This window comes from Rhinolophus ferrumequinum, chromosome 12, assembly GCF_004115265.2.
Source record: "Rhinolophus ferrumequinum isolate MPI-CBG mRhiFer1 chromosome 12, mRhiFer1_v1.p, whole genome shotgun sequence".
In the NCBI taxonomy this organism is placed as follows: Eukaryota; Metazoa; Chordata; class Mammalia; order Chiroptera; family Rhinolophidae; genus Rhinolophus; species Rhinolophus ferrumequinum.
The window spans coordinates 40,439,520-40,583,698 of NC_046295.1; the positions used below are offsets into that span (position 1 = coordinate 40,439,520).

At 38.3% G+C, this 144,179-nt stretch overlaps 2 protein-coding genes and 1 pseudogene across 5 annotated transcripts; 1 reads left to right on the forward strand and 2 right to left on the reverse strand.

Moving 5' to 3' along the window:
- Window positions 1–3,781: 3,781 nt before the first annotated feature.
- LOC117032287 (deoxyuridine 5'-triphosphate nucleotidohydrolase, mitochondrial-like) lies at window positions 3,782–4,699 on the reverse strand (annotated as a pseudogene).
- A 3,020-nt stretch (window positions 4,700–7,719) lies between these two features.
- On the reverse strand, window positions 7,720–27,903 carry NMRK1 (nicotinamide riboside kinase 1). 4 transcript variants are annotated; one of them, XM_033123683.1, is made up of 9 exons: window positions 27,686–27,901; window positions 24,612–24,710; window positions 23,207–23,260; window positions 22,008–22,098; window positions 21,674–21,722; window positions 16,617–16,764; window positions 15,770–15,876; window positions 13,507–13,590; window positions 7,720–9,970 (listed from the first exon to the last, which is right to left on the reverse strand). In XM_033123683.1, the coding sequence occupies exons 3-9, from the start codon at window positions 23,233–23,235 to the stop codon at window positions 9,951–9,953; spliced, it is 528 nt and encodes a 175-aa protein (XP_032979574.1). In that variant the 5' UTR covers window positions 23,236–23,260; window positions 24,612–24,710; window positions 27,686–27,901; the 3' UTR covers window positions 7,720–9,950. The 4 variants fall into 4 exon arrangements, with proteins under 4 accessions (XP_032979574.1, XP_032979570.1, XP_032979573.1 ...); XM_033123679.1 differs by lacking the exons at window positions 7,720–9,970; window positions 13,507–13,590 and adding an exon at window positions 16,469–16,540 and having other exon boundaries at window positions 15,627–15,876; window positions 27,686–27,899; XM_033123682.1 differs by lacking the exons at window positions 7,720–9,970; window positions 13,507–13,590 and having other exon boundaries at window positions 15,627–15,876; window positions 27,686–27,903.
- A 244-nt stretch (window positions 27,904–28,147) lies between these two features.
- OSTF1 (osteoclast stimulating factor 1) lies at window positions 28,148–74,477 on the forward strand. Its single transcript, XM_033124128.1, has 10 exons — window positions 28,148–28,381; window positions 49,239–49,285; window positions 56,443–56,493; window positions 59,122–59,185; window positions 60,744–60,797; window positions 62,232–62,339; window positions 63,308–63,357; window positions 66,200–66,278; window positions 69,202–69,300; window positions 73,948–74,477. The coding sequence occupies exons 1-10, from the start codon at window positions 28,348–28,350 to the stop codon at window positions 74,004–74,006; spliced, it is 645 nt and encodes a 214-aa protein (XP_032980019.1). The 5' UTR covers window positions 28,148–28,347; the 3' UTR covers window positions 74,007–74,477.
- The last annotated feature ends 69,702 nt before the right edge of the window (window positions 74,478–144,179 follow it).

Consider the following 144,179-nt stretch of genomic DNA (forward strand, 5'->3'; position numbering starts at 1 on the left):
CTCTTACATTTTTAGCTGGGTGACAATGTTTCAACCTGAAAAACCAGGATTTTTATTGCTAAAGAAGAAGGAACAGATGGAAATTGGGAGGCATTCTCTGCCACATTCAATAAATCAATACAGTCAGTTTTTCCTCTAGTGTTGGAACAGATCACTGTTTCTTCAGCTGAGCACCAGATGAAATAACTAGCTTACATTTAGGGTTTGTGGTTTGTGAAGAGTCAAACCACATTTACTATTGTGGGATGCTCATACTCTTGTGGATTTGGGGGGCTGGTGGGAGATCTTGTAAATTTATATCGTCTTCCATGTTACCTGCCAGGCATAAATACATTCTCATTCTTTCTCTCTCTCTCCCCAAACTAAGAAGTGGGTAGAGTAGCCTTCACTAAGCTGCAGAGGCAAGAGAGAGTGAGCACAGAAAGTGACGGGAGCCACTGCAAATTGTTCCATGGCCAGGAGTATTTCATACAAACTGGCTCTGATCTTAACTCAGAACAGTGAAGCCAAGATGGAAATTCAAGAGGAAAGGAGTGAAAATTAGTCTTTCTCGTTCATTTCTATGTTAGAGATAGAGGGAAGAAAAAAAAAAGCCTCAGATTTTTCTGGCGTTGGAGAAGTTTAGACTTCTGAGCTTCCATTGACCTGAAAGTTGGTCCTAACTATCACAATGCATCATGGCGGGAAGACGGGAGTTTAGCTGATTTGAAGCCTTAGGGTTATAATTATATGTTTAATATCAATATTCCACAATAAAACAAAGGTTTTTGTGTCCTGTACATCAGAATATCTGTAGAGCTTTCAAAAAATAAGAGATGCCGAGGACCCATCCCAAGTGATTCTGAAACAGTAGTTGTATTATTCAGAATTTCTTTGGTTGGAAGTGGCAGAAATGCAACTCAAATCAGGCTTAGCCAACAATTTGGAGTAGGTTTGGAGTAGGTTGTATATTAGTTATCTACTACTGCATAACAAATTACCCCAAATTTAGCATCTTAAAACAAAATTACCTTGTACAGTTCCTGTGAATCAGCATATTGGGAGTGATTTATCTGGTGATTCTGCCTGAGTCTCTCAAGAAGTTGAAATCAAGGTGTCAACTAGGCTTCAGTCATCTAAAGGCTTGTCTGGCATTGAAGGACTTATTTCTGAGGTGGCTTAGTTACATGGCTGGCAAGCTGGTGCTGGCTATTGGTATGTGGTCTTATTATTTTGCCACAAGGGTTTGTGCACAGGGCTGCTGGAGTGTCCTCACAATATGTTGGCTGGCTTGGGATGTATCAAGCTGGTTTTTAAACCAACAGATCAAGCAATCCAAGACAGCAAGGCAGAAGCAGCTTGATACAATTTATGGCTGGGATGAAGGTGTCTTTGAGTAGGAAGAGGGGGCGGTCAGATGATTTATTGTTGCAAAGGCTAAGGATCATCCTTAACAGAATTTTAGGTCCTAGAGCCAGTATACCGTATGTTCCACCATACCCATTCATCTTTTTCATAGGGTTAAAATGATTAAAATGAGTATCAAGGGAAAGCTGGAAGGGGAAAGAATACTAATTAAAAAAAAACCCCGAGGGTTCTGTGACTCACTTCTAGCTGTGGTAATAGGCTTAGATCAGTCTTAATAACCCTTTAATATCCTTAGCATTTGCAGAGCCCTTTAGAGTCTTATAGATGATTTCATAACATTTTATTTGATCTTAAGAACAATCTTAGGTTTGTAAGATGGAGTCAAGAAGGTTGGGCCAGAAAGACAGAGCTAGTAACAGTGAACACTTAGCAGGTGCCAGGCATTTATCTGACTGAGTGCTGTATGTTAATTAACCCTTTTAACGAAATACCATTAGGTTGATTTTAATTATTTCAGTTTTGAAGAGGGCTTAGATTCCTTGGGCTCAAAAAAGTTCCATGATAGGCTCATGGTCAAACATCAGAGCTGGAATGAGAGCCCAGGTTTTCCTACTCACAGTCCATGTGCTTTCCACTTGGCTGTTTCACGTCTCAGCATGACCAACCATGGCTGCCCAGCCCCCGCAACGTGCTACAGCCTTGATTTAATCCTCCTCTTCTGGCAGCATGGGACTCCCCAAAAACAGAGGACCCTATAATTGTGGGCTCAGGCTTATTGTATCCTAAAAATGTATGTTTTTTTGTTTTTGTTTTTCTTTTGTGATCACTTCATTGCAAGCCTCATTACAAGCCTATTGGAGAGAAAAAAGAGAACAAAGGAAAGTATATTAGATTGGAAAAGAGACCTAGTTTACCATTTTTATTGAAATAAATTCAGTTCTCTAGAAATATCTACCTTTCTATTTTTATTAAAAATCTGGCTCCAATGCGGACTACTTGAGTGGCCCCAAATAATATCTTGGCAGCTCATTTTCCTTTGTTGTCAAGTGGGGTTAATACTTCTTAAGGATGGCCTAACTTTCATGGATGTGGAAGGATAGGTAGCATGAACGATGGGAAGCTCTTTGTGTTGCTGTATGTGTTTCGGTAAAATGAATGATATTCAGGTAACATCATCTCTATTACTAATGGCCTCAAACTTTTTACTCGCTCTTACAATTTACAAATTTGCCTAAATGTGAATTAAGTCAAGGTTTCTAATTGTAAGAACATTACTTCTCCATGTTATTTGTGGTTTACTAAATACAAATACTTGTGATTATCCAATATATTTGTCAACTCTCCCACCAAATAAAACTGTTATAGAAATGACAGCAGCTGTGGACCAGTTAGACAACTGATCCTCAATCCAGTATTGTCAGGGTGATCATAGGAGGGAACTCCTTTCCCCAGCCCTATACCACCTCTGCTTCAGTAAGGAAGTAAATATAGGTGTGGAGGGCCTCGAAATAAAGGTCTAGATGGTTTCTCATCTTACATGCTCCACATATCATGGCCTCCAGAACAGCCAGTCAGAACCTCAGTGAAGTCTTATCCCTTAACCGTCATTCCACTCCCATCAATTGGATGGTCAGTCACACCTGTTATTAGAGTGTAGTTGTTAAGAGCATAAACACAGAAATCAAACATGAATTTGGCTCTGCCACTACTTCTGTGGCCTTGGGCAATTTACTTAACCTATTTGTGCTCCAGTGTCTTCATCTGAAAAATTATTGTATCTTCTAACAGAGTTTAATGAATATTAAATAAGATACATGTAGGAGCTTAGAATGCTGGCTGGTCTGTGGTAAGCATTCTACAAAGAGCTGTTTTTATCATTGCATTGCATGTATTTAACTTTTTTTTTTTAAGTCAAACTCTTTTTAAGAAAAAAGTACATTTCACCATTTTCTGTTCTTTTTTTTTTTTTTTAAGGAGCTCACCACCTCCAAGAGGCTCCCAAGTTTCTCTTTTATTTTTTTATTTTTATTTTTTATTTATTTTATTTATTATTTTTTTTAGATTTTATTGGGGAAGGGGAACAGGACTTTATTGGGGAACAGTGTGTACTTCCAGGCCTGTTTTCCAAGTCAAGTTGTTGTCCTTTCAATCTTAGTTGTGGAGGGTGCCGTTCAGCTTCAAGTTGTTGTCCTTTCAGTCTTAGTTGTGGAGGGCGCAGCTCAGCTCCAGGTCCAGTCGCCGTTGCTAGTTGCAGGGGGCACAGCCCACCATCCCTTGTGGGAGTTGAACTGGAGTTGAACCGGCAACCTTGTGGTTGAGAGCCCACTGGCCCATCTGGGAATCGAACCGGCAGCCTTCGGAGTTAGGAGCATGGAGCTCTAACCGCCTGAGCCACCGGGCCGGCCCCGCATTTTCTGTTCTTGACATACACTTTTTAATTCTTTCCAGTGGACCCAATCTCCTGAATCCCTTTCAGTGTCATCCAAAACTTGAACTTCCTCTATTTCTGCATTTAAAAACAATCCCTTCACAAATGAGCTGTGCGATTCGATCACCCTTTTTGACTTTAAACTTTCTTTGCTCAAGTTGAACACCACAAAACCAGCATTTCCTTTTCATTTATGACACCAGCTCCTGCACCTATGAAGTGTTTTGCAGTCAAGCCAGAATGTGGAGCTATTCTTTTGTAACACCCAGAAGGAAGCTACCTGAATGTTGGTTTTCACCATGGCTTTCTCCACGGGTGGTGCTGTATCATCATAGGCCCTATACAGATTGTAGCCCTACCTTCCATGCGGCACTCTTACTCAGAGCCCAGGCATTATGCAAGAGCGAGCCAGGCGAGGCCTCACGTAGCCCTCCTCCGCAGGCCACTGGCTTGCTGGGGGAAATGGCTGGTGTTTCTTCAGAGCAGGGCATTGTAGAGCAGAATGTGAGGGCAGGCGGGAGCAGAGAGAACATCAGGGTGCAGGAGGAGCCCAGCCACCATGAACACACCAGGTTGTTGCATGTATTTTTCACAAAGCTAGGTTACCGTCTAAGAATGTCAAGACTCTGGAAGATGATTGTTGAATCACAGAATGCAATGATGTATATGCTGCCTACTGTGATTAGTATTAGATGAGACAGAGACAACATGAAGATCAGAACAGACCACTCCTTAATGCCTTTGTGCCTTCATCTACTACATCCCCCGTTTGTAAAACAGGAAGAGGGACAAAAAGTGAATAGCAGGATAAACAAGTTCTAACACAGTCTGCTGGGTCAATCTTTTGCCTGGCGAAATAGAAAGAGCAGCAACTCACTTACAAAGTTCAAGGAATGTGTTGAATGAACACGGCATCTTGAATTGAGTCGCTACAGATTCCAGGTACTCCTTCCTCTGTTCGCCTCCTATTGTGTTGACTTCTGTGATATAATAAAGTCAGCACAGAATGTTCCAAAGTTAGAAGGCTACTCTGATTGGTTCATAGTCATCCCCTATGACTGAGATGAAACACTGAAGGAAGAGATGAGCCAGGAATGAGAGCCACACCTTGCTAGAGAAGGCACTGCCATTTCTCACTGCATGGCAGGGAAGTAGGCGTTGTGCCACGCCACCAAAACTTGCTGGAAATCCATCGTCTGGAATTTTTGGAAAATCTCCCATGTAGGGCGCTATGGGAAAGCCAGTCATGGGGAGGTGTCTCACCAGAGGAACTTGGCTACAGTTGTGGGTCTACAGGAGCTAAAAAGCAAAATCCTTTTCTCCTTCAATGTCTCTCCAGCGCCCTCTGTTGATAAAGCTTAATATCGTTCCACCTGGCGAAGGAAAAATACAGAGGGTGCCAAAAAAAATGTATACACATTTTAAGAAAGGAAAAAAACTATTAAAATTATGCTGATGGTAACCACTTTGAGCACCTCTTGTCATTGCAGAAGTCAAGTGTGACTTGTATTCATCTTTTGTTATTGGTATATATTATTACAATTTTAATAGTTTTTTTCCTTTCTTAAAATTTGTATACATTTTTTTGGCACCCTCTGTATTTTAAGGGCCCAGATTCATTTATAAAGGTGAGGCAAAAATGAAGAATTTGGAGCTAAGAGTGAATAAAATCAGTAACTAGCATAAGAGTGATTCTGTAATATCTTTAGGAGCTGAAAACACATAATTTCATACTGGTAGTGTCCAAATCTGCAGGCTGCTATTTGTCCACTATAGAGCAATAATTCTCTAAGTGTAATCCCTGGGTCAGCGATACCAATATTACCTGGGAACTTGTTAGAAATGCAAATTGCAGGGTAACAAACCTATTGAATCAGAAACTCTGGGGTTGGAGCCCAGCAATCTGTGTCTTAACAAGCCCTCTAAGTAATTTCGACACATGCTATTTGAGAACCACTGCTGTTCTAGGAACTTGTTGTGCAGGCTTGAAGGGAAGAGTTTTAGTTCTAGTTTCAATTTTTAAACTTGAAAAAGACAACCTAACTTCTCTGGGATCTGGAAGCTAGCAGGGATATTATTGTATCTCTACTTTTGCTATATCGATGACATGCTATTTGCTATTTCTGGCCTTGTGGGCATATCTTCACTGGATATGCTCACTTTGGTAAGAAATCAAGGTAGCGTGACCTGATTTCTCAAACACTCAAACACAGAAACACACACACACACACACACACACACACACACACACACACACACTTAATTTTAAAGCAAAGAACAGCAGATAAGAGAACATCAAATTTTTGATGTTCTCTTATCTGCAGGTCCGCTGCCTTGATTAGGGCCCCAAAGCTTCTCTTGCAATTTTCATCTACTTCTGTGTGTGTATACAAGTGGAGAGTAATGCTTATTCTACCTTTTCCACATCCTTGCTTCTTCCTAACTCTCCACCATGAATGGAGTATTGAAGGAACAGCTGGAGCCACAAGTCTAAGGTCAGCACATTAGCTCCCATTTCTCCCTGCCCCAGGGATAACCGCATGAGTTGTCTCCTTGACTAGACTCCAATAGCCCAGAACAAAAAGCTTCATTTTCCCCAAAATACAAGTAGCCCTTATCCTTCCAGGTTTCTCAATGTGCTCTATTCAAAGGAGAGAGGGAGAGATGATGTATTCGAGCAGGTGATTTTTCTGCTATTCTTTGCTTTAAAATTAAGTGTGTGTGTGTGTGTGTGTGTGTGTGTGTGTGTGTGTGTCTGTGTTTGAGTGATGAAGGATTGTGTTTGGCCCTGGTCCCACTAGCTGCATGGGGTTGAGAAGTTCACCACTCTCGTTTGAATTTCCATACTGAAATATACAACATTGGACCAGTTGATACTGGTCCAACATTTTATGATTCGATGTTCTACCACAAGCATATTCTTAAAAGGTAACCTTTAAACTCCCTACTCTGTTGGATATTAAGCACATGAAGCTTTCCTACCGCAAATCTAATCTACCTTTAGATCCTCAATCCCTTATTGAGGTTATTTATGCATAGAAAGTAAAAATTTCAGATTTACTTTGTGTTTTGAAAAAGATACAATATCTCATTAATTGCTTTGATAAGGGTAATTGTAACGTGAAACCGCACATCCAGAAATGAAGCATTGATAGTCTTTATTTCAAATTCCTGATTTGTTTTTCACTGATGATAGTAAACAAAATATATGTATTTCTTTCAGAAATGATTTGAATATTTCCGTTTTTAATGTCTCTTAAGGTTTTGTTTCTCTTCAAGATACTCTTTCTCTTATCTAGTTTCTGAAGCTGAAAAGGGAAGAAAGTCAAATGTAATGATTCTCCATCAGTAGGGACATACCGTATTTCTCTGAAAATAAGACCTAGCTGGACAATCAGCTCTAATGCATTTTTTGGAGCAAAAATTAATATAAGACCTGGTCTTATTTTAATATAAGACCGGGTCTATAATATAATATAATATAATATAATATAATATAATATAATACAATACAATAAATATAATAAATGTAATATAATATCGGGTCTTACATTAATTTTTGCTCCAAAAGACGCATTAGAGCTGATTGTCCGGCTAGGTCTTACTTTTGGGGAAACACAGTAAGTCTATGTGGGGGATGTCAGAAATTCTTAGAAATCAAGTTTGAAAAATCATATCTAGACTTTTATTTAAAAAAAAAGAAATCCTACTGTTTTGATAACAGTAATTTGGAATTACAGCAATCCAAGCTTGATAAAATCATGGCCAACACTTCTAGCTGCTTACCTGTTTCCTCCTCCTTCCTTCCTAAAAGAGGCTTGATTTTGTTCCTGTGGCAACAGCCCTAGGCAGTGAATCATAATTGGTCCAAACCTGTCATGACATCCTCTTCCCAGCCTCCCTTGCAGTCAGAAGTGGCCATGTGAGTCAGTTCTGGGCTGAAAGACACACAGGGAACTCTGCTGGAGACACTGTTGGGTGGCTGTCTGTACCTCCCTACACCTGTCTTCCTTCCTTGAAAGCTGTCACTATTCAGGGAGGTTCTTCTGCCTTCTTTTGACCTCCCCGTGATGATAAGTCCACAAGCCAACAATGAAAGACCCTGGCTTTTTCATGATATTTTTGAGTTGTGTCTAAAGTAGGGGTGGTACATAAAATACAAGACACCAGATTAAATTCTAATTTTGGAAAAAGAGTAACAGTCTTAAATATGTAATATTTGGGACTTACTTATACTACAAAGTTATTCATAGTTTACCTGAAATGCAAATTGAACTGTGTGTCCTCTATATGTTTCCCCTAGATCTGACAACTCTATGCACAAATCCAGGACTGCCTGCCTTGGATTTTCCTGTTATTTAAAAAAACAACAACATAAAAACACCCCAGTGAGTTTAAGCTATTAGTCAAGTAATGTACTGGTTGCCTATGAACTCATTCCTGACACCATAATTTATAAAAAAGTATGCAGCATTTTTTTGTGTGTTCATCATGTACCACACACTGTGCTTGTTAGGGGTGTGTTTATAACTAAGGGACAGAAGTAGGTCCTGCCTTCATTGAGCTTGTAGGTTAGATGGAGAGACAGCCACTAAACGGGTGCTTCTGTGAGTGGCAGTATAATTATTATCATTCATGCTTTGAAGAAAAAGTAGGAGAGCTTTGAAAGCACCCATGTGGGGGAGTGGGGATCAGGAAGGTCTCCCTGAAGTGGGATTTAAAGGGTGAGATGAAGGAGTAGGAGTTAGCAAGCTGCTGGGAGGTGAGGGCTACAGAAGTTTGCTCTAAGCACTGGGGGCAGCATGTGTGCGAGCTGTGAGGCAGGAAGGGTTCTGGTAAGTCTGGGGTGAGGAGGTCCGTCTGGCTGAACAGTACTGGGTTGAGTGATGGGAAATGAGGGTAGAGAGCTACAGAGGCTAGATCAGGGAACACCATGGAGGCCATATTAAGGATTTTGAACTTTATCCTTATTCTACACTATACCCTAATAAGTAATGTTGATATCCCCATCTTAAAAAGAGGAAATCAAGACTTTAAATAGCTTGATCAAAGTCATATAGCTATTAAGTAGATGAACTGTAATTTGAGCCCACGTTGTTTTGCTTTTTGTAGAGTGTGTGACCAAAAAAAAAAAAACAACCCCTAATTATCACTGAGTACAAGCTAATTAAAATATAGAAACAATGATCAAATGAGTCTGTAGAGAAAGTTTAAAGTTAATGTAACAATGTATTTTATATTTGTAAGCACTGAGAGGGTTGTGAGAAATCTGTTCGTTATTTATAAACAAAAAGTTGATTAATATAGTAATTTAAATTCCAACATTGAAAGAGGTCTCAAAAAAAAAAAATCACACAATTCAGATCTCCTGTCTGTATTTCTCAATGAAAGGTCTCCTGTATTAGGTCATTGAAGAAACTATAACTTATTTCTGTGATTTTAGAACATTGGTTTGAAAAAAAACAAAACTGTTAAACACAAGGAAAAATCCCCTATTTGTAACATCTTCCCAATAAAAATGACACAATGATTCAGTGGTTTTAGACACCTGCCAAGAACAGTGACAGAATGAACAATGACAAAACACTTGCACAAAAGATACTGCAGGGAATTGTTGATGTATTTAGTGCAACTGCTACTCCTAGTAATGCGATTATTTGCAGTAAGTGGGCATTGGTATGGGATGGTAACTAAAATTAAAAAAAAATTAAAAATAGAAAAATTAATGATACTTGATATGTGTATGTATACACATATCTATACATACACGTACACACATAGACACACACAAGACACATAGACACTGACACATATACAAACACACACACACCAGATTACATATATTGTAACTGTGATGTAAATCTAACTTGGATTGTGATGTAAATCTTATTTCTTACTCTGGGTCCCATTCAGAAAAGTCTGACAATCATTGGTCTAGAGGAACTAACTTTCTGTGTTATATCCATACACTTCTTTGAGTGAGAACAACTCACTAAGGTAAATTCCTATCCATTGTCATAGATAACTATTTACTTGGGAAAATCATGTGTGATAGAACAAACAAAACAACAGCTGCCAGTGTACCAAAGTACATATTGTGTCTTGGTTAAGATTCTTGAATATATTCCTTCGAGTTTCCTAATTTACCCCAGGAAGGATTCAGTGCATTCCGTCTTTACGTTGTTACTTGCAGACCTTGGGAATAAGTATAATAGAAAAAAAATTAATGGAGAATTCCAATTCTCATTTTATTAAATCTTCACACTCACAACAGTATTCTAAGGATGTTAAGGTTACAGGGTTTCTGGAGACAGAAATGCTGCTTTGTTATAAAGAACTAAATAGAGCCCAAGTCTCATTCTTTTAATCCTTGCATTACATTTAGTAAGCCTATCTTAAGATATCAGATATCCAATATCATTTGCAATTGGTATAATAATCCTTGACTTCAAGGAATGAAATAGTTTGAGAACTAGAAGAATATCACAAAGAGGGGCTGGCTGCAGTAGAATTGGAGCGTTATCCTTATTTGGGGAAAGAGGTATTGTTACCTTTAACCTTTTTGTCTTTATCCAAGGAAGCCTAGCTGAATATTTAGTGACTTTGGCTTAGAAACCCAATGATAAATCTACTGCATTCTTATTACACAGTTTATGTTGGAAAAACACACATTTTCTTTTTTAGTATAGTATTTAATCTTTCAAGTATATAAAACTTAAAATGTTTATACTCTTTGACCAAGCAAGTGCTACTTTGGAAAATTCTTAATATAATTGAAAAAGAAAGAAACGAGCAATGTGTGCAGAGATTTTTATAGCATGTTATTTGCCAATGTGAAAAACTTGTATTATAGAATACTAAATATCCAACAACTGGAAAATAACTCAATAATTTTATGTCAATTTGGACTATTATACTAGATAATTATACAATTACTTCATAATTGGAAATTATATCTTAAATTCAATACAGAAAAATACCAAAAGGAAAAATATAAACATTTGATTAAAATTTTATTTTGTAATTTTTTATTCCTATGATTTGAAACTAGACATCTTTTGCACTAAGATATCTGTGTCAAGTCTTACAATTCATATAACCATATAAAAGAGAGACTGATGTGAACAGTGAAAACATTGGATGTATGCTCATTAAAATGTTAACATTGCCTTGCTAGAAATATAGATGATTATTTTTTTCTCTTTTGCTTTTGCATTAAAACTTCTTTATTAAGGTACTTTTATAACGAGATGAAAATAAACATTTTTAAAGAAGTTTGAGCATCCCTGGTGGCTAGACTGCCTTGTTTTAGTGAGAATAGGTAATGATTCAATTTTATCTCAAAATCTGGATTTAAATTAGGATTGAGTTAAATATATCACTTCATATCCTTACACTCCTAGGTCATTTACTGTTTCGTTAATAATTAAATTCAATCTTTATATCCCTTTCATTATTACTTAGTCACAATTATGATTTTATATGCTTGGAATGGAAAATTAGTTAAGCAGGGTTATGAGATGTTCTGAGAAGCCGAGAGAGTAGTCATTCGAAACTCCTGAAAGGACTCCCCACTACCTCCTTCCCAAACTGCCGGTTCAAGGAGGCTATGCTGAGGATACATCCAGGCTGGCTTTGCCAGGATACCATGGTTGGAAGAAATGGGAAAGGCGGTGGGTTAATACAACACAGGAACTTATTTATGCAACTGGAAAAACAACGACAAAAACATAGATCTCGGAGATAGGAAAATCTCATCTGCTTTGAATTTTATGTCTCTTCTAATATACCTGTTAAACATTTTTTTCTTTTTAAATTTTATCGAATATCTAGAACATAAGCAAGACAGCCTTAAAAGGTATAGTTGAATGTTTCCTTACAAGCCTCTAGGATGTAGGCAAGGGAAGAGGGGGTATCACACACATGGACATACACTTTCTTGTGGGCTTTCAGGGTCCGTCAAAACATGCCAACATTCTTGGGCTTTGGGCCAGATGGTAAAAGATGGCATTTGGTATAGAACTAGGTGCAATTTGCCTGAGCTACACGATCAAGGCTCCTTTCATTTTTATCAGCAGGTAGATCATAAGGCCAAACTCCAGTATATGACTTAATCACTAAAGGAGAATTGGACCTGAGCACTGGCCATTATCAAGAAGATGGAAAAGTCTAGGTATCCAACAGCTGAAACACCCCAAGAAGTATCTTTTTAGGATTAGACAGTGAGTCAATAACCCATAACATGGGTCTGGCTCAGGTGCTATCAATTATGAAGGCAGAGCCCCTCCCTTCCCCCTACACTCTCTATATCCACTCATGCTGGTGCTCTGAGCTTCACTGTGGGAGGACTGCCTTTCATCAAAGTAATAGATGGCAGGAGTGGGCAGGCATATCTGGCAAGGATATTAAGTACCATTAAGAAGACATTTTCAAATGGTCTTGAAATTTCTTCAAATGGGTTCATGCCTACATGAAGAGCTGATGCTGAAATTAGGAATATGTAGGATCAGTGTGTTGCCTGGCTGGGATCAGTCTCCTAGGCAGATAGGAATTTACTGAGGACATAGGAAATCTAATTCTTATTGAGAGATGATGATATTTGAACTAGGGCAGTTGGGTCTCACCAAAAAACATGTAATATTCTTCACTGCTGAAGTGACTAATACTGTCTTCTCTTGAATCAGTTGATGATAGCATTTTGCATGTGTTAGCCATGAAAACCCTTTTAGTTAAAATACAACAGCAGCTAGATCTACAGTTTTGTTCTCCCAGCATGCTTTGTCATCCTTCTTCTTTTGCGTTTTACCTCCTACCCTGCTTTCCCTTTGGAGAATTTCTCCCCTGAAGTCTGGAGGCCTTAGGAGATGTAATCAATCCTAGCTAGTCAGAGTGTGCTACCTCCCTGGTCATAGTGATTGGTTTAGCAAAAGTCATGTGGCCCAAGAAGGACCAATCAGAGTCTTCCCTGGGACTTTTCAGCTGGGCTAAAATGGAAAACGCTTTCTAAAAACTATTTAAAATACAGAATTTTAAACATATGCAAAAGCAGTGAGAATAATATGTAAACGCTTTGCATACAACACCCAACTTCAACATTTATCAACTCATGGGCAATCTTGAAAAAGGATGAACTGTCTTTTTCCACTGGGGCTATCTGACATAGCAGGATGGTGCTTCCAACAGACATGATGTCTGTCAGTGATTGCTGCCCCTATACATTCTTTCTGCTTAAGCCAGATTTAGGATGATTTCTGTCACTTGCAAAATGTGTCATCTAATATGAAAGTCTTAAAAACACACTTACATAATTTTTTAAATCTTGTGTTTACTTTTGAGGTATTTGGGAAATAGAATTTCTGAAACATCTTTAAAAGGAATAAAGGAGAAGGGGAGCTCTAGACATATTAAAACAAGATCACCAGCATTTTAACTTCACTTGCCCCAAAGGTAATTTCAGTCTCATTGAAATAACAGCCATCTACTAAAATATTTAAACTAAACAACATAAGTATCATTAAGAGATATAACAAAGGGTGAATATTTTCACCCTTAAAAAAATAATCAAGTCCCCAAACTCATTCAGAGTTTCTGATTCTGAATTATCTTCAAAGCAATGAGTGAATGGATATAATCATTCCTACATTAGCATTCTGGTATGCCATTCTTGGGTATGTAATGAACTATATTTTCAGTTATTCTTTCACCATCCACTTCGATAGGACAACACTTACATTTTTGCTTTGCTAGTTCTTGTCTTAGATCTTCATATACTTGTGAAAAGAGGTCCTCTTCAGATTTTGTTCCATCTAGGTGGACTTAAAAGGGGAAAAGCAAGCAATTTGAATGCTAGCAGTTTTACTAATATAGGATGCTTAGAGGATGCACCTGCTATCTCTTGAAAATACCAATAGGTTTAATCATAGAACCCAGGACCAAAATGTAAAAAGAAATTAATAGCCACTAGAGAGAGAAATAGATTATAACCAGAAACAACAGGTAAAAAATTTTGATTTATTACAGAGAAATGCACACTAGCTGATGTGAAAATTATTATTATTTTTTAAAAGAAATAAAGTGGCATTGTGAATATGGCACTTTAGGAGGACTGAAGAGGTGTCTCCCCAAAAGAATCATTTAAAGGAGCAGTTCTCCAACTTACTTGTGCATCGAGATTACCTGTATAGCTTCTTAAACCATGCATGGGCTGGGCTCTGACACATACGTATATAATGAATCAGAATTCTCAAGGCTCAGAAGATATGTATTTTTAATAAAATTGGCATAGTCAGTTTTAGAGAGAAAGTAGAAGTTATGTATGTTAAAGGAAGGAAGGGATCTTCTGGTCAGAAAACTGTAGAGGCAGGGAGGTAGGAGAGAATTAATTTTGCTTGTTGAGAAAGAGATGCAGAGTTTGGAAAAGCTAGAATGTGGGGAGGCAGGAACAGTGGAGACGAGGTTATAGAGCAAGGATATGCCTTTGTCTTTAGAAGCTTTGATGTCTGGCTGTGTGGGTTTTATCCTGAGAGCTGTGTGGGTTTTATCCTGACGCTATTTAGCAAGGCAGGGGAATGGTTAAGATTTGCTTTTAGCTGGTGAGGGAGAGATGGGCAGTAAGAGAATGTCCCTGCAACCATGGTCCAACCTGGAAGTGGTGAGGTCAGAACCTCAGCAGTGGCTCCGGGGATGGGGAAGTGGGGTTGAACTTGACTGAAAAAGAGATCATAGTGGCCTCCAGACTGTGGGCAAGCCCCATGTGCTTTCTGCATGGCTCTGACATAGCCATCCTGGAAGCCACGAGACTTCTCACCATAAGGGCAACTCCCTTTATTCTGAAAAGTATAATTCAGTTCTGATTCCTCCACCCCATCCAACAGCCTTCTTTCTCCAGCCTCCTGTATCTTCTCCATCTTGAGCTCTGCATCACTATGGTCTTTTCTTAGCCTGGGCCCATACATCCAGATGGTTAATTCGCTGCTTTATGGCTCTCAGGCATCTCAAACTCATTATGTGCAAAACAGACTTGCATTTCTCCCTTACAAACCTGCAACTTCTTCACTTTTTTCTGTTTTCTGAACTAGCACCAGCCAGTTCCTGAGGTGTTGTTCTTGACACCTCAGTTTTCCACACCGTTCATATCTACAGGATCGCCCAGTTCTACTGAGTACATACATCCAACTTCACACCCTCTACATTCATCCTCCACATAGCCAGAGGGATCTTACTAAAACAAGAATTTGATATCTATCATTCAAAATCTCTGTGGACGACTTCCCACTTCTCTTGGGATAATGACCTAAGTCCTTAATTGGATTATAACCTTGTAGGATTTGGACCTTTCCTGTATCACCAACATCACCTCTCACCCTTGGTTTTTCTTTACCATAAATATACCAACCTTCTTTCAGTGCTAATCATTCCTTCCTGCCCCCTGCCTGGCCTTTTCATGTACCAGACCCACTGTCTGGGGTGATCTTCCATCCCTTCGACCTTTTTCTCTTTGTCCAGTTAAATCTGTCAGAGTGTGATTTAAATGTGGCGTCCTCAAGGAAGACTTTGCTGATCACGGGGATTTAGGCAGTTCCCCAGGTACTCAGTGTCCTAGTGCTCTGCACAGCTGCAAAGGACATGCTCATGCAGCTAGTGTGTTTAACATCTGTTTCCCTACTAGAATGTTGGCTCGTAAGAGTTGGGGCTGGGTCTGCCTTATTTCCGTTGATATCACCAGGGCAGTACCTTGTACATGGAAACCATTCCATCAATATTTAGTGAATAAACGATCATCTGGAAGTTGACAAGCTTTTGACAAGAGACATACAGAAAGAAACAGAAACCAGGAGAGCAGTTGTAGAAAATGGGGAGCCCAGAGTGTTCTGATTTAAAGTGTCCCTTCATAACATAATACACGAGAAAAATGCTTCCTAAAGTCCTTCCTTTTGTGTACTTTGAGGCAATGACAAGTAGAAGGCCTTCTGTGGAGGGAGAAAAGGCACTTACCAATTTCCCATGTGATGTCCTCCATTTCTCTTCTGTGCTTTAGGTACATGGGCCACACGTGGCCATCAAAGTACCCTGGAGGGTCTGGAGGCTTGTAGACCCTTGTACTATCAAAACATGTAGGAAACTTTATTTTGATAGAAACATGTTGATAAAGTAAAATAATAATGATCAGAATAATGGGAACATTAGAGGTTGAATCTAAACAGGATTAAGACTCAATGCCAGTTACAAAGACCACAAAATGGGTTTAGTTCCTTGATCCAAAAATTAACTTTGTAATTCACTATTATTCATAATTATCTCTCCCCCCTCTAGTGCTTTATAAAAGATTTAAGAGACAAATATCAATGTAAATAATGACAGAAATACTGATATGTTAGATTAAACTTTAAACTAATTGGTGTTCGTTGTGGCTTGTAGCAGAATATAGGCCACTTAATTTAAAATCATAATCAATTTTCATTTGGAAAGTTAGGAGAAATGAGCCAAAAAGCTTATAAAGGCCTTTTCTTAGAACAGTAATATGCATTACTCCACCTGGATAACTATGGGGCAAAAAAAGGTTTTACTCATTACATAAAGAGTTGAAGCTTCGCTTCTTTGAAAATGACATATACACATTGCTCAATAATGTTGCTTTCCTCATTTTTCGTAAATTTTATCTTTTGAATCCACAAAGGCAATTTCACAACCCACCTCCTCCTCCTCTTACATTCTTCATACGGAATGGTCAGAAAGTAGCTTCTATTCCATATAGTGTCAAGGGGCCTAAAATAACAGCGTATTTAGTTTTCAGGTTTAGTCTTCATTCATTCAGAGTCAGTATTAGAGTGAGGATGCTTACTTATAGTTAAAGAGAAGAAAACCTTCGATGATTAGTATGGGAATTTCCTCAGTGTTTTCCCCATCTGTTGATACCAGAGAGTGCCTTGGGCTTTCCATCCAGCCAGAAATAGCGGACATCATTTTTTCCATGTTAAGCGCTTCAAGCACTTAAAACAAACATAAAAAAAATATGAAATCAATACGACAAAAGTTTTATGATGTAGCTTTTTGTGATGAGTATATCCAGGGCTCTATAAAGATATAAAACAAGACTATTTTACTTATCCTTCAGAATACCTAACAACAAATATTTTAGATAAATTTAAACTCTAATATTGATAAATTGGTATGTTTGAAACATTTTTTATTATAGAAAATTTCAAACATATACAAAAGTAGAGAGTAGAGTACAATGAAGTCCCAAAGTCCCCATTATCAGCTTTGACAATATAAATTCATGGCTAATCTTGCTTTATTTATAACTTCTACACTCCCGACTACATAAAAGTTTAACATTTTGGATGACAAAGTATTTATAAATTAGTTTGAAAGACATATGACACACTGAGGAAAATATCTGCAATGTATTTGGCAAAGAGCCAAATATCTTTAACTACCAAGAGCTCTTACAAATAAGAGAAAAATCATTATAATTTTTTTTTACAAAGGACACAAATATGTCATTTTCAAACTCTAAAATGAGCACACTTTTTGTACTTATAATTGTAACTCTAAAAAAGTAACCTAGAACAGTAATTCTCAAAGTGTGGTTCCTAGATCAGCAACATAAGCATCACCTGGAAACTTACTAGAAATGCAAATTCTGAGCTCCACTCCAGAACTACTGAATTGAGTCATCTGGGTTTGGCGGGTTTTTAGTGAAAGGTTTTAAAATTATGAATTAATTTATTTAATAAATATAGGACTGTTAGGATTTTCTCTTTTTCTGGTATTAGTCTTGGTAAGTTACATTTTTCTGGCAAATTGTCAATTTTATTTAAGTTTTCTAATTTATTTGCATAAATTGTTTATAAAATCCTCTTATCTTTTTCACATCTGTAGGATCTGTAATGCTATTATCTTTTTAGCTTTTGATATTTGTAATGTGTGCCTTCCCTTTTTTTTTTTTTTTTTTTTTTGACCAGTCTTGTTTAACCTTTTTGGAGATCACTCAGATTCTTGCATTGGTAGGTTTATGTCTCATGCCAAATTTGAGATGTTTTACAGCATTACTTCTTTAAATGCTTTTTCAGCACCATACTTTATCCTCTCCTTCTGAGATTCCGATGATATGTTAGATATTTTGTCCTGCATTTCTCTTAAATTTCTTTTCAGTCTATTTTCTCTCTGTTGTTGAGATTAATTTCTATTGTTCTGTCTCATAGTTCACTGATTTTTTTCCTTTGTAATATTTATTCGGTTGAACTCATCCAGTGAATTTTAAAATTTCAGCTATTGTGTGTTTTCAGTTCTACAATTTCTATTTTGTTCTTTTTTATATCTTCTATTTTTTTTTTACTAAAGCTTTCTAATTTTTAACTTAACTCAAGAATATTCACAATTGCTCATTTAAGCGTTTTAATGAACACTCGTTTAAACTTCATGTCAGATGATTCCAACCTCTGTGTCATCATGGAGTTGGTATCTGTTGATTGTCTTTTCTCGCTTAAGTTGAGAGTTGCCTGGTTCTCGATATGACAAGTAATATTCAGTCTTTTCTGGCAATTTGGAGCATTATTACGTGAGGTTCTAGATCCTACTTAATCTTTTTTGCAAGCAGTGACCCTGTTTAGGTATCATGGGCAGGTCCAGGGGTAGGGGGTATGTTCAGCTCCCTGAGGGGCCTCACTGATACTGGGGGGGGGCGGTTAGAATCAGGGGAAATGGGGAAAGCAGAATGCTGGTGTGGCTTCACTGCTGTTCAGTGAAGACAGCTCAGCTCTCCACTGAGTCCTGCTGATAGTAGCTGACACTACCTGTGTGAGAAGAGCATGGAGTGCCAACCAGCACCATCTCACACTGCCTCATTCTGCCTGTTTGCTGGTAGGTGGGGGTGGAAGTTCAGTTCACTGTTTGACATGACCTCTGTGGATGGCATGCAGGGCCAACTCACCCTGCCCTGCTAGTGCTGATGGGTCCAGAAGTGTTGCTCCCCACTTGGCCCTGATAATACCATGAGTGGAGGATGGTTTTTCCTTTTGTGTTTGGCTTGAGTAGGGTAATATTATCAAAATAATTTTCTATTCTTCTAGGTTACCCTTTTTCTGGTCCTTTGACTAGAGAACAGGTTTCTTGTTTTTTGTTGTTGTTGTTTGTTTCTTCGTACCTATTGATGGTTCTATGTTGCACACTTTTCCAGCACCCCTTCCAGGATATATGAGAGGAAAAAGAAAACTCAGGGAACTCGCAGCCATGTTACTCCTCAAGTCCTGAAGTCCCTAGTTAATTTGCTCTCCTCCTTTCATCTTTCAGAGCCTTCCTCTGTTTGTTGTACTCCACCTAGGTTTTTTAGTTGTAAGAGGGAAGAATAGCAAGGAATACTGTCAATCCATTTGGCTGGAACCAGAAATGCCATTAGTTTTAATATATTTTCATTATTATTTAGTTAAAAATATTTTCTAATTTTCATTGTGATTTATTCTTTGACCCATGGGGTATACAGAAGTGTTTTGCTTCAAATAAAATGCAATGATGTCTGGGATTTGCTTCAAAATAATATAGAAGGAGAAACTGAGTGAGGGTACAGATGAAATATAATTGGTCAAGAGTTCATCATTTTTAAAGCTGGATGGTGATTCACGAGAATTCATTATACTTTTCTGTCAACTTTTGTATATTTAAAATTTTCCATAAGAAAAATTTTTTAAAACTCAGAATAAAAGGTACCGATTATTTTTCAAATACTTGGGACTTTTCTATTTCCTCTTTAGTTAGTGATTTCTAATTCAGTTCTCTGTGATGGGAAGATGTCTCTGTATTACTTGAATCCATTGAAATGTATTAGTACTTGCTGCATGCCTTTTATGTACCTTGTTTTTTGGTCAATGTTCCACGTGTTCCTGAGGGGGGAAAATGTATATTCTGCTCTTGTTGGGAGTTTGGTCAACTTTGTTGATTGTGTTGTTCAAATCTGATAGATCCTTATAATTTTTTCCCGTTTATTCCATTAATTATTTAGGAAGTACTATTAAAATCACCCAAAATAATTATAGATTTTCTCCTATTTGTCCTCTTAGTGTTGTTGATCTTTGCTTATTGTATTTTGAAGTTATGTTATCAGGTGTATACAAATTTTAGATTGTTTATCTTCCTGTTGAATTGATCCATTTATCTCTCTTTATCTCTAGTAATACTCTTTGCCTTAAAGTTTACTTTGTCTGATATTAGGATAGTTACATCAGTGTTCTTTCATTAGGTGTTTGCATGGTATACTATCTTTTTCTAGTCTTTTACTATCTACTTTTCTATGTCCTAATACTTAAATATATCTCTTGTAAGGAGCTTGTAGTTGGCTTTTTTTTTAAAAAAAAATCCAGTCTGACAATATTTGGAGTATTTTAGTTCATTTAACTTAATGTAGCTACTGATATATTTGGTTTAAATCTATCAGCTTACTATTGTTTTCTATTTTCCCAGAATTTTTTGATTTGTTCTGTTTTTTACTTCTTTTGACTTATCAACTATATTTTAATGAGGCCATCTACTTACAAACTTCATAGCTGTATATTTTAAAACTATTGTTTTGGTGGTTATCATAAAGATTTCAACATTAACTTGACTTACCTTAAATTTGCACAGTTACATAAAAAGTTCAAATTTTTCTTTAAGACAGATTCCTGGAAGAGGACACTTGAACACATGGCATGAATGTTTAAGGTCTTTGGGACATATGCTCAATCTCCTTTCTAGAAAGATTGTACCAACTTATTATACTCCCATCTGTGACAGTTTTTGTTCTGTTGAGCCGGTGCCATTATTAGATAATTATTATTGCTTTAAAAATCTGTTTATTCGGTAAGTGGGGACAAAAGTAAGTTAAGATTCTTTGACTACCTTTGAGGTTGACTTTGTATTGCACATTATCAAATAACCGTTTGCTTCTGTGAATAGCTTGTTCGTATCCTTGGGCATTTTTCAGTTGGAATATTGGTGTTTTTCTTATCAGTCTGTAAGAACTCATTTAAATTAGGAATCATTCTGTTAATTGTTGAAAACAATTTTTCCTTGCTTAACTCTTACTTTGTAATAATCTCCCCGGCTGGGGGATGTAGTTCAGTGGTACAGTGCATGCTTCACATGTAATAGTCTTCTTTACTAACCTTTAGAGGAAGGGAAGAGAAGAAAAAAATATCCTGGCTGCAGCTCAAGACACAAGAACAGACAGTGAGTCAAGGACTTTGCCTCTCTTAAGTCTATGAAGTGTCTGTAAGAACTGACAGCACAACATTTTTCTTCCAAGGTTATCAAAGTTAAAAATAAAGAACATATTTTCTGGCTCCTCAAGAGAATTGTCTTGGTTGCTGGTTTGTACAAGACCTCAATGATCATCTTGTTAATTATAAAAGTTGGTAAGATCATTAAACATAGTACTGGGTAAGGAAGTGAGGTGAATCCAGCTGAAAAATATTCACTATCCTTTTTGAGCAATGAAAAGAAAAGGAAAAAAAAACAAAAACCCAGGTGCCCAGTATCACTTTGGTTACTGGGAGGGAAAGCTCAGAAGGTGAGTGCTTTGAGTTTGCTCCAGGTGAAGCTGGGGGGTCAGGAAGAGGAGTATAGTTAGTCATGTATTCCCGGCAGGGATTACTAGAGTACCAGTGAACCCACCTTGCCCTAGCTTCAGAAGAAAAATCTGTATTATTCCAGTGTTTTCAGTTTCAAACATAAAACTGGGAAAATGATTTCATTTTTTTAGATATCTGAACAAAAATCAGAAACCTTTACAAAAGCAGCCTTAAAGTATAGTAATATATTTAAACACACTTTGACACTGTCTTCATAGATAGCAAAGTTATTTGGGTTTGGGGAAAAAAAAAGAACATCAGCGCACAATGTTTTACAAGCTCATCTACTTACCATCATACTGCAAAAATCCATTTTTATCTGTCTCTATCTCAGACTCTGGCTGAAAAAATGATAAAGTACCCATCAAAACTGTGCAGTGCAAATATAATACAATTATAGAACGAAGAGGCAATAAACCTTCAATAAATGCTTTGAATGAGAATAATTAACTCAAAGAACAAGACCAATAAGTGGTGCCATCTACTGGACACGTAACACTACTGCATTGGGTCGACCTTCACTGCAAAAAGCTTTATCAGCAAAGGCTTTTTGTATGTAATTCAATTAACTTTACTATTAAAACATTTTTGTGTTAAATAAGTGATCTAAGAAGTTTTATAGATACCTTAAAGAAATCATCCTGAGATATGACACTGCAGTTTGGGAGGTGTTTCTGCAAATTCTTAGCCAGTGTTGTCTTCCCACCATTTGTCACACTGAACCAAAAAAGAGAAAAGAAAAATTGAAAATACAGAAAGATGCATTAAAAAACATATAAAAATGATCTTAGAAAGGGTATTTAAAACAATATGGAATATCTAGGAATAAATTATTTCTTTTATAGATACTGGTTTTTTCCTGTTGGTAAAACCATAGGCATAAGTAGATCTAATGCAATAAATGATAAGAAATAAGCTGGGAAGGATCGAGGAGAAAGGCAACTACTGGGCAAGTCAACGGGATAATATCAAGATTTAATACCACTATTGAGTTGGAAACAAAGAAATGTTTTGTCTATGGCGCAATATTCACAGGGTTTATATGCAACACAGAATATAGGCAGCACATTTTAATGCAAGTATATAAAACTGCACATGGTCATTGTGGTTTTGTTTCAATGCACAGTGTTGAAAAATGGAGGAGTGGCTTATTACAAGCCTACCTATCATGAATTTATATCTCCTCTGTGATGTTTCTTTTCCCCTAATCTCTCTCCACTTTGGGGCTGGATGGGAAGTCCATTTTAGCTTATCACACCAGTCAGGTGAGGTGGTTCCATTTTCTGTATGTCCAAAGCTGGGCAAAACAGGAAAGAACTGATAGATTTTCTCCTATGTCACAATGGGGGAGCAGCCATATGGAGAATAAAACCATTCTGAACCAAAGTACTATATTTCCCCGAAAATAAGACTGGGTCTTGTATTAAGGTTTGCTCCATAAGACACATTAGGGCTTATGTTCAGGGGATGTCATCCTGAAAAATCATGCTAGGGCTTATTTTTTGGTTAGGTCTTATTTTCGGGGAAACATGGTAGCATCTGATCAGGCCTTGGTTCTGGTATCAGTTCCAGAAAATAAATGATAAAGTAGGCAAACTTAGCTTACTGACGCTCCTATTTTTCTGTTTATAAGGAAACTCGCCCATCTACTGTTGGTATTTATGTAGCCAGAGCTCCACTGTTTTACATTTGACAGTGGCCTGATCACTTCTTCAGGACTCAGGAGATCCTCATTGCATCTCCTCCTCCACCACCATGTCCACTTGAAAACACAGTCTGGACATCCTGAGTGTCTTGATCAGCTATTTGTAGCAAAATTACTCACCCACCAATTCCAATGACAAATGTGTTCATAATTCGCCTCAAAAATCACGTCTTCCTAAAATAAAAAAGAAAAATCAAATGCTTGTCATTCAGATGTTGAAAGAGGTAAGAGTCCTAAATTAGAAGGGCCAGCTGAGGAGGAGGATGGCTGTGATTTCTGGGTTACCCCACCCCTGGATTATCCGTATTCCATGGAAGAGCTTCATATTGTGCAGGCATACGTTGGAAATATTGTGGGTTCGGTTCCAGGCCATCCCGCAATAAAGGGAGTCATAATCTTTTTGCTGGTGGAGGGCCCTGCATACAGTTTGTAAAAAACGCAGTCTCTGTGAAGCACAATAAAATGAGGTATGCCTGTACTGGCTTCTCTCTGCCACACTCTCCTGCTAAGTACCAACAGATGGTGCGTGCTCAGGGCCTATAAGCCCAAATCGAGTGAACTGAAAGTGTACCTTGGCAAAGCATATACCCTTGAAGGTCTGTTTTCAAGGTCGTGGAAGAGTTGCTAGGTCGCGCAGCACACTACAGAGTTTCATACTGCACTCAGGCAGGTCATATGTCACCTGCATAATTCAATCACTTGGAGATGACCCATTACCCCTATGGAGGGAAACTGCAGAGCTCCTCTCTCCCTTCTGAAATGGGGAGGAAGTAACTGCTGGTCATAGGCAAAAGGAAGTTAGCACCCCATTAAGGGTGCCATTTCCTCATCCCGAAGCCTAGGTCTAGGGCCAGGGTAAATAAACTTTTTCAGAAATGAAACAGGTAGTAAATATCGGAGGCTTTGTGGGCCAAGAGGCAAAATCAAGGTTATTAAGCAGATATTTATATAACAAGAGAGAAACAAATTTTCACAATTTTTTTGATCAAAGTCAAAACATAATAATAATTTAGTCTTTTTTTTGGCAATTCATATCTACTAATGAGAAGAATGGAATTCCTTTTTTATTGGGATAACATTTCTCTAAGTGGATTTCAAAGTTAGTGTTCCCTATCAGGAAAGTGATTGCCTGGAGTTCAGTCAGAGGGCCAGGTTTCAGCCACAGGCTATTGTCTGTTGACCCCTGGTATAAGGGGTAGCCCGCAGTTTCACACATGGCCCTCTAAGGTTCAACAAAGCAGTTCCTGTGGATATTCCAGTAGACCATTTTCACCTCTTTAAATGAAAAGGAGAAGCTCAGCTGGAGGGAAACTTAGAACAGTGGTTCCTGAGAGTTGCCTCTGATTAAGCTGCTCTAGTTGGGTGACCAGGGACCTAAGTTGTGTGCCCGCGTGGGGTGAGTGGCTCCTTGAGCTGGAGCCTCCCAGCAGCCCTCCCTGACCTCTGTCCAGGCTCCTCCTGGGGAAAGTGGGGTGGTGGGGGGTGGGGGGGGTGGGGAGAGTGGGGGGGGCGGGGAGGGAAGCACCTGTGGAGAGAGAGCTGTTGTTCCTGGGCTTCTTTTTATCCAGAATATTCCAAATTAAGTGCAACTGCTTAAGGTTCAGTTCCACTTTCATTAACAAGCCTATATGAGACAAGAATTCAATAATCACTATGATAAAAATAAAGTAACAGAACAAGTTAGGCATCTGAGTTTTACCTGGAGTTGCATTTTTGAAAATCTGTACCTCCACCCAAATTGCCAAAGTTTATCACAGGAACAATGGCATACAATGAATATTGTAAAATAAATTTTTAAGTTGTAATTTTTCTATTTTTGAATTTAATTTACCCTATTCTTATTTTTAGTAACTCAGTGCAAAGCTGCCAACTATCCTCTTTTGGGATGAGAAGACTGCCATTTATCCTGAGATGGTACCTTTCTTATTTTTAGATAAAAATGATAAATGTGATAAATGTCCTTTCTCTTGTGAAGTCATGCTGGCAGTACATAGTGGTAGGTTGATGTCCTCACTTGGCAAAACAAACAAACAAACACAAAACACAAAACATAAAACTGTGTCGTTCCTTGCCCCCACCTTGATTATTTTTGGATAGTCGGTCAACGTATTAAACTCTCAAACCCAGGGAAGTATAGCCTTAGAGGTCACTTAGTCCACCCCTTCATTTTGCAGAAGTTGAAACTGGCCCAGAAAATGGAGTGACTTACCCAAGGTCACATAGCTAGTAAGTTTTGGAAAAGCCAGGAATGAAACTAGACCAAGCAAATTAACCTCCTCTTCCCAAGCCATTCAAAAGCACTTCATTACCAAAAGCAAAGAAAGGATGTTGCACATGCGCTGGCTTGTGAGGTTCTCAAGTGTAATTGATATCCTCTTAGTGATGTATTATTGATGGGTGTATATTTGCTGTGCACACTGAATGGCAAGGACTACTGTTCCCCTGTGTTTCTCATCACATCTGTGCAAACACGTGAGGATATTGTATCAATTACATAGCATGTAAATAACGAGTGTGGCTGTGGCACTGGAAATACGCTTGAGGGGATTATTTGGGTGGAAAACCTAGCAACTCAGAAACCAGGAGTCATGGAGAGTCAAGAACGTACTTACACAATCCCTTGGGCTCAGGAAGGAACTCCCACAGTCAAATACAAATTTTTATTTTTATTTTTTTATTATTATTATTTTTTTTTACCAAAACAGGCACCCTCAGTTCTATATTAGTTAGCAGTCTTAGCCTGTCCAAGACAGTGTTTGAGTAAATGTGGGGCACAGTCCATTAGCAATGAACAGGTGACAATGTAGTGGGAGGGGTGGGGAACTGGAAGAAGCAGAAACAAGAACTGTGGCTGGGATGAGTGGCTGGGGTAGAAGTGGGTGTAGCAATCCCAGAGGCCAATTTATTTACAAAACAGTGTTGGATGCATGGGTCAGCTTCAGGTGAACACTCAGTTCAGGCCTGGCATTGTCCACCTTCACACGTTCTGTTACTTCACTGCCTGCTGCCCTCTTTAAGAACAATTTTAAAATCACATTTAAAAAACTTGTAATCAAGAGTTGCCAGGCTCCAAATACAAGCAGCAGCACACTCCATGAAGCAAACTCAAGTTTGAACAACCACATACTTTAATCACTGAATGTCTCCAGAGAGACAACCATTTGGACTTTCCAGCCTCATCAATCCAGGGCATCCAGTTACTCGGAATATATACCACTCCCAATCTCGTGGGATATTTATGTACTTTCTTCTCCCAATTAGTGCAAATCTTTCCTAAACAGCACAAAACACTTCATAGGGGAGAACAGACTAAGATATCCAAGAGCAAACCCCAAATGAGTAATTTTAATGATTTTAAATACTTTTTTCCCCTAAGTAAAATATGTACTTTTTTTTTTTTTTTTACAGCTGGTATGTGTTTATTACATTTCTTGTATTTCACCACTACACTTGGCCTATTTTGGATTCTAAATTGCAAAATGGTCAAGGTGACACGTGCAGAATCAGCAGATTATAAGGAAACAGCAAGTCCCTACCACAAATGTTCTCAAAGACAGATGACAACATGCTAATGAAATGTTCTGCTTTTCAATGCATTGAAAGAGCAGTTTGATATTTTTCAGAGTGAAATGTTTTCAGGACTTCTCACTCATTTATTTTATTCAGTGGATATTTCGATGATCTTCTTCCACACCAGAGGGAAGTCTTTTCCTACTATTGTTTAACCTTTGCCCCTTTTTGGTAAACGGAACTCTCCCAAAGTTAAAGTTTCTGGAATATGCAACCATGTCCCTTTCCCTTGGAATCACGCGATCTTTCACTAACCCTTAGTAGAAACTTCTGAAGCTTCATTTTATGGAGACTCTCATGTATAAAGTTTTTTCATTTCAATTTTTCTTCCCCCAAACATACAACTGGTTTATAACATTGACTGTGCTATTTCGAACTTATGAACTTTGCATTTCTAGTATAACTCCAGCCCTTGCCTCCATTGGAGATTCAATCTGCTAGGTCAGGGGACAGCAAACTTCTGTCAAGTGCCAGGTAGAAAATGTTTTCCATTTTGCCAGCAGCTGTTTGACTCTGCTGTTGTGAAGTGAAAGCGGCCACAGACAATACATAAGCAAATGAGTGTGGCTGTGTTTGCGGACACTGAAATTGGAATTTTATATAATTTTTCACATGCCACAAGGTACTCTTTTATTTTCAGCCATATAAAAATGTAAAAGTCATTCTTGGTTAGCAGGCCGTACAACCGGAGGCAGGGAGGCCATAGTTAGTCAACCCCAATACTAGAGGAATAAAAGACCTTTCCCGTGGGGATCAAGACGTGACCCTGTCCCTGGTGACTTCTCCCCACAACCTGTACCATCTTTTGGAGGCAGACTCCCATTTTAAGGATTATCGCGGGACGGTAAAGCACTAAGTAGTCACGAGTACACGCCCTCCTTGGCAGGCCCGTATCAGCCCATGTAGGGTTATAAGAGTCCCAAACACGACTTGCAAGATGCAACCAGGTTCGGGATCCAGCGGCGCTAACACTCGGGATACACCTCCAAGCCCCAGCGAGGCTGCGCGGCGGGCTCAGCAGGTACTCACCGGGTCCTCCCAAGCAAAGCAGAGGCGATGGCCAAGCGCGCCGCCCTGTCACTAACCCGCCGCAACCCAGCAGCTCGCTATCCTAGAGGGCCCACAGTCCCCTTCCCCTGCGTCCCTCCCAGGTCAGGGGCGGTCTACGTAGAGGTAGCAAATCGGTTCAGCTGGGCCGGACGCGACGACCAGCTCCAGCCCCAGTTGGGCGGGGCGGGGGCTTCGGTGAGCGTGGCCCCCGCGCGCGCCACGGCAGGGTCTGGCCCTTTTCTGTCGGGGGCGCGCGCGGCCGGACGGCCCCGGCGCGAGCCCGCGGCGTCCGGGTTCGGCTCCCGCTGGTTCCGCCACCGCGCGCGCCGGCGTGCGCGCCGCCCGCGCTCCCGCCGCGCCGCAGCTGCCAGCCAGGGAACCAATTAGCGCTGGCAAAGCGGCGGCTACTTCCTCGTGGGCCGGGTCGCGCGCTCTAGACACCTCGGGAGGCTGCGGGGTGGGGCGGGACTGCGCCGAGCCTCTCTGCCTGCGTCCACTGGTGCGACGGCCAAGGGTGGGCGCAGGTCCTTGAAGGCGCACCACTGCAGACTAAACAAAAAGAAACTTGGGGTGCCGGTTGGCGGGGCGTTGGGTTGACTTTTCGTGCGTGGTCTTTAGGATCAGCTGCTCCAGGAAGCGAGATGTCGAAGCCGCCACCCAAACCGGTCAAACCAGGTAAGGGAGGTGCTCGCCGGGTCCCCTGACCGCCTCGGTGCCCTGCGCTTCCTATGCCACTTGGCAGTGCAGACCAGGCACGTACCCAGCCCCGGAGCCTCGCTGTCGAGATCCGATCCATCAGAATGGGAGTCGTTAGCTTTGTTGCGTTCACGAAAGGGAAGGAATCGTTTGGATAGCAAGAGGATTTCGAGGATTTTTTAAAAGTTTATTTTTAAAGAGGAGTCTCCTTCAGTTTTGCAACACTGACATTCGCTGCCACTTTCAAGCCGGTGTCATGGCTACGTCCCATTGAAGCTTTCCTGGAAGACAGGGCCATTGATCTCCCTTTAAAAAAGAAATTAAATAAATGCCTTGAAATGGTCTTTTAGCCACTTCCTCTTTTTTTTTTTTTTTTCCCCCAAGTGTGTATCTGTCAAGTTAGAGTTCTTGACCGGCCAGAGCAAACGGGAAGTGCGCTGCTTGCAGGGTGGGGTGGGTGAGCGAGTCTCCTTTGGGACTTTTGAGAGGAACAGCGTTTGAAATTGACCTCAGGATCTTGGGAAACGCGTTTAGAAAACTCTGTACTAAACTTAGTGGCGAGAAGAACCTAGGCTACGGCAGAGCAATCTCGGTTATTTCTATTCGGAAGTGTCACTTTATTACGCAGTCCTGCGCCTCCACTCTTCTAGTGGATTTCGCCTGCTAAACTGGAAACGGTGCGATTCCTAAGTTCCTCAAAGCCATTTTCTGGGCCGATAGTCTTGGTTCATTTTTGACTCTATTCTTAGAATATTTTCTGTGATAGGGAGACACGAAAACTTAAAGGGGACTGACGCATTTCAATGAAATACTGTAACAAACTCTTTGCGTTCTTTTAGTAGATAATTAGCGGAAACGTAGGGAATGGAAAATAAACAGCCCTGACATACTCTCAGGTTTTTTCTTCCAATCTCATGTGACTTTAGTACAGCAAGGCTGAAATTTATCCATTTACATCAAATTTCGAAGTAACCTTGGTTGCAAGGCATAGAGTTTCAGTGGTTTTTTTCCTTGGTTTTTCTAAACTTTAGTCAAATACTACAACTTTCATGATTTTTCAGTTTTCTTTTTTTGCCCTCATACATTCTCAGTTTCAAGTCATTTTATTTGAAAATTATGTACATACTCACATATATGGAACAGTGATTCACTGAGGACTTCAATTTTGGTGGGCGGGGTGTGGAGGAAATTGCTGGGATTTTGGCTCTGCTGTAAGCAAAGATGGGGCGTGGTTTGAGTTGGGCTCCGTGCTTTTTTACATGTGGAATCTGATGAGGAATTTGCATTTTAAGTAAATATGTAGGAGGCGGTCCCTTTCAAAACTCAGATGTAAATCAGAACCTCAAGCATCCAGCAAAGCAGAGTTGTTCTTTGATAGCCAAACAGAGTAAGCATGTCATGAGGTTTTTCATCTCTCTAGACATTAAGTGGTGTCTGTGCTGCGGCTGGAGGGGCACTGACAGTGATGTGTATGTGTGTGTGCACGAGTGTGTACATGAGTACTCGTGTATATGAGTACTCATGCACACACAGATGTGGTTAAAGATCATGGTGTTACCAGTTGGGTATAAGCTCCCAGGAACCATTTTTGTTGTCTGACACTACGGCTTTCTCCGTCTTTTCAGCAAATCAGAGAGCAAATGGTTGAAAATGACTGCTGTTTAGAGAGAGCTGTGAGTCCACCTCATTTGTACATGACATCCAAACTCAAATAAGGTCACCATAGAAATCGTTTTGTCAATTTACTAATTTACGGTGAGAAATACTACTTTCAGTCAGACTTGAAACTTTGTGTGGCCTGGTTTAACTGAAAACAGAACTGTCCTATTAGAGTTCTGGCCCACATTTACTGTGTGCCAGGTCCTGGTCTAATCATTTTAAATTCATTAACACATTTACTTCTTACAACAACCCTGTGAGGTGAGTACCATTATTATTCCCATTGTACAGGTCGGGAAATGAAGGCAAGGCACAGAAAGATTGAATAACTTGCCCAAGGTCAGCAGATGGATGGGGAGGAGCAGGCAGGATTATTAGAACCCAGGTAGTCTGGCTCCAGGATTTGGATTCTTAACTACGAAGCCTTACCCCACAGTGAACCATTCACACGGTCTTGTGTATTTTAGAGCTGGTGGGCAGGAAGTAGAAAGGAAAGTGCCTCTGGCCTTCAGTCAGACTTTATGATCACAAAAGCACATAAAAGTCACTGCCTGGTTGGTAGCAGCAAGGAGAGTGGTACTGAGCTTTACTCTCTTGTCCTGCAGGCAAGCTACATGGGTGAAAATGTCTGAAGCAAGCTTGGAATTGGGGGTAGGGAGGTTTATTTAATTTTTGGTTTCTTCGTTTATTTATATCCTGCCTCATCCCAAATGAGGGTAAAAACAGATAAAGAAAGCACGGTTGTGTTGAGGGAGGGAAAACTAGTAAGAGGAAATCGGAGGAAAAGTTAGCTTTCAGATACATATGTGGTAAGGTCCTACAGAATTCTTAAAGGAGGGCTGTAGTTTTGGCTCTCAGCTTTAAGCAGAGAGATAAAAGCTCAATTACAAATTCCCAGTGTTCATAAAATTACAATGTATTACTTGCTGGGAGAAGACTGATTTTAATGGCACTGAGCCCTGAGATGAGATTCTCCCATGGTTCTCTTTGAAGTGTTGGAGTGGACTGGTCATCTCTACAAAGAACACAAGTGGGACATCATCGTGGTCGTCCCTATAGCTTCCTGCGAAGCAAGATCTGGGCAGAACAGCATGACTCAATTCATAGGCAGCGCTAAAAGGAGGGGAGCTAGGCAGGACAAAGGGCTTACTGGAAGATTTTAATAGCAAGAGACAGTAAGCTATAATGTGGGCTAAGGTAGCTATCGGGGTGATGGGCATGCACCCCACAAGGGGACCTTTTTGCAAAGGAGGCTACCTAGGTAAGCCCGGTCAGATGCTTGAGGGAAAGCTCTGCCAACCTAATTTCCTTCGCATTCTCTTCATTTCCTTCCTGAGGTTATACCAGGGGTCACCTTGTTTGGGATTCTGGTCACAATCAAAATTTACTTGCTGAATACTTCTTAATACGTGCCCCTTGTAGTTTAGGCCCTGTGTTAGACACCGGGGTTCCAAGCAACACTGAAGTAAGGTCTCAGCCATGAGTGTCTTCAGTCTAAAGGGGGTGGGGGAATTTATGTATCTACAGATAATATCTTAGATTGTCCTATTTCTACAATTGGATGGCTGATCTTACCTATTGAAAAAAACCTTGTATTATAATTAAAAATAAAATAATATTTTTATTATAGAAAATTTAGGAAGTTGCAGTATAGAAAAATAATAAATATATAAAAATATATATAAAAACCATTCCTACTTTATCATCTAGTGATAACCACTGTTTCCTCAGGATATTTTTTTCTTCTTCTTCAAATCTATTTTATTCAAAAAAAAAAATCTATTGAATTTCAGTGAATTATCCTCAGAATGGTGTCTCAGTTTCAGTTTTAAGTGCCTTGCTGTTGGTGGCATATGTTTCCTATAGTCTGTGTAGTATTGCCTGTGTTCAGCTTGAAAAATCGGTTCTATCATATTTTAACCTTTCCTTGGTTACTGATTTTTTTCTTCTTTTGTAGGGTCATTTCTGGCCATTCAAGGTTGGTCATTGAAATTCTGCCCTCTAATTGTTAGATATGTCACCATGGTACTCTGTCGGTTGTGTCACAATTTTGTGGTCTTTAGCTCATTCTTTATGGAACCCTCCTTACCTTCTGCTGAACTAGTCCAGCCTCTCAGCTCTACACACATAGCCCTTCTGTTCCTTTCAGCCACCCTCCAAAGCCTTGCAGTTCAATTAGGGTGAACCCACCTGGTCTGTTGGAGTGTAGAAAACAAATTATGTTCTCACAAATACTTTTTTAAAAAGTGGCTTTATTCTGAGACTTGATATAAGATTCACTAAATGATACTGAATGAGATTTAGATTAGAATTATTGCATTCTAAACAGATTTGATAACCCTCCACTGTAGTTGGAAGCCTGATGTCTGATCTGGACCAATTCTTTTAAATGGCTTATTGATTTTGGTGATGAAAGTAAAACAGCATAAATATTTCTTGTGAAATATAAATTCTTGTGAAAATAAATTCATGGTACTTTGAAGATGCAAATGTCAGTGTTTTGGGTTCTTTTGTATACACAGTAAAAACATCATAAACTTCAAAGATGTCATACATACGCTGCTTATATAACACCTTTGAGAATAAAAAGGTCTTCATCTGAGACGATTTGAATTTTTGTGTAATTTTTCCCTCTGAATAAATGAATTAGTCAGTGGGGCTCCATTTATAAAGTTTGAAAAACATCTTGAAAATTACAAAATGATGATGATAGTACTAGTTGGCATTTATTTGACCCTAAATAAGTGTCAGGCACTGAGCCAAGAACTTTAAATGCTGCATCTCATTTAATTACTCTAACTGCCCTAAAAGGTGGATCCTAATATCCCCATTTTTATGGATGAAGTAGGACTTGGTAAGGTTAAGAAAACTACTTGAGGTCTCAAAGGTAGAAAGTGGTTGGTATGACCCGGGAATGGAACATGAGCCTTAACTAGAGTCAGTGTGTTTTGCGCAGAGAAACCTGTGAGGATTCTATTAGGTTGGATGAACTTTATTTGGGCAGTCACCTTCATTAACTTAAACAGTTGTAGTTTTGCATGTACTTTGCATAACTCTCCTCTTTCATTAGATCTGTATTGACTATTAGACACTTATTGAGAGTAGCATAATCTTTTATTTCTTTGTAACTGCATAGCAACTAAACTTTTTGTGTATGACAGATACATAAAAAGTCTTGATACATAGTAAAGTCTTTGTCTGGAAGAAGGTGGGGAGGACTGATTGGGCACGTCTTGTAGCTTCATTATGAAGTAGCAAAGGCTGGAGCAGTGTCCATCAGCGTTCCTTTTGGAAATAATGAGGTCCTTCCCTTTTACGTTTTCAACGTTACCACTGCTTGACTTCATTGTGACTAGTAACTAGCTTTTCTGACATGTCTCTGTAAGGGAAGAGGAGACTTTTTATCTACCCTTTTAGATTCTGTCGGGGTCCTGTGAATTAAACTAACCAAAAACCAAACCAAAACAAAACAAACAACAGACCCAGATTGACAGGAGAAAAAGTCATACAAATTTAATTGATGTTTTTAATTTTATGTGTACAAGGGATATACAGAAAAGAAGTGAAAACCCAAAGAAGTGGTTAGACTTGAAAGCTTATATATCATTTTAACAAAGGGTGATACATTGTGGAGAAGGGACCAGACAAAGGAAATGGGCTTCTAGGGGGAGTGAATTGTGGGAAGGTAAATGTATGGTGAAACTAATAGAAGATAAGAGTTATTTTAGTAAGGTTTGTTTATATAGACTTATCTAGGTATCATTTTCATCTCCTGTAGTAAGAGTTGTTGTCCTCTTTCTTACATAGCGGGGGTGGGCATGTTAGGAGGTATACTTTCACAAGGGGAGTTTATGCCCTGCTTTTAGGCAGATAGGGAGAGGGCAATGAGTTCTTCCTGTGTCTGCTTTTTCTCAGTTGCCTTCAGCTCAAAATTCTTATGCCAAAGTGGCATATTTTGGGGTAGCAGATTTTGATCCCCTTTACCTCATACCTCATGTCTGATGAAAACCATTGCCAAAGTTGTCCCCATTTGCTTGATGCCCAGGGAAAACAAAATATATCAGAGAGAGACAGAGAATCAGAGACAGAGAGACCTCCTTTCAGTGGCCTGATGTTAGTTAAGTCAAGATTCTCTATCAATTTGTCAACCATACCGCAAAGCTAGAAAAAACAAAAATTCTCTATCAAACAAATTAAAGGAGTTTGGGGAAAAAATTTCAGATATCAGTATTGAGAGAGTTTCCTGGTTCTTTTGAACAACCACATGGTACTCTACTGTGTTTATTTAACCAAACCCATATTAATAAGCATTTAGATTGTTTCCACTCTTTTGTTACAACAAATAGTGTTATAACAGCCTTGTTGCTTACCTGTGTGAATAAATCCACAGGGGACAGTCCTGGTGGGATTGTTGTATTGTTAGAGGGTAATGTGCCTTGTCATTTTCATAGACATTCCCAAACTACTCTCCAAAGAGGTTCTACCAGTTTACCTTCCTACCAAAAGTGTGTGAACTTGCTTTAAACAGAAAAATTACAAAGCACGTGATAGGAGATATTCTCAAAGTGAGATCAGAGAGCTGGGAAGTGCAAGGCAAGGAGCTTGAGAAAGCTGAGAAGGAGTCACGGAAGAGGGAAAATTTAAGTAGGATCTTGAATGCTGAGTAAGAATTTGGTAGGCAGCAAAGGGGGAAAAGTCATTTGACTCGAGCAGAAATAGCTTGATATATCCTCCTATCCATGTTTACCCGACTGTATAGGGCTGAGCTTGTCTAAGAGAAGCTAGGGAGACTGGTGTGCACGCATGGAACTGTGGGCCAGAGAAATTTGTTCCAAATGAAAGCGAGCGCCATTTTAGTGTAGCAGTCGGTGGAACACAGTACTGCTTCACACAGAAATCGAGAATTTAAATGTCTGCATAACAGTCCTTTACGTATCTGCACATCCGTTTGTCAGTGTTAACAGTAGCTGTGGGTGTTTAGTTTGCATCCATGGGTTAAAGAGGGTCACAGATTCAAGTCACTTACACAAGTCTCTGGTGGGACAGCTGTAGCCACCTCCTTTTTATTCATTCTTGCCAGTAATTTCCCACTTGATGTTTGTGCATCTGTAGAATTTTTAGAAAGTCACAAGGCAAATTCCTTAACTTACTCTTGGGGCAAGAGTTGGGGGAGTTTTGTATTGGTGCATTTTGATTAACGTGGGATTTTTAAACTCGTTAACATCCCTTAGAATTTGGTAAGTTACTTCGGTTTTGTATTTGTGGGACCAAAGAATATACTCAGTGTGGTTCTTTCAATTTGAGTTCAAATTGTGGAAGAACCTAGGGATTAACTCAGTTTTTTCCTGCTAGAAGGGCCTCGGCAGTCTTTCTGGCAGCCCTGCATTTTAGAGATTTTGCTAGGTTCTGAGAAACTCATGGGTTGTACTCCCGGATTCCCTCCCTGATCGCGGAGGAAAGACTTGAATCAACTTACTTGCGTGAGACAAATAAATGACTTCCACAGGAGAGTATTCTGGAGTGACTCTGTCTTCTAGGGACCTCCTAACCCAGTTCATGTTTGTGGGGAGGAGACCTCCAAATTCAAGCTCTCTGAGCATGGTGAGAGTGGCTAGGCTCAGAGAAGCCCCTCCAGCCTGTTGGCACAGTTGACAGGTATCTCAGACTCCAGATTTGGAAGATTCCGCAGAGTCTCATATTTCCTTGCTTGAAAACCAGACTCTTATGACTCTATCTAAAATGTTGTCTACCCAGGTTTACGGGGTTTTCTGGCTGCTTTGGGGGCCTCTTGTTTTGATGAGTCAGTGCAAGTTTGCCAACAGGAACCCAGGGAGGACCTAAACTGAAGGTATTCTCACTGGTTTTGGAAACTGGCTGTGAAATGTTGCAAGGAAACTGGCTGTGAAATGTTGCAACAGAAACTGTTCCCTCCAAATTTCGTTTTCTGAATGGTGTGCCAAACTTGAAATTGTTTTCAACTTTATTTTTCTTTTGGAGAATCAGTCATCTTTTTCATTCCTCTGCACTCAGGTTCTAAATCTGAGTCGTCCAAGAACTGCCAGCGAGCACCTGGGCCTATGTTAAGGTGAAATGTGAAGGAGGAGTCGCCACTTCCGGTGACTGCCCACTTCCTCTTTCAAGGAGCCTAGCCTGTCCCATTCACAGGGCTGCTTCTGACCCTTGCCTAACGCCTTCCCACTCTCAAAAACCAATTCTGGGGCTAATACCTAAATATTGGGGCTCTAAAGGGTTCCTAAGACTTGCCACTGGCTTGGTAGAAGCTCTGTTCACCACAATGGGTTCCCGCCCATTTTCCAATTCTTGGTTGGTACTGGGTCTCTCTGATGTCTTCATATCTCTTCTGACACGCTCTTATTGACTGGACTGAGATATCTGCTTCTTGGTCTGCCCGAACCCTTGCCGTTGGCTGGCTTTTTCCCTGCTGGGATGCATGCCGCATATCTTTTAGACCTTTTGCTCACACCTGTGCCTTTCAGATGTACTATGACTCTAAGATTGGCCTGGGTCTGTGGCAGCTATCGGATGGATTTACCCCTGGGTGCCCTGCCTTCTTCACACCTCACCTTAGGCAGACCTAAATTCCAGAGCCACTTGTTTGAGCTTTGATTATGGCACCTCAGGTGATCAGCGCCATGTGCTCAGAGAGCCTTACAACAACATCTCAGTCAGGACCACGCCACAGACCATCTTGTTCTTCTCTGACATCACTTGGAACTTGGTTTCCTCTGATCTCAATTCCGTAGGTCTCTGAGAACAAACTCACTCATTGCTTCACATCTGATGAACACATTCACCTTCCGTGTTAAACCAATCATTCATTGATCATAATCCCTTTCCCAAAGGTGCTTAGAGTAAAAAAATAAGATAAGCTCAAAGCAAGCTTCATTTCCTTCAAGGGATTCTCTTTACAAATGAACTACAGTTCCTCCTTCTCCATGATTTCACTTTTCATGATTTCAGTTACCCACAGTCTGATAACATTAAATGGAAAATTACCGAAATAAGCCATAAGTTATTGATTGTGCACAGTTCTGAGTAATGTGATGAAATCTTACACTGTCCTCCCTGGGATGTGAATCATCCCTTTTTCCTTGGTATCCACGCTGTATATGTTACCCACCCGTGAGGCGCCTTCTCGGTTAGCAGATCGGCTGCCTTGGTATCACAGTGTTCATGTTCGATAACCTTCATTTTACTTAATAATGGCCCCAAAGCACAAGAGTAGTGATGCTGGTGATTTGGATATGCCAAAGAGCAGTGCTTCCTTTAAGTGAAAAGGTTTGCATTTGTAGGAAAAAACGTAACATGGAGTATATAGGGTTCAGTGCTATCTGTGGTTTCAGGCATCCACTAGGGGTCTTGAAACGGATCCCCCCATAGATAAGGGGACTACTGTACTCTTAACGATAGGACTTGAGGCGTAAAGACGGGCTGGTACAGTGGGTATTCTAGGACTAAGCTGTGATTGGGAGGAGGAGGCAGAATTATACAAATACTAACGGGCAATGAACGTTACCTTCAGGGTGAAGTTCTGGCCACAATTTTTTTTTTATTAACTTGCTAGATCACTTTGACAAGTCAGTCCCTAAACCTCTCTGGGCCTGTGTCTTCACTTGATTCTAAATCTGATTCCAAATTTTTATTGCCTTAGACTGACTTTTCAATAATTCTGCTTCTTATAGAATCCTGGAACATTTTCTTTTTTTTTTTGTAATACTCTTTTTGTTCTTAATTTTTATTGGGGAATATTGGGGAACAGTGTGTTTTTCCAGGACCCATCAGCTCCAAGTCAAGTCGTTGTTTTCAATCCAATTGTGGCTGGTGCAGCTCACTGGACCTTGGTGTTATGAGCACTGCGCTCTAACCAACAGAGCAACCGGCTACCCCATAGAATCCTGGAACATTTTCAGTGTTCAGTGCCACGTGAATGCAAACATATGGAGGAATTAAATACTTTAAGGGCTTTTCATAAGCCCAGATTTCTATGACAAATAGGGAGAGAGAGGAAAGGATGCAAAGAGTTTTAGGGTCGGGACATAATCATAATTAGGTCTGATCTGATTTTACTTAGGCTCTAGCTACACAGAGCAGCGGAGTTGTTTTGTTTTTGTTGTTGTTTTTTGTTTTGTTTTGTTTTTGCAGCTGCTTAGAGGAAGAGAACATTGGGGTGGCCATGTAGAAATGTGTCTGGACCCTACATGCACGGACGAGGAGACCCTTGCAAAATGTGGTCATTCATGAGTGGCCTTTGAGATGTTGAGGATTTTAAGTTTGAAAAAAGCTAATTATAACTTTATTTTAATAGAAATAAGTTTTTTTTAAATGATTTATTGTTTATGTTTGTCTTTATTTTTTATTAAATTTATTGGGGTGGCACTGGTTAATAAAATTACATAGGTTTCAAGTGTACACTTACATAATACATCATCTGTACATTTCATTGTGTATTCACCAGCTAAAGTCAAATCTTCTGTCACCATACATTTGACCCCCCCCTTTACCCTTTCCTGCCACCTTCCCTTTCCCTCTGGTAACCATTAAACTGTTGTTTGTGTCTATGAATTTTTGTTTATTTGCTTGTCTTGTTCATTTGTTGCTTTCAATTTTATATCCTACATATGAATGAAATCATATGGTTCTCAACTTTTTCCGTCTGACTTATTTTACTTAGTATGGCTAATTATAACTTGGTAACATTAACTCCAAAGATTTGAGATCTAAGAATATATCTTTAGCTAGTTTTTAGAAATGAACTCTGTGCAAAATATTGTCCAGAATCCTCCTTTCTTTGATATTTTTTTCCTGTCTTTTTTAGAGGTAACCGTTTTAAGCCATGGATTCAAATTCAGACCCTGTGTTTTACAAATTATTTTATTCCAGGAAGGAGGGTTTTCAGTGCTTCTCTCTGGAAGAGGGATGATTCTTCCTGCAAGAAATTGGTTCTCAGCCTACTCATCGTTGTCAGTTAATGTAGTTCTCACACAAGAAAACAAAAGCCTCTTTTTTTTTTTTTTAAAGAAACCATTTATATACTTATACGGATTCTGATATAATTACAATTTTAATAACATAGAATTGTACTGATGGGTATAAGTTTTATTGCTAAAACTTTAGAATGAAACAAAAAAATTCTGTTCATAGTTAAAAACTATTATGGTGCTGTTGAATATTAATTTTCCACTGACTATCTTTAAAACCATAGTTAAAGAACTGTAATTTGTTAGGACAGATGACAAGAAAAGATGGGTTACTTCTACAGCTGGACAGTGGGTACCAAAGGAGGGCAAATTCCTAGTAATTATTATGAAAACCTGCAATTTTAGATGACTGCTGCCTGTTGGTAGAAAGCCACTGCCATAGACAGTGCTGAGTTTTCCCTCTTCTGTCCCTGTGGGTAGAGGTTATTTTTACTGTCATAAACAACAAATAGTTCTCAATTTTTCTCTAACAGCAGGCTCAAGGGTTTGGGAGGGAACCTGAAATATTCCTAGAAGTTTAAGGGCAAATTTCAATGTCAATCTCTTGCCTTCCCCCACACATGATCCCATGTTCACAAAAAGACAAATGATCTTCTGGGTGCCCGTTAATATGAAAAAGAGTTAAAAGTCATGAGCAACTTGCCACCTCAGGAATGGGCGTGAAAGGTGACGTGGGCCTTGGAGTAGCTGAAGGTAGTCACCCAGTTTAAGTGTGTGACCCCTCAGTTCCTGCACAGGCCTTGAGTAAAGGGGACATTTTCGTAAGAATGGCCCTGTAATTACCCTATTTTAATTACAACCCCAGAAAAACCATAGCTTTTCATTTGCTGACCTTTATCATTCTCTAGGGAAATTCGAGGGCCTTCTCTGTCATTCTTTATGGACTTGATTCTCTTGGGCCCCTCTTCCTTCTCCTAAAATCTGATCTGGTTTGGGGAAATTACCTGAACATTTCTTTGACCTTTTCTGGGAGTCTCTTGGACTCCTTGGGTTTTCCCAGACCCTCCAGACTTCTGTCTAGCTCTCCTTCCCATAAACAATCTCGACTTTCAGAATCAGGCAAGCTGGGTGGAAGAACTCATGCCCTGGGGTGTCCTCTTGCCTGCACTGCCTGGGCTGAGCCTTCAGCAAGATGCCAGGCCTGGCTCTGGAATGTCCAATGGGCGTAGTTCCCACTGGAGGTGTCATGTCCAACATTTCCAAGGCTACCAGACAAGGCTCACCACTTTCATAATAGAAATGAGACCCTTAGGAACACTTCGTAAACCTTTTGAAGGAGCACTGCTGTGTGAGTTAGAGAGGATGCAATTAAGAAAACAATTTCTAAAGTCTGTTGTCTTAGTGAGTAGATGATCTTGGAAGAAACGAATGTCTTAGGCATCTTGTTGGTTTCCACTTCTCTCTGTTTGGTTCTGTTATAATTTTTGATAAGGACTTTTGTGGAGTCTCTGGTATGTGCTACAGAAAAAAATGTGAATCCTTTTGTTTTCTGAACTGAGAGGGGCTCAGTTTATTGCTTATTCTTTGCTCTCTAACTACTTTTTCCTGTTGTGTTTGATAATATTTCTCACACACCCAGATTTCGTATTATTATGCGAGAGTTCTAGTATTAACTAGAAATAGTAAAATGCCCTCCACTACAGATTTTGTCCCCTCTGTCCTTCAGGTAAGCTTCAAGTGAACACCTTAATCTAGCCTAAACTCAGTTATGTGTCTAGAGATTCACTTTTCTTTTTCTTAGATACAGTGTATATCTTTGTCCCTGCATCTGGTTTTAAAGGGGTTCTGTTTGAAATAATGGAGACATTTTTATCAACATGTTTTCTTGCTAATATGTGTCTTCATAAAAGGGCTAAGACCAAGGCCATTTTTCTGTTGCTGCAAATTTTTATTTCCTAAGTACAATGGTAATTTTCCAAGAAATTGGGCATTCATGAAGCCTGAAATTTAAGCTTGTCCATTTATTATTTGCTCAAATTTTAAAAAATTCTTTTGAAATGAAAATAATTTAGGGACCATTTTTAATATATTCTGAGATTTTATTATTGCCAAGAGTACCAGATATCTAAATTTGATGATTTTTCATTTGGTTTCTAAACCCTGGATATACACATTCATGTATTAAACACTCTGGCCTAGTGGTTTTTCAAGCTCTGAGTGGTGACCCAGGAGTAGATCATGAAGTCAGTACAGTTAGTAATGACTAGCACCTAAAAAAGGAAGGAAGGAAGGAAGTAAAGGAAGGGAGGGAGGGAGGGAGGGAGGGAGGAAGGGAGGGAGGGAGGAAGGAAGGGAGGGAGGAAGGAAAGAAAGAAAGAAAGAAAGAAAGAAAGGAAAGAAAGAAGTAGAATACAACATAAGAACAGAAAATGTCAGAGTCACTTAAAGTATTTTCTGTGGACCATTTTTTAGTTTTATGAGAATGTCTGTCTATATGTTTCCTGGGTCCTGATGTGCAATATTATTTCTTAATGTGTGTCTCAGAAAAACTGAGAAACGTCTACCCTATTTGTGTTCTTGTCCCTGGCCCAATCTCTCACTATTTCTTCTGCCAGGCTCCAGGTACATTGATCTACTTGACATTCCTGGACAACTTTTCGTGGCGTCCAGCCCCTCTGTCTGTATACGGCTTTGTATTCTGGGTCTGCCTTACCCTGCTCCCTGCCCCTCTTTGGGTTGATAACTGCTGTTTCCAAAATCAAAGTAGACGCCACTTCCAATCCAGCCTGCACTGACCTAAGAGTCTCCTCACTGTCTGTGTTACATATGTGTCCCCTGTAGTCTCACTTTTGTAAGCATACTTGGTATTGCAGTTGCTTATCTCTTCACCGATTCTGCCCCCATCCCACCATCCCCCTCCCCTCCCCCCCGTGATGAGTTCAGGGAGACCAAGGACAAAAAAAGACTCATATTAAAATAACTCTGCTGATACATAACATACAAATAACTTTTAAGCTGTCTTTCAAAGGGCATTAAACATGAATATGTTTTCCTGCTTATATATGGAATTCCTATTCTTTGTAGACAATTTAGAAAATCACCCAGAGATAACTATTGACATTTTGATGTTGTTTCCTTCCAGTTTTTCTTCTGTGCATATTTTTGTTTTGTGTAGTTGATTGGGTATGTATTACCACCAACCATTTCTACATAACACTAAAACATAAGCATATCTGTGGGTCGCAAGTGGTCTTTGTTGCCACTACTCAACTCTGCCATTGTAGTGCGATGCAGACAGTATGCAAATATTGTCTGTGTTCCAGTAAATATTTATGGATCCTTCAATTTGAATTTCAGATAATTTTTATATCTTGAAATATTCATTTGATTCCCCGCCCCCATTTTGATTCCTCACCCTAACCATTTAAAAATGTCAAACCATTCTTAGCTTTCAGGTTGCACAAAAGCAGGTATTGCTGTCATGGGCAGGCCCTTGGACTCATCTTGCCTTTTGCAGAAGGTTGGCATGATTTTTCAGTTAAATTCCAAGGACTGAAATAATTGTCTTCCATTCATCCCTGTGGTCCCCTCAAACTGACTTTGGAAGCAGTTCATCTTGGGATGAAGGGTCTTTACGGGCCATTGCCCCCTTTCTAATCTTTAGCCAGTGAAGACATAGTTGGCAATGAACATGTCATTTGAAATTTTGAACCCTGTTCTTTGGAACTTTTCTGGCTTATCGTGGATAAGAAATAAAAATGATAGCAGTTATGGCCCCTCAAGATGTAAAAGTAACCAAGTTTTCTGAAAGGCACTGAAAAGTATAAGCAAAGGAAAAAAATGGATAAGAAAGGCACACTGTTAATAAATAGAACCCTCTTGTCAGAAAACACACTGGCTACTGTTTCTAACAAGTCTGCCATGCCTGCAGCTGAAGTCAAGACACGTTTCAAATTCTTCAGTTGTTTTTTTTTTTTTCTGGATTGGATAAGGGAAAGCTGCATGAAAGAGGTGGTGTTGGAGTAAGGAGAGATGAAAATATTTTGTTCACAGTCTTTTTTATTAGTTATATCCTTTAAAGGTATATATGAAATAGAATTCATTGGATTGGATTTAATTAATCCAAGAATATAAGGATGAGGGAAGAAACTTATTCTTTACATTGGAAACTCTTGGACATTGCTGTGCTCACATGATGATTGTCTTTGCAAGGATTATTTGTGTTTTATTTGCAAGAGCAGTGGGCTTTTGTGGAATGACGTGAATAAAGATAGCTTCACCAAGAAGCCTGTTCTGAGCTAACCACCTCATTTATGAGTGTTGGAATCCACAAAGCCCAGGGGAACCCTGTGTGGGCCCAACAGAGCACAGCTGTTTCCTTTCACTCCAGCCATCAAACGATAGCCTTGACTCTTGGATATTATCACATAGACCCCTCCTGTTTTGTTTTGAGCAGAAAACATCCTGTTTCATCATGCATGTTTAATGGAATAATTTCAATATGCCTAGTAGAAATAACATTAATACTTTCAATACTTTGACAATGTTCAAAGGTGGTGACGCTTTTTTTCTCTCATACACACAGAATGTAAATTAAGAAGTTAATACTTCCTGCATTCTCTTGGACAAGTATGAGAACTAGATGTGTGGGTTAATTCTTATTTTTCCATGATTCTTCCATGTTCAAATAATTCTCCTCTTTCTTTTTAAAAGCTCTAAAATTGGTTATAAACTATCTACTTTTGGGGGAGATGGGAGAATATTATTTTTTATATTCTAGCTGAATTTTGAAATTCACGAAGTAGAGGAAATAGTAACTTTCATTCTTTAGAGTATCTTATAGCAAATTCCCATTTTGATCAGATAGTCTAGGGCAGTGGATTTCAAACTTTTTTTGTCCTTGATCTTTAGTAAGAGACATGTTTTCCTTAATGACCTGGTACATACAAAAATACACACACACACACACACACACACACACACGATTATAGGGGTGCACAGAAGTTACCTTAGCCTCAAATTTCTTCCTAAATCCTAAGCTTTGACTGACTGGCCAAATGGTGGAATACCTACTTCAGTGTCATTTCAGGCATACCTAGATTTATGCTAGAACAAGGATTGCAGATTGTCTAAACCAGTGTAGTGGCAACAGTAATGAAAGCAAGGCGTGCCATTTGAATTTATTGTTATCTTAATGTTCACTTTGAAAAACAGGTTAAGTACTCTACATGTAACTTATTCCAAATGTGCTTCATATATGAAAATTCCCTCAGTCAATTGAAAGTTTGAATGTATATTTATTATTGGAGAACAAAATATTGCCATAATTAATGATGATGGCGAGGCTGTGAATTTTATACATCTAAGAATTATTTTATAAATAATTATAGTTAAAAAAGTATAGCAAAAATTATAGTTATGGATAGAGAATATGAATAGTGAGAGCGTACAATTACTAATAATTTCAGGGAAACCATTATGTCCTTCGTGGGATTGCCTTCAATGACATTGCGTGATCAGCATTAAGCAAATCTTCACTTCAGGAGGTGGAGAGGAGGTAAGTCTTGACCTCAGCCATTTTCTATTAGGGAGGAAGGAAAGCTTACCAACTTGGTGGCAAAATCATCACCAGCAATAGCTAAGCTGACGGAGCTAGTACCAAAGTATCTAGCTTTTTCACAGATCTCATTTTAGAGAGAGCATTTATTTAGTGTTACACAAGTCTCATCAGGCTGCTGTTGACAGTGCCAGGGAATTATGGTTCCTGTCCTTTTATACCAGACTTTTCAAATGGGTCTACCAGAATTTTTAAAACTAAGATTGTAATCATAATAATTGATTTTTTGAGTAAAATTTCAGATTTATTATTATTTCTCAGTAGTTAATTCTGTAAAGGCATCGTTTGGCTTTGGCAAATATTGATGTTAGTATTTGGCCATTTGACATGCTGCCAAACAAAAAGTGTATTTGGCAAATTTCTAAAATAAACATCTCTCCATCCATCTATCCAGTCCCAATGAAAGAAAAATTTCACAAACATAATTCTATTATGTACAGTGTGCTTTGGTCTCTTCTGTTTTATTTAATATTTTTCCCCACCCCCCTATTTAATATTTTTTAAAGCTACTAAATTAGCTTGACAATATACCTGGTTATGATCTGCAGTGTAAAAATGTTGAGACTCACAGTACTTTGTATGCAGCGTTTTAGCCCTACCAAAGATGCAAGGGAGATTTTCTAGTTATGTTCCTTTTCCCCAAAATGAAATTTAAGATCTCAGAGGCATGTTAAGACTTATAAAAAAATGAATGAATGCTACCGCCAAATAATTTTCTATAGTGGTTATACAAGTTTACACACCCACTGGTGGTGTCTGAGAATTCCAGTTGTTCTATATTCTTCTTAACACTTAGCATTGTCAATGTTTTGAATTTTAATCGTCATAGTGGGTATGTAATAGTTACCATCGTCATTTTAAATGAAGTCTTAAAAGTCTCGTGCTTCCCAAATTCTTAAGCTGAACACAAATGAAATAGTTGCTCTGTTATGGATAACTAAGGCCTGATATTTGAAAAGTCATTCCTCTTGCTGTTTATTGTATGTCTCTCCATTATAGTGAGCAGTCCCTTTTAAATGCTGCCTTAGTGGCTCACTCTAGAAGCTTCTCCTTTCCTTCACCAACAGAGAATAAAGTAGATGAGGCATTTTAGGTTTGAGTTTGTAAGCCCCAGTTCCTTCTCAGTGCTGTTTCAGGGCCTCAGAGGAGCAGCAGTACACACTCTGTTTGCAAACCTCAGAAACAAAGTTCTCTTACCTTTGCCGGTACCCAGCCTTGTCTCATATCCCCCTTCCCTCCACCTGCCTCAGCTGCTATGGACAGGATTCGTTTGTTGAAGTCTGGGCTCAGCCCAACTCCAGGGGAAAAGAGTGTTTGGCTGATGTTTAGTGGTGGGCTCAGTCCTTCTCCGTAGGGGCAGGGTGGGGTTGTAGAGAAACGGAAAGGGCGTGCCTGGCGAGGTCAGGAGCCAGCAAAGGGAAAAGCCAGCAGGGGCCAGTTGCCTGGGTGTCATGCTAGGAATTTACTTACCTTGTTGACATCAGGAAGCCAGCCCTACTGAAATCCTTAATACCATTCACGAGCTAGTTCGTGTGAGAGCCACATAAAGCATCAAACAGAAGATTGGGCCTCTTTCCTGTTTTAAATCAGGGTGAATTCCAGGGTGACTTTAGGTATTTTACACAGCTTCACTTTCTCTCTTTGTTATATGTAACGAGACCTCCATGAGAAAATGGTCAGGATGGAGGGTTCCCCAAGCAGGCAACTAACTTAGCCTCCCTGCTTATGAAAGAACACAACTAGTTTACATTTGTGACTCTGCCTTCTTTAAGTACATTTGGGATTGATCAGTGCCTGCTCTTGATGATCTATTAAGATGTTCATTATTATTTTTTAGATGTCTATAAGGAAAATACCGTTAGAACCCTGATTTCTTCCCTTGAATACTCTGTTTAAACCTGTATAGAACATCGCTCACAGTTGAATTAAATATGTAAAAATAATTAGTATATTAAGTATTATTATTCTCTTGAGAGACTATCCAAGGTTGATGTAGTACTGCAATCATAAAAATCATCTGTTTTTTTTTTTAATGCAGTTCTTTCTTATCCTCTGTTTCTTTTGTCTTCTTTCATTTCTACTTGACTCAGGTTTGAGAATGGAATAAATGAAAGCCCAGAAATTTTATAATACATAATGTCCCAACTTTAATTAATAAATAGGATCGTGTATGTGGAAGTATTTCTACAGTGTTACACAGAACGTTCCCTGGCATAACAGCCTAAAGAGTTGCCTGATGTTCAGTGTTTATAACATTCAATGTAAATCAAAATGCAAATAAATCTCCCAATTCCTTTTAGTTGTTAACATTTTAAGTAAGACACTCACAAAAGATACAATTATAAAAATCCAGGGGCCTCCAAGTATTTTTTTTTTCAGGTTCTTTAATTTATGTTGAATTTTATCTACTAAGTTGACATTGGATCTTGTTTCCAAAATTAGCCATAGCACATCCCATGCTGCCATTCCCTCAAAGGAACAAGAAAGTTCTGTCTTTATTGATTTTGGTCACGAATAGACTGCTTCCCTGTGTAACTTCTCTTTGGAAAGTTCGAAGTAATCAAGATAACTACTCTCCCCTCTCAGAAAACATTCAGGTCAGCAGAAAATATTTCTCCTGGCAACTCCTCCTTCTATTTGATATTTCCTTTCTCAGGCCTGTGGGTGTGGGTGAAAAACAGATTCCAAGTTTTCGCCTTTTCTTCTGCCTATTAACCTCCCCCCAGCAGAGCAAGAAAGAAGTGGCACTAGAATTCAGATTGCAAGAATCATGTTTTCTTGCAGACACACTAAACAACAGGGCTCTGAGCTTCCCTTCTATATTAGGGCCTTTAGAAGAAAGAATGCTTCCTACCCACCACCTCCCATGAAAGTATTTTTACTGTTGTCATTGATTTTGAATGTAATACATGCTCAGTGTGATGGATATAAGAATACATGTAAAATAGAATGTGAAGGTTCCCCATAATTGGTGCTGTCATTCAAGGTGTGTGTGTTGTCAACGTAAACAGGGTGGTACTTGGCATACTGTTCTATAACCTGTTGTTTTTCACTGAATGTTTTGTAGGCTCTTTGCTATGTCAGTGTCTGCGGATCTGTCTGCCACATTCTTTTTTAATGACTCTCTCATGTGGATGAATCAGTTGATGTACGTAGTCCTCTCTTAATGGACATTATGTCATTTCCCATTTTCTGATGTTCTAAACCTGTGTCGTTCAGTATGCTAGCCACCAGTCAGTTATGGCAATTTAACTTAATTAGAATTAATGTTTAAAGATCAGTTCCTCAGTCACATTTCAAGTGCTCAGTAGCTATATGTGACTAGCACAGATGTGGAACTTTTCCATCAGTGCATAAAATCATATTGGATGGTGTGGTTCTAAACTACTGGCTTTCAGACTTTTTTGAGTGCATGTTTCCATTCCATTGTTCATCCATTCTTCATTCATTCCACAAATAATTATTGAGTGCTCCTATGTTCCCGGCATTGTGCTATCTACTTGGATGTCTCATTCCTAAAACAAAAACCCCTGTCCTTATAATGCTTACTTGCTACATTCTATCAGCAAAAGGTTTTGAGTACTCACTCCCCAAAATGTATAGGTATCTATGCCTTGTATGTGTATTCTATTATGCTGTTATATTATAAAACATGCTCAAATAGGAATGAAAAAGAGTAAGATAAAAGCGTACAGCATTTCTGAAGTAGTCTTCCTGGTTTCCATGTGAGAGCCCGTTGTTCTGCATGATGCTCTTGGATGAGGCAGTTCTTCCAGTGCTGAAACTGAACTTTCACGACACTTTAAATAGGTGGTCCTAGTTTGATACCCCTTTTAAATCTATTTCATAAAAAGACCGTTTTTTTCCTTTTTTTTTTTTGCTATTTATAGGCTTTTTCCTACACTGTTTGAATTTATTCTTTTACTTACATATTCACATAGCAAGCATTTTTTAACTTCATACTACATATATGCCAGGTAGGTGCCAGGAAATTGAGAAAATCAAGGTGCCTGTCTTCAAATCAGTTATTCTAATACAGGGTGTAGTGGAAATGCAGCAAAGAGGCAGAAAGCGAGATACTGTTTGGCAGCACGAAAGACACCGCTTGTGAACGCAAGCACCTCTTTGCTTAGTTATTGTACTTTGTTTTGAAACTTAATGGGATCACAGATTTCTCCAACATGTTCTATTTTTCTCAGTGGTATTTTCTTTTTTGGGGGAAAATATAAAATCCATTCTTAAAACCATTGATTTAAGAATATTAAAACACTGTCAGTTGTCACATTAAGACTCTCTCTATGTTAAATGCTCACATTTCCATTTTTAAACTGAGATCTTAGTGGTGGGCGGGCTCTGTATAGGACAGAAGGTAAGTATAAGCAATTAGGTAGCTTCCATTGTTTGGGAGGAGAAAGCAAAATCATCTCAGCGGTGTGTGTTTTTTCATGCTTTCGTTTAACAAGTATTTTAAAAATTCCTCTTATATAGAAAAAGCACTTAATTCCAAGATAAATTTCTCGCATGGGCTTTTAATTAGGGAATTCTGAAGACTATAATGGGTAATAGTATTAGAGCAAACTTGGAAATGAACTGATCGTGGGTTGTTTTTCCTCTCTTTTAGGGCAAGTTAAAGTGTTCAGAGCTCTTTATACATTTGAACCCAGAACTGTAAGTATTCAGTTTTTTAACTTTAAAATTGGCATAAAAACCTATGGTGCTTTCATTTAGATACTGGCCTACACTGCCTGCCTTTTCTTTAATAGCCCTAAATAATTCATAGGAATGGATGTTCAGTCACCGCCCACTGCAGTCCAGAGTGTGAAAGCTAAGCCCCTCCGTTGATGTGCATGCCCTTCTGCCTGGAGGTCATGTTGTCCGTCCTGTGCTGCTTCTCCCCATGCGGTGACACCACCTGCTTTAAAATCACCAAGTTACTTGCAGATAAAGTATGTGTTCCTGTCTTAGTCGTCTTTCTGCTGATTTTCCTCTTGAATTGCTGCCTCAAACTACATTATGATGGCACCTTCTACCAACCACCCAGAACAATTTTGTATGTCTCTGCTGTATGTATTTTCTGTTGTTAGAGTTTCTCGTGTCCATCCATAAATCCACCCATCCTCCCATGATTTAGTGAGCACTTACTGTGTGCCAGACACTGGTCCAGGTCTTGGGGGTGGTGCAGTAACCAGAGAAAGGATGGTCTCACGGAGCTCACATCCTAGTGGAGAGAAGTAAGGAGATAAATGAATGTGACTTCAGGACCTGAGTCCTAGGAAGAAAAATAAGGAGGGTAAGGGGCAGCAAGGCTAAGGGAGGAAGAGTGTTCTTTTGATAAGGTGTTTCTGGCTGGCCTTTCTATGAAGTGACATTTGAGTAGAGCCCTGAAAGAACTGAGGGTGCAGAAGAAACAACAAGTGCAAGGTGGTTGCTTAGCGACTTCTAGAAACAGCAGGGAAGACAGCGGGGCTAGGAAGGTCGTGGACAAGAAAGAGGGAGGTAGGAGATGAATTCAAGGAGGGTAGTAGGGCCTTTTGGGTCTCATTTGGTGTTTTGTCCCGGGTAAGATGGGAAGCAATTGGAGGGTTTTGAGTACAAGAGTGACTGGATAGCTAAGTTTTAGAAGAATCACTCTATGTGAGGTGTAGACAGCCACCTAGGAGAATAAGGATAGAGGCAGGAATTCCAGGCAGGTATGAAGCAGAGGAGAAAGAAACCAACAAGGAAACCTGTTATCATTGACTTTGTAATGTCTGTAAACTAGAGATGAGCGCCTTCCTGCCATGGGCAGCCAGCTTCCTGCCCGGGGCCCTGCTGCTCCTAGAACAGGTGGTACTGAGCAGTGATTCACTGCCGTCAGGCCGGGGCCTGCTCTCAAAGCTCAGGTCTGTCATTTACCCACTGTGCGCATTTACCTAACTATATGACCCTTACCCTGTATTTGAAAATGGCGATGATATTAAGCATCCTGTGGTAGAACATTGCTGTGAGCGTGAAATGAGATGATGCCACTAAATGGCAACAAGTCATACAGTTAGTGTGGGATGCGTGCGTGTTCGGATTAGTTCTCCCAAGACTTTGTATATAGAATGTTCCTGGGACAAGAAAGGGCTTTGGTGGTGGGTAGTAATTCTCAGTTTCTTACTCCTGTTGCCAAGAGGTTCCAATGACATCCCTCCTGTACTGGTGAGGGTGGGGAATGGGCAGTGTGACAGTCTGCGAGGGCTGCTCTAACAAAGTACCATAGACTGGGATGCTTTTTCAGCTTAACCAACAGAAAGTTATTTTCTCAGAATTCTGGAGGCTAGCAGTATGAGATCAAGGTGTCAGCAGGGTTGGTTTTTTTCTGAGGCTTTCTCCTTGGCTTGGAGATGACTGACTGTCTTTCTCCCTGTGTCCTCTGTACTTGCCTGTGTCCTAATCTCTTCTTCTTGAAAGGACACGAGTCAAATTGTATTAGAGCCCACTCTAATGACCCTATTTTAACTTAATTAATTCTTTAAAGACCCTGTCTCCAAATACTGTCACATTTTGAGGTGAATTTGGGGTGGGAGAGGGGACACAAAAAGGTAAGGAAATACGAGGTTCAGACAATGTTGTCTTTGCCCCCTGATCACAGGGAGGGCTATCACTTCGTGTCTCAGATTGTCCAAATCAATTATTTCCTATGTTGCATGACCCCTGAGGTAAACAGGAGTGGGAGAAGGGAGGTGGTCATCAGCTGCCCTCCTGGGCCAGTCAATGAAGAGACCATTCTTTGCTGCCTCCCTAACTCTAGAAAGGGACCTGTGTGTACTCTTGACCTGTGAAGTGACTTCTGACTGTTTTTTCTCCCCCCTCCCTCCCCCATTGTGTTTGTTATCACCCTGTCCTTTCTCACTGACCTCCTCCTTTGGTTGCCCATGACTTTTAACAAATATTTTTGATTGATTGATATATCAATTACTTTAATTCACCTTCAGTTCTGCTCCAAATTAAGTCTCTCCACTGCTTTTTATCTTAGTTATTATTGAATGCATGGGAGAAAATAGACATTTATTAATTAGGTTTTTAAAATATTCTGTATTTTTTAATATCCCTGGTCCCAAAGATCCCAGTTCTGTAGAGAAATGCTGCTGATTCATCCTGTGTGTGCTGGGTATTCAGTGGTTCACCCAGACTACCCCACACCCTGCTGTCCCCACACTGCCCTTTCCCACCTCCCTTCAAAGATGTTAAAGGTAGCCTCTAGTTCTGTAGGTCTTCCTGACTGGTTAAGTGCCTGTACTTGTATTTTGAATATTTTGAATATCATCCCAGAGCTAGGTTATTTTCATATTCTTTTTCTGAATGAGAATTTCTGTTGGACAATCCTGGAAGCTCAGCTTAGTCTTTCTCTCTTATGACCAGTAGCTATCTTTTCTAGTAGGATAAATGTAGCAGGGTACATCCTAACGTGACCTGGTCTCCATAAAGTCATCGGGACCAGGCAAGATGGAAGAGCTGAGCTGGACTCAGTGGGACCATTGCTCACATGTGCAGCACCCCAGGGAGGCCTGAGTCCAGTTTTTCACTACTATCCCACCCTCAGGAGTTAGGGAGAGCAATGTCCATTCTACCGTTGGTGATCTACTGAACAGGTAGAACACTGGGCAGCTTGTGACTCCTGGTTCTTCCTGCCAACCCATTTCTCCTGTCTTATTTAAAGGCAAGTGAGTCCTGGCCCCACCCAGCATTGTTTGGTTCTTATTTCTCACCCAACCCCCAATCCGATAACGTGTCATAGAGAGACCTGCTAGACTGGATAGGCCAGTGTAAAGACGCGTTGATAGAGAAAGAACAGCATTTCCTGTGTGGTTAAGTGGGTTTAGTATTGATTTCTGAAAAGAAACCAGCAGGACTCTGCTCTGTCATGTAATGTTTGCTGGGCGTCTTTAGGTTTATAGCACAACGTGTAGAGGAAGGGACCCGAGAATGGGATTCTAAAAGCTGCAGTAGGAGCCCAGCCCTGCCACTCACTAACAGTGTGACTTGTGGCAAGTTCTTCAACCTCTCTAAGCTTGGTTGAGATGGAGATTATATCCATGACCCAGGCCTGGGATGTTGTGAGGATCGAATGAGATAAAGTAGGCTTTGCAGGTATAAGGTGCTGCTGTTAGTTTTGTTGTAATGCATTATGTGGGGTGGGGTAGGGGAAAGAATAGGTATTTTCCTTGGCTACCATCTTTTATCCATGTCATGGCACTATGATGACCAGTAATAGCTATGCATGACCCTTCTGTGTGAGAGAAGGCATAGGTGATGGTAAAGAACAGGGACTCCACAATCTGACTGTTGGAGTTCAAGTCTGGGGTCTACCACGTACTAGGTCTATGGCTTAGACAAGCTGCTCACCTATAAATGTGACGCTAAGAGTAGTACCCACCTCATAGTGTTGCTGGTGAGGGTTAAATTAGTTAATATTTGTAAGTGTCCAGACCAATGCCTGGGACATACTAATACTACAAAGTGTTAAATACAAAAATCTAAAAAGTGTTAAATAACAATATGGAGAATTCGATTTTTTCCCCTTTTTATTAATTTTTGGGGCTCCAGGTTGACAAATATGAAAAATTTCAAAAGTATCCCACAGGTTTTAAAAATTTTTCCATAAAGTATATATTTGTAGAAACCAACAAAATTAATGCCTTGGGAATTATACGTTACCAAGAATATATGGGACAGGAATGAGAATATATGTTACCAAGTTTGTACTCATCACTATAACATCCCAGTGGCCGACAGTGCACTCGTTCTGATACCTTGTGGTTCTTCAAGGAGAGAGGAAAGGAGGAATGTGGTTAAAAACCGAAGAACAAGCTGGAAATAGCGAAATGCTTACTTGATTGTGTCACTATTTTCCCATTTCTGGTCCTTGAATAGGATGCCAGGAATTTAAAAGTAGATCCGCATCGAACAATTTACGTTAAGTGTCATGCAAGTGGTTTCTTAATGGAAAGTGTGAATATTGTAGGTAAAATGAGTGTTCTAAAGTCATGAAATTACCTTGTTATCTATACTGCCACCGATGGTCTGCAAAACTTGGTAGACCACCCCTTAGCTAGGTTAGGAAAAACTGCCCCTAGATTCATAGGAAGGAAATATTTTACCAGTAGTAAGTAGCATTGTGTGTCTGGGAGCTGTGGAATAAAAAGAGAATAAACTGTCCGCTCTCCTTTCTTAGGATGAAAAAATAGTGAGACCTTTTTTCACCTGACTGAAATCAACTGCCTGTTGTTGCTGCAATTGAAAAACAAGTTTGACTTAATAGATGGCTTGTGGCAGATACCATTACTGAACAGCAGACATTAATTAAAAATCCAAAATACCACTGAGAAGTACCAAAATGACCGTACTTAGTGACATTTTCCAAATGATGCACTTTTACCAAACCACACAGGACAAGAATTATTTAAAAGACATTAAGAGTTTTAACTGTTCTTGGCTTCTTATTGCCCTTGAGATAAAAGTCACATAACATAAAATTGACCACTTTCAAGTGGACAGTTCAGTGGCATTTAGTACTTTCACAATGTTGTCAGCTACCACCTCTATCTAGTTCCCAAACATTTTCATCTCCCCAAAAGAAAACCCCATGCCCACTAAGAACTTACTTCCCATTCTTCTGGGCTTTATTCCTTTTTTTAATGAGAAAGGCTAATCACAGGAGTGTGTGTGTGTGTGTGTGTGTGTGTGTGTGCGCGCGCTTTGTTTTTTTGAGTTATTTGTTTGATACTTTTTAAAAATGTGCCTTTTGGTGTCAAGGGTGAATGATCTTATTAAATGAGAACATTTAGGCAGTCTTGACTTTTGTGATTTTAGAAGGAGACCAAAACTGTAGGCAGAGATGACTTTAGGAGGAGTCATTGTTAGACATAAGTGGGCAGGGTTAGCTCTTGGAGAAGTACAGAATAAGAGTGGCCCAGGACGGCTCTAAGACCAGACAGATCTCTTCAAGGCATTGAGCTCTTTCAAAACTCCAGAAAACTTAGAGTCACTTTAGAAAAATAGTTAGTTTGAACATACATTCCTTTTTCCTTCCTTTGTTACATCCTGCTTCATTCTCCCTTCCCATCACTACTGTCATCTAAAGGAGAGAGAGTCAAATAGTGGTGAAATTAACAGTGAAGGCCAACCTTCCTGTTATGGGGATGACCACTGTGTATAGCTGGGGCGCTATCTGTGGTAGTTAGCAAGTCCCCTTTTTGGCTTCTGAGAGTGATTCAGTTTACAACAGGGAAATATGCAAGGACATAGTTTGTTTCCCTAATCACTTTCTATATCCATCACATATTGGTAGACATATTGATCATAGATCATCAGAGCATTTTAGAGAATGATTAGAGAAAATCTTAGAGGGCTTTACTTTTTTTCTTCTGTTTCAAATGATATTAAAACGTATGTTGTCAAGTCTTCATAGGTTCAAATAATTTTGCTATAGCTTGTGCCAATGTATATGTCTAGTTACTGTAAATCAAAATGTAAATGCAAGAAATGCTTCAGGAATTTGCCTTTTAAAGGAACTCAGCCATTTTTTGGTATCATTAACCATTTGCCAATTTTTGTATTTGAATTTATAATGCATTTAAATATATATTGTGCTTGCTTAAAGCATGATATAGCGGCTATAGTCTTCATTTATATTCAGGGGTAAATAATTATAATAATCATATAGATCAGCTTTGAAACTAAATAAATTACTAGTTCAGTCATATTTACTGTCCTAGTCTGTGACTGAGAGAGGAGATAAATAAATGGAAAAATAAATGAATAAAATAATTTGTTTACTAGCATAATTTTTATTTGTATGGAACAATAACTATGATCAGAAATAGCAAAGCCTCTTATTTAAAAAGTATTTTTTCAAGGAAAATTATGAAAATAATAAAAGTAACAAAATTCGGAAAAATTTCTGCACACATTTCATGCATTATTGTGACCTTATCCTGTGTGAAATTTTGTGCCCTACATTTTTCACTCAACATGACAACGTAGACATCTCTCAATGATCTGAAACTCCGAATACATCGTCCTATTTACTTATAAGGTCATGCTGATAAGTGTTATCTACTGATGGGAAAAAGAAGATGTTTATTTAAAGTGCCAGGCTTTATTCAGAGAGTTTGTTGGACATTTCACTGGTACAGGCCAGAGCACATACTGACAATACTCAATGAACCCCTTAGAGCTGCTGATGGTCTGGACTGTCTGAGTTACTGCTTTATATCTTTCAGCTCTATAGCCTTATTAAAGGCTGAATTATTTATTAACTATTCTCACATATAAAATGCTCATTCTCTCTGAACATGAAGAGATAGGATAATGGTTTTCTCAAAATAAGCAGAGAGCAGATGTTGATATGAAAGTATTTAAGGATTGACACCTAATCATTTAGGAGAGAGCCAAGTTTCTAGTTATTTTTCATGGTTTTAATTCTAGACATTTATCCTGTTATGAAAAAATACATAGCACCTTTTGAAATTTCTGCAAGAAAGTTTTATTAACATTCTATTTTGATACAAAAATCACCTGCTTTCATCATGGAAGAATGAATATAAGATGTGTGTGTGGGGTGGAATCTGTATTTGTTATATATGTAAGTCTTTGAAGTCCATCATGGGAAAAATTCAGCTTTCTGTACATGTGTTAATTCATCAGCAATGTTTTGTTCAGTGGTTTATGTGCTGTTTTAAAAGCACAGTGTCTATAAGGATACTTTACCATTTTAATCTATATAATTACCATAATTATATTTTAATTCATGAAAAAAATTACATGGAGTCAAACTTAATATATATTTTTTCTTTTAGCCAGATGAATTGTACTTTGAGGAAGGTGATATTATCTACATTACTGACATGGTAAGCCCAGCTAAAATTTTGTACTGTGTGTGAACTAAAGATGTATAATATAAGACTATTTTGTATAGCCGTAACGTTGTATATTTAAATGTGTATGTATATAGAAATACATATGCTCAAATCTATTGATTTTAGCACAGTTTGTGATAGCATAAGATTAGAAATAGCCTTTATGTCCACCAAAATAGTTGAATAAACTTTGATATGTTGGAGTATTATGCAGCTACAAAGAATGAGAAATAGTTCTGTATACTATTGTGTAGTTATTTAAGTGAATAAAAAGCAAGATGAAAACGTGGATGGTAATGCCTTCACTTATCCAAGACAGGGTGAGAAGATATACATATACCTGTTTACTTCCATTTAAAAGAAAAAGTCAAAAGAGAAGTCATAAAGTAAAATGTGAAAAATAGTTGCCTTTTAAAGGAAATCCGTGAGGAAAGAAAATAGAGTAGAAGACACATAGCTGGAAGATAGACTTTAAAAAATTTATACCTTATTTTGGAGATTTGACTTTGGAATCGTGTAAATCTTGTACTCATATTAAATGTGTTTCAATTTATGTAAACTTTTGCATAGTTATACAATTAAATTAAATTGGTAAAAAACAAACTGAAAATTAAAAGCAGAATAAATCAAATGAACTTAATTGCACTCCAGGTAATTGTCATAACCACATAAAGGAACTATTCCAAGTGACTTTAAAATTTAAAACTTAGCAGTTCGACTGAACATCTCTAGTAGACTATACATGAAGGACAGAAAGAACTGCCCCCCAAAATTGTAAACTGTTATTAACTACGATCTTGTTGGAGAAGTATTGGTATTGCTACTCTGAGTTAGTTGCATGTGTATTGTGGTTCGGAGCAAATGAGTCATTAGATCAGTGATGTTGAAAACTAGGGTTTTCAGCCTGCAAGAAAGGATATACAGATGTAAGGTCAATGAGGGTAAGTAAAAACCCTGCAGCTCTGTATTTGAATTGGATATTGTATTTTATCTAAGATAAAACAAAACAAAAATATTTCCTGCTCTTCCCTTTGAAAGGACCTAGAAAAAAATGACCAACCAAGTAATAAGAAGTTATTTCCCATTAAAAGGAACAAGGCTCCTTTGAGAAATGTCTGGTACCAGGTTGGTGGCAGTTAAAGTACAAGAGACTCCCCCAAAATCTTGTTTTTAGAAAGCAAGGAAGCTACCAAAGAGTACTTAGGGTCACATTGCAAAGACCAAGTTGAAGAGCCTCTCACTAGCCAAAGATAGCACAATTTGAGCGGTCAATTAGGGCAGCAATTCCCAAGGATCGAAACACATTTAATATGATTAAATTCATGAGTTCCTAATGATACTTAAAAACAAACATCATCGGTCACCCTGAGAGAAAGTGAGGGAACCAACTTTTTATTCAGACAACTGTTAAGGAAAATAATCAGCATTTATTCTGCCTTTTTTCTATGAACTTCATCTCTGGATAACCTGGGAGTTGATGAGGGAAAGTTTCTCTTTAAAGAGATATTCTAGTTATTTAAATGAAGAATGAGTGATAGACTGTTACCCATTTTGCAACCCCTATAAAATAATGGATCCAGATAATGCTTATCAGTGGTTACTAACTTTAAAAAAAGAGAGACCACCAGATATTATGTGTCTTTTGATGGAAGAAATCTAGACCACCTATGAAATAATCTTGCCAAAAAAATTGAGTCTGAATCTAATTAAACCTCTAGAACTAGTGACCAATTTATAGGCAATACAGGTAACAGAGGGACACATTTTTTATAACACAGGGATTAAACAGGCAAAATCCAGACTGTTCAAAACTCTACAGAGCAGACTGGTTTTTTCAAAGATCTAATCCATCAGTCATATTGTGTGACCCTTATTTGGATTCCAAATTATAGGACAACTGGAAAATTTGAGTATCGATCTACATATAAGATAGTAAAAAATATTGTTGAAAAAACTTGAAGCTGTAATAAAGGTATTATAATTATGTCTTTGAAAAATTCCTTAGAGATACATACTGAAATATTTATAGATGAAATAATATGATGTCTAGAATTCATTTCAAAATAATCTGAAGGGGAGGGAAGTTGTAGGTGGGGGTATATACTGAAATAATATTGGCCATGAGTGAATAATTCATGTAGTTGAAAATGGGTATGTGGAGCTTCATTATATTATTCATTCTACATTTGTATAGATTTGATTTTCTTTTATAATAAAAAGTTACCCCCAAAACAAAGATGAAATAAAGAGATCTTTAGAAAACAAAAAATCTTGAAGCTAAGCAAAATTAGACTGGACAAAAGAAAAAAATCCTATGGTCTATAAACTAAATGTAATCTTTTTCTTTTTCATTTGTATTATTTCTGTTTGATTTGTTTGATTGTTGAGGCTCTGTGATGAAGTGTATTTGATTTATTGCAGGCAGATGTGTGAATATTTGCAGTTTAGTGATAAGGGGAATGGACATCCGTAACTAGTGAATGAGGAAGCTTGAGCTTTGTGACCAGGGTCAGTGGACATTTTGTAGAGCAGTTACCCTCCACGAGCCAAGTGGTTTTTAAAAAATGATTGAATGTAAACTGGATTTGGTGCCACTTAATTTAACTCTTCTTTCACCAGACTGATACCAATTGGTGGAAAGGCACCTCCAAAGGCAGGACTGGACTAATCCCGAGCAACTATGGTAAGCTTGGCTGTGGTGGCTGGACTATACTCTGTGCACTTTCAAGTATGTGGTTTCCGGGGTTTTCTGCTCGCAGCTGTGGCTGAGAAATCATTGGAGTTGTTGCGAACCTAGGACATTTTCTTCTCCATGAGTCTCCTGTTAATAGAAGGGTCATAGACACCAGAGGGGCTTGAGCCTTGACTCCTTAGCTTAAGAAAATGCATTGTAACATCCTTGAAAGAACCCAAGGAAACACTTAGGGTTTTACTTTATTCAGCTCTTAGAATATTTTTCTTTTCCTTTTTTGTTTTTGCTATTAAACTGAATTTCATGGATGGTTCTTAAAAATTTGCCCTTTCTTTTCTGATGAAGTAACCCTGCCTTGTTAATTCATGTTTGGGACAGTGATGTTCACTAAATGCACATCAGGGCAGTTTGGGGAGATTGAGCAGTGAGATGTGGCCCCTGCTACAGAACTGCTTCTGGTTGGAAGGGGCATAAAACAGACTTTTGTAGAAATTAAAATAAAGGAAAAAGAGCACAGGATTAATAAACAAGGGTCCTGGGTTTTAATCCTTTTTCTTCCACTTCCTAAAAATAAGGGGCCTTAGTGAAGGCGCTGAACTGCTACCTCTGGGGCTGTTTCTCCATCTGTATAATGTGAAGGTTTGAGTTAAATCGCTCTCCCTGGTTTTAGGGCCATACCATTCTGGATTTACAGACTTGAAACACTTTTACACTCCTTAGACCTTTGAAATCCCAAATATGCCTCTATCGTGTACTCCATTTCTGAGGGTGTGACATGGTCACACACACTGAGGATATAAAATGTTCCTCTGTTGCTTTGGATCCCCTGTAGCCAAAGGAGTGTCCAGTTACAACCCTTTACAGAGGGTGGGGGTGGTTCTGAAGTCTTCATGTGGTCACTCCTGCCGATTCTAGGATAACAATGAACACACCTTCCTTGGAGGCTGGTAGGTATACCGACTGCCCTTTCTGAATTCAGGAAGCAAAATAGTTTCCCTGCACCCCAACCTCACATGCACACACACAAGGCCAATGATTATTTTCAGCTGTCTTTCTTCATGGATGGTGTTTTTATGGAATGTAAAAATAAACATCAAATGCTTTCTTTTGCACTTTTTTTTTTTTTAACGGAGGGCACAGCTCACCATGGCCCATGTGGGGATCGAACCGGCAACCTTGGTCCTACCAGCACCATGCTCTAACCAACTGAGCTAACCAGCCACCCCTTCTTTTGCATTTTTGTGACTAAATTTGTTTATTAAATACTTGAATAAACTGGTGTGCCAGGCCATGGATCTGTTTCTTTTGCTTATACTTCCAGTTCATTGCTGCGTTATTGTGTTACTGCTTAGCTTGGTTTCATTTAATACATAATTCAGTTTCTTTTAAAGCAGGAAGCATCAATTTGGTTTTCTGCTATTTTTTCCCCTACATTAAATAAGGGAAGCTGAATTGTGGAAGGCCCTGGCGCTATGGAAGCTGGGGGACTGTGAAGGCTTCAGTAAATCATTTGGTGACATTGGATTTGCACTTTTTTTTTTCAATCTAGTGGCTGAGCAGGCAGAATCCATTGACAATCCATTGCATGAAGCTGCAAAAAGAGGTAGGTGTGATTCTTTTTTTTTATTGAGATGGTACAGTGAAGCACACAGGTTTTAATTATATAGTTTGTTGACTGTTGACAAATGTAGACACCCATGTAACCAGCACCCAGATCAAGATCTAGAACATGCTATCATCCCAGAAAGTTCCCTTCCTAGTTAAATCCCTGCCTCCCCAGAAGCAATCTCTGTTCTGCTTTCTATCATCCTAGAGAGATAAATGCAATTTTAATTTAAAAATGTCAGTCAACAAATATTTTGGGTATTTTACCTACCCCTGTGCTCTGTGGTGAGTGGAAAGGCATGGTCTGTTATTCCCAGAACTCAAAGTCTGGAAAGGGAGAGATGCGTGTAACAGAATAAGATGGTGTGATAAGTACAGCAGTGAAGTGTGCTTACTATGAACAGGCTAGAGAGGCTAGAATGAGTAACAGGAAGGCAGGAGGGTGGGGCTTTCTTGGAAGTACAGCCTTTAGGAGTGTTGATATTGTGCAAGTGTATATATAAGGGTAGAGTTGGGGAGGGAGGGAGCAACAGGATGGGCCTTCCTAGGCCTTTATCCTGTAGGTCAGTGGTTCTCCACTGAGGGTAATTCCTCCTTCCACACGCTTGGACATTTGGCAGTATCTGGAGACATTTTGACTGTCGTGAGTGGGGATATGCCACTGGCACCATTTGGGTAGAGGCTGGGGACATGCTAAATATCCTACAGTGCACAGGACAGCCCTTATAACAGAGAATTCTCCAACCCCAAATGTCAATAGGGCTGCTGTTGAGAAACTGCGGTAGATAATGGGGAGTTTTTGCAAGGCCTCGGTGAGGTCTCCTTCATTCTGCTTTAGATCTTTTTGAAATCTGAATATGCAAAAGGAAATTATTGGTTTAGGATTGTGCATAAGTAGAACTATGAAATTGACATTTAAAACATTTTTTGTGAATTAGATATTTAGGGCATTAGCCAGAGGATTTTAAATTACTAGTTATACTTTATATAATAACAGCAGCTTTGAATAGGTTATTTAGTATTTTTTTTTCTTGTAAGACCTTAAAGTGCATTTTAAATATGGATATGAGTAGTGTCTGCTTGTTCTTAGGTTTGACTGTTTCTTCCCCAGGTTCCAGGAATTCACAGAGAAAAAAAAAAAAGAAAAAAGAATAAAAAAAATATTTTTTTCAGAGTAAAAATAACTTAAGTAGACCCATTTAGTCAACTCATCCCATAAACCTGCCATTAAAAATTGATGTTAATGCTTTCCATTAATAAACTGGAAGTAAAAAATGTACCATAATAAATGCATTATTGGGCAGGTCTTAATTTCAGACCTGCTGATTAATCCATTGCAAATGGAAATTTATGCAGGATGAAATCGATTGAAAAGCAAAACAAAAAACAAAACGCTTTTTCTTCTGTTTTTATAAATGTAAAATTTTTTCAGGCAACTTGAGCTGGTTGAGAGAGTGTTTGGACAACCGAGTCGGTGTTAATGGCTTAGACAAAGCTGGAAGCACTGCCTTATATTGGGCTTGTCACGGGGGCCACAAAGGTATTACATTTTGTTTGTTACCATAAATGTCTGTGCTACTGAAAAATGTGCTTCATCTAAGGGAGTCAGATTTACAGAAGTGAAATAAAAAATTGGTTCTTCTTTTTAAATCCTTTGGAACATCAGCCAAAAGCCTTGTTCCTGGAAGCTTTGTAAAACAGTAGGTAGAATGTGATCAGTCAGCCTTGCTACAGGACTTCTTTCACTTAAAAGAGTGGAAGCTTCTTTTCCTCAATCAGACCTGGAAAAGTTACAGGAGAACAACAGTGATATAAAAACAAAACCCATTATCTAATCTTACAGATAAAAGGGGCAGAATTGATTCCTCTAGCTTAGCTTTTCCCATGATATACTTTTATGTTTTACATTTGAAGTTTAATGCAAACTGTTAGATTCAGGAAAAAAGCATTTGCTTGAGTTAGTGATTTAGTTGATAACTTTCTATGTTATAATCAATTATAATAATGGCAAATGGACTTTCTAGATGTATTTCAGCCTGGCCAAAAATCCACCACACCCACTCTCTTTCTGCGTCTCTCTATAACACACACACACCCACACACACACACACACACAATAATTCCAAGAATGAGAAACAAAGAACCCAACAAATTAAATAGCATAGCTGAAGGGAAATTTATGGTTGTCTCCCAAAAGAAACCCATATTATTTTAGCTAATAAATACAAATTAGTAATATAAATATTAAGTATTATAGCTAATGTAAATGTTTTTAATCATAGATATCATGTGACAATGCAAAAACTAAATTATTTGAAAAAAAATTTCCCGAGTAAAACTATCTGTTAGAGTCTTAAGTCTTTTATTTACATAATATTTGAAAAATTTGTTGTAAGGATTTTCTTGAAGATTCTTCTAAAGAATCTTCCTTTTAAAACTTATTATTTGTAGTCTTGTCAGACTTTTATTTCGCATTCTTAAAAAATATATTTTCTATTTGAATTTCAGATATAGTAGAAATGCTATTTACTCAACCAAACATTGAACTGAATCAACAGGTGAGACTGCTTACGTGGAAGTGATTTAACACCGCTGCCTTGTTCTCTCTCTATGACTGGTGGGCATGAAAAATCACATCTTAGTGTCTTGAACTGACCTTTTCCCATTTATTGTCTTTCATTAAATTTTTAATCAAAATGTTATAAGCACATAGTTTAAATATAATTATTATTATACTAAAGTTCAAATTGTATAAAGCCCAAAATGCCTACTGAGCTCCTCGTATGTCATCACTTTTGGCTTTTAGCTCTTTCTTCTTTCCTCATGTTACTAAGGAAACTGTCTCATAATTTATCATCTCCCTATGTATTTTGAAATCCTATCTGGTAGGTGAAGGTTTAAGCTTGTCAGCTGCCCAACTCTCATCTTCCAGCACCCAGCACCCCACCTTGCCTCCTCTGGTCCTCCCATTGTATCATGTCATAATTTGTGGTTATATTGTAGAACTTTTTTGTTTTTGTACTTCCTGACATTTATTAACTTCTTTTTTTTTGTATCTCACAAAAACTCCTATACTGTTTTATATTCTCATGACATATTTTCTCAAAATGTGTAACATCATCAATTGCTTTCTTTTTCTCCCTGGGATCCTATTTCTTGAAGCTCTCCATCCTCACTCTCTAATCTGAACAACTATGTAGGTCTCAGCTGCCCTTTGCTGTCTCCCTGGGAAACCTTCACCTCTTTGCTGTGTTGTGTCTTCACTTTTCTGCATCCTATGTCTTCCATTTGTTGAAGAACGTCTTCAAGTAGATTCTTGAGAAAGAGGAGCGTGGAATTGATTATTTGGCTCTCAGAATTCTGGGTTGAAAATGACTTTCCTCAGAATTTTTGCAGATATTGCTCTATGGTATTCTAGTTTCTAGGCTTGTTCTCAAGAGGTTTGATGCCATTTTGATTCCCATTCTTTTGTGTGTGATCTGCTTTTTCTTTTGATTGGAATCTTTAACTTTGGCGTTCTAAAATTGCACAGTGATGAGCTTTTGTGTGGATCTTTTTGTGGTGAGCTTTTTCAGCCCGGAAAAATATCTTGTATTATTTCTTTTATAGTCTTTATGACCAGTTTTTTGACCATTTTCTTTGTTCTTTGGTTCTGAATGCCCATGTTGGAACTCTTAGGTTGAATCTCAAATTTTCTTAGTTTTTCTGAGATTTTTTCACCTACCTCCTGCTTTTAGTTTCTCACCTTTATCTTTGTTTTATTTTGGTTCCCTTTTTAATTCTCCTTTTTAATTCTCCAGAGCTCCGTGTTAGTTTTCAATTGCTATGTAACAAATTACTACAAACATAGCAGCAACCTAAAATAGCACCCACTTACCTTACACTTTCTGAAGTCTGGTCAGGGCATAGATGGATTCTCTGCTCAGGTCTCCCAGGCTGGAATCAAGGTATTGGCTAGAGCAGAGTTCTCATCTGGAGCTCACATCCTATTTCAAGCTCATTCAGGTTGCCAGGAGAATTGAGTTTCTTGTACCTGTTAATGTGCCCGTCAACCCTTCTTCGTAGGCAGTTCACAACATGGCTATTTGTTTTCCTCCTCAAGGGCAGCAGGAGATTGTGTCTCTAACACTATACCTTTTTTTGGGAAATGGCACACCTGATTAGGTTAGGCCCACCCAGTATAATCTCCCTTTTGATGAACTCAACATCAACTGATTAGAAACCCAGTTGTGGGAGTGATATTCTGTTATATTCACTGGTCTCACCTATACTCAAGAGGAGGGAATTATACAGGGGTTGTGTGCCAGGGGCAGGCGTCTTAGGGACCATCTTAGAATTCTGTTTACCCCAAGCTCTTTCTTTTACTCTGATTCTTATCTTTAAATAGCATCTTTTTCATATTTCATCATGCAATAGAATCTTATATCGCTGATATGTTAATTATAGCTTTTTAAAACATTTTCTGCTATTCACAGTATAGTCTCTTTTTCCTCAGAGATTCATTTATTTTGTTTGTTTTGGTATTTCCTCAATATGGGAGACTTTCTTCAAATACCTAGTGTCTTTGTTTATCTATTCATATTTAAGTGTTATTGGAAGCTCTGTGTCCTTGTGGGTCTTGTTGGCTGGTGGGTTTTCCACAGGGTGAAGTGGTGAGGTCTTGGCTGTTTTTTGGGTGTACCCAGATGCCAGTATGAGCACCCACTCCCTCTCCTGCATGTGGGGCTGTTCAGCTTCACCAGAGAAGTAAACTCCAGCCTCCTGCTTGGAGGTACATGCTAGACTGTACACATTGGGGCAGGAGGGTAGGTAAAGGCAGCTGGGAGAGTGGTCTTACTGCTCAGTTTGTAGGTTTTTCACCTACCTCCTGCTTTTAGTTCCTGGCCTTATTGCATGTTCTCTTATACCTATAGCTTGGAAACTATCTGGTTAATTTCTTGACAGGGTAATTCTACCACCTCTACTGGCTCATCTGGCAGCAGGGAGAGAGGCAGGTGATCTGGGGTTCTGGGATTACTCCTTATAAACACTTTGACCAGTACTGTTGTTTTCATCCCCATGCCTCATTCCTGCTCCAGTGTCTCCCAGCATCTCTAGTTCCCAATTCACGCTAGACTTCTGTGGGGGCAAATGTGCTTGCTTCCTCCTGGGGTCTTCCTCTGCGGGCATCTGGACTTCCACTTGTGTTCTGCCACGGCAGTTTCTGCTCCAACATCCCATTCCATCTCCCAGAATGACTCCTCTCTCATCTCTTGAGTCTCCTTTCCCTCATTGGAATTTTACACGATTTTATAACTTTGTTCTCATTTTAGGTTTACTTAGAATAAGCCTAAATTCATGTGTGTTTTCAGACTGCCCTCTCTTTTTTAAAAATGCTACTTTCTCTTTTTATCACAATAGAACAAGTTGGGAGACACAGCTTTGCATGCTGCTGCCTGGAAGGGTTATGCAGATATTGTCGAGTTGCTTCTGGGAAAAGGTAAAGTGTGTGCTCAGTTTATCTGATCTTTGCTTACCCTGAAAAATAGGCTACATCCAATTATACCATTTGAAAGAGTAGAAAGATAATAGTCTCCTTATGCTCCTTATTTTAAAACTGGGATTTTAACCTCTACTCTGTCTGTATCACACAGTTATTATGCTAAGATAAAACTATTGTGGTGATTTGTGTAAGTTTTTAATTTTAAATTAAAACTTTGGCAAGCCTCAAAATTACATATATTAATTTTAGTAAGAACTTACTGTACATTTCTGCAGAACTAAAGGGCCTTAGAAGGAAGGGATGTGTGTGTGTGTGTGTGTGTGTGTGTGTGTGTGTGTACACATAGAGGAGATCCTCTCTGAGAAAGCTGTATGGGTAAAGTTGCTGAGGCCCCTGCTCTCACAGGAAAGCCTTGATATGGAAGAAAGACTGCTGTGACTGCAGTGTCTTGCTTTGAACTGAGCAGATGCTAGATATACAGAGAATGAAAGAAAATCTCTTGATTCCTGTTTTTATTTAAGTCAGAGGGAACAGTGATATCATAGACTGACCATCTATCGATCCATTTGTCCCGCTAATATTAATTAACCCTTACAGAGGGCCAGGCATATCACGCCATAGTACACCCTGGTTCAGAAGGCTGTAATATAAGATGCTTGAGTCCCCAGGCCACATGTTACATGGATTTACAATTATTAGGACTCCTTGGAGGATTGTTGTGGGATATATTAGAGGAAATATTTTTGATTTAAAGTATGTTGATGATGTAAACTTTAGGTCTAAAAGATCAGATACTCTGGGCACCACTGTAGTGGCTCCCCTGCTCCCCCAAGGTTATGCTGAGAGCTATGCCGTCTGCTGTGGCAGCCACTGGCCACATGTGCTCCTGAGCCCTTGAAATGAGACTGTTCCGAACTGAGATGTGCTGTAATTGTAAAATGCACCCCAGATTTTGAAGACTTAGTAAAAAAAATACAAACTGTCATAATAATTTTTATAATGGTTACATGATAAAGTGATAACATTTCAGATATACTGGGTAAAATAAAACATTAAAATGAATATTACTTTTGGAAAATGTGGACACTAGAAAATTGAAAATTACATATATGGCTCACATTGTATTCTTATTGGACAGCGGAGATTAAGAGGGACACAGGAAATGGTTGTTTTTCTCTAGCATGACCGTCTCTGAACATTTCCTGTTCTAACAGAAATCATGTTTATGAGTTCAAAAGTGTAATTTAATGTAAAATATAACTAGTCCCAGAACTATTAACCCTCAAGATTTTTGTACTATAGCAGAATGAGAGAATGAGGTTTTCCATATAACCCTAACTGTGGATAGATCTAATTCTGTTCAGGAGAAAGATTTTCACACACGATTGCCATATTCCTAATTAAACATACTATTTTTTCCGACTCAATATTTTTGTTCCTTTAAGTTTTAGGACATTTATTTTGTGTTTGTTGAAGAGGATATGGTTGCAAAGAAAATGGTATTCTTATACACTGTGGCAGAAAGTTTAAATTGGTAAAGCCTTCTTAGATAGCAGTCTCACAGTAGGTAGCAGAATTAAAAATGTACATATTCTTACATTTCAGCGCTACTTCTAGGAAACCATCCTTCAGAAATATGTATAAATAGAGATATTGTTCTAGGAGGCAGTATTGTTTGTGATAATGAAAAATAGGAATAGCCTAAATGCCACTCAATAGAGGATTGATTAAATAATATTTGGAACATCCACAAAATGGAATACTAATAAACATTTAAATAGATTGAATTATAAGTACGCGTACTACTAAGGAATATCATTATAGATTGTTAAGTTAAAAAAAATCTTGGGGTCAAAAGGTACAAACTTCTAGTTATAAAATAAGTCCCGGGGATGTAATGTACAGCATGGTGACTAGGGTTAGTACTGTATTACATGTTAGAAAGTTGCAAAGAGACTAGATCTTAAAAGTTCTCACATTAAAAAAAATTTGTCACTATGTATGGTGAATGATGTTAACTAGACTTAGGATCATTTCACATTATATACAAATATCGAATCATTATGTTGTATACTTGAAACTAGTATCTGTCAATTGTGCATCAATTACAAAATCAAATTACAAGATCAATACATGTCATATGATTTTGTGTGTATGTACATATGTCTGTGAATGCATTCCTGCATGTAAGGGAGACGAAACTGAGGCCCACTTGTTGGGAATGGTTACCTTTGGAGAAGGTAGAAAATGGGGAAGGACGGGGTTTGTTGGGGGATGAAATGGTACATATACTTTTGTTCAGCATACTTCTGTATTTTTGAATCTTTAATGATGAGAATGAATTCATGAATTATGTGACTTTTAACAATAAAGAGAAGGAAAAAAGTAGAAGATGGGCTACAGGAACTATGAATTAATTGCCTCTGGGTTTTATTATATTGCTATTCTGCTAATTTGCATGAGAGTATACTTACAGAGATAAAATATTAATTCCCCTTGAGCTCATCCTCCATGGTCTTTTCTAAAGACCTCGAACAGAAAAAGAGGCAAAGGGCATATTGAATTTAATGTCCAAATACTCATGCTGAGGCACATGTAGCTATTGGGGTCTGATTTAAGATTTACCATAGACATGGTAAACTCACTGAAAAGTTCACATGAAATTCTATAGGGACTCGAAGGGAAGGCTATATTTTGATTGTGCATAATTATCACAGGTGCAGCAACAAGCTCCCTGATTAAAGATGCCAAATACACTGTTATGGTTTTGAGAAAGATTTTCTGCTTTGAAAAATCTTATTACTTCTGGGCCAGAAAGGTTCTCTAGTTTTGCCAAAAGTGATTAGTTTTGGTGGAAAGAGGATTGGCTACTACTATAGTCTTCAAAAACATCTAATTTACTTTTGTTGTGTTGGGGAAGGTGCTAGGACAGACTTAAGAAACAATGAGAAGAAGCTGGCCCTGGACATGGCTACTAATGCTGCCTGTGCAACTCTCCTGAAAAAGAAACAGGGAACAGGTATTTGGATTTAACCCATCTTTCTCCTCTGATGCAATCATGACTAAGATTTATCAACTTAATATTGGGGGGAAATTTTCTTAATAAACTCTTTAGGTGTTTCTGAAGTTAGAGTTTATATCTTTGGTCTAAATCAGAACCTGTGACACAGAAGAATACCCTCATGCAAACAAAATTGAAGAGACATTAATCTTTTACTAATTTTTGTTTATTTCCTTTGTTTGTTACAATCAGATTCTAATCACCTTGCTTTCCATTACACAGTCTTTGTCAGAGAATCACGGTCTCTATCTCCTCTTTTCAGATATGTTTTTCATGAGTGGTTATCCTTAAACATTTTTTAAATTAAGCACTTAACAGCTCCATGATTATATTTTGTTTCTATTTTAAATGAGGGTATCATTAAAGTATAATCTAAATTATCCTAGACTAGGGGTGGTGTTTAAAGATGAAGTTTAGGTGTACATTCTTAAAGATAAAAATAGGTATTGATGTGGGAGAATAGGTTTGAAAAAAATGAAAAGTGTGTGTGTTTGTTTTGAAAAGGTGTTAAAGAAAAGGTGTGAAACACGCCTGTGTTATTCATGATTCATGAGACCGGATGTTTATTAGCCTATTGACTGTGTCCCCCAGAATCATTCTAATGCAGTGGTTTCTGAAAGAAATGCTGGGAGGGTGTGTCTTGAACTCTTCTTGCCGAGGGAGCGTCTCAGAAATATCGTCCTCACCTATCATCAAATGCCCATCATAGCTCTCTGCACGAATCTATTTTTCCTTTTAGTCCTTTATTCCAGCTATGTATTTGTTCCAGCTTCTTATTTCTTTTATCGATAACTATAGTTCAGATATATAGTGTAAACCATTAAGAAGTTTGGGACTCCTTAATTATTTAAGTCATGATTCCTCATTGGCAGAGCAAATCTTTCTTTAATTATGCATACATACATGAAATAGATTCTACTGAGTGAGAAAGCGCTTACCATCTGAGTGGTGCTCCCCAGCTCTGTTTTGACTGAGAAGCTATATTTGCAGCCATGTGGGAGAGACGCTTTTACTTGAAGTGCACCTCCTGCTCCTTGCTGTCTTGGTTGGGTCACAAAGCTGGACTGTGGCCTAACTTCCTTTTTCTGCCACTGACTTCCTGTTGCTATATGGGTACGTTCAGAATGTGCTGACTGCGGAGGAAGGTTTCTCACGAGCTGAAGGTTATCAGAATCTTGTGCATAGTATGAGCTTGATGGTGATAGGCAAGGAAAATATCCCACCTGCTCAGACCACTGAGAGCTGCACCCAGAGGGCTCCACATGAGCAGCTGGAGCTGGCAGAGGCAGGTGGCAAATTCTTCTCTATCCCTCACCTTTGTGGTCTTTGTAAATTGGCACTAGGAGGTTGGGTGCTCCTCTTTTTCTCTCTTCACTTCAAGGGTTGTTAGTCTGCCCTCTTAAATTTGTACTGATTAGATAATGGATTCGTTAAAGAGGTTGTCTTGGGGACTGGCACACAGAGCCAAGAAATGAATTTTTGTATTTCGATTTTCATGTTACCCTCTTCTCTGTTTTTTTCTTGCTTTATCCTCCCAATCATCCAGTTTTAAAAGTTTTGATTTGTATTTTGATCCTAGTTGGAATGAGAATTTGAATATTGGGACAGATAGCTAATTGCCACCATGAACTCTAAAGCTAGAAAAGTTATATTCTGGTATTGTTGTCCCCTTTGAAAAGCACAGTGTGGATTTCTTAGAGGGACAAAATAATTCATTTGTTGTATTTACCATGAAAAGTGTATAGGGATGGGTTCAGGATCATATTTGAGGGTTGAGCTCTTAAATTTTTTTCCAATTTTTAAAAAATCAGGGTATAATTTACATTAAGTGCATAAATCCAAAGTGTATACAGCTTGATGAATTTTCTTTTTCTTTTTTTTTACTGTTCTTACACTTATTTGCCACAACTCAGATCAAGATAGAGAACATTTCCCATACTCCAGAAGCCTTCCTCACCATCCTTGCTTCTTTCACAATAGAGTAGCTTTTCCTGTTCCTGAACTTTGATATAAATGGAATCAACCAGTATGTACTTTTTTATGTCTAACTTCTTTCACTTAACATTATTTCTATAAGATTTATCCATGTTATTGTGTTTATCCTTCCACCATTTATTTATTTATTGTTTGTCTGTCTGTGTTTTAAGTGCTGGTGCTTGATTTGGTATGTGTAAGTCCAGGGCAGTGAGATTGAGGAGAAATGGAAGTGAGGTTAGGGGAGGATGAGAAGCGCTGCTGGGAGATACGTCACTATGCTGTCATGCTCCAACACAGGCTCTGAAGAGATACAGCTCATCACTCTGCATTTGTCCGTATGAGACACTGTGCCTCCGAGCAGTCCATGAAAGGAAGGAAGGAGAAGGAATCTGTTTGCCTCGCTCATTTCTGTCTCTTGCTTTCCGTTCAGTCAGAGTTTGCACCATGGCAAGTCATCTTTCTCTTACTGACAGAAGAAATGAGTTTAAAACAAAGTGCAGAAGTAACCATTGAAGGACAAAGAGTAGTATCTCAAATATTGCAAATACAGGATTGTAGTAACAAAGAAGGGGAAAGAGCTTTGCTGTTTCTTTTTGTCTTTAGCTTAAAAAGCTGCTTTTACCAAGTGGACAGCCAGTCCTGAAGTTCATGGTGTAGGACAAAATATGTTTCTCCAAGGTCTCTAGAACTCCTTTTCAGGAGAATGGAGAGGAATATAGTCAATCTGGGGACTTCTAATAGTTTGAAAGTGAAATCATTGAGGTTTGCGTTTGTTCTGCTTACATCCACTTGTTCTTTTTCTTTCTCTTGTATAAGATAATTGGTTTCTACTTCACTTGTAGCAACTCTCCCATGTCCGTTCCTTTTTCTCAATAATCATTTTCCTGAACTTGGAAAGACTCTTAAAAAAAAAACTACAATATCATTAACACACTTAAAATTAAAAAGTCCTAACTATGATCAAATATCTTGTCATTGTCCAGATTTGCTATTTTTCTCATACCTGTTTGTTTATTGTTTGTTTATTTATCTACATATTTAGTTACAGTTTCTTTAAGTCAGGGTCCAAATCAAGTCAGTGTCTAATTGATAGGTATGTCTCTTAGCTTTTTTAAAAATCAATGTTTTCTTTCCCTTTCCTCTTCTCCCATTTTTAGCCTTGTAATTTATTTGTTAAAGAGACTGGGTAAGTTACCTGAATTTTCCAGTGTAGACATTGCATGTATGCATCCCCATGGTCTTGTTTCTTATGTTCGTCTGCATATTTTTGTCAATTGGTGTTTTTTAGATCTAGAGGTTTGATTAAATTTAGATTTTATTAATTTGTCTGTCTACCTTAGGGGAGACTAATTCATAAAGAAAATCATGTTCTTCCATTAGAGGCCCATCATATTTAGTTATCACTCCTCCTGTGATATTAGCATCCATTGATGACCATTGTGTAGATCCATTATTTCACTAATGGTTGCAAAATGGTGATATTCTAATGATGTTACTGCTGAAACACTCTATAAAGAAAAATTCCTCCTCATCAACTGTTTGGTTACCCATAGGAGTAGTTCATGTAGCAGAAGCAGAACAAAGGCTTGGTTTTTGCCATTTATTTGAGAGTTTTCAAATGTGCTGGTTCCCTATTATTCTCCAAAGGGAACCAATGAATTCCCTTTGGTGTGTGCTGAAATATTTGATGAGTTTTATCCTTTCTGTTTAGTATCTTTATGGATAGCCCATCTTTGGGTAGTGGAGGCCTCTTTAGATTGGATCCTTAACCCTGAGGTTCCAGGTCCATCTTTTACGTTTGCTGTCTGAGACTTGAAATTAGTCATATCTCCAATGAGCTATGGAGATATAGTATTTAGAGACCATGATCTGGGTGTGGTAACAGATGTTTAATATACTCTAACAACATGCTTATACTTGCATTTCAATTTTCCCTAAAATTATACCTTAGTGTAACTATAGAAATTTGACTAGAGAGTTGAGTAGGTGAACAGTTAAAGATCAGATATCTTTCTTTTGAACCATGTTCAAGATTGATTTTACATTTGATGAGGTTCAGCTCTTTCTGTTTCAAAACTTTTATTTATTTTTCATTTTAGTCTTTTGCTTCTGGGTATACTTTATTTATTAGTGTTTTCTAAAATGAAACTGAAGCTTCTGTGTTTTCATTCTCTTTTCCTTTTTTCCCCTCATGAGTTATCTTTCTACCCAGTGACCTCGACTTCAGGTCCGGCTGTATACTGTTGATGGACCACTATGTGTGCACTTGTCATTGGGAGAGGAGATTGGAAACTCAGTTATCAGAGTGGAGGGGCTTCTGGCGTGTTCCACATCAGTCATGGTGCATTTTGTGTGAGATAGAGTAGTGGTGCCTTAGTACTACACGCTTCACTTTTCTGCATGTCTAAGGAACATGTATTTGTCAGCCTCTGTGGCAGCAGAAACTGGACAGTTAGGCCGAAAAGCAAAAGTTGAAAAAGACCCTTTGGGAAAGGACAACCCCTGGGTCTGAGGGAAGATGACAACTTGTTGAATTGTCAGGAGCTTTGAAAGTGAAAGCAACATCCAAGCAATTTGTAATTTCTCTCTTTTGCTTTCTCCCTCCCTCCCTTTTTTTTTTTTTTTTAGATGCCGTTCGAACATTAAGCAATGCTGAAGAGTATCTTGATGAAGATGATTCAGATTAATTCCCTTCCGGAGCTTTAAGAGCTAAAACTTCTGTTGCTTTTGCCATTCCAAAACCTTGTCTTTGCCAGAAGAGTGTTGGTAACTGTTTTTAAAAGAAGTCTGTATGAATGTGGCAGTATTGCACTGTGTTTGAGTAGCACATGTAAATGAGTAGTTCTCACTTTTGTTTTGCCAATAAGTGACTGGATACTTTGCAGTATAAAGTACATTATTGTTCACTAGGGTAGAACAAGAAGAGATTATTTCTATTTATCAAGCTTAAAGAATTTTAAGAATTTATTTCTTTAAAAAAATCAGATGGTTTTTTTTTTTTTTTTTTTTTTTTTTTAGTTAAAGTTCTTTACCTCAAGGATCGAGATGTTTTGAATGGATTTTTCAAGGGGGGAAATGATTATTATAATAATAAACCAAAAGACTTAACAGAAACTTGTCAGCTATTCTGACAAAAATAAACATTTTAAGAGACTTTATTCCTTTTGTCTGTTTTTCTGATATCACTCTTTGCTGGTAAATAAATAAAGCTTTTTATATTTATATTTAGGTAAAGACTGATTTTATTTTTTATTATATTTTGTATTTATTAGCACAGAAGAATCATAATAACCAAATTTCCGTTTAACTTATCTGCTTTGATTAAAGTCAAGACAATAATCATGGAAAAGATAGATATCTAATAAAATACACAACATTAATAATTATGAGACTTTCAGTTTTATCTCCAAGGTTATACTTAGTGTAAAGAAATCCAGCAACTCATTACAGTTTGCTTAAGGTTTGAAAGATTTTTAAAAAAATTGATTTCCTTATTATGGAAGTTACCATAGTTTTCCATAATGGAGTAGCCAGGACTTTTTGCCTTCAGTTTTTCACTTTGATAACATTTGTTTTTTCAAAGCATGGCTCTAGCTCATAATGATTCAGATTCTTTTGCTAAAACATCAATTGACATTGCAGGGAGCCTTCTGTACTACTGAAGTGACACTTCATTTGAGATTCTTATTTTGTATCACTATGGTGATGATATTTATAATGACGTGGCCATTGGCATTTGTCCAGATTCCAGGCACTAGGCCCACGAGAGTATTTTGCAAGAAGACTTCGATACTAATTTCAAAAAACACATTGATGAAGAGAAGGAAATGTTTGAAGAAGGAAGTGGGTTAGCTCAGGAAATGAATAACTGCCTCTATAAGAGTTTCCTCTGTCTGTGACTGTTTGGCTTTTCTCTCTGTGGGTGCCTTGAGAAAGGATACCCTGAGAAACCTGTTTGAGGTCTTTCAAAAATACCCCAACTAAATTTTAGTAGAAGGAAATCTGTATAAGCAATGACAGCAAAGGATGAGCACAAGATCTGAAATTAATAAAAAAGGGTATTTTATTCTCCAAACAAATATATTTTTAAATGTGCATTAAACATTTGTATTTCTTCATAAGCATAAACTTGAAGATATGAAATCATTGTTGAAATTATATCTGTTCTCACAGAACTTTTAAGGATTTGTTCCTTAAAATGGGATTTGTGCCGTAACAAAAAGCTTTTGGAAATCTCTAGCTTTTTGTCCCGATATACTGTGGGCCTCGGGTAATTAGGATAGATGTCAATTAAACACTCTTAATTTTTTAACATGGGTAGAGATAATACAGTTTGCATGAATATAGGTAATTTTTATGAAAATACTCTGTGCTCAATGTAGATGTTTATTTATTTTTATTTATTTATTTTAAGATTTGTTTTTAACGTTTTAAAAATTGTTTTTTAAATTTTATTTAAGTATGTTTTTCCAGTACCCATCAGCTCCAAGTCAAGTAGTTATTTCAATCTAGTTGTGGAGGGTGCAGCTTACCGTGGCCCATGTGGGGATCGAACTGGCAACGTTGTTGTTAAGAACACCACGCTCTAACCAACTGAGCTAACCGGCTGCCCCATATATTATTTATGTATTTGAGGAAAAGAATAGTGGGGACTTCACTTGTCACTGTTTTTTAACACTATCAAACCCATGCAAGTTCTAAAAAGTTGGCCAACTATAGTTTTTTGGAGTGTAAGGCGGACTAAGGCATATGCATGAATTTTTGGTGAAATAGGACAGTACATTTAGCTGTGGTTGAAACTCCATGGTAAAATTTCCTTTTGCTTCCTATTTTTTCAGCATCAGAGATTGTTTAATGCTGAACTCAGCAACAAAAATCGGTTCTAGGAACTTGCTACAGCTCTGACTCTGTGCAGAGGAGAGATTTGATTATGTTCTGGAAATGCCTTTGGAGGTTTTGCTGTAATCTGAGCTTTCTGACCATCGCTGTGACCTGAACACCTTCCCAGCCGTTGAATCCTTTAGATAGAAAATGCCTTTCAGTCCCTTGGGCAGTGAGATACTTGTATAGCTACCAGCCCAGTAACCTCATGCAAAAAACATTTTTCTCATTTGAGTTTCCTTTCTGGGACTGGTTTATTGCAAATTACCATTGGACTGCCGTGCATTACAGTTGTCACTTTATTTCCTTTGTGAGCCCCCCAAATAGCCTCTTTTTTCAATAGATTGGCCGTGTTACCCAAGGGAAATGTTGAGCAAAGCAGTGGTGCCCCGATTTTATTTTTAATCTTACAAAACAAATTAGAAATAATGCTGACAATGAAATCTCAGGTAATTTTAGGTAAGGGAAAATCCAGTTTTTCCATGTACGCCTTCTTCATAAATATTCTTTATTGTATAGAATTTCTGATTTACTGCTATATCTTATTGTGAGCCTTGTATTTCTCATCTGCACAGATGATGATTTCTTTTCTGATACCCTGTTTCCCCGAAAATAAGACCTAGCCGGACAATCATCTCTAATGCATCCTTTGGAGCAAAAATTAACATAAGACCCGGTATTATATTATATTATATTTATTATGTTATATATATTATATTATACCCAGTCTTATAGTAAAATAAGACCGAGTCTTATATTAATTTTTGCTCCAAAAGCCGCATTAGGGCTAATTGTCCGACTAGGTCTTATTTTCGGGGAAACACGGTAGGCTGTAAAGCCTAACATTTACATCTGATCATCAGCATTTCCTTGTTGACTTTGATTTTGCATTTGACGTCTTAAATTTTACGTTGTATATACGTATGTAGCAGTAATATAGAGAGCAGGCATACATTGAACAGGCAAACTTCGAAGTGTCTGATATTAAAAGTTGAGGTTTTGGTGGGAGAGGCATTGCAAAAGATTCTGCTTTCTCTAACTGAAAATACAGCCTCGGTGAACAGTTTTCTTAAATGAAGGAAAAATTGCAGACCACAAATTTATGGTTTCTGTTTCCTTATTTCTTAATAACAAGCCTTTACATCTGCCCCTCCCTTATAATGATATAAAATTAAATAAAACTATCATTTATTAAATGCCTTACTCTGCCAGTTCTTGTGCTAGACACTTTCAGTGAGATGATGTCATTTGATCTTTCCAGCGACCCCAGGTGGTGAACATGAATGCCCCTATCGCTTCACAGAGAAGCTGAGGTTTGAAGAAGTTCAGTGCTGAGGTTTGAAGAAGTTCAGTAACTGGCTCAAGGTCACCATGTTTGAAGGTGGAAGTGCAGGTCTGGCCAACTCCTGAGCTAATGCACCTGCTGCGTATGACTGCTGGCAGATAACGCTATTCACATTCTTCCAGAAAAATATGCAGAAATAGACCAGCTCTTTTTCCATCTCAATCCCTGGATATAGCATCTAATAAATTAAGCTTATCTACTAATTTAATTAAATGTGTTGCTTAAACCAGCCCTAAGAGCTTTTTCTTATAAAGGATCTCCTTCCTCCCAGCCCCAGAAAAATTTTGGCAAAACTTTTTTGCTTCCTAATAACCTTGCAGAAATATGGTTTAATGAAGCAGGTTGCACCCCCAAGTTCCCAAAATTTCCAACTCTGCAAATAAAATGGAGTAAATATTAAAGAGAGAAGCCTCAATTAGCAGTTGTTCTCCTTGCTCTGAGTTTGCATTACTAAATTCAGCATTTCCCTCAGGCAATCTGAGTGCTCCCCACATATTTCTACATAACCATGAAAATAAACGTACCCCTGAGAAGAGCCAGAGAATGTTGTCTTACTCAGGTCTGGGAGCTCATCGTGACATGTAGGTAACCTCACACTTCCCGTGTACTTCTGTTGTTTTCTGCCAACAGCCATCTGCCTGGGGTTTCCAGCAGGCTCAGCCTCTGCCTTACTTGCACTGTTGCCAACTGGGAGCTGGAGTGAAGGCTGGTTCTTGGCTGTGGTGGGAAAAGGTAACTGAGGAAGTCCAAAGGTAGGAGTTAGAGAGCCTGAGAGGAAGCAGGAAGGAAAGTGGAAGCATAGATAAGGAGGAAAGAGGCTAAACAGCAAAGGAGAAACAGTGACCCTTTTAAAATTACCCATAGTTCTGATATGACATCATAAGAATGCTTTAAGAAGTGGCTAAGAGGGGCGGCTGGTTAGCTCAGTTGGTTAGAGCACGATGCTCGTAACACCAGGGTTGCTGGTTCAATCCCTGCATGGGCCAGTGTGAACTGTGGGGGAAGTAACAGTACCTACTGCCTAAAGTTAAGAGGACTAAATAAAATGAGCTGTGTAAATGACTTAGGATAGTGCCTGGCAGAGTCATTGCTCAGTAAATATTGGCTGTACTCATATGCCCGAAGGAGGATGTTTTCATTAAAAACATATTAATGTGTGTGTATGAAGGATGTGTCAACAAGTGTTTTTCAAAGTCACCACTATTGCGAAGAGTGGGATTTTCTAAAATACTTTAAAAATGAGTGGACAATGATGTTTCCTTCCAATTGTTTAGGTGTGTGTACATGTGGAAGTAGCATTTTGCAATGTAAATTTACTTACTGAGAGTTACAGAGAAGAGGTCTATAACTTGAAAAGCCCTGGTTACTACTATTGTTATTAAAATAATTCAAAGGTCAGGTGAGGAGAATGTCTCTGTCACTATTTCTGTTTTCCATTGTTGCTTTGGAGTGATTTGATGGGCTTGGAAGTCCATGGGTCCAGTATTTGTTTTGTGATGATTTCAAATTTGATATTACCATCTTGCTCTTCCATGTCTTCAAAACAGAAACAATCCATCTATTCAAATGTATCCATTTGAATAGAAGCTTGCAACTTCATACATTTCTCCTATGAGATTGAAGCTTCAAGAATTTAATTAACCAGTGTCAATGAGATAGAGAATCTAAGACACTTAAAAGTTAAGTCTCATACAATCCTCACTAACTTTGAACAGGAAAGCAATAGAGTAAGAACTAAATTGGATATTTCATCATTCCCCATTCTAGCAGAACTCCTGGGGTCACAAGAAAATGCCTTATTATATACCAGGAGTAAGTCTAAGATGTAGAAATGAGGCCTGTTTGGATAGAGATTTGTGTGAAGAATCAACCAAGGAACAGTCATTGAAATTAGAAGTAGCTTCAGAGAAATCCACAGCCCTGAAAAGCTTTCAGGTAAAGAGGGCATCACCATGACAACCAGAGCTCAGGGACAATCTGGCCTGCAGCCCTCACCCGTCATTTCTGAGCCCTGTGACATTGGCCAGACAGTCCTCTTTCTTAGTCCCCTTGATGCACCTGTAATGAGGATCAGGTGACATTGGCTCCGCATGTGAATTCGAAGTGTCATTACTGCATCAATTTTTCAGAGGACCTCGATCAAGGACCTGATTTTTGAGAACCTCAGATTACAGCATTACCCACTGTGGTTGCTGTGTCAACTTTCCATCGTGTAGTAGCACTCATCTGCTCTTATTCTCAGAACTAAAGTTCAGATGGTGGGTCTCAGGTTGAAAGGGTACTGGGCGGGGAGTCTTCTACTGTGACCCAGGTGAGGATGTGACTGTGATGTGGTGTAGTACGCGGTTTTTACTGTTTTCTTTAGATCTGCGTTCGTCAATGTTGGGAGTATTGTTCTTCTATGAGGCATATGCTTTTCACGTATTTTTAATCTGTTGATCACTGCTTACAGATACTATATGAAATTTGTACATGCCTTTCTTCTCTCTCTTAAAATTGGAAATTGTGTCTTATCTCTCTCTCTGTTTTTCATTATTATATTATCAGTGGTTTCTTCTGTACGGTTCTATGAATTCATTAATTAATACTACTACTACCTCTAACCACGAAACATTTATTCCCCACTAGGGAATTTTAGCAAGAAAACTATAACTGCTAATATGAGAACTGTCCTTAAATTTTGTTTTTGGACAGTCCTTAGATGTTATATATTCAGTTAAATATCTGGTCCCTCTCACCCTTTTTTAATAGATGGAGCCTGAGGCCCAGAAGTGACTTCGTATCAGAAACAGAGCAAGTTAACGACATAGCTGATCACTAATGAGGAATCAGATGCAAGGGATTTGAGATAGTAGTCATGGGTATTTCTTTCTAGATCGTGTTGTGTGTGAGAGATTGTTTTCCCACTGTAGGTTTTTTTGCCTAGTGGATTTTTCAGGTCCTTTATATTCAGTTCTGTCTCTCCACCTTCCCTTTTCTTTTTCTGCACTACATTTTAGCCATACACAGGGGGAATGGGAAGGGCCTGATTGAACAAACTAGTCATACATATATTTGCTTTTGTCTTCTGACAAAGGTTAATATGGAAACAAATTGAAATGCTAGTCAAAATGAAATCTGAAATGATTGAGTTTATTACTCATGTTTTGTGTGTGGTCCCTCTTAGCTATCCTACTATGTTTCCCCAAAAAATAAGACCCAGCTAGACCATCAACTCTAATGTGTCTTTTGGAGCAAAAATTAATATAAGACCCTGTATTATATTATGTTAAAAACCCAGTCTTATTTTAATATAAAATATTAATTTTTGCTCCAAAAGACGCATTAGAGCTGATGGTCTGGCTAGGTCTTATTTTCAGGGAAACACGGTATATGAAAAGGAGTTGAAACTCTTGGGTCCTCATTTTTATGGTGTCTGAGTTACTATAGGATGACTCAGTTCTGTGGAGTACATCCAATGACAGGGTACCAGCATTCACAGTACTTTATTTCATCTATCAGCAATTAATATTGCTGAATATTCAGCAAATGTTCATGAACATTTTTATGTTTGAGGTGTTTTTAAACTGAAGAATAATAACTAAATATTTTGAATAGTTTTATTCTGTACTTGTTTAGTAACATAGTCATTCAGACCCACCGAGGAATCCTAAAAATGAAACCTTGGTAAATAGGTACTGTTTCAGTAGATAACTTGTAGCTGTTATGTTTACTTTCGAACTAAGAGCCCTATAAACTTTGTAATGACTTAAAATGAATAAGAATGTAAGTCTGGTTTCATTTCCTCAACCTTTACTGATATGCCTTGCTTATTTTACTGGTTTGCATATATTTTTTATTGCAGTGTTAATAATGATGTCACATACATTCATACCAATAGGAAAAATCTCATTGTGTTCAAATTAGTTTGTGGGTCTCTTCTGTTGCATTCAACTGTGGTTTAATACCAAAATTGTAACCCGGTACTATCAAATTTTATTTTTACTGCAAGCTCTATAACAAACTTTATTCTCTACAAGTCATTTTTATTTATCTTTCCACATAATTTCTTTATTGTGAGAAAAGCCACCAACACAGGAATACCTCATAGGTATTTCCGTTCCAAATCACTGTAACAAAGTGAATGTTGTAACAAAGTGAATGTTGCAACAAAGCGAGTTGTAACTTTTTACTGATGGTGGGGCGGGGATATTGCCTTCCATTTGTAAAAAATGCAACAGCTGTGAAACAACAATAAAGCCAAGCACAAAATGAGGTATGTATGCCTGCATTCATTTTTAAAGAATTCTTCCATCACACATTATTTTCTTGTTCTCTATTTTATAAAATTCACGAACAGTCTTTCCTCGTCTTCACACCAATAGGAAGTTTTGAGTTGTGATTTGAGGGATTGTCTATTTTTTTATTTTAAAAGATTGGATTGCACCATGCTGTTGCTTAAAATTCTTTTAAGTTTTCACTTTAAAGTTGGGATGGCCTGTTCTCAAACATTGTGTTATTGCCCTGTGTATTTTTTTTTTAATTTTATTGTGTGTATTTTTTTTTTTTAAAGAGAAATTGGTTTCATTCACATTGATTAAAGCAAACTAATATTTAAATACAATTGTTGGACAGGAATAAAATAATCACTAGCTACATTTCATCCTTTTAGAACTCTGCTTCTAAAGCTGTTTGCTTTTTTCTTCCCTGTTCCTTTACCCCTTGCCTCCAATTTACAAATCAGTCTTGTCAATCCTAACTCCAAAATAACGTTGCTCAAGTCCGTGCTTTCCATTCGATTTCCACTACTATGGCCTAGATTCTCAAGAGCAGTTTGTGTTCCTATTTTTGGGGCACCATCTGAGTAGGGGTTGTTGGAAAATAAAATAGGCTGGGAAGGGGTGTTCTTGAAGATTTGAGGATAAGCTGCAGATAAAAGACAGCATAATTATAATTAGGAAGAGCCAAAATTGTAACAAGGAAGATGACGATGTGACTCACCTTTGTAAAAGGCAAAAAATTCAATTGGTGGGAATAAAATTAAGTCAACTGTACCAAACTTCTACTGGTCTCCGTGGTACCCTGCAGGTCTGGGTCCAGCTGCCTGGAAAGGCTTCCTGTGCTAGATGGCCAATACGCCAGCTCAGACTCTCCCCAAATTCCTTATCCTCTGTCTAACCAGGCATACTTTATGCCCTCAGGAACTCTCTGTTCCATTTTTTCCTGCAGGGAATTGACATGATAATCTAAATGACCTTTCCACATGGAATTATCATTTGCCTTCTCTTGCTTTTGAACCTGGTATCCCAAGCAACCCTGCTCTGAAGTATTTTCTGTTCAGTTAAGCTGGAAATGATCTCTTCTTTAGTTTCCTGTAATATTTGCCTTATCTCATGCAGCTCATTGCTTTTGCCTCAGTACAGTGCCTGGCATAGAGTGCTTAATTTTTAAAAAAAGATATACAGGAAATTGACTGTCCCCCCCATTCTATGTAAAGTTTTATGAATTTAACACACATAGATTTGTCTAACCACTCGAATCAGGACACAGAACAGTTCCAGTCACCCCAAAAAGCTCTGTGCTATCCCTTTATAATCACACCCTCCCCCTACTCTGTCGGGTCAATCTATCCATCAATTACTGGTCTGTTCTCCATCCCTACAGTTTTGTCTTGTCCAGAAAGTCACATACATGGAATCATACAGTATGTAATCTTTTGAGACTGACTTCTTTCACTCAGCATAATGCCTTTGAGATTATCGAAGTTTGTTGCATGTATCAACAGTTCCTTCTTTTTTATTGCTGAGTAATATTCCACTTCATGTAACACAGTTTGTTGCTGAACATTTGGGCTATTTATACAGGTTTTGGCAATCATGAAAAGCTATGAACATTTATGTGCAGGTTTAATAAACACTTTTCTTTCTCCTCTCCCTCCTTCTCTTCCTTTCAACTGAGAATAAATCAGAAAATCAGATTTCCCTTTATTTCCATCTTCGCCAGGAGGTTAGGCAGCAGGAATGGTTCAGGTGTCTTGAGTCTAACCTCCCACACGTGCTTGGACTTTTTCCTGTGCCCATGACTTCCCTGCCTTTCACATGTTTTTTTTTCCCCCCTGGGCATTTATTCTGTAAACTTTCATTTCTTCTGCAACACACCCAGGTGCACGGATCCCTGCTATAGCCTGATAACTGTGTTGTATCTGTAAATCCCTGATATTTCGCAAGCATTGTGCAGCACGGGCCATCCCCGGGGTCCCCACGCAGGGCCCACCCTAGGGATCAGCATGGGCTTCGCACGGGATACCCACCTATCTCGCAGAAAGGGGACCAGAATCTTCGTAGGCCCCACGGGCCGGCACTCGCAGCGTTAGTCTGCCCCTTCCAGCCTGAGCCGGGAAACCTCGCGTGATCTGGTGATGAGATCCCGCTCCACCACTTGCAGCACAATGGAGATGTGGCGGGGCAGCTGTTATTTCAGCACCGGGAACACAGTGTCGCCCAGGTCTTGCGTCGTCGCGTGCTCCACACCTCCTACCGCAGGGGCAGTGAGCACCCCTGCTGCTGCTGCAACATTTTCCAGGGCGAGTCACCGGCTACAGGCTTCTTTCTCCGTCATGTCCCCACCCTTTTGGACGGCATCCGAGGCCTCCAGACCCAGTGCTGGCGAGGGGGCCAGCTACCAAGTAAGTGCTTTTTCAACGAACAGGTGAATAAGGGATCAGCATAGTTTCAACCACTTGGTTTTATGGACTGTTATGTGTAAGCAAAATTTGTGATAGGCCTCATTGGAGGCTGAAAAGGAAAACCGTATTGTACATACTTCTGAAACCGTCGTGTGTGGTTTCCACACCAGGCAATTCTCCAACTCTCTGGACACCAACTGGGTGCCCTGTGATTCAGTTCCTGACACCATCTACCTGGAGTTAGCACTGGGGCCCCACATGTTAGGGGCTCAGTTCTACAAGAGCCTCCTGGGCCCACTTCAGATGCCAATCACAAATCCTGGTTGTCACCTGGGCTTCTGATCTGCTGGTTTATAAAGCAGGCGTGCAGTTAGGTGCGCTTATAACGCCCTCCTTGATAATTTGCTATCATGGCTTGCAGAATTTAAGAAAACAGGTATGTGTAAAAGCCGGAGGGAAGAGCTGCATAGGGCAAGGTATGGAGTAAGGGGCAAGGAGCTTTTACAGCCACTGAGTGTGCCGTTCTCTAAGCACCTCTGTGTAGTCATCAACCCAGAAGTTCTGCAAACCTCTTCAGGTAAGGTTTTTTGTTTTATTTATTTTTTTATGCAGGCTTCATTGCATAGTACGATTGATTAAACCATTGGCTTAATTGATTAATTCAACCTGCAGTCTCTCTCCATTCCACGGAGGTGAACCGAGGGGCTGAAAGTTCTAAACTTTACTTTCACTGGTTGGTTCCCCTGTCAGTGAGGCCCCATCCTGAGGGTCTCCAGAAGCTCCCGGCAATTAGTCATTCATTAGCCTACAAAAAGACACATCACTCAAGAGATGCCTAGGATTTTAGGAACTGTGAATCAAAGAGGGAGGGAGAACATTTGTGTATTTCCTATTATGTATCATACGTATAATATTAATATATGTTATATACATAAAGGTTATATATAAAATTATGTATAAAATATATAAAATGAGTGGTTCTAAAATATACATATAATATTCTTTTGGATGTCAGGAAAAGATAGGATTACTTCTGGCTAGTTGTGGTGTCACTGAAGTATAATCAATATTATTTGGATTCTGAAATCAAATAGCTTCTCAGACAGGCTTGACATTACAAATCAAGGAAATACATAAACTTGTATAAAGATTTTTGTGTGCATGTGATTTATATAGAATTGATCATTTTTGAATGCTTGCAAGAGGTCCAAAATGTCAATTTATATCATTGGCAGAATCATTCCCCATGACTCAGAAATACAAAACACTTTAAAAATAGATTTTTAAAGAAATTGTCACTGTAAACATTCTCAGAAATTTCAAATAGAGCAAAGCATTCCCAGAAAAAGTCAAAATAGTGCAAAATATTCTGACTTCCCCTTTTACCAACAGAAAGCAGTATGTTTTATAAAGTATGGCATAGAGAAAAATGTGTTCATTTTTAGGGAGAACTGAGTTTTAGTCCTGGGTTAGCTACAAACTAGTTGACTCTGGGAGGGGGGGTTCAGAAAGAGCCACCCAAAGATATGCCTCAGTGGTATGCAGATTACTTTGAGCTAAAGGCAATTTTAACTTCAGGCTCAAGAGAAACTTCTGCCCCTTCATTTAACTACCTAGAAGAACTTGAAACCTCCAAGGTGCATTACTTTATCCCTAGTTCAGGATGTCTTATATTCCTCAATCCCCCTTTCTATCTCTGAACCTCTCATGAGTGAATGTGGGGTCTCTTACTCTGTGTAGTTCATATATATATAAAATTATATATAAAATATAAAATTTGGTTATTTTCTCTTTCTAGTCTGTCTCATGTGTATTTGATTATTAGACCAGCAAGAAGAACCTTGAGGGTAGAGGCAAGTTTGTTCCTCCCCCACAAATGACTTTAGGCAAATCACTTAACTTCTCTGAGCTTCTGTTTCCTTGTCTCTAAAGTGAGGATAGTTCTGCAGATGTTAAAAGATAATGCATGGAACATTCTTGTAATATTCATTCAATAAATGTTAAGTACCTGCCATGTTTCCTTCTCTGAACTTGAACTTTCTTTAAATTTTTATTTTCAGTTATCTACTTTGGGTCAAAATGGAGTATAAAAAAGGTTGTAGGCCATAATATTTTACTTGCTTTTTTAAAAAAAATAAAGTTTATTGGGGTGACAATTGTTAGTAAAGTTACATAGATTTCAGGTATGTAATTCTGTAATGCATCATCTGTATATCACATTGTATGTTCACCACCCAGAGTCAGTTCTCCTTCGATCACCATATATTTGATCCCTTTTACCCTCATCTACCACCCCTCTCACCCCTTACTCTCTGGTAACCACTAAACTATTGTCTGTGTCTATGAGTTTTTGTTTCATTTGTTTATCTTGTTGCTTTGTTGTTTTCAGTTTTGTATACCACATATCAGTGAAATCATATGGTTCTCTACTTTTTCTGTCTGACTTGCTGATCTAGAAATTTGTGTGCTTGGAAGATATACTTGTTCCACATTTATATTGGGTTCCTGGACCCAAATTCCGTGTGTGTGTGTGTGTGTGTGTGTGTGTGTGTATAAGTGTGTGTGTGTGTATAAGTGTGTGTGTGTGTATAAGTGTGTGTGTGTGTCTCCCTCCATCCCCACACACTACACACACACACACACACACACACACACACACACACACAGCATCAAGCAATTTTCAGACAGCAGTGAGGTGTCTAGAAATCAACTCAATTCTGACACTATCTACCTGGAGATAGCATCAGCGTCCATGCATTAAGGGTTGGGTCCTACAAGACTCCTCCCCACTTTCCTACTTCAGACTCCGGTTCATAGCCCTAGGTATTTTCCTCTGTTTCTGACAGACTGGGTATAAATCATAGGTTCCCGTAAACCCCTCTTTAGTTTTGATTAATTTTCTAGAACTCAGGGAAACATTTTACTTACTAGATCACCAGTTTATTATAAAAGGATATAATTCAGCAACAGCCAGATGATCCTGTAGGAGATAAAAAGTTGAGTTATAAATAAAAAATACAATAATGCTTGCTTTTGTATTTGCCCAAGTATTTACCTTTACTAGAGATCTTTTTTCTTTGATACGGCTTTGAGTTACTGTTCAGTGTCCTGTCATTTCAACCTGAAGGGTTCCCTTTAATATTTCTTGGGTAGATAAGACAAGGGCAAGTAAAATTGGCAGAAAACTTACCTGACGTTTTGAAGTCCCTTTTTCTTGATTCGGTAATTTTTTGCTAGAGTTATGATAAAGGTAGTGTGACAGTTTCTGCTGGTTTTTAAGTGTTTCTGTGGGAAATGAGAGCGTGGAACTGCCAACTGCACCATTTTGCTGATGCTACTTAGTGCGCATGTTTGACTTGTCAATGTAAGAAACCCCCAACCTGTAGAGAATTTTTATAAAGGTTTATTTGAGCCAAACTGATGACATGCTGGGAAGCATGATCTCAAATGCTCCCCAGAATGACAGTCTGCAGTTTCTTTTATACATTTGGAATTAAGGAGAGAGTGTAAGGAAGATTAATTAATGGGGAGAAAGCAAGGCAGGGAAATCTCTATGATTAGATTACAGGATAGTTAACAAGGTTATGTATTCTCTGGAGGCATTTCAAAGGTTTGTTAAGCTACATGCACCAAAAAAAAATGGACAGGGCTTGCTTAAGGCAAAGATAACCTTTTACTAGGGAAGTTATGTATCTGAGGCATAACTTCAGAGCATGACCTGCCCAATTAGGAATGTACGATCAGATCACCCTTCGAAGTTACTTGTGGTTAGATTTACAACAGTCTCTTTTTCATCCATAAACTCTTTAATTAGACTGTATGTTCCTAGAGAGTAAGAGCTAAGCGTAATCTTTTTTTCCTGCTTTATTGAGATATAAGTGACATACAGCACGGTATAAGTTTAAGGTATACAGCCTAATGACTTCACTTACATATATTGTTTAATGATTATCACAATATATTTAGTTAACATCCACCATTTCATAGTAGATACTGTTAAGAATAAAATTCAGCTGAGTAAATTTGAAGATCTAATTGGCTTTATGAAGCAATTCACGAATCAGGCAGGATCCCCTCTAGCAACTAGAAGGGCATTCGTAGGGGTCTACAAAATGAAACGTTTTTATAGACAGAAGGGTCTGACAGGTGAATTGTTAGCTAAAGAAAAGAAAGGATTATTCTTAGGCCAGGTCAATAGAAGAGATGATCAACGAGAACAGAAACATTGCTTCTTAAAAATTGTATGGATTGGTACCTGGGCTGTTGTTACAGTTGAGTAAGAGCCCTTTGGGGAGGAAAAATGGAAATCCATGTATAAGAAAAAGAAATCATTTTCCAAAAGAGCTACAGTGGTTGCTGTGTGGTGAGTGGATTGAGAATTGTCAAGATGGAGATGGGGAGAACTGTCAGGAAGACCATTGCAGTGTCCAGAGTAGCTTGCACTAGGGTTCGGGCAGTGAAAAGGTAGGTAGGTAGTGGACAGATTTTAGATATATTTTGCATGTGTACTCAACAGAACTTGGTAGTGAAGATAGAATGAGGGAGAAGTAGGAGTCAAGGATGATACTTAAGTGTCTGACTGAACAATTGGTTATATGGTGATTCATCATTTACTCAGATACAGAAAACTCAGAAAACAATGGATTTGGGGGGAGTGTGCATTGGGAGCACATGGAGCAGTACGACTAGGGGCAGAATCAAATAATGTGTTTTCTACATGTTAAATTTAAGATGTGTGAAATATACAAGTAGAGATGTAAAGTAGGCATTTGGATATATGATACAGGAGCTCTAAGGAGAGGTTCTGGTCACAAGATACATTTGGGGGTGATAAGTGTAGAGGTGGTATAGATGGTACTTAATGATATGAGAAAAGAATGGTTGCCATTACTGGAGTTTGAGGACGTCAAACCTTTAGAGGTGATGTCAAGGAGAAGTGCCAGCAAAGGAAACTAACTTGGAAGGAGTAGATAGAAAGAGGAGGAAACAAGAAAAGTATGGAGTCATTTAAACCAAGAAAGAAACATATTTAAAGAAATTGAGAAAAATCGTTGTGTGAAAAACAGCTGAAAGAAGTAATAAGATTAGGACAGAGGGTGGTGACTGGCTTTGGAAACATAGAGGTCACTGGTGACTTTACAGGTAAGATTATAATTATTCTTCCTGCAAGAATAAGACTCTTTTCCTGTGCAAATGATGTCTGGTGATCTTCAGTCTTGTGATAACTTCCCCATTAGTCACCAAAGCCCTTTTCCAGCCTGATGGTACAAGCACTTCCATCAATCAACATGCCAAGACGGGCTCTTACCTAGTCCTGGCACACCCAAGGCAGAGTTTTGTAGGTGCTGCCTGAAGGCTACTGGTTTTGTAGGTGCTGCCTGAAGGCTACTAGTGTCATCTACCTTTCTTCTGCTTGAAAGTACTGTGGCTGGTGCATAAACTTTTCTGGGCCCCCAAAACCACTAGATGTCACATCTTTTCATGTGCAATTCCTGTTTATCTCCATTTGCATTTTTTGTATGACACCTTTAGACTTTTCACCTTGACACAAACATGGAGGTACTGTAGGGTGGTTCTTCCAGTAATTACCCCTTAGGGGCACGAACTGCAATTGCTGGCAAGAGTTGCTTCTCTTCCAAATTCTGCTTGATGGGTCTGTTGATCTTCCCACCTGTTACCTACCTGGGAAGGAATAGTTAATAGATTATATACTAACATGGTTTTTGCATTTAGGTTATAGAATTTGTAGCTTGTAAAAGAAGTCAGAAAAGCAGGAATTGAATTTTATTTAGACTTTAAATGACACAATCCTAGAATTAGAGGATAGTGGACATAATATGAACAACCCGTTCCTGACCAAGGTTTCAGGAATCCTGTCTGTAACATCCCTACCAAATAGTTACTCAAATGCTGCTGCCGGCCCTCCAGGGAGTGGAAGGATGCTGCTTCCTGAGGCAGCCTATTCCAGTTTTGAAGAGCTCTAAGAGAAAAATGTTTGTTTTTATTGAACCAAGGACTACTTTCCTATGACTTTTACATACGAATTCAAGTTTTTAATTTAACATTAAACACAAATTTTTTGGAGGGATTAAGTCTGCTTTTCTTATATGACAGCTTTCCCAGATATTTGAAGGCAATTTGTATCGTCACCCCAAATCTTCTCCTTTTTCAAAAATGGGACTGGAAAATAATCCAGTCGGTCATCCCTGCTCTCTCAAGGCTGGACATCTCTCTTCCTCCTCTCTCAGGCACTTAGTTGCCAGTTATTTAGTTTTATCCCATGGAAGCAGGACTTCTGGGTAGGGGCTGGGAAGAGAGGAAAGGGTTTAGCTTAATGTTTGAGGAAGCTCCTCCACACTTTCTGTCTGACAGTCATTGCAAGAGATAGCTGGTATAGAGAATGCTTCATAATATGCTTTTTGAGAAATCTGGAGACAATTGATTTTTTAAAAACATGTTTCAACAAATTCTAGCTTTGCTAGGATTCACACATCTCTGCAAAAGTATCATTAGCATCTATAGTGGCTATGATTGTTACAGAGACTTGGGAAAACATGCCTTAGGCAATAAAGAGTTAATAAAAACGAGACAAGTTCTATCAAGAAATCAAAAATATGTATTTGTTTTATGTTCCTGGGATGATTTTAGGAAACTAAAGCTATCTTGTGCCCTATGTTTGGTTCAGCAATGATTAAAGATTATAACAGCTCACAGAGTGTGGTGGTTATTACAATAATCACTTCATGTGTGTGATAGATTCAAGATGAGCACAAATTCTTTACCACTTCACCCAGTGATAGGTGGGATTTAATTGTCCTGCCCTGGAATCTATGCTGGCTTTTGTGACATGCTTCACCAGCAGAATGCAGTGGAACTGACCCTCTGGGATTTAGGACTATGTGAAAAACAAAAAAAAAGCCTTCCAGCTTCTGTTCAGGCCTCTTGGATCATGAACTCTGGGAACCCAGCTGTCAGACTGTGAGGGAGCCTAAGTAACTCTGTGTGGGGGCCAATGGAGAGGAACTGAGGCCTCTGGCAGCCCTGGGTGATCTCCCACTTGACAGCCATCGTGGAAGTGGATCCTCCAGTCTCAGTGGAATCACTCAGCTGATGCTTTGTGGAGAAGAGATGAATGTCCAGCCATACTCTTACTAAATTCCTGACTCACAAAATCATGAGCAAAATTGGTTTAAATCCCTAAGTTTGAGTTGTTTGTTATGTAGCAACAGGTAAGGAGACTACATGCATTAACTTATTTAATTCTCACCATTACCCTATGAGGACAAAGTGCTATTATTTATGTCACTTTACTGGTATAAATTTAATCCGAGGATAACTGTTTTACAAACAGATAAAGGACTGTAGAATCACTGAGAAAGTAAGCATAGTCACTCATCACTTATCCATATCAGCTCTTTGGATCATATCTGAGATCGCTTGCATTTAAGTGCAGAGAGTTCTAAGTAGTGAGAAATGAAACAGAAACCACAACTTGCAAAACTATATCATAACTTGCAAAACAGATAACTGTACCAAATGATGACATGCAAGACAAACTAAGCTCTGACTACTCCTACTACAGCAGCTCATTCAGACCCCTGTGCTCAAGATAAGTCACAAAATTGATTTGATAGTAACTATATAAGGACTTGTCTTTTAAAGATAAAAACCACTGATTGTTCCAGAAACTCACCTAGTTTACAAATTCTGAACCATCTCTGCTCAGACCTTGCTTATTATCTTCTGCCCTCAAACTACCCGATGACAAACCCCAGCTCCCCAAACTCCACAAATAGCCTTCATCAACTGCCCTGCTTTGAGATGTGTCATAGTTCTCATGATGTGAGTAGCCCCTTGCTGAAGGAAGCTAATAAACCTAATCTTTTTTTGATCACAGGTGTGTTTTGAGGATCTTTGCTGCATGGACATTAATAGCAGAAAAAAGATATGCATAAGCAGAGCTTAGGTGACAGGAAATTAAAAATCAGATATCATACCTTGAGGAATGTATTAGTTTGCAAGGGCTGTTCTAACAAATTACCACAGATGGGTGACTTAAATAATAGAAATTTATTTCCTCATGGTTCTGGAGGCTGGAAGTTCAAGATCGAGGTGTTGGCAGGGTTGGTTTCTTCTGAGGGCCTCTCTCCTTGGCTTGTAGTGGTCATCTTCTTCCTGTGTCCTCACATGCTGTGCGTGCAGCCCTGGTCTGTTCAGATGTCCTCTTATAAGAACACCAGTCAGATTGGATTAGGGCCCACTCCAGTGGCCTCATTTTAACTTAATTGCGTCTTTAATAACATCCCCATCTCCAAATACAGTCCAAATCCTGAGGTACTGGGCTTCAACACGTGTATTTGGGGGCGGGGGTGGGGGAGGGGACACAGTTCAGCCCATAACAAGAAACGTAGCTGTTTGGGGCTATTTTGGGTGGGTAAGCTGGCTTGGGTTTGAGGGTACTGAAGGAGTGATCTTTTTTTCCTTGATGCTCTATTCTCACCATTTAGGTAAATGTGGGCCAAACCTTGGTTGAGCTTCCCTCAGCTGGAGGATTGTGGAGACACACAACACATCAGGTGAATCATCACGACAGGCTCCCTGAGCAAATTCCATGAACTGTAGCATCCCAGGTTTATTTTTCCCACTATGATATAGGTGATGGGTAATATTGCCAAGTACAACACACCCTGTGGTCAGTTCCTGTCACCCTCGGGCTAGCTCTGTCTCTCGTTTTCAGCCAATGACGTGTATTAAATGCCAGTGAATGAAGTTGATGTTATTATAGGGAAAGCAAGACCAGTCTCAGTCATTGAAAGAAAACCAATAATTTGTAAACTTTAGCTGTGTAAAACTGCACTTTGTTGTCTGCGTGTCCTCACACCCTTCATCCTTAGGAGACTGCCTGGTCCTTTAACAACTACCAGTAGAATTGCTCCAACATTAGTTGCATATGCTGGTGAAAATCCAGTGTTTTCCCAGTATCTCCAGAGACCTCCAAAAACTTACATATCGTCAGGCCATGGCCTGCTCTAATTCCCTGCTTCTTCTGAATCTCCCTAGTTTTTGTCCTGCTGTGACCTCTTCCTCCCTAAGAATCTCTGCTTGTGAATATCAACATAACCCTTAGAAGACCCTATATTAACTAAAAGCTTACATGTCTGACATAAATCTTCTATACACTTACCCCGTATGTACAATTGGTCAAAATGGCACTTTTCTTTTGGTCTGATGATGCCACCTTTCCCGTCTCTCTACAGAAATCTTCTCATGTTTAAATTTATTTTATTATTTCAATGGGATTTGGAGAGAAAGGAGAGGGAAGTGTATGTTCTCAGTTAGCTATCTTGAACTAACTGCTAGTTTTCAAAGGAAAAAAGATATATAATAAATACATTACAGGTAAGGGAATTTCAAAGATTTAAAATTTCCATATAAACATACATGATTTATTCACGTATAAATCATGATTTGAGTTATAGTTTTAAATTTCATTTATTTTCATTTATTATGAAGCTTCTGGAATTATCCTTTTGGCCAAGAAAAATCTTGCTCTATAGAAAGTCTGAGTAAATGCCATAATGATCTTGAAACAGTTTTCATAGAATTTCTAGTGAAATAAATATTTCAATCAAATATTATTCTAGCATTTCTGAAATATGGGGAAAAGTTGAATAACTGAAGGACAGGGTATGTAGTTTATTTGTCTAGATATCTCATATAGACATCTACAGTGTCTAACACATATTGGATGCTCAATATACGTGTATTTAATCAGTGAGCAAGTAAAAGGATTTTTTTATTATCAGTTCCTACATTGGCCACGAGAGGGCACTAGTTGCAATGATAAAAAATTAGAATCCCTAAAAATTATATACAGAATTTAACTGTATCTGCACTATTAATTATAAAATCAATTTTGATCACACTTCAGGTACAATATTTTTTCTGATATTTCATCTGAGAAAGGCAGCTTTATTTGGGGGATACCCTGAATTTTCTGCTAAAAAGGAAATGCAAAGTTTCTAGAGTGAAGAAGACTGCAAGGAGAAGAGTCAAGGAAAAATGAAGAGAATCTTTCTCAGGGAATGTGGGAAAGAGTAAAAGGTTAAATGATGGAAAAGAAATAGAAAAACACAACAATCAAATGGATAAAAGAAGGGAGTGAACAAGACTATGAAAAGGAGAAAATGAAAAGAGAGTGTCATTTGATGTGGAGTTTTTTTTTCACTCATTCTTCTACCAGTGCTTCTAAAACTTGAGTGTTGCAGTAGGTTGAATGGTGGCCCCTCCAAAAGATATGTCCCCAGAACTGTGAATGTGAGGGGAAGTGGTGTCTTTACAGGTTTAATTAAGTGAAGGATCTCTAGCTGGGCCCGACATCCAATGGCAAGGGTCCTTATAAGAGACAGAGAGGAGAAGACACAGACACACAGAGGAGAGGCCAGGTGAAGATGGAGGCAGAGACTGCTGTGATGCAGCCACAAGGAATGCAGACAGCTACCACAAGCTGGAAGAGGCAAGGAACAGAAGAAGCCTTCAGAAAGAGAACAGTCCTGCCAACACCTCCAGAACGGTGAGAAAATAAATTTCTGTTGTTTTAATCCACCCAGTGTCTGGTAATGTGTTATGACAGCTGTAGGAAACTAGTCATAAGTGTGCATCAGACTCACCTGGAGGGGTTGTTAAGGCACAGATTCCTGGCCCCTATTCCCAGAGTGTCTGATTCGAGAGTTCTGAGTAGGGGCCAAGAATTTGCATTTCTAACAAGTTCCCAGGGAATGCTGGTGCTGCTGATCTGGGAACCACGCTTTGAGAATCACTCTTCCAGACCTATGGCTTTCAACATTGACTTTACATTAGAAACTCAGCTGGGATGCTTTAAAAACACCTAGAAATTCTGATTTTTAATTGGTCTGCAGTGGGCCTGAGGGGTCAGTATTTTTAAAACTCCCAAGTGATTGCAATTTACAGATAGTACAAAGAACTACTACTTTATACTTACCATTTACTTTAAAATTCCTCCAAAGTAGCCTATGATATGAAAAACTGGCATTTCTCTATAAAGCAGAGGCCATGAAAGCAGTGGCATTGAATCATTAATAAAAAGTTAACATTGATTATTACTTTTATTTTTAAGAAGTCAGGAGTGAGAATAATCTACATTAAAATTGTAAGAAGATCTCGGTGTTATAGTTCATTCTCAGAGGATGCAGGTCAAAGAATGTAGTAGTATTTGTATTAACATATTATGCTGACAAATGGTTTGGTACAATTCTTCTCTGCAGTAGTTCTGAGTGACATCCCTAACGTGATATTATGTGGAACTCCATGGTGTTAGAAATGCACATCTTGTGGAGTAGGATTTAGAGCTTAAACACCTGATATATAAGAGATGGTATTGCCAGCCAGGCAGAATCAGCACACACAGAAAAAATACAGATTTTGCATAACAGACTTGCATTCGCATCTCACCACTGTCCATACTATCTGTATAACCTGTTACAATTTAAAGGTAGTCATTTTATTATCTGTAAAATGGATCCTCATGCATAAATGATATTCCTTAGTTTTTCAGTTTTATTAATAAATGTATTCTATTGATTTTTCTATTTGAGAAGTTGAGGTTGTATCGCTTTTGTACTCCTTCAACACCAATCCTCCCACCAACTCCATCCTAACTTCTATTCCTATTCTCTTACTATAGTTATATTCTCCATTTTTGGTGAAATTCACATTCACTGTTCATATTATTTTGCTTATGCAAATATTGTTCACAGCATTATCATAAAGTGTAATATGATTACAGTCCTTTCTTTTATAACTTTTTTGTGTTTTTTATAATTGCTGTGCCCCCCCCCCAACATATTTCATTTTCTATGTATCTGTCATTACTTTTCCCCCATTGTGACGGAAGGTAAATGTCTTTTCTGGAGAGCCACACCCATCAGATAATCTATTAGCTTTTTCGCCAGCTAAGGGGACAACTCTTGTTTCATCCGACTGCTCCAATCTGGGTTGGGTGATCTCTAGGCTGTTGCCGAGCTGCCATCCAGGAACTACTCTTTTCCAAATTCCCCTGATTTCTCTCCTCGTTTACTGCCTTGTTTTTTGGATGATGACTTCTTGGTTTGCTTTCTACTTTTGCTAGAATTTACACTATGGTAGCTTTCTGGGAAACAATGCTTAGGAGATATATTGTCCAAGGAGTACTGGGTATTCTAAAAAATCTTTATCATTTGTTTGATAAAGTGGGTGGGAAAGACTTCTAAGTTGGAAATAATTTTTTTCTCAGAATTTTATAACATTTTCTGTGCTTCCCCCCTTATTTTTGCCCCTTAGACATTTGATGACATTGTTATTCCCGAATCTTGACGTGTCCTCCTTTTTTTCTCCTCTTTAATCTTTCAGGATTTTCTTTTTATTCCTGGTGTGCTAACATTTAATGATGACATGTGTAGGCATTTGTGGATACTTCATGGGCCTTTTCAAACTATAGATTTATTTTCTATAATTCTGAAAATTTTTCTTCTATTATATTTTTTGTAGTTTCCCCTCCACTGTTTTTGTTTGTTTTCTTTTTCTGAAATATCTGTTATTCAGATGACAAAACTCCTTAGAAAATACTCTAATTTTTCTGTCTTTTCTCTATTTTCTATCAGTATTAAAAAAAACCAAAAAAGTTAATGGGAGAGTTTTTGACCTCATCTCCCCAGCCTTCTTTTGAACTTTTAATTTTGGCTATGACAATTTTAATTTTCATGAACTCTTGCTCTTTTTTTTTTTTTTTGAAAGTTCCCTTATTTTAAAAGTGTCTCGTTCTGTTGCATGAATATTATACCTTCTCTTATTTTTTAAAGTTATCAATTATTACTTAAAAAATTGTTTTGGCTAATGGCCCTGTGTTGTCAGTGTTTCCTCTGAATTCCTTAATTCTATTTTGTATTTCTGCTTCTGTTTTTCATTTTAGAAATGTGCCAGTCATTTATCTATTGCCTTCAAGCTGAGCACTTTTCCATACTTGGTTCTGTAATGCTGTGTCTGGGTGTCTATAAGTTACATTTCCCAGGCTCCTTGGCCAACTGTATTCCTCTTTCTTAGGTTCTGTCATTGAGAAGCATTTGTGGAGAGTTCAGAAGTGGGAGGAAAAGATGTACTTTCTGCTTCTGGCTTCCACAATAGCAGATAGTTTCTGGAAGTTGCTAATGATTGCTCGGGGCGGGGGGGCGGGGTGTGAGTTGTGGAAACTACACACACCAATGGTCCATTAAGTAGCAGTAGCACATTTTTGGCATTTCCATTTCTAAGTCTGAGGAGCCTTTCGCTGCCCCTGGCTGCCTCCTCACAAAGAGAATGAAAGAAAGTGAAATGGTCATTGATTTGCTGTTTATGAAGGTTACATCCAAAAACATCTTTTTTAAGGGAATCAGCTCCAAAGACAGTAAATTGGCAATCAGTTCATCTCACCAATTCTGTACTCTGTTGATAGAATTTATATAAACTTTGCTCTACCCTTCTTGAACATGATAGGTAAGTTACATTCATATGCTATATATTTTACATGAAGTACTGGAGAGAGAAGCTAAGGGAACTTGTTGGACTTGAAATAGATTGGTAGCATCTGCAGGAAACTTGTTTATGCCACAGCATTCTGCCTGGCCAGGTCCTATGCTTCATCAGGAAAATGTCACATCTGAGTTGAAAATATGGATTTGAGGCCATTTATTTCTTTGTGTATGAAAACACATTCAGTTTCACTTTTCTATCCATACTAGATTATACCTTTCAAAGGCTATGGAGTCTTGCTTCAGTTACATTTGTCACCAGGTTCATTTCTGCAAATAGTCACCCAAGTAATACGTGTGTGTGTGTTAACTATACAACATGATTAATGCTGAGCATATTGGCCATATAGTTCACCAGAATTTCTCCATACTAATTACCATGTTTCCCCCAAAATAAGACCTAGCCGGACAATCATTTCACTTTCTTTCATTCTCTTTCCGTCTTTTGGAGCAAAAATTAATATAAGACCTGGTATTATATTATATTATACTATACCATATTATATTATATTAGACCTGGTCTTATAATAATAAGATTGGGTCTTATATTAATTTTTGTGCCAAAAGACACATTAGAGCTGATTGTCCGGGTAGGTCTTATTTTTGGGGAAACATGGTACCTGTATGAGTCAAGAAAGAGATGAAGATAAAAGCAGAAGAGTAGAAGAGTTAGAGCCAGGCCTTTTTTTTTTTTTTTTTTTGAGCATGACACAGGTTTCCCCCTACTTTGTTAAGTAAGGAAAATTGGAGAACTCAAAGAGGCTCTGGCCCACTGGCATTGAGTTATTGAGAAGGGTTTCCGAATCCAAGCCATTAGGACAATGTAAGTTGAGCAAGAACTACATTTTTTTCTTGACTGTGTATCTCAACAGGCATATTATTTAATAAACTTTCAGGCAATTACTTTGGAGTGAGAACTGCATTCATTTAAATTAGGCAGTCAACATACACTTCTGTGTCTGTGTTCCTGGGAATCTTTGTTTTCTGTATTTGTGCAGAATCTACGTGTAGCGAATCTAATATGATCTCCTCAGTTTATCATAGAGAAAAAAATATTAATGAGAATAAGGAGAATTGGGATCTAGCTCCAGGTCAAAGCTAATACTTGCACATGAAGGATCTCCTAGGAGACTTAACCACAAAAATGTTCATCCACAATATTGTTTATAACAATGAAGTCTGAGAAAGAAAAATCACTAAAGTGCCAACAATTGGGGATTGTTAACATAAATTATGGTCCATTTAAAAAATGGAATTTATGCAGCCATTTAAAATATTGTAGAATCAGATTTACTGGCACGGAATGATGTTTTCATATATAGTGACTGTTAATTTAATGATTTTTTTTGGAATAATGACTATTTAACAGCTATACCACTCTTCAGGCAACTCTTTAAAAAAGTAATTATTTTTCACCAAAGAAATACTAAACAAATATCTATAAGAGACATGCGGTTTTAGACTTATGACTACTCACCAATTTTCTCAACCAGTAGTTTCTAATTGTATAACACAAAATCATGTAAATAGTAAATTGGACACCATATTTGGTGATTCCAAAATGATTTTTTTGTGTATATTCACTAATCAAGTGGGATAAAGCTATAACATCTCTGTGTGCTCTTTCCATATGTTACTATGGATTGGCAAATTTTGCCCTTATTTTATAGCCCTAGATGTGATTTTTAGTGTTAGAACTTATTTCTGAGTCCAAATTCACTACAAAATAATATCATGAATACCCCAAAGTTTGAAAAGTTGGTGAAGAAAATAGTGCATGGAGAATTCATCTCCCAAATGGATGACTTCCTTACACTGTTCCCAACCAATACCCACTACCGAGATTCTTAGTCCTCATTTTGTGAGAATAATAAATCTTTATTATATTTCAATGTACCAACCATATTCAGATCGTTTCAAATATTGTTGTCTATTGTTTATATAACTTATTTTTTTCATTTCTCAGTTAAAAAAATGTGAAAATTGTTTAGGTGTATAGGTTGGGATGAAATATATCATAATTTTTCCCATTAAAATTAATGGAAATTTAAAAATTACTGTGTTTTTTTTTCACTTAGCAAGGTTTTCTAGAATCAAATAATGTTGTTATACCAGGAATCGGTGAATTATTAATTTAAATAAAGCCAGTTTTCACCTATAGGTGCCAAAAGGTAAGCATAGTAGAAATGTATACATATACATATAAATAGATAATAAATTGAAAAGATAATTACCAAAATTGTCCCTAGTGATTATGGTGTTGAGTGGTGGATGCTTTAATTTTTCGTATAATATGCAACTGCTTTTTACCCTGTTTTTTCCTTATTTTTTCTTTTATTTGCTTAAGTGTCAAGATTATATTTTGAGATATAAATAAACTCCCCCCTCCTTCCCCTCCGGTAGATTTTGTACCTTTGGATCAATCTGATACATCATGGGATTTCACCTTCATGCCATGGGAAAGGGTCGACACAGAGCCACCTGCAGATAAAGAAGAGTTGATCTTTAATTTTTGTATTTTTGAAGTCAAGACCTGGCAAAGACAGATAGTTTGGAAGACTATATAAGCAGTTAGAACCAGTTTCTCTTGCATAAAGATTGCCTAATGTCTGCTTGTACTTGGCGGGGAGCAGAAGAAAATCAGAGGGCAAGTGAGCAGGTAATGAGTTCTAAATGGAACAAGTACTAGAATTTGAAAGGAGGAAGAGATGACAGAATCCTCCAGTACATTTGGGGATTTGAGAGCAGGAAAGGACTTCTTGCAGAGGATTGAAAACTTGCGGGTAAACAGAGGCATCTCAAAATAACACAGGCTATGAACTTGCCAGCTGCTGATTTAGGGCCCTCCACATTGGATGATTATTGAAGGAGACAAAGAGGGAGAAGGAGAGGGCCAGAGACAAGTTAGTTTCTTCCTAAACTCTTACTGCAATCCGGAGATTTCTATCTCAACAATAGATTAGTAAGGTTCTGGGGCCACACAGATCATTTGGTTACAATAATGTACAGAATATTATTATCTCTGAATAACAATAATGACAACCAATATTGCAACCCATAGGGAGAACTTTCCTGAAATTTGTCTGGTTTCAGAATGTTCATAGTTGCTCTCAAGCCACTTTACAAATAAACAAAAGTAATAGTTTTGGAAGTTCAGAGATTCACTAGGCTTTGTTTCTATTAAAACTTCATCTGAGCAAAATATACCAGTGTAGTTCCACATGAGGTTAAAATGTGGCTTAATTTCTAACCTTCCAAATAACCTAATTTAAAAAACAGCATCGGGGCCGGCCTGGTGGCTCAGGCGGTTAGAGCTCCATGCTCCTGACTCCGAAGGCTGCCGGTTCGATTCCCACATGGGCCAGTGGGCTCTCAACCACAAGGCTGCCAGTTCGATTCCTCGACTCCCGCAAGGGATGGTGGGCTCCGCCTCCTGCAACTAAGATTGAACACGGCACCTTGAGCTCCCTGATGGCTCGGTTGGTTGGAGTGCCTCCTCTCAACCATAAGGTTTCCGGTTCAACTCCCGCAAGGGATGGTGGGCTGCGCCCCCAGCAACTAGCAACGGCAACTGGACCTGGAGCTGAGCTGCGCCGACACAACTAAGACTGAAAGGACAACAACTTGAAGCTGAACGGCACCCTCCACAACTAAGATTGAAAGGACAACAAGTTGACTTGGAAAACAGGCCTGGAAGTACACACTGTTCCCCAATAAAGTCCTGTTCCCCTTCCCCAATAAAATCTTTAAAAAAAAAAAAAAACAGCATCGTGTAAATGAAGTATCTCTTTATGCCTTCTAGTAATGAGTTCCGTCTATTTACATCTATTTTAAAAACTTGCAACTCGGGTAAAAAAAGTACATTGCAGATATACAGTGACCTTATTTCTTGTGTTGTTTTGCTTCCAATTTTTCTCAGAGTTTATTCTGCCAATTCAGCCCTTAACCCTCTGCGCTCTGGCTGCCGCCCCCACCGCTTCACTGACAGTCCTTTTTCGGGGTCAGCAGCCTCTTCCTTGCTGCTAAACCCATGGATCCCTCCTCTGTCCTTGTCTAACAGAATCTCCCATTAACATCTGACACGACTGCTCATGCCCTGTTCCTGGGTATTTTTCCTCCTTTGCTTTGTCTACCATACTTCTTGGATTTTTTTCCTTTCGTTTTTTTTTTTTTTCAGTTAAAGTTTATTGGGGTGACACTTGTTAGAAAAGTTACATAGATTTCAGGTGTACAATTCTGTAATACATCATCTATATATCACATTGTGTGTTCACCACCAGAGTCAGTTCTCCTTCCATCACCATATATTTGATCCCCTTTCGTTCTTAAGCTTTTTTAAGAGCTCTTTTTCTCTTTCACAAGTCCTTAAGTATTGGCTCCAGACTTATGTGTCTGACTGCTTACTGGGCATGTCCACAAGGATATCCCATAATCTCTCAAAAGCCAGCCGCCCAGCACTGAACACATCTTTCCCCACAAGCCTTTTTCTTCTGTGCTTCTCTATCAGTGGTTGGTCCTCCAAGCCATCCAGTGACCAAGCTAGAGCCCTCAGGGTTCCATTTGACCCTTTTCCTCCTGGAATTCCCGTCTGTGTTAGCTTGCATGGGCTTCTATAACAAAATATCATAGTTGTGGTGGCTTAAACAACAGAAACTTCTTATTTTCTCACATTTCTTTAGCCTGGGAAGTCCAAGATCAAGGTGCTGGCAAATTCGGTTTCTGGTGAGGGCTCTTTCTGGTTTGTAGATGGCTGTTTTCTCACTGTGTCCTGACATGGTAGGAAGTTTGGGGGGAGGGAAAGGAGGGGGAGATAGAGATAGATAGATAGATACATAGATACATAGATAGATAGACAGAGTCCTGGTGTCTCTTGTAAGGACCCTCATCCCATCAGATCAGGGCCCCAACCTTATGACCTCATTTAACATGAATTACGTTGGTAGAAGCTCTGTCTTCAAATCCGGCCACACTGGGGTTAGGGCTTCAACATATGAAGTTTGAGGGGGACACAGGCATTCAGTCCATAACACCACCCATGAACCACCAAAGTCTTTAAATTCTTTCCAATAAACAATGTTTGGAACTCTCCCTTCTCTCAACAACTGTAGTCCTTTAGTCCTGGACCCCAGCAAGCACCTAACTTGTCTCCCTGTTTCCAGTTTACCCCTGTCCCATCTAGTCTCTATGCTGTGGCTTAGGTGCCTTTCTCAAAGGCAAATCTGATCACACCTCTCTTCTCTAAAATCTTTGTGATGCCCCTTTATTGTTCTCGTGATGAAGCCCAGATCCCTTAATTGGCTCACGAGGCCCGTTGTGAACGGGGCTTTCCTTGCCACCCTCTCTACTCCCCATCTTGTGCTCAGTGCTCTAGCCTTAAAAAAAAAACCACAAAACGCAGTTCCCCCAAAAGACAACACTTCCTCCCTCTCTCTCTTTCAGGCCTTTTCACTTACTTTTCTTTCTGCTGGAGCAGTTGTGCTCTCTTCCTCCTGCCTCCCTCCTATCCTTTCTTCTTCCCTTCTCTCCTCCCGAACAATACCAGAGTCTCGCTAGTGGTATGTTGCTCTTACTCATCTCTCAGGTCTCAGTATTGACACCACTTTCTCCGGAAAGCTTTTCCTACCCCCTAAGGTTGGTGTCCTTGCTCTTTACTTACCTGTTGCTCATTATTGCGTCCCCAGAGTCTAGCAGATAGCAAGCCTTCCATAATTACACTTTCAAAAATGAATGAATACATCTCACCTAAGCTTTAGGCAAGTTAATTAGTCAATAAAGCTGTTGTGTTGTGGTTCCACCTCTGAAGGAAAAAACAAACTAGATCCACATTATATCAACGTGCTGTCCTAGGGGAGTTGGCCGGAGGTATTGTAGCACAGAGCACAGTGGGTTAGGAAGTAACGGTCATGCATATACCCAGGCCAGTCAGCTACTGGGTAGGCGGGAGGTTTATCTTTGCATACTCTCATTTGTGGCCCAGGCCCTCCCTGACCGCTCTCTGTCGCCACGTGGATATATGCCTGTAAACCTGAGTGATATTGAAAATAGTCAACAACCACTATGTTTATATACATAAATAAGTGCATAAGAAAATGAAAAATGTATTTCGTATTCTCTAACTAAACTTAATGGCATAACATAAATGCTGTAAACTCTAGTATAAATCAATTATCCAATTGTTCTAATAATTTCCAAATTCTTTGTTGATTTTAGAAAAAAAGCTACTGTTTTGGCTGTCACTGACTGAATCATATTCCTTCCTGAGCCATGATTCTATGCACGGAACTACATCAAGGTCTTCCAAGCACTTTCTCATTAGCTATGCTGCAGCCATAAGTGCCTGGGTTGGCTGTGCATCCCCATGCTAGCACCTCCCACCTGGTGGGACCTGGAGAGCCCACCACCAAAGTGCCTGCCCGCTACTTACTCTGTTGTGCCAACCCAGACCCATGTAGAGCAGTGGGGAGGAAGGGGGCACTGCTGCCTCCACCTTTGCCTTGGTCGGCTGAGCTGCCATTAGGGGCTGCCCTCACCTACTCTACCAATACTTCCAGATGCTTTCACTTGCCTTTGTGGTCCCAGCAGGTATCATAGCCCACAAAGAGTAATGGCTTGGATGGATGAGGTATCCCTGTTGGCCCAAGGAAGTACCAGAAGCCCAAATCGATGGCTTTTGGTAGTGCGGGGGTGCAGGATCTCAGCATCCTGGCACTCATCTGCTCAAGGACTTGCTCTCATTCCAGCAGGATGTACTGAAGTGTAGATCCCTCAGTGTGGGGGCCCATGCTCCAGTCTGCCTCACTGCCCTATGTCTGTGGTTCACATGTGCTCTGTGTTCCAGGCAAACGGGAGGACTCCTTACACACACACACACACACGCACACACACACGCACACGCACACACACGTGCATGCGCCTGCATCTCTCATTGCACTTGGATTGTTGCCTCTTTCTGAATTGTTCTCTCTCTCTCCTCCCCTTCAATGCTGCCTTTAATATTCTATCCCTCCTTCAGGGCATATTTGACATGTTGCCACTTCCTAGGAAGGGATCCTTGATTCCTCCAACCAGGTTATAACCATTATAATCATTCTTTCACTGCAACTTTCATTTAGTCCTCTTTTGACCTTGACTCTGCTGAGCCTTATTTTTCAAATTATCATTTGCCGGCTTAAAAACAATCCTCTCCGTATTCTGAAACTGCGCATCCCAGAGAGAAAGGTGTTCTACTTTTTCTTTCTATCCCTTTGAGAGCTTAGGATAGTGACTTCCGCATAACAGATATATAATCCTTTTATTGTGGGAGTTGGAATTATTTTTATATGAATATAAAAGTGCTATTGAGGAAAAGTTCTAGAACCTATGTGAAAGCTATAGGAAGAAATGTTTCCCGTTTCTCTATTTCTCTAAGCCTCAGATTCCTCTTATACTGAAACGTGGGCGATAAGAGTACATGTCTCATACGGTTGTCATATGGATTAAACGAGATCATGTATTACTTACTAGCACAAAGTTTGACATGCAGCAAATTATCAATAAATGGCAGTTGTTGCTGTGATTATTTTTACCTTGCTCCAGAATAGAGCTGTCCAAAGATGGGAAAGCTCCTTCTTTCCCTGGGGGTATTTGTTTATTTTTTTCATTCCACTTGTATTTACGGAGGCTTACTGAGGAGCTGGGTCTAAGCTAGGCGCTGGAAATCCCATGCTTAGAACAAATACCAGATGTGGTTCCTGCCTTCATAGAGCTCAGAGTCTAGAGTGGGAGATGGATGTTTATCCAGCTGTTATGCAAGAAGAGGTCCATGGCCTTGTGGGAGCCTGGTTTTGGGAACCTTGACCTGGTGAGGTAAGGTATCCCTGAGGTGTTGCTCAAACATTGCTGACCGACCATCTGCAGAAAGTACTTTAGGGGGTGGTTGGTGGTTTGATCAGAGCGAGGCCTGGGGGAAGGCGAGTGAATTACTCATCTGAGGTGCAAACTTTAAGGGGGACACAAAAAAGAGGCGATAATCAAGGCAAACAATACTTTAATGCAATATTTAAAAAATTGAAATTAATGCATAATAATCCAAGGCGAACAAAATATCACAGTTTTGAATAAAGACAGGATCAGTAACAATGCTGTAGTAAGCCATTGTGGAGCCTTAGGCAAAAGGAAAAATCAAACAGTGATCTTTAGTCTCAGCCCTGGGTTTGACTAGATAAGAATAGTTTAAAAAGTCCCTTCCTAGGATTCCTAGCTAGTCTGGAAAATGATGTATGTTCATGCGGAAACTTCTAATTCTATCCAGCAGAGGGCATTGATACCTAAGTAAACAGTGGGAGGCTTTTGCTGTCCCATCGCTGTCGTCAGCATCGAATTCTTGGAATTACTTTAAAGGTTAAAAGTTTTTTCAGTGGAAAGAAGATGCTGAGATGTTGGAGGACAAGCAAATTCTTGTACAATAAGCAGCTTTGATTTTAAATGTACCCATATCCAGTGCTTACAAGCCACGTGGTAAAGAGCATTCTCTAATTTTGGGGGGCAGATTTTTAGAAACAGCAGTTACTATTTGGCTGGTTTTCTCTTTATTCCTGCTTTTCCTTCTTTCAATATTAGGAATAGAGAGGTGGAAGGGAAGTAGGGCATCATGTCGAAAGATCATTTGCCAGATGAGAAAATTAATGCAAGAAGAGCTGGTTTATTTACTTGTTAATTAATTAATTAATTAATTGCCCATTTATTCAAGGATTTCACAAGCATTTAGTGTCTGTCTACGAAATGACAAGTACTATAGTGGCACCATGGACACAAAAACTAATATAAATCATGGTTCTCATCTTTAATGAACAACTACTTGAGAATAGGAAACACTGGCAGAAATAGATACTTAGGATACTTAGGGTAAGTGTGTGTGCAGAGGTGTATGCTAAGCACTCTGGGAACTCAGTTGAGGAGCAACTAACAAGTATTCATTTGTCCAATTTACTGTTGTGAATACTTTTAGGACCTACGCTGTGAGGTGTAGTACTTTGTTTCATTTAGCTGTGCCTTTGGCACAAAGCATACCTCTAATTAAACTTCATAAATTTCTCAGGTTCTAGTTCAGTGGGGGCATCCATCAAGTATGTTTTTCAATGACCCTCTGAGAATCAGGACAGAAAGGCTGGCTCCTAGAGAAATCATCTAAGCTCAGTTTGCAGCCTGTGCCTAGGAAACTCTAGGGTAGTGTTTCTCATACTGTGGTCTGTACTACCTACATCAGATACTTTGGAGTACTCGTTGAAAATTCTGATTTTCTTTCTTGAGACCTACAGCATCAGATGCTGGAGGAATGGAAGGAGGGGGGACCTGCAGTTACATGAGGGCGACAGATGATTCTTACTCATAGTGAAGAGCCTCCAGGGACCATTCATTCCCCTTGCCTCCTCTCCCAGTTCATATATACCCATCAACTATAGCACTTCTAAACTGAAGTTCCACGAGGTCTGAGGTTTTATATCTTTTGTGTTCATTGCTATGTCTATAGTACTTTGAACAATACTGGGCACACAATAAATATGTTTTGATTGAATAAATAAAGATATATAAATTGGGTTTGTACCTAAGAGTTCATTTTGAATAAAACCTTCTACTGTTAAAAAAAACGAAAGATCCCAGACCATGAATTTGGATTCTTTTCTTTCTTTAAGGAAACCAAACACAGCTGAAGGCCCTCAGGTAATTACATTGGGTATGGAAACTAATTAACTACATTTTCAGGGCCAAATTTCCAGGTCATTGTAATAATAACCTGTAAGGCACAAGTTATCAGCCCAGTATTTATTCCAGTAGAGATTGTGATTTGCCAAATGTAGTGTCAGTTACTGGTGAGCTTGATTTCGGTCTAGTTGCCCTGACTTATAGGCCAAAGCTCTTAAAGCTGGCATGTCTGACACTCTTGATTCAAATTGAGGCACAGAGGTAATGTGACATCGTGTATGTTACATTGTAAGGGAGGGAGCTAGAGCTAGGCTCTTCTGCTTGGACCCATACATTCAATTTAATGGCCTTTCCAATTTTTATCTTGCTTTCATGACTCATGTGCTCAGTTCCACATTGGAGCTAGTCATTCATCGTTCTCTTATCTGTGCATCCATGAGTAAGTATTGATTAAGCATCTCTGTCTAGGAACGCCTTTATTATTAACTCAGTTTTGCAGATACGACTGGGAAGTCTTCATATATTTATTAGAAGAATGTACTCGTATTTTATAATGGGACTTCCAGGTTTGTGTGTGTTTGTGTTGGGTGCATTGATAAAAGTAAAATCCTTGGATAGTAAAGGGGATGGTTCATTATTCCCGTTTTTCTCTTCTCAGTATAATAGAGACAAGCTTTTTTTTTTTTTTTTTAAAAATGAATTATACAGATAAACTCTCTGTATGATTTGTGGGTTGAAAGTAGGAAGGAGGTAGTAAGAAGGAAAGGGAACAACACGGAGTAAAAACAACCAGCTTGGAGATGGTCATTGTTTAGGTTCCCTCAAAACACATGCTGAGACAAAAGTAGAATAGCTTCTTTGGGAGGTTATCCCAGTAGGTGCTGTGAGGGAGTGAGGAAATGAGACAGGGAAGGGAGGACAGATCAGTCCTATCCTTTGAGATGAGGTGGAACCAGCCTCCGAATGTCACGGTGAGTGGTGAGGAATGTGAGGTTATCCACCAACTCCTCCCCTCCTTGCTTACGGGTCTCTCCCGGAGCACTTACTTCTTTGTACTTCTAGTCTGTGCCTTTCCTTCCTTTGTGGTCGGTCAGAAGATGCCCTCAAATAAGGAAGATGCTGCAGGAAGCCATAGTGGTAAATGGGAACTATCTGCAAGTGACCTCTGGGTAGGTGGACGGGGTACGGACAGGGCTTTGAGATGAAATATGTATACATATGCTTATTTTTTCTGGCTAAGGATCAAAGCAGTAACTCCTTTTTGACAAAGACGGCAAAGTCTTGTTGGCTTTACATATTTTATTTTAATTATGAAACAGAGGGACATTCTAATAACTTCTGAAAGTTATACAAAATTTTGCTTAAATATTTTCTAAAGGTAATTAAAAGAACAAACCCAGACAACTTTGATCTCTTAAAACTAAGCTTCACTGTTGATAGCAGTATTCTCATTTCAGGAGCATCTTTCATGACAGGGGTATACAGTGGCATAAATCTGTGTTTTTGTTTTTGTTCCTTTTGGTATCCTGTATGTAAGCTGCAATTTTTTTTACAGAGGTTTATCTCACAGTACATCCTCTTCGTGAAATGCATTACTGTTGAAGGTATGTCTGGTCCTTACCTGTTTATTGCTACCCAAAGTATATGAAGTCAAAATAAATTTAGTGTTTCTTATGTAGTAAGTTCTAAGGTGCCTCATTCTTCTCTTTGATTCTTTTGGTTCTTAATAAGTCCCTGAGAAGAACTCTTAATGATAACTCTGGATGCAGGATGGTAAAATAAATATATTCTTGTTTGCATAGTCTGAAATTTCTCTGTTATGTACACTGCAGTTTTGCTACATGTCAATATTCAGTTGGAGTCCCTTGAAATCTAAAAAGGCTAAGCCAGGTAAGATGTATTAAATATGATATTATTTTCTGCATTAAAAAAAATAATTTTCAGAGCAACAATTTGTATGAAGCAGGTAATCAGATTATTTCCTGTATCTCTAAGTGTTTCCCAGATGGAACAGCCTATATAATATTATATTATGCAGCTTGAGCTGGATGTACATCAAAACCATTAGCTTACTATAAAATCTCCACTGGGAAGATAAAAACTAGAATCAAGATGAAATTTACTCTTTGAAGAGGAATGCCAACACAGTAAAGGCACATATGTGGGCAAAACGCATTCTTTGGAAAAAATTTGTCAACTGTATTTGATATTCTTGGATTTCTGTTAGACAATTTAAAGTAGAGAATTAGTGATGAAATAAATTATTAAGTAGGAGATGATGTTGGGAAGAGAATGTGTATTCTCAGTTCTTCCTCTTTTACTTGTGACCTCTTGTCTATTATTAGAAGAATGACAATTGCTGCCTGTATTAATTAAAACTCTGTGGGATGTAAGTGACAGAAACTCAACCTTCAGTATAGCCAAGCTATAGGAAGGGTGAAGCTGGACAGAAGGATAAGAGAAAGCAGGGACTTGAACAATGTCAGGATTCTCTTAGTCCCTCTTTTCAACTTCTTTCTGGGTGTCAGCTTCATTCTTCTTTCTTAGCGCAGACTTTTTCCATATGGCAGCAGATATGACCATTGATAGTTACCAAGATTTACATCTTTAATTTCACTCACTGGAGAGAGTTTGACTTCGCATGCACAGACTCAACTAATTACAAGGTACCTACACACAGCCCTCCCTAAATTTGGTGAAGGCGTTTGTTCATTTAGCATAGGACCCCTCAGCCTTGGCTGAGTACCTACCATATTCCAGGCAGGCTTTACCAGGGCCTTCACATATATGCTCTCTAATCATGGGACTCTTGCAACACAAGTCTTATTATTCCTCTTTTCATTTCAGACTTAGAGAGGTTAAATCACCCAAAGTCACACTGCTAATAAGTGATGGACCTTGGATTTGAACCCCAAGTTCATCTGTGTTCTTTCCTATGTACCATGCTGTTTGACTAAAAAGTTTGTTTTTTTGACTACGTGACATTTATAACACAGTTTGGTCACCAACATGCCTTTTTTCCTCAGATTTCATCACATTCCTTCTATCCGTGAGCAGTAGAAAGGAATTCATCTAAGTTTGTTTTCCAACTTCTACAAGTGGCAAAATGCTCAAATATTATACAGACGAGTTTTCCTTACAGAGATTAACTAGTCACACCAGCCTCAGTAACTAGTGAGAAGTGAAGTTGTGTTTTTTCATGTGTCTCAGGTACTCAGTTTTTTTTCCCCCTCAGAAGTTTATTGAGCCTGACAATGTTGAACTCCACTGAATCCTGAAAACACTGCAGTTAAGATATCCCCTAGCCCTTTTGTCTCTGGGAAACAGCTTGCCACCGAGAACCACACTTCTCCTTTTGACTTAGATAAGACTTGCTGTCCACTCTTCACTCTTTCTATAAGATACACAGATGACTCCTTTGTTTACCTGTGACAAGGCCAAACACAGACCTTTCCCCTTTGGCCTGAACCTGTTGAAATGCCAGATACAGACTCTCCAACTTGCTATGCTTTGTGTCATGATTAGGTCAACTGTTTGTCCCCTTATATAGTCACAGGGTGTGGCATACAGCATGGAGAATAGAGGCAATGGAATTGTAACAGCTACATACGATGTCAGACCGGTAGTAGACTGAGAGAGGGAGTTATCACTTTGTGAGGGGTATAAATGTTTATTACATTGTTTTGTACACTTGAAACTAATGAGAAAAAAAAACAACCAAAAGCAAAAACTAGTTAGATACAGAGATAAACCTTTCCTGCTGCACATGAGAAAAAAAGTTCACGTGAGTGTGTGTGTGTGTGTGTGTGTGTGTGTGTATAGTGTCTGTATCTGCATATCTGTATGAGAAATCAGTGTCCTAAAAGGAACATTAGAAGTTAACCAAATATGAGTAGCACACCACAGATTTTGTAACAGAAAGGTCCTGTACAGAGTATTATATATTGGTGTAACCATCATAGATTCAGAGGCACACGGTCTCCTTAGAAACCTTACCAGTTGTCATTGCCATTAATTTTCATGCTGAGGACCAAGATAGTTTTATGTTCAGATCCATCTAGATTTTCTTTCATTTTTGGAGTCCTTGTGTAATTAATGTGCGTGGGTCTTGCTCCTACCACCCATATGATCGGAACCTGTACATAACAGGAGCACCATGTCTTCATTAACCACCAGTTTTCACTAAGTATAAGTTCAGAGAAATAACAGTCTAACAAAAATTGTAACCTATTACGATCAAAAGAGTTTCTCAAACAACATCCAAAAGAATCATTTTTTTATAATCCACAGTCATACTTCTTAAAACCTTCTCTATTTTCCCCACCCATTTTTTAACAACCAAAAAACGTTTCAGTTGACTTCCAACTATTCTTTCCCTCCACCCCCACATGCCCAGAACACAATGGAGACTAGTTAATCAAGGAGTAAATATGTAGTGTTCCCTCCTCTCCCACGCTCTAAGGAAAGTTCTGTCTTTGCCTGCTCAGTTTCTTGGCTTTTGTGATGCTCAATCAAGGTGAGTAAGGGCTGAAAAAAAAACGAGAAAGAGCTGAGGTTTACTCAAGGGAGGAAAAAAGATTAATGATTAAAGGAAAGTGGATGCATAGGGATGTGTGGGGCGATGAAGGGGAGTAAGAGAATAATGGAAAACCACAACCTCTATGTGACTCTGTTTTCTTAAAACAGACCTTTGCATATAGTATATTTTGAAAATCTCTCTGAAATAGGTTATTTTAAAAAAATCAGTGGAACCATTAAAAAATCTCAAGTAAAACTTAATTAAACAAAATAAAACTGAAGTTTGGACAAGGAACCTGGATATCTGCATACTCTGCCTTTCTCCTGGCAATGACAGTTTGAAAACCAGTGACAAATTTCAGCTCAGTGGGAGTATATGCTACCAATTTTTAAAATTAAGTAACAAATTATTGATTTTTGTTTTATTATGAAAGGAATATATATTTGGGGAAAAATAAAAAATACAGGTAAGTACTGAAAATACCATAATCTCAGCATCCCAAAATAACTTTGATTAACAACATTGTTAGCATTTTTCTGAATACTCACTGATTTTTAAATATGCCAATGTTTTAATATGGTAATGCCATCGATTTTTGTTTCTGGTTCATAGGAAGAATCATATTATGTCATTAAAGGCTCAAAAGCAATTTGATGTATTGTCATAAGCACATTAAACTATGATCTCCGGGTTATCGAAAAATTGTCTTCCCCTTGAGCTTTTTTTCCCCTTAGAGTTTCCTGTTATCTGTCACATCAAAGGTAATGATCTTTCTCCTCATTTCTTACACCTGGGTAAATTCTCTAGCTCCATTGAATTTAGTTCATAAATACAAAAGCAAATGAAAACCCAAATGGTCTAATTAAATTGTGCTTCATTCTGCTTCCCCTGTCAGAAAGCGTAGCGTGAAGCTCCAAGTCAGGGGATCCATTAGCAGCAGGGACAAAATGAAAGGCTCAAAGCTGCACCATGGAATTGTGAGAGGGCTCCACAATTTTATATGGTGCCTTCACTCTGAATGTATTAAAAGATTATTTGTTCATTTATCTTAATTTATGGATTCTGTTTAGTCTATTAAGTAAGCCCAGGACACTAATAAAATGGGGTTGACACTGGGGTTTGAGATTAACTGTGAAATTAGTTTATCCTTGTTATGTCTGACTCTCATTTGCCCAGATAACTGAGAATTACACTCTTTTTCTAAGGAAAGAACAGTTCTGGTTTGGGGGAGATAAGAGTGTTAATGAAAGAAGAGGGACAAGGAATTTCTTAGCAATACTTTCTCCCATTCCTACCTCCATTAATGGGCAGAGAGAATCCAGGGTCTGCAATAGCAAAACCAACTTTCAAATTGCTTACTTGACTTTAAAAAGTGCAAAGTGTGTTCTGCTTTATGTTTTCAACTCTTGACCCCTGATCATTATCAGGTAAGAACCATATCAATTACTGTAACAGTAATTGCATTGCTTTTAATAATATCTAGAAAATCATGCACATTAATAGTTGAGCTTTTATTGCTGTTGAAGAACAATTACTCCTAAAATTTTATTATGCTGCAAAGTAGATGATTTTTGTGCAAAAGAAACCCCAGGATTGAAGTACTTAAAAAAATTGTTTTGGGGAGAGATACATTAAATTTCTTCACCAACACAATCTTTTCGTGCAGGAGTAATTTTGCATTATAGAAATGCAAATGTCCCTTCAGGATTAATGTGCTTATTTCTTGACTGAGTATCAGCCTCTTTATCTGGCAGGAGGGTGATAAGCCTAGTTTGACTACTTATATGTTTTGTTTTATAAAGCTTTATAGTTCCTATGTTATCTCGTTTTGCCTGTGGGCTATAACAGCTTAAAATAATTATTTTAATATCTAGAATTGATAAGAGCAGTCTGAAAAGAAATACAGCCTTGTTTGCATTATATCTCCACTTAGAAGGTAATGGCTGTCATAAGATTAAACTCGTCCATGAATTAATCATATTGCTGCTTCATCTTTCCAGCAAAATTCTCTTGCATAACGTACAAAAGAACACAGAAAATTTGTAGGTTATATGTACTTTTATATCTTTGGTTGTACTATATTTGTTGGTTGAACAGATAGCAATTATATTTATTGAGGACCACCATGCTAAGGTAATATTTTTTAAGATTCTGGTTATAAAATGAATTTCTGATTTGTTGTATAGTTTCCAAGACCAACTCCTGGACTGTGTTTCTTTTCCTTGGAATATAAGAAAATTTTTGATAAAAAGATTACTTATTTAAGAAACAAATATATTTTTTTTCAAAGCTTTTTTTTCTATAGATTTTTTTTTTTCTTTTCAGCTACTTTTCCCTCAACATTATTTTCTCTGAAAATTATCCCAGCTGGATATATTCTTAGTGATATGTTGTTCTATGAAAAATAATAATCGTAAATATGACCACAAATTATCACAATTAACTTGATTTTATGTTTGAGTATAACTACTTAATATCAACTATGTTGTGAGTAAACATTTTCAAGGTAGAAATTTTTTAAATTGAACTAAAGTTCACTTCACATAAAATTAGCCATTTTAAAGCAAGTAATTCAGTGGCATTTAGTCCCTTCACAATGTTGTGCAACTACTACTTCATCTAGTTCCAAAACACTTTCATCACCCTAAAAGGGTGACAATAATATGCAGTTACATTCCATTTCTTCTCCTCCCTGGCCCTGGCAATTACCAATCTGAGTTCTGTCTCTATGGGTTTACCTATTGTGGATATTTCACCTAAATGGAATCATAATTTGTCCATTTGTGTCTTGCTTCATTCATTTAGCATAATGTTTTTGAGGTTCATTCACGTTGTAGCATGAATCAGTGCTTCATTCTTTTTTTATGGCTGAATGATATTCCATTGTATGTATATACCACAATTATTTTATCCATTCATCCATTGATTCACATTTGTACTGTTTCCAACTTTTGGCCATTGTGTATATGAATAATGCTGTTATGAGCATACGTATACATGCACTTGTTTGAATAGCTCTGTTCATTAATTTTGGGTATATACTAAGGAGTGGAATTATTGGTAATTCTCTAATTTTTTTAGGAACAGAATTTTTATTTCAAATTTTGGGCAAGTATTTATATCATTAATACTGGTTAGAAAATTAGCTGGGCTTGATTCATCCGATGACTCAGTAAGCAAACTTAAAAAAAGATGCTTAAGTAAAGACTGTGAAAGGAATGAGATGTGTAATAGAATGTAAACAACAGTACTCACCTTAGACCAGGGCAAGTCGGGTGCCTGTCTGGGGCCCAGGCCTCAGAGACCCCCATGCTTTGGAGTGCCTTTATCAAAAATTTGTACAACTCGGGGTGGCCGGTTAGCTCTGTTGGTTAGAGCGCGCGCTACTTATAACACCAAGTTTGCTAGTTCGATCCCCTCATGGGCTACTGTGCCTTCTACAACCAGATTGAAACAACTACTTAACTTGGAGCTGGTGGGTCCTGGAAAAACACACTTAAAATAAATAAAAGTTAAAATAATAATAATCGTCTTAAATTTTTTTTTTTTGTAAGACTCCCTTAGGATCCAGAATTGGCCAGGGTTGCAGTACATATGGGACTGACTATATTCCCCACTGAACTCATGCCTGTGGGGTTGTCCTGGGGCCCTGTGACTGGGCTGGTTCCAGGAGGGAAGCAGATTGCTCCCACTGCAGTGCTTTTTTTTTTTTTTTTTTTTTGAGATCACATGAGATCAGGCCACCAGAATGATGCTGACGTGCTGACTTTGGATGAGTCTCATCACATAACACTCAGGATGAGAACTCGGGTCTAGGCTTCCAATGGTCCACCTTGGGCTTGAGCTATGTGTGTGTCTTCTCTTGCTTAACCATGTGTCTTGACCACAATGCCACCTCTAGTCTATAGCACGTGATCATGGAAGGGGTGGGCCATGTGTCCGTTACTTCATTAGCAACTGGGGAGGTCACTTCATCTTTCTGCAAGTTCTGCACCAGGCATGACATGTTTATGTTTTACATGGGATTAGAAGACCTTTGTGACACCAGTGGACCCTTCTAATCCATGTCCTCTTTTGCCTCCAATCAATATTGTGACACTGTGCTCTCTCAGGTTGGTCATAAGGGATGAACATTTCTTGCATGAATGGATTTGCCCCTCTTACAGCACCCACGGGCCCCCACCTGTACTCCTTATGGGAAGCAGTGTGTGGAAGGCAGGTATATCGTTAACATGGAAAGAGTCCAATACTATTCTAAGAATGCAATGATTACAGGAAAGTCCTGTTTGGAAGATGTGTTCTGTGTTTATGCCGTCAAAATTTGAAAGACAAATTTAACATGGCCAGAAAGCACATTATTGTCTACATTTTCCCTTATAATTCTAGGTAAATCTTGTGTTTATGGCCTTTGCCAATGAAGTGCAATAACAACCTTTGAGAGAATCATTAGAAACTACTTCGTAGGCAGTATGATGGATGATGCAGTGTCATGAGTAATGAAACAACCAGCACTAAATAAATGGTATTAGGGATCTGCAAGACCTATGTTGTTTCAAAACAAAGGGCTTCTGAAGATCTAGGACACTGTGAACAAGTGTGTGGCTATTTTTCCTCATGGAGGGAGATAGGACATTTTCTAGTCATGACATATTTGACAATTAAAAAAAGGAAATGACGGACCTAAATGGGAAGAAACAGTGCTTGGATACTCTGAAAAATCTTCACATGCACCAACTGGACAAAAAGTTAATTCTAAGTACATTTCTCTACTCATTACTTGTGATTAATATTCAGTATACCTCACACTGACCCATGCATTTTGCAATACATTTTAAAATCAATTATTGCCCAGGGCCCTGCATGCCCTAAGGATGGCCATAATGAACAATGCTGTAGGCTTGTATAACTAATGGATGCTTTCTATAACTGAAGACTATCGTTTCTCAAATGAAGGAGAAAGTAGCTCTGTCCAAACAGAGATTGATCTTCATATTGGGTTGTACAAAGAAGACAGCACTCCAAATCAATTTATAAGTAATGTCAGCAGAGTCTAGGTCATGAAAGATTCTATGTCTTTTTTGTAACTTGGGCATTATTTCATAGTGAAACTGGTTTAGAGATGCTGTTATTTAGTAGAGGATCTTTTTGAAAGAGTTAAGACCAGACAACGTGATACTATTTATGAAGCCATTGCAACAGTTCTGGACAAGATAATGAGGGTAGTGGTACAAGGAATGGACATAATTGATGTTCTCTACAACGCCATTTATTATGTTTTGAAATGAAAGATGTTCAAATTGTTCATTAACATGGAAATTATTAAAAAGTTATGATACTTTCATTCAATGGACAAATAATTATTGTAAATGATAGGTCACCATCATTTACAATAGGTCACCAAATGATAGGTTATTGAGGACACCATCAATAAAATGTTTGTTCAGGCTGCTGAATGGTCCAGGTTTTTTGCTGCTATTTCTGTTTCTGCTGGGACACTGTGTAACCTCCAAGATCAGGTAATCCAGGATAACGAATAAGACTCTGTCCTTGGCAGGAATCATCATGGTGGTTGAGGTCCCATCTGCCATAACTCTGGTCCTGCAGTCATGACTCGGGATGCTAGATCAGGAACTGTTTTGGTATCAACTGTTTTTGTGTCCAGAATCCTCCCTTTTCTTCCAATTTGCTCCAAATGCAAACGTAGCTATCTTCCTTAACTGCCTCAAATTATGGTCTGGTGTAGACTTTCTGGTCCAGCATGAGCATCACAGTAGTCCACAGCAGTTTCAAAGTGTGAGTCATCCAGCCTTAAATAACCTCCTGTGATTGTATGTCTGTCTCAAAAGCGGAGAGTGGAGAACCTTGTGTGTAATAATAATAATAATTTCTCTTCTGAGCGTCTTTTTCTTTTACCTACTCAAGGGCATAGTCCAGTTAAACCCTTACTTTACTTGATTAAACTCAACGGTTAACATCTCAATCAGTACTTTTTACATTCATATACAAGGTGGCCTCCCATTTTTCTCCAAAAGCAATGATTGGATAATTACCATACATTGATGCAACTAAAGAGTATGTCCTGGTAATTTCTGTAAACATAGGATAACTCCTTCCAAAACATTCAGAAGCTCCTTAAAAGATGGACCTATTTTTTTTGAAATAATGACACTAATAAAGTGCTTTGCTGATCATTAGGCTGGCTGATGTCTACTGCAGCGGTAAAGAAGCTGCAATTTCATGAGTTCCCTTATTCAAGAGGAATCATCGTTTTTCTTTCAAGTAAAAGAAAGTCCTCATAATTAAAGGAATATGTGTTTAAGTTTTCCAAGTACTATGAGTTTGGATTTTATTCATGTTATTACATTTCTCACAAAGGACTTAAGCTGAAGTTCTGGAATTAACTGTCTTTAACCACTTTTTTTTTTTGTATTTTCGTGAAAAGAATGCATGTATATAGCTAAAATATCAAGTAATGCTAAAAACTTATGAAATCCAAAAATACTTCTATTTTGTTTTCTTTGTTTATCTTTATTTCCACTCCTACCTCTATTCTCTGACCATTGCTGATCTACTTCCCATAGGCAATCCATCTTTAATTTTTAAGCTATAGCCTCTATTTATCTCCATGTTTCCAAATAACATAGTTTACATCTGTCTCCTTAGTCTTCAATCTTAGACTCTTAATTGACTTTATATTATGGAAGAGGAGAGATTTAGCTCTTTATCAACTTCCTCTCTTTATTCATCCATTGTTTCGTTTAGTTTGGTTAAGTCTATATTCAAGTGAACCAAGTGGTTACATTATTTTTCTAATACAACCTTTTGTTTCTCCTGGAGATAATGATTCATATTCTTTTTCTCTCTCTCTCTCTGTCTCTCTCTCTCTCTGTCTCTCTCTCTCTCTCTTTCTCTCTCTCTCTCTCTCTCTCTCTCTCTCTCTCTCTCTCTGTCTCTCTCTCCCCTCCCCTCCCCCCGCATTTACTTATGTTTTTTTTAAACCCAAGGGTTAGTTTCTCTCATACTCCAATATTATTATGAAATGCCTCTTAATTAAATTTCCACACAAACTTGTCAGACAAAATTTTAGTTTTATATTATCCTCTATAGTCCTCAAATCCTCTGTACTGCTACTCTGTCCTGTCCTTTTGGACTGGTTGCTTGCTTGGTCTAATTTATAACTATTATCTTCGCGTTTCATTTTACCATCTTCCTGGAAGCTCTCTTTGCTTTATTATGTTGGATGTGCCATTTCTCTGAGTCACTTTTTTCTTGGTAAATCCCTTGTTTTCTCGGAACACATCCTTTTGGAGTTCCTTAGAAAAGATTAAAGAGAAGGAATAGTCTTGAAATTTTGTGTATATTATAATTTTTTTATTCTTCTCTCACACTTGATTGATAGCTTGCCTGGGTATAGAATTTTATTTTCAGAAAATTTTAATTTCTCTTCAGAATTGCTTCATAATTTTCTAGCTTCCAAAACTGTTGTTGGGATATGCAGTGCAATGCAGATTCTTGATCCTTTGTGAATTTCCCCCTTCCGGTTGGAAATTTTTAGCTTTTTCCTTATTCCTGATATTCTGAAATTTCAGAATATATGCTATAGTCGTATGTCTTGGTGTTGATCTTTTCCATTTATTAGTCTGGGGACTTAGTGGACACTTTACATCAGACTTCCCTGGGAAATTTTTTTGCAATGTCCTTTTTTTGCAATTTAAGTTCTATTATGGATATGGTGGATTTCCTGCATTGATGTACTAATTTTCATGTTTTTATTCATTTTTCTATGTCTCTTTGTTTTTACTTTCTAAAAGAGTTACTTGACGACTTTTCTACCATTTTATTGAAATTTCTATTTTGGTTTTATATATATATATGTGTATATATAGGGGAACAGGACTTTATTGGGGAACAGTGTGTTTTTCCCAGGACCCATCAGCTCCAAGTCAAGTTGTTGTCCTTTCTATCTTAGTTGTGGAGGGAGCAGCTCAGCAACAAGTCCAGTTGCTGTTTTTCAATCTTTAGTTGTGGGGGCTGTAGCCCACCATCCCATGTGGGAATTAAACCCGAAACCTTGTTGTTTAAAGCACGCACTCTAACCATCTGAGCTATCTGGCTGCCCCTGTCTTCTGGTTTTATGGAATGGAAATTGTGCTTCTCTGTTTTTTGTTCATATTGATAATTTGAAGGTTAATTTTAGAGCATAGAATGGCATAGAATGCCATTCTTAATGTATTTAGTCACCTCTCAAATCATTCTTTACAATAAAAGCATAAAAAACTTAATTCATATAATTGCTAGTTGTTTATCTTTACTGAGGATGTTAGTTGGTGTTTTTTTAAATTATGAGATTTGTTTTTTTCAGTTGACAATGGGAAATATAACCAGTCTGGCCAAGGAAGCTATGGTTACATGAACATAGAAAACGTATTCCTGAGATAGTTCTTAATATAGAAGTGCAACTTAAATGAACAATTATACCAGTAGCTACAAATTAGAATGAATTAATCACTACTACTGTTATTACTTCTTTGTTTGGACTATACTGAGGTTGACAGTTGTCTGACTTTCAGATAAATGGTGCAAGTATTATTTGCCTGCAAATACGTCTTCATAGCATCTTTGTGGTATGGAGAGGTAGAGCTGAGTCTGCCGTGAGAAGTCCTGGCTTTGTGTAGGATTAACCTCTAAATCTCAGTTTCTTCATATATAATACAGGAAAAGTCTTCCTCTCTGTCACTATTTTTGTCATGCTTACCCTCTGCATCATTTTCCAATAACCTATGTAGAAGTAGCCCTCTTTTATAATATGGAGAAGATCCCTTCTCTGTAATCTGCTGGTTTATAGATCAGCAGCTGAATTTATTCAATAGCTGAATGCATTTGCTCTCTCTGATATTGGAAGAACTGGAACAAAGAATAAGCAAAGAACCGTGCCTCTCCTTGTTACATTGATAAAGCCATTTTTATTTCTCACTGGACAACATTGTTCTGTCATCCTGTTGTTGCCTTTGCTTCATCGAATAGTTTCTCATTTATTTTCAACAACCAGGTCCTTTCTATTTTTCTGTCTTGTATTTAAATTCTGCCTTAGTTGCCTGATTTCACTGTCCCTTGTGATAAAATCTAACATTCACACAGAACTGGAAATGAGAATGGCGAGTGTTTCCTTATGAATTACATTATTGCCTTCTCCTAAGTCCTGGGTTAATTGGTAGCATCTCCATGAGGCCCACTTCCTTCTTATGTGTTAGATTACAGCAACTTGGTGTCTGGGATATCAAACAGGACCCATCTGTGGGGGAATTATACCACAGCAGGGAATAATTTAAATCTTTAAAAATGAATTTTTATGTGTTGTGAGACAAGGGAGTTTCAGGGAAAAATAGTAGAGAAATGTTTTACAAAATGCTTTCCTTTATGTTGCTTCATCCAATCATTGCCCTTCTGAGAAGTAGCAGGTGTGATATCCATTTTAGAGATGAGACTGGGGGCCTCATGAGCCGAGATTCATTTACCCAGAGTCACACAGTTAGCATGTGGGACAGCTGGGGCGTGAACCCTGCTCTTTTGACAACTTCAGTAATGCCTGTGCCATGACACTGCAATTCTGAGTTAACTAGAGGGAGCTAGGTTTTATGGTTGCTAATCTTTTCCTTGGCTTTCATTTTAGTCATGTTGACCGTGTACTGCTGTTAGAAATCAGCGATGTGGACAGAGTGTTTCATGTCTGGAGGACCTGGATCTGGTGCATGTTATTCCCAGTGACTCAAAGCTGGTGATGTGTGTCTAGGTTAACAGGGAGCATATGCCTGACGCACTGGGCTCCAGGAAAAGAACGGAAACTACAAATCAATCAAGTACAGCTCTTTCTACACGTGTGACAGCCACCCTCCCAGAGTACATTTTGACCATGACTCGTGATCAAACTTATTAGTGACCATTAGGCTATACAGGACCATGGTTGGAGACGTAGGGAAGAATTGGGAAGACTCATACCCTCCAGCTCGGGAGACAATGCTCAGGATTGTTAATCCTTGAGGCAGGTGACTACTTCTTTCTAACAGCAGAGAGAGCTGTAGATATAGTCAGAGCCGTGGTTGGGCAACACATGCGGTAGAGGGAATTTGTTTAGTAAAGCATTTTAACATGTGTAGAGGATTGGGCATTAAGGCTGGAGTGTATCTTGGATGTCATTTTACAACTGGGAAGACTGAGGCCCTGAAAAGCAAAGTGACTTGTCTAAGTTCACATGCAAATTAGTGGCAGAGCCTAGTATCTAGTTATTTTTCCTTCTTTGGTGTTCTTTCCTCTGCAGGACTTTTAAGCACTGGTTTCAATTTGGACTCGTATGTAGGAAACACCCTGGGAGGTTAAAAATGCTGATGCCTGGATCTCACCCCTAGAGGTTCTGATTTAGTTTGTGTGGAGTGTGGCCTGGCCAGTGGGGTTTTTGAAAGCTCCCCAGAGGATTATAATATGCAGCAAAGTTTGATAACCTTGGACTCGTGGTTCTCAAACCTGGCAAATATTAAAATCACCACGAGAGTTTTGAAAAAGTATGTATTCCGGAAGTGCCATCCCAACACAACCAAATCAGAATCTCTGGAAAGAAAATGAAAAAGAATAGAAGGAGTTTCTTTTGATGGGATCCATCCTCTTTTATTCTCTCGTTGGATCATAAGTCTTGACTTCCAAAGTTATGCCTGCTCTGCTACACTCCCACTGTCATAGTTAGGTATTGTGGGCTCTCAGAGAGAGGCAAGACTTTTTGATTTCAGCTGCAAACACTCTCTTCCTGGCTTTCATTTCAGTGATGTGCTATTGTGTGGGGTTGTTAGAAATTAATGAGAAAGGGAGGCAGAGCATCGTAAGCCTGAGGACCCTCTCTGATGCTTATGTGACTATTCATATTGGATTTCTGCTTATGGTGGTTCACTGAGAATAGCTTGGGAAGCTTTTAAACAGTGACATCTTGGCATCATCCCTCAAATATTCTTATTTAACTGGTCAGATGTGGGGCTTGGGCTTTGGTATTTTAAAAAAGTTCACAGATGCATTCAGAAATTGGAATATGATTAAAAGCTACTGGGTGCTAGCTAGGCACCTTACCTGCGCACGCAGGGCTCAAGTGATTATGTCCTTGTCCACTTGCCGGGCTTTGTTGTACTTGAGCCTGTGCTCATAGAGAAGTTGTTTAGTGCTCCATCAACACGCGGCCATATCATCGTTCTCCTCATTGCTGTTAGGCTCCTTCAGTTCCATTTGGAAGTACACTGTTTCCCCGAAAATGAGACCTAGCCAGACAATCAGAAAATGAGACCTAATGTGTCTTTTGGAGCAAAAATTAATATAAGACTCAATATTATATTATAATTATTATATTATAATTATTATATTATTGTATATATTATATTATATTATATTATATTATATTATATTATATTATATTATATTACATTACATTACATTATATTATACCTGGTCTTATATTATCGTAAAAGAAGACCAGGTCTTATAATAATTTTTGTTCCAAAAGATGCACTGGAGCTGATTGTCTGGCTAGGTCTTATTTGGGGGGAAATATGGTAATGGGTCTCTGTGCTCCCTGCCACCCATCTCAGGAATGGAAAATCAGTGGTGACAGCAAGTCTTGTGCTGAGGAGCCTGTGGTGTTTGTGCTGTAGGAGTTCAGCGTCTGTCTACATTGGCCTCCCGGGCCTCTGACCATCACACACTTGGGGTTTCAATCCAAAATAATCATGTTGCAGTCAAGTAAGAAACCAAAACACTCTTAGTGCAGGGAAGCTGGGGGGAATAAGAGGCAGCAGATCAGGAATGATCTTAGAATGATCTATGTTTGGATTTTGACTCTTTGGTGAGGATATGATGTCATCCAGCCTCCACAGCTCAGCTTTCTTAAAGTGGCTTTTCTACCTTTCCTAAAGGTGACTGAAAACGCACACTCAAATGTTCAGGTCAGTCCTAATCTCTCTGGATCTGGAAAAAAAAAAGGAAACATGATCTTGTGCTTAAGACTCCCATTTGAAGGTATTGTGGAAAAACATGAAGCCAGAGAGGGGAGATGTCCCATGGATGCTTCCTCTGCTTTCTATCTGCTTAATACACAGAGAAATGGAGAGTGCAGCTGGCAAGCCTTGGCCCAGCTATCCTTTCAGTACCTCATGTCCCCCCAGTGCAGACTGCTCCTTTTTTGCGAATCCCTGTTCTTCCCTTCAGCTAAGTTGAGCATTGTTTTCTTTCTCTCTCTTTCCCAAGAGCTTTGTTGCCTCTTTTAGGCAATGCCATATTTATAGCACTTCTTTCTCCCCTGTTAGACTAAGTTCTCTCATTCAAGAGCCCCACTCACTCATTTTTCTTTGATTTTGTACCTAACACAGTACCTCTATATAATTGATGCTCACAGATTTTTTTTTTTTTTTTTTTTTTTAGTAAGTAAATGATTGTAAAGGTCCCCCTGCTCTCCCTCCTATCTTCTGGATTTGGATGCTGAAAGCCTTTCCTCCCTGGGTTCTTAAAGTTAATGTTTAAATGAGATCTTTGTGGATAGCAGTTGTGGCAGTGGAAGAGGACTGATGCTTCAAAGGTTTTTTAAATCCAAGTGGTCAGTAGTGCTGGAGAGTTGAGAGAACTCTGGAGCCAAGCTCTATCCCTTGACTGACCTCAGTGATCCTTGAAAGATCTCAAATATCAGCTCTAAGGTGAGGGAACTAATTGAAGCAAGGCAAAGAAATAAAACTCCTCACCATTTCAGAGCCAGAGAGAGAGCCTCACCTCCCTCAGTGACTGGCACTTGGCAGACATGCAGTAAATATTTGTTGGATGAATTTACCTAACGTAACTTAAGAAGGCACCAGTTCACAAAGGCTTCAAGTAGCTTCTAATATGCAGGTTGACTACATTCCTGTTGCTTTCCTAGCATGATGGAGACCCTAGTAAGTTGAGGTGATTCATTAGTCATTGCCAGAACAGTTTTACTTGGGATGATTATTAACTATGTATTTAACTTCTCGGATCCCCAGTAGCATTTTATTGCTGATTATTGTTCCCTAATCCATCCAATGGTAATGAAGTTGTTGTATTCAGTTTCAGCAAGGGCCAATCTATTCAGCTAGCTGCATGCCCAGCGAGCCCCTCGTTAAAATCCTCACAGAGCCCCTCCCAGAATATATCAGGAGCTTTAATTATGTGGTGCTAATAGATATCACACAGTTTCTTTTGACATTTTCACTAGATAAGTATTATAGACATTTAATATTGATTAATATTGTGTAGAAAACTTGCAAGTGAGGGTATAATTAAGATAAATGTCAAAAGACCAGCATCCAGGAAATTGAGATTTTTTTTCTTTAGAAGAGAAATAAGAGATGACTGACAGTTATCTAGAACTTTCATGTTTACATATATAACCCACAGAAACCAATTATTTAAAGAGTGTTATTTTTATTTTGAGCTTCTTGAAAGAGTTCTATAAATTCTCCTGATCTTAAGATATATTCATATATAGAGAAGGAAGGCAAATATTTATGAAATAAATATAGTTGTAAACCAAGCATTTTGGTTGTTGCAAAGTGTTATATATACCATTCTAATAAAGTAGAGTTTTGGTGTATATGATGACTTAGTATGATGTTTTCATATTTATTTATTTATTTTAGCAGCAGCAGAAACATTTTTTTGGAGGGGAAGAATGAAACCTTATATGTGACCTCAATATATAAGGTACATAAAAGAAGAATTATTTTCAGTTGATCCAGAGTTTACTCTGCCCACATTCCCACTTTGTAGGTCTCTATCCCCACGTACCATCCATTCAGAAGCACCTTTCTGGAAACCTTACACTCTACATAGTTTGAAAACTATTTAGCTATTGAGTAGAGTTTATAGAAGAATTGTCAGGAGTGAAAATGGACCCTGTGTCTTCCCTGAAAAGACACCTAGGCAAACTTTCAGTCATCTCTTCTGTCTCTGAACTCTCTTTATTTCATAGCAGTGGTAATAGTTGATAGATCAGCCTGATTTTAAAACATTTTATTTGTAAAATCTTTAAAGAAAAATTTATTAAATTAACTGGGGTGGCATTGGTTAGTAAAATTGTATAGGTTACAAGTGTCCATTTCATTTGTTTAATCTTTAGCATTGTTGCTAAGGCGAGATCCTTAAGAAATGTGTTTCCAGTTCTTGTGACAATCTCAGTAGACAGCAGGTATAAAGTATAATTGTAGTGGTATCAGAATCTGTTATCATCCTAAGATGCAATAATAGTTCAACACATGCAAAACAGAAGATACTGCATAATAACCATGCTTTCGTGAGGCATCTTTACTAGGTTTTTAATTTTTTTATGTCTTTTATTTTTTTGGTTTTCTCAAAAACTGCTTTTGCTAGTTTTTTTTTTTTGAGGAAATTATTAATTCCAACATCTAACAAGTATTTCACACATAGAAGTTATTCAATAAATAATTGAGGCTTAAATTAAGAATAATTTATATAACATTCTGATTTTAAGATTTTGAGGCAGGCAGTATATAAAATTAAATGTCTATCATGACTTAGCAGAGCAGTCACATTTCGGGAAATTGTATAGAGGAGAAGGCACTGAAAGAGAAGTCTTATCATCTGGGCTGCAGTCTTGACTTGGCACAAGTGAGTTGGTATGACATCAAAGCCCAGAGAGGCTAAATTATTTGCCTGGGTTTCTTATCTATAAAATGAGGAGGTTCAACTCAATGATCTAAGGTCCCTTTCAACTGGAGCATTCCACAAGCATCCGTGATCTATGGTGTTTTTCTATTTTACTACTGCTTGTGATACATGTGGGTGAACTCAGATGGAGAGACCAGACTGTGATTCGTGCTCCTGCACTCCCGGTTTTCATCAGTATATTCTTTCTCCAGTCATGCCAGCCTGAACTGTGCCTTGCAAACTCCTTCCTCGTGGGAAATCTTGCATTATTGAAAAGAGGGTTTCTATGCTCTTGTTCATGGTCCTCAGCAGAACAGAGCGTTTATCTTTCTGTTTTTTATACTTGGCGATTAGCAACTGTGTTTCTGTTAAACAGCCCATAGTTAGATTCCGCACATCAGACACCTTATTGACTCCTTTTACTTGTCATGGATCTATATTTTTATTGCATCATTTATATGTTCAAAAATATACATTGTGATAAATGAAATGAACTGCATTGGCACAGAAGATAACACCATAGTTATCTTTTAAAAATAGCTAGTTAGAATGTAGTGCTTCTATCCACAGTACCTTGTCTTAGATACATCACTTGTTTATCTTTAAATCTTCCTGACTCAGAACCTCCTGTAGTATATCTGCATTTCTCCATAATATCACATCTATTTTCTCTTGTTTCATTTCTTTCCACTTAAGTGTCACTTCTCTGTACCGAAAACCTTAAAAAAAAAAAAAAAAAAAGGCACTTAGGTACAATTGCAAAACCTCAGTTGAGAGATTTTTTTGAATGGGATGAATGTAATTGCAAAAGTCTCCTTCAGGGGTTGTATCCAAACTTTAGTGTTAATAAAAATCACCAAATATGTTTTGTTTGTTAAAACACTAATTAAGTGCCTGTGCTCTGGGGATTTTGATTCAGTAGAACTGGGTGTGTCCCAGGAATCTGTCAACAGTCCTAGGTGATTCTGATTTAAGAGAACATTCCTGCTGTAGGGTGTCATGTAATGGCTCCTTGGGTGGGATATGGCGCTGTGTGGTCAGGGCCCAGTACCCTGTGATCCCCATTGGGTTATGTTGACTCCCACTGTCTGTCCTGGGGCACAATTGCACTCAGTTTTCTTACCCTAGCTTTTTTTTTTTTTTTTTTTTTTTTTGTAGCTGTCACAGAGGAGGCATCAATTCTGGAAGTATCACTCTTTTTCCTAGATGACTTCTTTGTAAGCTAATACTTGAGAACCACTTCTTGAAAGGAATGACACAATTAGACTTAAACCTTTATAAAATCTCTGAACCAAATGCCTATAAGGAAGGAATGTATAGATTTTAGTATTTAGAAAAGCAACATCCTAAGTAGAACAATGATGTAACAGTAAATAGATAAGATACGAGGAGGAGAACAGATACATACAATACTCAATAAATAATGTATCCCGGATTTAACAAATGCTTGTAAGGACTTCATGCATTGAATGGTCACTTCATTCTCTGAAAATTAAAACCTAATCTCCTTTCAGGGGTAGGTGCACAGAACCATTCTCTTTAGACATTTACTCATTAGACTTCTCTACCGGAATGACCCTCTTACCCCGATGGAAGCCCAAGTGAACATTCTGGAAGATATTTACTCAGCCTCAGTTCCGGACCATTTACACCCAAGTCGTCTGAAAATGGAGTTAAAAAAATGCAGGTTTCTGGATTCTACCTTAAATACAGTGAAGTATGAGAATGGAACGTGCATTTTTATAAAGCTCTTAAACTGCTTCTTCTGCATACTAAAGACTCAGGCTCACAGCTTAAAAGATGCTGCTGTAAGAATGTAGAACTCTGTACTTCTCCAAAACAAAACACAACAATCCCTGAGGAGTGCTGAAAAAGAAGTGCCCAAGATCTTACAAATTTCAGGAACCTGAGGTTTAGAATGTCATAGGCTATCACCCTGGCTAAACCCCTAGTTGGTTGTATGAGCCTGGGTAAGTTTCTGGACCCACTGAAGGTTGTGGAGTTGGCACAAACAGTCAATGATTCTTAAATTGGGAGCCACTTCTGTCCTGTAAAATTCTGCTCAAGTTTTTCTGTTTAGAGATAGGACAGCTCTAGATTGTGAACTGATCTTAACTAATTTGACTGTTCAGCAATATTCAGGTCCATTTGTTCAAATTCCACAAAATTCCTTATAGGTCCATCACCCCCATCCACAATATTTCTACTAGGTGGTATTTGATGTTGAAAACAGACTTAGACCAAATTCTGCCAAATCTTCTCATTTTTATTAGCAAGGAGACACCAAAATGGTCATATTACCTATTCTTGTAAACACAGAAAGGTCTGTAGTTCTCTGACTTTTGGCATTTCTGTAAGACTCTGAAATGACAGGTTCTCTGTGAGGCTGATGCAACACCACTGTGGTGACCAGATGCTAACTCTGTGTTAGATGGCAGTTCTCTATGAATTGGGAGGGACAGAGCTCTAGATTGGCTGAGGATTAGGATACTGGGGTTGTTGATTTTATTCTCCTGCTTCAAGAAAGGTTAGTGGGGTCTCAACAATCTTTCTAGCCCGTGATATATCCTGAATTACACTTATTTCGATTTAATTTTACCAGAGAAAAATAATTTCTAGCAATCTTTATGCTAATAAACCAACCGTTTGGTGTTGATTCCAATAACCATATTTGAAGTTCTTACTAAAATCTTCTGGAAGGTGATATTCCCGACAAGTGTATTTCTGATACTCAACAGATGCCTATTTAGTCATCACACAGTCAAGTCTATTTTATAATTGATGTCACACAGTCTGTTTTAAAGTAAATTACCACATAATCAGTATTAGCACATGACCAATGTTTCCTTTTTGTGTAATGGGCTAGCCTCAAAGTTTAGAAGCAATCCATGTAAAGTCCCGAATTAAAGGTGGAATAGTACTGGAGTTTCCAACCAAGTTTGGGGTCTTAGGTATTTTAGATATAGTATTTAACACCTGAAGGAGTAATATATGGGGACACCAAAGTTCCATTATACATCTCCATACATACTTCTGCCTCCTCCCGCAAGGGGGCAGCATTACCCCCAATTGAGAACCGTTCAAAAGGATAATCTCAGGGTCTCTTCCAGTTTGTGTTGCTAAAAGGTTTCAGACACCCATCACGTCAAGCAGATCACATAAATGGGTAGGTGTAAGGTTGGGCTTGAGACTATTCAGAAGTCGGTGGAAGAGCAGCTCTGTCTTATGAGTGAAAAGACCTGGGAGTTGGGAGTAAGTGAGTGCTGAGGAGGTACATTGGGGGGACAGGTGGGGGGAAGACAGCAATCGAGATGATAAGCCAACTTACCTCGGGTGGCAAAACAAGTGAGAAAACTCTGGTGTCGGGATGACAGAAAGGACTTGAAGAGCAGGGAAGTCTAATACGGAATTTTATGTTCATTGTGTGATGTAGACTGGACTCCCTTCCTGCTGAAGGTCTTATGTGCTTTGATGCTTTGGGGTTGGGGAAATAAAAATTCAACAGGGCCGTGAAATTAACATTAGGGGTGATTTTGGGACTGTGATGCTCCTGGACATTTATACACATGTTACTAAAGGCAGTGGACCTTCCATAGTATGTGAACTGGTGATTTAAGAAAATCTTGTTTACATTGTAAGTCACAGAGTGACTCCATTCTCAGGCAAAGACTAGTGATTTATTTCAGCAAATATTTCTGGAGGACCTATTATTTATTTAACCAGGTGCTGATAAATTATCCAAAGGAAAGATGAAACAGTCGTTGCTCTCCAAGGACTTATTTTCTCTTTAGGGAAACAAAATATTTCTATTTAAATGTTTGACATGTTAATGACCATTGTCTTTGAAGCATCAGCTCTATCCAGTTCACGGCACTTGGAAGGGATGGACCTAGAGCCGTAGTTGTCGGCTTTGGCTGCACGTTGGAATCACTTAGAGAGTCATTTTAAGCTTTTAAGGCACATGAAGACACATGCATTCCTAACCCAATATTACTGGTGTTCTCCATATTTGTCTTTCTCATGTTACAAATTAAATCAAAGAAACTTAAGTTTCCTTTATTACTCCTGTTCTTCAGGGATACAGTTACTAAAATGTCATGTTCTTTCTTTTGGCTTCCACATGTGTGTAACAAGGCAACGAGAGTCCTAGAAATCCCAATACTACAAGAACTTATCTATTACTATAAGACCTCCAGGGCTCAGGTGGTGCACATACATACTTTCTATAGCCAGTGTAGCTGATGCAACAGAATTCCAGCCCAACAGAATAATGTCAGTGTCTTGGAACTCTGTGTGTAGGATCTGACATAATGTATACGGTTCTGCTCTAACAGTGAAGTCAGTGTCTTTAGAAAATACTCGGAGAAAACAATAAAAGAATATATATAACAGAAGGACATTGCCAAAAGCCAAGCCAAGTCAAGTCACTCTTGCTATCAGCTCTGGAACAAAGATATTAATAATTTTTTAGTTTATCTAATTTTATATAATAAGCAGAGACTCATTTCTCCATCCCGCCCCCATTTTTTTGTCCATGCTTAGAGTTCATCAGTAACCCTATTGAAAAATGATCTTGTTCTTTTCTTCTTTTGCTCTCTGTGCTGTTTTTGGCTGCTTAAATGAAATGAGTCATTCCTGGAATGTTTGGTTTGTTTTATGGTTGTGGCACTCCGGGAAAGCAGGGCAGCTCACCTGCTCCACTCTATGGCTGATTCTAGCTGGCTGAAAACCTCCAACATCTGTGTCTGTAAAAAAAAAGACTCTACAAAAGCAAAATAAATCATTTTTCTACCTCTGTTTCTCCTGCACATTAAAGGTTGATCACCTGCAGTCATGATCCTGGCCCTGAATTGGGTCGCAGCATCTGATCTGATGGCACAAAGCAAGATCAATGCCTACCACCATAAAAAGTCAATGCAACATAAATTAAGAAGAGAATATTTCCTAACTCTAGCTCCAAACAGTGACTGCTTGGGTGCAAGCCATACTGTTGGTCAGAGAAAGCAACTTTACTTAGCAGCAGGGTAGCCTACACTAGGATTACATTATGTTCTATTCCTAGCTCTCTTTATTGATCTCCAAACAATGAATTGAAGCATGACAATCCTCTCTAAAGTTTTTCAAGATTTTACTAGTAAAATGTTACCAGAACGTTTCTGACCATCACTAGACAAGTATGTGAAACTAATCCAGATATAGGGGTTGCTGGGTATAAGGACTTTGAGCATATAAGATGGTTTTGGCCAGCCCCAAGATGAGGTCTTACCTAATACTTACAAGAATGCTTTAGAGTAGTAATTTACTTGGCTGCTGGTGAGCAAATGCCCCTCCTCTCTGTCCTTCCTTTGGCCATTATGCTTTTCCCTGATAGGAAGTCCACGCTTTTTGAATTTCCAAAATGGAAATAAATATTATTTTCTCATTTCTCATTAATGCAGATTTTTGTTTTGGAAAATAATTCAAGAAACCCATGAGAGTAAAAGCAGAAATAAATCTCGCCTACTATGCTATCACTCAGCAATAATTGCTGATTGCATGTTAACATGTCTGTTTCCAGTCTTTGTGTGTGTCTGTATGCGTATGCGTGTGTGTGTGCTGTCACACACACATATTTTTCAAAAGTGGGAGCATAATATAGGTAGTATGTGATCTTTATGGGAACTAAATAAACAACACCCCTCCTCCCCACCATTTTTGAATTGATTGAGAATTAGCAACAAAGATTTAATGCAAATGGAGGTCAAAATATCACATCGATTACTGATAAACTGCTAAGATTGGAGGGTGTTTTATGGCTGCCATCAGGGGGACTTCCTAACACTGAGACTTATGTGTATTTAATGATACACATAGACTTTATGTAATTAATTAGATCACTTGACATAACGTGTCCATCTTACATAGTGTTTCACTGTGTTTCCCTTTGATTGAATGAAATACAAAATTTAAAAACTAGTATAAACTAAACAGTGACAGAGAGGACAGTTATAGTAAAGAAGTAGAAGAGTCCACAGAAATCCAGAGGAACCCCAACGCTTTTAGCTCACAAAGGGCAGGAATTGAGGCAACTCCAGGCACTGGTTACTCTCTGGGATCTCCTAATGATACATGAGGGTATAGTTTACATACGTCATCCCAGCATACACATTTCTCCTAATTTTTGATGGTAAAGTCACTATTTTTAGTTTATTATATCTGTAATTTCCAATATTAGTATTAAACCACTATTTCTGGCTCTATTACCTTTCAACTGTATCTTCAAACTCCCAACATCCCTTTCTTTAAAGATGAGCCCATGAACACCCCTCATGCCTTATTGTAATTACTTCACATGTGGTCCATGGCATCCTCATATGGAATTTTGTTTTCCCTGGAGTTTTTTTTTTGTTGTTTTGTTTTAAACAGCCTTATTGGGATATCACTTACATAGCATAAAATTCATCCGTTGTGAGCATACATTCAATGATTTTTAAAGCAAATTTATAGAGTTGTATGCTATCACCATGTCTAGATTTAGAATATTTTCATTATCCCTAGAAGTTCCCCTGTGGTTCTTCCCAATCATTGTTCCCACCCCCAGCTCCAAGCAAGGACTAATCTGCTTTCTGTTTCTATAGATTTGCCTTCTCTATACATTTCATATAAATGGAATCACATTATATGTAGTCTTTTGTGTCTGGCTTCTTTCACTTAGTATGTTCATCCATATTGTAGTTTTAACCTTTTTATTGCTGAGTGGTATTCTATTGTATAGATATACGGTATTTTGTTTATCCATTCATCACTAGTTGAGCGGCATTTAAATTACTTCCAGTTTTTGGTTATCATGAGTAACACTGCTGTAATATTTGCATGCAAATCTTTGTGTAGACATATGTTTTCATTTCTTTTGGTAGAAACAAAGAGTAGCATCATGAGGTCATATGATAAGTATATATTTAACTTTTGAAAGAAACAGCCAAACTGTTTTCAAAAAGTGGTAGTAACATTTTATGTTCCCACTAGCAATGCATGACAGTTGCAATTTCCCAATATTCTTACCAAGACTTGGTATTGTCATCCTTTTGGAGTAAAGCCATTCTAGTGGGTGTGGATTAGTATCATGTTATGGTTTTAATTTGCACATGCCTAAAAGATGTTGAGCATCTTTTCATCTTATTAGCCATTTGTATACCTTCTTTGGTGAAATATCTATTCAAATCTTTTGCCCATTTTTAAATTGGGTTTGATTTCTTATTAAACTGTAAGGGTTCTTTTTTTATATATATTCTAGAAACAAGTTGTTTTGTTAGATTTGAAGATATTTTCATATTTTTTTCATATTTTTTTCATATCTTCATATAACAACCTACAGATTGTTTTCTATTTTCTTAATGGTGATGTTTGAAGAGCTGAAGTTTTTAAATTTGATGAAGTTCAACTTATCAATTTTTTCTACTTTGGATCATTATTTTAGTGTTACATTTAAGAAATCTTTGCCTAAACCAGGGTCACTAAGCTTTTCTCCAGTGTTCATCTAGAAGTTTTACACTTTTACCTTTTATGTTTAAGTTTATTCTCAATTTTGAGTTAATTTTTTTGTGAGTATAAGGCACAGTCTAAAGTGTTTTTATTTCTTTTTCCTTTAAAATGTCCTCAAGGCCACCCTCAGTTGTAATGATTTGCTCAAGGAGACATCGGACTCAGAAAAGTTGTTATACTCATGGTTATAGTTTATTATAGAAAGGTTTATTATAAATTAAAATCAGCAAAGGAAAAAGTATGCTTAGAACAGATTTTAGGAAAAACCAAATGGAAGCTTTCAGTTGTTCTCTCCTGCTTTTGCATGGATAGTGTTTAATTCTCCCAGTAACAATGTGTGACAGCACATGTGAAGTGTTGCCAACCAGGGAACTTTACCCAAGTTCAGAGTTTTTACTGGGAGTTAGTTCACATAGGCATGGGCCACCTTCATGACTGATCTTACTTATGTTCTCAGTCTCCAGTCCCCTAGAGGTCAGCTGATACACATAACCCAAAGCCTTAGGTATACAAAAGCAGATGTTCACCTCACACCACACTGTTAGCCCAAAATGTGTATGGCCCAAGGTTTCAGATAGACAAAAACACTCTTCAGGCAAGGTATTCCAAGAACTTCCTAAAAGTTTATTTCCCAGCAGTTGGTCAAGGGCCAGTCTTAAGACCTTTGGAATATTTAGGGTATGGGAAACCCAAGCCTGCTGAGTTAATCCTTTACTCCCCAGATACCAGTTGTACCAGCATAGATTGTTAAAAATAGACTATCTTTTTCCAATTGAATTGTATTGGTACCTTTGTAGATATCAGTCGACCACAAATGTAAGAGTTTATTTCTGAAGTTTCTGTTCAGTTCAATTGATTTATGTGTTTATTCTTATGCCAATAACACACGGTTATTTTTACACTTTATTTTGACATTCAATATTATTTTATGTTAATTTCAGGTGTACAGCATCGTGATTAGACATTTATATAATTTAAGGAGTGATTCCCCTGACTAGTCTAGTACCCACCTGGCACTATACATAGTTATTACCATATCAATACCATGCTGTTTTGATTTTTATAGCTTTATGGTACATTTTGAAATTAAGTATTATAATTCCTCCAACATTATTCTTTTTCAAAACTGTTTTGGGCCTTTGCATTACCATATAAATTTTAGGATCAACTTGTCAATTTCTACAAAGAAGCCTGCTGGGATTTTGATCTATAGATCAATTAGGGGAGAATTGCCATCTTAATATTGAGTCTTATAATCCATGAACATGGGATATCTTTCCATTTATACGTTAGTAATGTTTTATAGCTCTCATTGTATAGATATTATACTTTTAAAGTATTTCTATATCCTTTGTTCTTTTTGATGGTATTGTAAAAGAAATTACATTCTCAATTTCATTTTTTAATTGTTCTATGTGGGAGAAAAGTTCTATACTGTCCTTATCATATCCCTTTCTCTTTTACTAATCTTTGTGTATCTCTTCCCATCTTTTACTAATTTGTTTATTGCTTAAAATTATTATATTCATCTTTTAAAATACATTTATTATCTTGGAAGTCTATACCTTCCTGTTTTAGTTTTCTGATTGCTTTCTGGGCTTCATTCATGGCAATCAACCTGAGATTTACTTTTTCCCTTTTTTTTTCAATCTAGTTGTTGGGGGCTCAGCTCAGCTCCAAGTCAAGTTGTTGTTTTCAATCTAGTTGTGGAGGGCGCAGCTCACTGGCCCATGTGGGAATAGAACTGGCAACCTTGGTGTTATGAGCACTGAGCTCTAACCACTGAACCAACCGGCTGCCCACTGGCAGCTCAGTTACAAGCTCAAGCCATTGTTTTCAATCTAGTTGTAGAGGGCGCAGTACTTTGGCCCATGTGGGAATCAAACCAGCAACCTTGTTGTTAAGAGCTTGTGCTCTAACCAACTGAGCTATACGGCTGTCCCCCCTATTTCTTATATCTACATCTTTCTCTTGTTTTGATATTATTCTTATTTTACTGTTGAAGATCTTCAAGTAATTCCTAAGAAAGATGATATGGGCAATAAATGTTATAGTTGCACATCTGAAAATGATTTTACTTTGCATTAGAACTTAAATTGATAATTTGGTGGGCTATAGAATTTAATCCTCAAAATTATTTTCTTTTTGGACTTAGAAGACATGTTCCACTCATTGTTGCACATGATAAGACTGATGATAGTCTGATTGTTGTTTCTTTTTTCTTTAAATCCTGATTTCAGCTTTTTTTTAAAAAAATTTTTTTATTAAGTGTATTTTTCCAGGACCCATTAGCTCCAAGTCAAGTAGTTATTTCAATCTAGTTGTGGAGGGCGCAGCTCACAGTGGCCCATGTGGGGATTGAACTGGCAACCTTGTTAAGTGTACTGCGCTCTAACCAACTGAGCTAACTAGCCACTCCTGATTGTTGTTTCTTTATACAGAAGCTTTTAGGTTTCTCTGTTGGTCCTTGGAGGCCTGAAACGCCACCAGGATAAGTCTAGATGTTAGTCTCTTTTCATTTCTTCCATTTAGCAATGATTGGAAGCATTCAATTTGAAGATATATTTTTCAACTTTGTGAAAAATTTCCCATTATTTCTTTGATAATTTATTACTCGACAATTTTCATTTCTATATTTTTGCTGTATGTGTTTGTTAGATGTGAAAACTCTGATTCTCTTGGTCTTTGTATTTTCCCTCTTTTTTCCCCTTTAATTTTCTGGATTCTTTTACACTTCAGTATTTCTAAATGTTTGCAGCTCTGTTTCTTTTCTGTAATAATACATTTCCCCACTCTAACGTTTTATTTAAATTTTTTTTAAACATCTAAAAAAGTTGAAAGAATAATTTAATAAATATTCAAATAACCTTTACCTATTTTCAAAAAATGTTAACTTTTTGCCACATTTCCCTCTCTCTTTATATGTACATGTATATTTTTGCTGTGGACCATTTGAAAGTAAATTGAAGATATAATAACCATTTATTAATACCTCTAAATATTTTAGAATGCATCTCCTAAAAATAAAGACATTTGTTTCTAATATCACAATACCATTATCACGACTAAGAAAATTAACAATTATTCAATAGCATCATATAATGTTCAGCCCATATTCAATTTCCTCAATTGTCTAAATAATCTTTTGCACATTAAAAAAAAATCTAGATTCCTGCACTTCATTTAGTTGTTATGATTGACTCTTTTTAACCTGCAACAGTATATTGACTTCCCCAACCCCACACTGCTACCAACTTTTTTTCTTGTGGAGTGTCCCATATTCTGGATTTGTCTGATTGTATCCTCATGCTATCATTTAACATGCTTCCCAATCTCTGTATTCCCTCTAAATTGAATCCAGAGAATTGATTACATTCAGATTAAATATTTTGCCACGGAAATTTTGTTAAGTTGTGTACTTCATATTGTGTCAAATAAGAAAGCACAGTATATCATGTTATTTCAGTAATTGTGTTACTAAATCTGCTAATTTTAAGGTGATGCCATTCAGATCTCTGTATTGAAATGGTACATTTTCCCCATTGCAATCAGTAAGTTATCTTTGAGTGATTAGATTTCCATAGATCTTTTACCTGATGTTTTCTTTTAAAATTTTTGTTATTAGTTTCAGGTGTACAAAACAATTTCCTCTATATTACTGAGACTGTTTCTGATTAGTTCGTTCATTTATTCTTTTCTTTAGATTCCACATATAAGTGAGATCATATGGTATTTTTCTTTCTCTGTCTGACTTATTTTACTTAGCATAATATTCTCTAGGTCCATCCATATCATTGCAAATGGTAAGATTTCATTCTTGTTTATGGCTGCGTAATACTCCATTGTATAAATGTACCACAGTTTCTTAATCCAGTCGTCTACCGATGGGCGTTTTGGTTGTTTCAATGTCTTGGCTATTGTGTATAGTGCCGCAATAAACATAGGGGTACATACATTTTTTTCGAATTAGACTTTTGGATTTCTCTGGATTTGCTCTGGATTTCTCTGGAATTGCTGGGTCATAAGGTGGTTCCATTTTCAGTTTATTGAGATACCTTCATACTAATTTCCATAGTGGCTGCACCAATCTGCAATCCCACCAACAGTACACAAGGGTCCCGTTTTCTCCACATCCTCGCCAGCACTTGTTGTTGATTTATTGATGATAGCCATTTTGACTGTGGTGAGGTGGTATCTTGTTGTGGTTTTTATTTGAATTTCTCTAATGACTAGTGAGGTTGAGCATTTTTTCATGTCTGTTTGCCATCTGTATGTCCTCTTTAGAAAAATGTCTCTTCATGTCCTCTGCCCATTTTTTAATTGGGTTGGTTGTTTTTTTTGGAGTTGAATGAGTTTTTTATGAATTTTAGATATGAACCCCTTATCAGATATATCATTGACAAATATCTTCTCCCATTCAGTAGGATCCCTTTTTGTTTTATTGATGGTTTCCTCTGCTGTGAAAAAACTTTTTAGTTTGATGTAATTCCGTATATTTATTTTTTCTCTTACTTCTCTTTCCCAAGGGGATATATCAGTAAAAATATTACTCTGGATAATGTCTGTAAACTTTCTTCCTATATTTTTTTCTAGGAGTTTTATGGTTTCTGATCTTACATTTAAGTCTTTAATCCATTTTGAATTTATTCTTGTATATGGTATAAGGAGATGGTCCATCTTTGTATTTTTTGCATATCTTTGTCCAGGTTTCCTAACAACATTTATTGAATAGACTGTCTTTACCCCACTGTAAATTCTTGCTTCCATTGTCATAGATTAAATGACCATATCGGCATGGATTTATTTCTGGGCTCTATATTCTGCTCCATTGATCTATGTGTCTGTTTTTATGCCAGTACCGTGCTGTTTTGATTATTACTGTAGTCTTGTAGTATTGTTTGATGTCAGGTATCTTGATACCTCCCACCTTGTTCTTATTTCTCAAGATTGCTGAGGCTATCTGGGTTTTTTTATGGTTCCATATAAATTTTAGGATTATATGTTCTATTTCTGTGAAAAATGTCTTTGGTAGTTTGATAGGAATTGCGTTGAATCTGTACATTGCCTTAGGCAGTATGGATGTTTTAATGATATTAATTCTTCTTATCCATGAGCATGGTATATGTTTCCATCAGTTTGTACTTTTTTAATTTCTCTCTTCAGTGTCTTATAATTTTCTTTTATTTCTTTGGTTAAATTTATTCCTAAGTATTTTATAGTCTTTGAAGCAATTGTAAATGGGACTTTTTTCTTAATTTCTCTTTCTGATATTTTATTATTGTATATACAAATGCAATTGATTTCTGAATATTAATTTTTTATCCTGCTACTTTACTAAATTCATTTATCAGTTCTAGTAGATTTTGGTGGAGTCTTTAGGGTTCTTTATGTATAATATCATGTCATCTGCATATAATGACAATTTTACTTCCTTCTTACCAATTTGGATGCCTTTTATTTCTTTTTCTTGGTTGATTGCTGTGGCTAGAATTTCCAGAACTATGTTGAATAGAAGTGGAGAAAGTGGGCAACGTTACCTTGTTCCTGATCTTAAGGGGAATGGTTTTAGCTTTTCCCCATTTAGTATGATGTTAGCTGTAGGTTTATCATATATTGCCTTTATGTTGAGATATGGTCCCCCTATTCCCAGTTTGCTAAGAGTTTTTATCATAAATGGCTGCTGGATTTTGTCAAATGCTTTTTTTGAATCTATTGATATGATCGTATGATTTTTATTTTTCATTTTGTTAATGCGGTGTATACATTAATTGATTTGCAGATGTTGAACCAAACTTGCAAACCAGGAATGAATCCCACTTGATCATGGTGTATGATCTTTTTAATGTATTGCTGAATTCTGTTCGCTAATATTTTGTTGAGGATTTTTGCATCAATGTTCATTAGGGATATCAGCCTTTAGTTTTCTTTTTTTTGTAATGTGTTTGTCTGATTTTGGGATCAGGGTGATAGTGGCCTCTTAAAAAGTGTTTGGGAGTCTTCCCACCTTCTGGATTTTTTGGAATAGTTTGAGGAGAATAGGTGATAATTCTTTTTTGAATGTTTTGTAAAATTCTCCTGTAAAGCCATCTGGTCCAGGGCTTTTATTTGTTGGGAACTTGTTGATTACAAATTCAATTTCCCTGGTAGTAATCAGTCTATTCAGATTTTCTGTTTCTTCTTGAGTTAGCCTTGGAAGGTTATGTGCTTCTAGAAAATTGTCCATTTCTTCCAGATTGTCTAATTTGTTGGCATATAGTTGCTCATAGTAATGTCTTAATTTTTTTTCATATTTCTGTGGTGTCTGTTGTCACTTCTCCTCTTTCATTTCTGATTTTATTAATTTCGGTCCCCTCTTTTTTTTGATGAGTCTGGCTAAAGGTTTGTTGATTTTGTTTATCGTCTCAAAAAACTAGGTCTTGAATTCATTGGTCTTTTGTATTGTATTTTTTTTTTTTTTGTCTCTATTTCATTTATTTCCACTCTGATCTTTATTATCTCCTTCCTTGTACTCCCTTTGGGCTTATTTTGCTTTTCTTTTTCCAGATCCCTTAAGTGTGAAGATAAACTGTTGATTAGTGATTTTTCTTGTTTCTTTAGGTAGGCCTGCAATGCTATGAATTTCCCTCTTAGGACTGCTTTCACTGCATCCCATAGATTTTGGGTCGTTGTGCTTTCATTTTTGTTTGTCTCAAGATATCTTTTGATTTCTTCCTTGATCTCATTGTTGACCCATCCATTATTTAGTAGCACGTTATTCAGCCTCCATGTATTTGTGTGTCTTCCATTTTTTCCCCCTGAAGTTGATTTCTAACTTCATAGCACTGTGGTCAGAGAAGACAATTGGTATGATTTCAGTTTTCTTAAATTTATTGAGACTTGTTTTGTGGCCTAACACGTGGTCTATCTTGGAAAATGTTCCATGTGTGTTTGAGAAGAATGTGTATTCTGCAGCTTTGGGGTGAAATGCTTTGAAAATATTGATTAAATCCAACTGGTCCAATGTGTCATTTAAGGCCTCTGTTTCCATATTTATCTTCCATCTTGAAGACCTGTCCCTTGTTGTCAGACGTGTGTTGAAGTCCCCTACTATGATAGTGTTATTGTTGATCTCTGTCTTTATGTCAATCAATATCTGTTTTATATATTTAGGTGCTCCTATGTTGGGTGCATAGGTGTTTACTAGGGTATGTGCTCTTGTTGGATGGATCCCTTTATTATTATGTGGTGCCCATTTTTGTCTTTTAACATATTCTTCATTTTAAAGTCTATTTTGTCAGATATAAGTATTGCTACTCTAGAGTCTTTTCTCATTTCCGTTTGCATGAAATATCTTATTCCAACCCTTCACTTTCAGCCTGTGTGTGTCTTTTGATCTGAGGTGAGTCTCTTGTACACAGCATATGCAAGGATCTTGTTTACTTATCCACTCAGCCACCCTCTGTCTTTTTATTGGAGCATTTAATCCATTTACATTTAAAATGATTATTGATAGGTAAATAGTTATTGCCAGTTTGTTATTTGTAGTTAGATTGTTTTCATTTTTCTTCTGCTTATAGAAGCCCTTTTAATATTTCCTGCAGTGCTGGCTTGGTGGTAATGAATTCCTTTAGCTTACTATTTTCTGGGAAGCTCTTTGTATCTCCTTCATTGTTAAATGATAGCCTTGCTGGATAAAGTAATCTAGGTTGTAGGCCTTTGTTTTTCATCACTTTGAATACCTCCTGCCACTCCCTTCTGGCCTGCAAAGTTTCTGTAGAACAGTAATTTGATAGTCTTATAGGAGTTCCCTGGTATGTAACCCGCAGTCTTTCTCTTGCTGCTTTTAGGATTCTCTGTTTGTCTTTAACTTTTGCCATTTTAACTATAATGTGTCTTGGTGTGGACCTGTTTGGGTTCATCCTGGTTTTAACTCTTTGTACTTCCTGGGCTTGTAGGTTGTTTCCTTTACCAGTTAGGGAAGTTTTCAGTCATTATTACTTCAAATATGTTCTCGATCCCTTGCTCCCTCTCTTCACCTTCTGGTATTCCTATGATGAGCATGTTGTTGTGCTTGATGTTATCCCAGAGGTCTCTTAAACCATCTTCATTGTTTTTTTTTTTTTAATTCTTTTTTCTTTTTGTTGTTCCACTTGGGTGATCTCTGCTAACTTGTCTTCTAAGTTGCTGATTTGACCTTCTGCCTCATTTAACCTACTGGTAATTCCTTCAAGCGTGTTCTTTATTTCAGTTATTGTATTCTTCTAACTGGTTGGTCATTATGATTTCTCTATCCTTCTTTATGTCATCACTAAGCTCCTTAAACATTCTTACCATCAGTGTTCTGAACTACGTCTGATAGGTTGGTTACCTCTATTTCATTTGGTTCCAATTCTGAAGGTTTCTTCTGTTCTTTTATTTGGGACATGTTTCTTTGTTTCCCCATTCTGGCTGACTCTCTGTGTTTGCTTCAATGTATTAGGTAGATCCCCTAGGGTTCTTGATCTTTGCTGGGTGATCATACGTAGTATGTGTCCTTTATATTTGACTTGTACCCCTTCCCTATTTTCCTGTGTGTGTGCTCCAAAGATGGCCCTTGTGTTGTGTATATTGTCCTGTTAAAGTTGAGCTTTAATTGCTTTTGGCTTGTCATAGGTGGGATTGACTCCTAGGCTGACTAGTTGTGAGACTTGGCTATGACCACTGTGGATGATCTGCTGTGTGAGGGTTGACTGCTCAAATGAGGCTTGGCCCCTATGGGCTCTTGCGCCTGTAGAGAATTCCCTCTGGGTGTGTCATTTGTAGGTCAAACCTGGTAATATTCTGGTTTGGTCTGGAGTTGGCCTCTGGGTGTGTTGAATCTTGTGCTTCTTGGGCTGGGCCCTGGTGTAGAGCAATTTCAGAACAAAGTGAATCACCAAGCACAACAACAGCAACAACAACAACAACAGCAACAAAGAAAAATCAAAATACAGTCACATGTAAAAACAACCAATAACCACAATCAACACAGGCAAAAATATGAAAAATACAAAAAAAAAAAATTGGCTCCACTTTTGGCTTAAGCCCACCAAGCAATCTCCAGGTTGTCCTCTGCTGTACAAAGAGTCCCCTGTGTCTTGTGCAGGCAGAACTGGCGACCTGGTGCCCAGAGTGACCCTGTCACTGCAGTTCTAGATGAGTGGGGCAATGGGGTATGGATGGTAGTTTTTACAAAGTTAGTTCAGTTTCTGCTTTCACTTGCACAGATGCATGCTGAGAGTACTACAGCCAGCCCTGTGTCCAGGTCCCCGGAGTCTTAGGGCACTTCTTCCGTTGGGGGGGGAGGGGGCATGTGGAGGGCGTGAGATTTCTGAGCTGCTGAAAACCCGGAGCTGCCTCTGCCACCTGCTATTGACCCCTGCATGTGTCTCCACGGTTGTAATTGCCATGCCCTAGACAGGCCAGAAAAGGTGGGGAGTGGGGATGGAGGGGACTTCTGTCTTCCAGCCCAATAATCTCACACTCTTCCCAGCCTCTTCCCTGGGTCACAGCTGTAAACCGGGTCTTCCCAGATCCTGAGCTCTAGGGCTCCTCTGTAATCTGATACTATCCTCAGTTCAGGGGCCAGCTTGAGTCTCTGGAAGAGCAGGAGTAGAATTGGGAAAGTGGGGGGAGGGGCCGAGGTCTGGTGTTTACTTCTTTGTCTGACCTAGGGTCCAGTTGGAGGTCTCAGCTGAGGTTATTGTCTCAAACGCTGGATATGCTGCTCTCTCGGCAGGAGAGATCAGCTGTGTGACACAGGGAAAGAGCCCACCTGCTGGCTCTTGTGATCTCTGTGCCCCCTGAGTCTTGGCAGCTGGGGATGCAGCCACAGATGCGGGCCGCATCTCCACACAGCTCCCTTCCCTCTTCCCCTGCTCATCCATTTTGCCCACCTTCAAGTAATCCTTGTATGAGTCTCTTAGCTGTTCTGTGTGATGAGAAGAGAGTCCTTTGATGGGTTATAGATGTTCCATTTGTGGTAAG

Bases quoted from the DNA above. Each gene is read 5' to 3' on its own strand.
- NMRK1 (XM_033123681.1), bottom strand. From the start codon at position 23,235: ATGAACACATTTGTCATTGGAATTGGTGG. The intron at 16,765-21,673 runs GTAAGTAGATGA...GTTTGTTTTAAG, and splicing joins TGGATTTTTGCAGTATGATG to TGCTTGAAGCGCTTAACATG. The intron at 16,541-16,616 runs GTAAGCATCCTC...CTGTTATTTTAG, and splicing joins TTTCTTCTCTTTAACTATAA to GCCCCTTGACACTATATGGA.
- OSTF1 (XM_033124128.1), top strand. From the start codon at position 28,348: ATGTCGAAGCCGCCACCCAAACCGGTCAAACCAG. The intron at 59,186-60,743 runs GTAAGCTTGGCT...TTTTCAATCTAG, and splicing joins ACTAATCCCGAGCAACTATG to TGGCTGAGCAGGCAGAATCC. The intron at 69,301-73,947 runs GTATTTGGATTT...TTTTTTTTTTAG, and splicing joins GAAAAAGAAACAGGGAACAG to ATGCCGTTCGAACATTAAGC.